Raw genomic sequence first — 144,179 nt, forward strand, 5'->3', positions numbered from 1 at the left:
TGGACCCCAATCACCATGATTGTGTCATATCGAAATCGAAAGTAACATGCATAAATGTAGTAACCAATCGGTGGGAAGATACATTTCCAGGTGTTCTCACTGATAATGTTGGTAAATTAAAATGTTTCCAACACAGAATTGTCCTAAAGGAAGGGAAAACTCCAGTGGTGCATAAAGTGAGCACAGTACCTTTATCCTTGAGGTGAAATGTATGCAAGAAATTGGGCAATATTACCAAACTGGATATAACTGAACCAATTGAAGTGTCAGAGTGATAGGCACAAATTGTTTGGTACGCAAGAATGACAACTCCATATGTTTTACTGTGAATTTGTGTCACCTTAATCATAACATCTGTGTAGACAGAGAACCCTTACCCAACATTTCAGAAATGTTGCCTACTCTTGAAGGTGCTTTTTTTCTTCACCAATTTGGATATGTGTGAGGAATATATGCAGTTTACTCTTTTGTTACACCTTAGAGTGCATTTCATTTTAAACAAATCCCATTGGGTTTGGCATCTCCATCGTCGGCGTTTCAAAGGTTAATGAAGAAAATATATTTTCAGGAAAATATACTGATGTATGGTCGTAATATTGTTTAATACAATTCCTGACATCGAAAAGTTCTGCAGATTTTAAAGGAAAGCGGATTAACCTTTTGCAGTGAGAACTGCATATTTACTGTACCGGGCATGGAATATTTAGGTCACAACATTTCTATGAAAGGGATCAAGCCGAAAATGAAGCTCATAAAAGCTATAAATAATGGACTTGCCCCATTCAATAAAGATTAAATGATATGCTTTTTAGGGTTGCCTGAGTTTCTTCTAAATTTGTTCCACATTTTCCTGACATTACCAACCCATTAGGAAGCTACTAAGAAAGGTGTCCTGTATGAGTGGAATGAACAATGTCATGGTGCCTTCAATCAAATAAAAAACGATATGGTTGACGTAAACCATTCAATGCCAATGATACTAGCATAATTATTACTGACGCTAGTCATTTTAGTTTGGGTAAGGTGTTAATACAAAAAAGAAAAAAACCATAGTGAAGAGGTAATTGCATTCACTTCCAGAACTCTTCAAATAACTGAACATATATATATTCAACAATAGAGAAGGTAGCTTTGGCTTTGTGTTGGGGTGCCCAACATTTCAGATGCATGTGTGGGGGGAGTAGCATTTATCCTCCATACTCATCTTTAATTGATCTTTGTAGTACCAATGGTGGTGGAAAATCCACTCCCAGAATTGCCAAATGGCTATACCGTTTGCAGAAATACAATTACAGCATTAAATCAGTGCCTAAAGAAAAATATTGTTTGCTTTTTTTCTTTCTAGGTTGCCTGTAGATGATGACCATGAGGTGGAGTGTGAAGATAATTAAAGCTCCTGTTTAACTAATTGGTGGAAAGATGTATTACATGGAACTTTGACTGAAAATGAATGGAGAGATGGCTTGGATGGTATGAATTCTTAAACAAGGTCATATCTTGGGTAGCATTAGGCTAGCCACATTTTTAGGGTTTATCCCATGACACCAAACAATATGAACACATTTAATCTGAATTGACATAGGATTTTGGCTTGCTATGGAGATTGGGCCAACTAGTTGTGGCACCTTCTTTAATGAGAAAGGTCTTACAACTAGTTCATGAGGGCCATATTGGGATTCAGGCCATGACACTTAGATTGGGTGAGGTCTTTTTGTTGCCCGGTGTGGATAAAGCCATTGAAGAATGTGTTAAAGATTGTGGACCCTGTACTGTGAGTGATAAATCTCAAGTTATGAGCCCATCTTCTGTCACCCCGAAAGATTCTCCTACTTTGCCATGGTCAAAGGGGACTTTTGATATCACAAGCCCCATAAGTGTTTTGGCTGACTTGTCTAATGTATGCTAATGTGCTGACAGACTCCATGTCAAAATGGTCTGAAGTGAGTTTTATGAACATCATCATTATTAAATCTGTTATTAAATGTATGCTGAAAGACATCAGGAAGGAAGAGTTCCCAATGACATTATTACAGACAATGGGACCCAGATAGTTTCCTCTGACATGAAAATATTCTTAGGCATTCACTGCATTAAATGGATTAAAACCTCTTTGTACCATCCCAGGAGCAATGGTTTGGTAAAGCGATTCAACCATACACTGAAAGAGAATTACAGTTGGCATTTGCCAGCAACCTAGACTGGAAAATGGTGTGAAAGACATGCTATAGGCCTTCTGAATGACATCGAATGTATCTACCGGTGTATAATCATGTGTACTCTTGATAGGTGCATGTACCTGGCTCCAAGTTGAACATGGAAAGGATGGATTGGAATCAAGTTGATGCTTCTTGTTTATCTAATGTTGCGAATGTGAGGAGAACTAATCTAGATTGCATATGCAAATTTGCACATCAAGGGGAATGTTTGGGATTTGTCTGTTGGAGGTTGGGCGAGGATTAACAAAACTGTTATTGTGACTAAAGAGCTATCCAAGTTTTTGCCTTCAGTACGTATTGAATATATTTTTCCCAATGCAATACCTACTGGTGATAGCAAGTTTTGGAATAAGGACATGGTTGCTTTAATACATCGCAGGATGGAAGGGTTGGTGGGTAAGCATTTCGATAAAGATGTGCTGGTAAATGAGCACAAGGTTCATGATACATGTAAGCAATCAGAAGGGCACTTGCCTGCGTATTATAAAACATGTTTTTTAAGTGATGTGTGTTTAGTGGGAGATGTGTGTTATTTATATATTTATAGTTTTTATAGCGCGAACAAGATCCCGAGGGATAACAGAGCGCTTTCCAATAAGATGGAAGGAAGGACAAAACAGTATCTGTAGGCAATATCCAAAAGAGTAAGGGAGAGTGAAGAACCGGGTTTTCTTAGAACCCAGCGGTGCCAGGGACACACCCGAAGTCTTCAAGTTCACCTGTCTTGGAATACAGAGACACGGAATACTTCTAGGTGGCGTCAGAGATCAAATTTATTAGCTGCAGCTAGTAACAGTAATCCCAGCAATACAACACGGTGTACAACTCAGGAAACTGCTCAATTTTCGTAGAGCAAGACATCACCTTTTATCCTTCTTTTGCTCATTACAAATGAACACCCACTGCGACAAATACTGACGAATGAAATACATTTTCCCACACATTATTACATCATAAAAAGCTCACTTTTACATTGTACCAACCCACAAGTTAATTATTAGGAATGTCCCAAATTCGATTTCCACCAGCCGGACAAACCCATAATTGAAAGCACTACCCATGTAATGAAAAGACATAAGGAAAGAAACCAATTCAGATGCTGAATAGGATAAGATATGTGCAAGCGAACTAAAAGTTAACGATATACTGAACATTGATTGGCAATCTCAGACAACGATCAGCCAGGGAAATTGGCCTCGCAAAGGGTCAGTTTTAGGTGACGGGGTCAGCGTCCTAAAGTTCACTCACAAGTCTGAAAAGGCCTAATTAATATGCACATGAACAACGAAGCCCATGCAACTTTGTTCGTTCGGTTACCTCCGTAGGCCTACGTGAGGGCAACACAAAATGGCGTCACGAACAACGCAAACAAAATGGAGTCTGGTTCGCAAATCACGGAACCTCAGACCCTCCTTTTGCCATTATGTAGGCAATAACCTAAACCCACGTCAATCTGAATCCAGGTCTATATCTATTCTCATCAGGTCATCAAGGTGTTGCTGTAGCATCATCTTATTATCCTTCACTTCTCTCGGGACGGGTCTTCTCACACAGATCGTAGCACAAAGACTACAAATGGTGGGACCACACTGGATGAACAAACAACACAAGAAAAGAATTGCTAAAGCTATACCAAGGAACATCAGAATCTTCCATCCCCATCTAGACAACAGTCCCCAAATCCATCCAGTCAATGACCAGTTCCCTTCGTCTACATGTATAGACTCAGCGGACTTATGTAACTTCAAGATGGCTTGGTACACTGTCGGGGCATTATCTGGTATGAAAACACAGCAACTAGACCCGATCAATTTACATACCCCACCTCTATCTGCAAGTATGATATCTAAAACCATACGGTTTTGTAACGTCATAAGACGATCCGCCTGAAGCTCAGCTGTAATATTGCTAAGGGCACCAGCAGTTTCATTTATAGTGGCCTCAACCACTCTCGTGAGCTGACGAATATTCCTACTATTGACCATAGGACCCCAAAAGGGCACGAAACCCTTGAAGAAGTCTCCAGCTTCTTGTGCGACAGTATCTTTCGCATCAATAACACCTCTACCATATCTTGTCTTATGGTAGTTGAAAACAGCAGTGTATGTAGGTGGAAGCAAAAATGCCACATAACATATACCTGAAAAGTCAGATGGCAACCATGTATATGCTCTGTCGTGACAAACAAAATACGTGCCTTTAGCTGGCACGAACGGTGGATATTTCTGGGACGTATAGACATAGGTGTGAACACACACACTCTTACCAAGCTGAGCTCTCGGATTCTGACCATTACCTTGCAGACAAAAATGACCTCGGTGGGGTACAATCCAAATAGGCGGAGACCTTTTTCGTCTCTCCTTCTCTGTCAGGCTAATGCTATATTCAGTCTTGTTCCAACCAATATTTGCTCATACTTCATCCTTAGGGATAGCATTATACGCATCAATATCTCTAATCATATCTACTATTCCCTGTATCAAGGCATTATTACTCGCATTATCTTTGATGGAACGTACAGGAGATGCTTCATTCGCATAAATAAACATCGCTTGGAGCGCCCACACTGACCCGTTAGGCGAAAAAGGCAAAACCAAACATGGCATTCCCTTATCTGTCGTATGCGGCATAAGACCACAGACCCAGCAATTTGTTGTATTTACTACTAGCTGATGCTGATGCAACAACTGTATAAACAAATTGTTAACAAATTCTGATCTTCATGTCTGTTCATGTTCAGGCAACGTATGAAACTCATGTGGAGAAACAGTAGAAAAAGAAAGAGTAGGTTGGGGTGTAGATGCATACGTCTGTTGTGTAACATAGACAATCCAACCCACACAAGCCACTATAATATTCAAAAGCATCAAGAAACACAATATCAAACAAGCATTGAAAATGCAATAGGTCTCGCAATAGAAGAGTTTGACATTTTTCGTTTTGCAAATGGATTAGTGACACCTATAGCATTTGGAATGCAACATGTTTTGTATTTACGTGACTTATATGGCAGCTCTGGTCGTTATGCTACATCTCTAGATAGTTTTATCTTTCGCAAATGTGACACCTATTGTAACACAATATGTGTTGTGAGGGTGAGTGAGGGTGAGGGGTTGAGGGTGAGGGGTTGAGGGTGAGGGGTTGAGGGTGAGTGAGGGTGAGGGTGAGTGAGGCTGAGGGGTTGAGGGTGAGGTGTTGAGGGTGAGTGAGGGTGAGGTGTTGAGGGTGAGTGAGGGTGAGGGGTTGAGGGTGAGTGAGGGTGAGGGTGAGTGAGTGTGAGGGGTTGAGGGTGAGTGAGGGTGAGGGTGAGTGAGGGTGAGGGGTTGAGGGTGAGTGAGGGTGAGGGTGAGGGTGAGGCTGAGGGGTTGAGGGTGAGTGAGGGTGAGTGAGAGTGAGGGTGAGTGAGGGGTTGAGGGTGAAGGGTTGAGGGTGGGTGAGGGTGAGGGGTTGAGGGTGAGTGAGGGTGAGGGGTTGAGGGGGAGTGTGGGTGAGGGTGAGTGAGGGTGAGGTGTTGAGGGTGAGTGAGGGTGAGGGGTTGAGGGTGAGTGAGGGTGAGGGTGAGGGTGAGTGAGTGTGAGGGGTTGAGGGTGAGTGAGGGTGAGGGTGAGTGAGGGTGAGGGGTTGAGGGTGAGTGAGGGTGAGGGTGAGGCTGAGGGGTTGAGGGTGAGTGAGGGTGAGTGAGAGTGAGGGTGAGTGAGAGGTTGAGGGTGAAGGGTTGAGGGTGGGTGAGGGTGAGGGGTTGAGGGTGAGTGAGGGTGAGGGGTTGAGGGGTTGAGGGTGAGTGAGGGTGAGGCGTTGAGGGTGAGTGAGGGTGAGGGTGAGTGTGGGTGAGGGTGAGTGAGGGTGAGGGTGAGTGAGGGTGAGGGTGAGTGAGGGTGAGGGTGAGTGAGGGTGAGTGAGGGTGAGGGGTTGAGGGTGAGTGAGGGTGAGTGAGGGTGAGTGAGGGTGAGTGAGGGTGAGGGTGAGTGAGGGTGAGGGTGAGTGAGGGTGAGTGAGGGTGAGGGTGAGTGAGGGTGAGGGTGAGTGAGGGTGAGTGAGGGTGAGTGAGGGTGGGTGAGGGTGAGTGAGGGTGAGTGAGGGTGAGTGAGGGTGAGTGAGGGTGAGGGGTTGAGGGTGAGTGAGGGTGAGTGAGGGTGAGGGGTTGAGGGTGAGGGGTTGAGGGTGAGTGAGGGTGAGGGGTTGAGGGTGAGGGTGAGTGAGGGTGAGGGGTTGAGGGTGAGTGAGGGTGAGTGAGGGTGAGGGGTTGATGGTAAGTGAGGGTGGGTGAGGGTGAGTGAGGGTGAGGGGTTGAGGGTGAGTGAGGGTGAGTGAGGGTGAGTGAGGGTGAGGGGTTGAGGGTGAGTGAGGGTGAGGGGTTGAGGGTGAGTGAGGGTGAGTGAGGGTGAGTGAGGGTAAGTGAGGGTGAGTGAGGGTAAGTGAGGGTGAGTGAGGGTGAGTGAGGGTGAGTGAGGGTGAGTGAGGGTGAGGGGTTGAGGGTGAGGGGTTGAGGGTGAGGGGTTAAGGGTGAGTGAGGGTGAGTGAGAGTGAGTGAGGGTGAGTGAGGGTGAGTGAGGGTGAGGGGTTGAGGGTGAGTGAGGGTGAGTGAGGGTGAGGGGTTGAGGGTGGGTGAGGGTGAGTCAGGGTGAGTGAGGGGTTGAGGGTGAGTGAGGGTGAGTGAGGGGTTGAGGGTGAGTGAGGGGTTGAGGGTGAGTGAGGGTGAGGGTGAGTGAGGGTGAGTGAGGGTGAGGGTGAGTGAGGGTGAGTGTGAGTGAGGGTGAGGGTGAGTGAGGGTGAGGGTGAGTGAGGGTGGGTGAGGGTGAGTGAGGGTGAGGGTGGGTGAGGGTGAGTGAGGGTGAGGGTGGGTGAGGGTGAGTGAGGGTGAGGGTGAGTGAGGGTGAGTGAGGGTGAGGGTGAGTGAGGGTGAGTGAGGGTGAGTGAGGGTGAGGGGTTGAGGGTGAGTGAGGGTGAGGGTGAGTGAGGGTGAGTGAGGGTGAGGGTGAGTGAGGGTGAGGGGTTGAGGGTGAGTGAGGGTGAGGGTGAGTCAGGGTGAGTGAGGGGTTGAGGGTGAGTGAGGGTGAGTGAGGGGTTGAGGGTGAGTGAGGGGTTGAGGGTGAGTGAGGGTGAGGGTGAGTGAGGGTGAGTGAGGGTGAGTGAGGGTGAGTGTGAGTGAGGGTGAGGGTGAGTGAGGGTGAGGGTGGGTGAGGGTGAGTGAGGGTGAGGGTGGGTGAGGGTGAGTGAGGGTGAGGGTGGGTGAGGGTGAGTGAGGGTGAGGGTGAGTGAGGGTGAGTGAGGGTGAGTGAGGGTGAGGGGTTGAGGGGTTGAGGGTGAGGGGTTGAGGGTGAGGGGTTGAGGGTGAGGGGTTGAGGGTGAGGGGTTGAGGGTGAGTGAGGGTGAGTGAGGGTGAGTGAGGGTGAGTGAGGGTGAGTGAGGGTGAGCGAGGGTGAGTGAGGGTGAGTGAGGGTGAGTGAGGGTGAGGGGTTGAGGGTGAGTGAGGGTGAGGGGTTGAGGGTGAGTGAGGGTGAGTGAGGGTGAGTGAGGGTAAGTGAGGGTGAGTGAGGGTAAGTGAGGGTGAGTGAGGGTGAGTGAGGGTGAGTGAGGGTGAGTGAGGGTGAGGGTGAGTGAGGGTGAGGGGTTGAGGGTGAGGGGTTGAGGGTGAGTGAGGGTGAGTGAGGGTGAGTGAGGGTGAGTGAGGGTGAGTGAGGGTGAGGGGTTGAGGGTGAGTGAGGGTGAGTGAGGGTGAGGGGTTGAGGGTGAGTGAGGGTGAGGGTGAGTCAGGGTGAGTGAGGGGTTGAGGGTGAGTGAGGGTGAGTGAGGGGTTGAGGGTGAGTGAGGGGTTGAGGGTGAGTGAGGGTGAGGGTGAGTGAGGGTGAGGGTGAGTGAGGGTGAGGGTGAGTGTGAGTGAGGGTGAGGGTGAGTGAGGGTGAGGGTGAGTGAGGGTGGGTGAGGGTGAGTGAGGGTGAGGGTGGGTGAGGGTGAGTGAGGGTGAGGGTGGGTGAGGGTGAGTGAGGGTGAGGGTGAGTGAGGGTGAGTGAGGGTGAGTGAGGGTGAGTGAGGGTGAGTGAGGGTGGGTGAGGGTGAGTGAGGGTGAGGGTGAGTGAGGGTGAGGGTGAGTGAGGGTGAGTGAGGGTGAGTGAGGGTGAGGGTGAGTGAGGGTGAGGGTGAGTGAGGGTGAGTGAGGGTGAGGGTGAGTGAGGGTGGGTGAGGGTGAGTGAGGGTGAGTGAGGGTGAGTGAGGGTGAGTGAGGGTGAGGGGTTGAGGGTGAGTGAGGGTGAGGGTGAGTGAGGGTGAGGGGTTGAGGGTGAGGGGTTGAGGGTGAGTGAGGGTGAGTGAGGGTGAGGGGTTGAGGGTGAGGGGTTGAGGGTGAGTGAGGGTGAGTGAGGGTGAGGGGTTGAGGGTAAGTGAGGGTGAGGGTGAGTGAGGGTGAGGGGTTGAGGGTGGGTGAGGGTGAGTGAGGGTGAGGGGTTGAGGGTGAGGTAGGGTGAGGGTGAGTGAGGGTGAGGGTGAGTGAGGGTGAGGGGTTGAGGGTGAGTGAGGGTGAGGGGTTGAGGGTGAGTGAGGGTGAGGGGTTGAGGGTGAGGGGTTGAGGGTGAGGCATCCTGATTGTGATACAAAAAAACCATAGTGATGTACTAGTGAACGCCACGCACCTGAGTGCACAATGAAACCAGACTGATGTACTAGTGAGAATAATAGGACATGACGGGATGCTGGTAGCGGGCCACATTGAGTTAAGATGGCACTGACCCATGACCAGGTTTTAAGATGGCGGATGAGGGCCCCTTGTTCGGTTCTGCAGGGGTGACGAGTTTAAAACTCCCCACTTCCCTGTTGCTCCAAGGGAGACCTGGTTCACTAAATTCAAAATTGTACCACTATATTACGAGGAAGTTGACAAAAATAACACAAAGAAATATACAAACAGCGTCTTTCAGTGATATCACAGGACAGTCAGACGGCCTGACCTCTGACCCGCGCCCTCCCGGACACGTGGCTCTTGGCTTTACGTTCGTAGCCCGCGGCCGATAAAGAGTTAAAAAAAAAATCAAAATATATATATATGGGCAACACATTGTGTCCAAATGGGTGCCAATGAGTTCCAGATGTGAGAAGCTGCGCTCCCAACCCCTGGCTGCTCCTAAATAAAGGAAAGTATTCCTGCAATTCAGCTGCAGCCGCCGCTGCCAAGAACAACTCCCAGATAGGGTGGGGAGAGTGTTAGGGAACACGGGGGGGGGCTGCAGAGACGCGTCTGTGAGTGGAGACAGAGAGAGCACGAGACACCGGGCAGAATGAGAGTGGAGATAGGTAGAGCATTGGGGGGGGGCGAGGGGTGAGGTTAAAAAGCACGTGAGATGTGTGAACCCCTGAAGGGGCTAGGGTAGAAGGGTGTTCTGGGGATATCGGGGTTGGGGGCGGGGGAATCTCGCGGGTGCAAAGTTGAAACTGCATAGCTGTGTGTGTGCAGGGGGAGGCTGAAGTATGGAGTAAGGGTGAGGGGGGGGTGTCAGATCCATGGGATAGCGGAGAAGGGAGCGTGAGAACAGGAGCAGAGAGGAAAAGGGGTGAAAAGCATTGCTGGTGAGAAGTTATGGGAAAACACAGGCGGGGGAGGGAAGTGAATGGCAGGGCCCGAGAGTGCAGGAGGGGTCACACAAGTGTGAGAAACAAAGGAACGCAGCTAAAGCTAGAGGCGATCCTGCGTGTGAGAGGAGCGGGTTGTAGTGAATCGTTGATCAACGAGAAGCGGAAAGGAGAGAGAAAAGGAGAGAGAGAAACAGATGGTCGAGAGGAGAGAGAGAACCCGAAGGGAGATGAACTCTACACACAAGGGAGAAGCTTAAGAGAGAGAAATCATTGCAAGATTGGAGGAGGAGAGGGAAACAGGAGACGAGGGAACCTATAGCGGCGCCACTGGCATGCGCTGACATCAATTCTCTTTTTTTCCTCACCACTAGACATGGATCCAAATATCCCTCTTATCTCTTTGAGACTCCGATTACCTCTTCAAATTGTAAAACAGACGGAGGGCATTGCTGTGGGGAGGGGGTGTAGGAGAAATGCACACGGCGGGCAGGGGAGGGGGCGGAGCGGGGAGAGCGGCATGTGGGTGTGAAGAAGCCGGGGCCTTTGAAGTGAAGCTAAGCTTCACTTCAAAAGGTGTCGGAGGAATGCGGCTGAGGGAACAGACGGCGATTGCGGCTGAGGGAACTGATGTGCACGCGCTTTTAAGCTCAATGCACATGCGCATTGAGCTTAAAAGTCACGGGCACTGCAAGGAATCGCCACGATTCCTTGCTTGTTAGTTAAAGAGTGGTTAAGCCGCAATAGTCTCGCAAGCTCGATGCGCATGCGCATCGACAGGCGAGACCTAAAAACATTTGCTACGAACTAATGTACACATTTTCTTTTTTGCATCAATTCTCTCAACACTCTTATCAGATCCAAAAGACTCCATCCTCTAACGTGCTGCTCACGGCTATTACCTTCTTCACTTAAGTGTGCGTCAAGATCATACTAACGACCATGTACCACAGACCTTTCGTCAATTCGCGGATCACCCCTTAAGGCTGTACTGCGACCCTGCAGCTGAGTCCGGATGGTGACTCGAAAAAGAAAAAGAAAAAAAGTCTCTTGATCTGAAAAGGTGTAACTCACAACAAAAAAGAATTCAAGTTTTATTTGTCCATTTATTTGTCCTTTCTCGGTCTTAGATTGTAACGCTCTTTGCCAGGCACAGTTTGCTCTTGAAAAAGCGTTTCCGGATCCGTCGTATCAAGTCTTAGATGAGGTGGCACATCAGCTTGCAGGATTTCATCATCCGCACGTTCTGACTGAGTCCATTCCAAATGTGCATCACTAAAAGGTACGAATCTAGGAATTCTTTCACATTCAAAATCAGCTATACCTCCCCTCACGCACTTGTCATACTGTAAGGGCAACGGAACCTTCTTACAATGGGTGGCATGCACCCAATTCTTTTTACCAACTACTCTAACTGCAGTCCGAGTCGACAGCAAAAATAAATGCAGTCCAGTCCACCTTGTCTCCAAGTTCTTAGTTCGTTGGAAGTTCTTCGTTAAGATGTCTTCACCAGGTTGAATCGTGTGGCCTGGATCCGTAGTCGCTGTCGGCAAACTGTCATAGACCTGTTTGTGGAGAACACGTAATTAGCAGTCAAGTCATGTAAGTAATCCACCAACATAGGGTACTCGATGTCGCTGTACTTCTTGGGCCTTGGGACACCCCGAACAATGGCCGGACGACCAAACACAATTTCATATGGGCTAAGTTCACACGAGAATGTACTGTCGTCCTCGTTGACAAAAGAGCCAATGGCAAGGCATCGGGCCATGTAAGACCAGAGCTCGCTTGTATCTTAGCTAACTTCAACTTCAAAGTGCCATTGTGGCACTCGACAAGTCCAGCTGACTGGGGGTGATTCGCCGCATGGAATTTCTGATTTATACCCAAACCTGCACACACTTTCTTCATGATCTGGCCCACAAATTCACTCCCATTGTCGCTCCATACAATTCTCGGCAAACCATACCCAGGGAAGTACTCTTTGAGCAAAACCTTGGCTGTATACAAAAGGCAGTATTATCCTTTAGGGGGTAAGCCTCTATCCATCTGGAAAAGGCGCAAACAACCACAAGGACATACTTCAAATTATTGCATCCCTCCATGTGAATGTAATCTAGCTGTATCACTTCAAATGGATACTTTGGAGGGGCAAAATGACCAGCTGGAGTTGGAGTTCCCTTTCCAGGATTATACATCAGACAAATCATACAATGCTTCACCAAATTCTCAGCACATTTAGGAATTCCAGCATTCTGCCATACTGGAGCCAACAACTTACATATCCCTTTTGAACTTATGTGAGCCATTCTATGAGCCATAGTAACCACTGGGAGCACGTACGCATCAGGCAACAACCATCGCTGGTGCTCCGACAACTCAACCCAACAACCTGTCGAATCCAACATACCCGTACTTTCTCTCCACGTACTCACTTCTTTCTCAGTAGCTTCAGCCTGAATCAACTTCACACTTTCTATTGTGTCTTCACACATTTCTCTTTCCACAACCCATCTTGCAGGACCTGCAACATACATTCGACTCGTCACATCCTTTGCTGTTTCCTTCGCAACTTCATCCGCAAATGCATTTCCTCGACCCACATCATCCACAACCTTTCTATGCGCACTACACTTCACAATTGCAATCTGCTTTGCCAGAGTTAGTGATTCAAGAAGTTCATTCACCAATTGTCCATGCTGAATTTTCGTACCATGGGAAGTAAGAAATCCTCTCTCTCTCCGCAAGCGGCCGAAACTATGGGCCACACCAAACGCATACTGGCTATCAGTATAAACATTCACTCGCTTTCCTTCTGACAACACACACGCTCGAGTCAATGCTATTAGCTCTGCTGCTTGCGCTGAATTCTGTGCAATATGTGCTGTTTCAACAACTTTATGTAAAGTTGTGACGGCATATGCTGCAGTCGTTTCTCCATTCGAAAGCTTAAAACATGAACCATCTACCCATAGAGTACCATCAACATTCGAAAGAGGAGTGTCTTTTAAATCAACTCTAGCCTTTGTTTCTTCCTCTGTCCGAAGAAAACAATCATGCTTTTCCTGAACATCTGTCTCTACAGAAATCGGCAACAACGTAGCTGGTTTCAACACATTGCACCTTTTGATGTGCACATGACTAGCCAAAAGCATCTTGACAAACGTGCACTAGTAAGGTGCTGTGTCTTAGTCCTATTCAATAAGGTATCCACTGCATGTGGGAACATCACAATCAACGTATTATCCAATACCAAACCAGCAGACTGTCGGATAGAAACAGCCGCTGCTGCCGTAGCTCTCAGGCAACTCGGCAACGCTCTAGCTACCGGATCTAACGTTGCTGAAAAATACGCACATGGACGCTGCTTGTCTCCAAATTGTTGTGTCAGCACTGACAACGCACAACCGTCTCTCTCGTGTACATACAGTGTAAAAGGTTTACTGTAGTCCGGGGTACCCAATACCGGAGCAGAACACACTGCATCACGTAATTCAGAAAAACTTTTCTGACATTCGTCAGACCAAGGGAGAGGATGCGGAGTATCTTTAAGAGTCAGTGCCAAAAGAGGTTTTGCTAGCAAGGAAAAATTGGGGATCCATTGCCTACAATACGAAGTGATACCTAAGAAGGCACGCACTTCTCTCTGTGTGGATGGTACAGTCATTTGGGCAATCGCTTGAATTCGTTCTGGGGTCAATCGTCTTCCCTCCTTCGACAAGAGATGACCTGAGTAGGTCACTTCTTGGCGGCAATACTGTAACTTTGAAGGTGACACTTTATGATGAAGGTCAGACAAATGTCGTAACAAAGAAAGAGTAGCTTCTTTAGAAATCTCTTCATCATCAGCAGCGAACAGTAGATCTCTACATACTGGATAAGAGTAGCACCAGAAGGCAACACGAAACTATCAAGCTGAGTTTTCAACGCCTGACTATAGATGGAGGGACTTTCACAATAACCTTGAGGAGCACGCTTAAACCGGAAGCTTCGGCCTCCTAAAGAGAAGCCGAAAATATCTCTACTTTCTTCAGCGATCGGAATGCTAAAGAAAGCATTCTTCAGGTCGATAACTGAAAACCAAGCAGCTGAGCAGGGATCAGGGTCAACAAAGCAGTAATGTCCGGGACAACAGGAAACTGTGGCACAACAATCTTATTCACTTCCCGAAGATCGATCACAAACCGATACACAGGTGGCTGAGAAGCATCAGTACTCTTAAGGACAGGCAGAACAGTACTGTTACACACATTACCTCTCGTTTCTTCAACTACACCCTTCTCAACCAAATCATAAATAATCGCTAGAAGGGCTCTCTCGCCATCACTAGAGATTTTATATTGGGGAATACAAGGTAGCCTAGCATTTGACTTAAGGGTAACAACATAGGGTGGAATCTGCAAGAGACCAACATCATTGGGACCTGTAGCCCAAAGTGTATCAGGAAGAGAACGCAATTCCAGTGGAAGACAATCTTTAGACAAATACATCGGGGAAATCACTTTCTTAACCATCATAAGATGTACTCCCGCAGGAGAGCAATGTAATGTCGCATGCAATCTTTTCAGCAAGTCCAAACCCAACAGATTCTCACCACAACCAGTCGTTAAAATAAGAGGAGCTTCCAATTCACAAGGACCAATAGAAGGAGGCAAGAGACTAGAAACCGGATTACGAACTGGGGCGCCAGAAAATCCTACTGAAACATTGGTCAAGCCAGACAAAGGTGCGCCAGGAAGTTTAGAGTGCATAATAGAACTCTTCGTCGCACCAGTATCCAAAAGAAAAGGTTCTGCCACACCTAATGTAATCACTTCAACATAAGGTCCACTCTGGTCTACTGGAACTGACACTACTCCCTCTCTTTGCCCATGGCTGTCCTAACTATCATTATAGCCAGCACTCTCACTCTCAACATAATAATCCTCAACGTAGTACTGTGCAGACTGAACAGTCGGAACATTTTGTCCGTCAAAACAATTCTTAGAATTCTGAGGGGGAAAGGAACGCTCATTCCGAGGGAACACACCACGTACCCTACCCCTAGGAACTTGTTGGAAACCACCACGACCTCTCTGACCAGATACACCATTCGCACGCAGTAACAGAACCAGACAACTATGCTTAAAGTGACCTTCTTCTCTGCAATAATCACACTGATTAGGGCCTGGCACAAATCGCGGAGCAAAATACTCGGGCTTCTGTGGCAATCTCTGAAACTGTGGGGGTTGCTGAAACTGAGGCTGAATCGAACGAGCCGGATAAACTTGCTGCAAAAGAACTTTCGTCTTTAATTCTTTAGTCTTCTTCTCTACTTTATCCTTCTCATCTTTATCCCTATTCTCATAATATTGTGCAGTGGCCAATATCTGGGCCGATGAAGAAACAGCCCATGAACTCTCAGAGTCCTTTAACTTATTAGACAATTCGGGAAGTAAATTTAAGACAAATTTGTCCACGAACAACCTTTGACCACCTTCAGTGCTCATATCCTGACCACTATGAATGATAAACGTTTCTTCAAACCTAGTGAAGAAATCAGACACACTTTTGTCTTTCTTTTGTTTGCATGCTGCTAACTTGTCCCAATTCACTCGTAAAGGAGGCATCATAGTTTTCATCAAATTAATAATTCTACCAGGTAATTCTGCAACTAAAGGTTCAGGTTTGGCACCTCCTACTTGCCGACCATCTGCAGCAACAATAATATCCCACGTATCTCCTAATTCTTGCGCATGATTCTCATGACGAATCTTCACCCACAAAGGTTGAGGGACTACATTACCCATCAACATATCTATGTCAGCTAAATTCATAATACACGCATCAACTGTCTGAGACAACTCTTTGTAATAACCAGCAGGATTTTTACGGGGGTCAGGTAAGGTCTGCTTAAAAGCCAAGACCTCTGCTCTTTTCCAAGGGACATGTACCGATACTCGCTGAAAATGAGCCGGTTCACCCTGAATACCCTGAGCAACATTAGCCGCAACTGCCTCTCTCCATACAGGGGGAACTTCTCTCATGGGATACTGCTTCACTTTCCTCCTAACGAAGGAGTCAGGTTCGTACAATGTCTGAGGCGGGAGCCTAGACCTGTAAACAAGTATCGTCTCTACGGCATCTGTAACATCGGACTCCACTATCGTCCCTTTAGCAAATTCTGACTGGACATCAAGCACTTCCTGCGGAATCGGACCCAACTCATTATTTTCCCATTCTTGACGAAGAAAAGTACACATCACATCAAACACATACCTTTGCTTCGGCGGTTCCCACTGAAAGAAAACATCCATAATCGCTTGTAAATTATACCTCGAAGCATTTAAAACCCATCTACGAGCCAAAAGATCCAACACTGCCTGCTCTTCGGGACTAGGAAACTGACTACGACTCTGTCTACGTTCAGAAACAGGGGTCATATTCAATGACCCAAAGAGTGGAGACAAAAGATTAGCAACAGTCTCAGTCATTCCTTTTCGAGCAGAAGGAGAAGAAGTAGCCATAAAAACAGGAGAAAGAGTGTTTTGAGGCAAAAGAGGCGTAGGGACAAGAGTAGCAGGAGTCAGAGATACAGAAGTAGAAGACAAAGGAGTTTGAGGCAAAGCTGATGACAAAGCTGGCGGCCCTAGAGAAGGCTGCACCATAGGAGGGAGAACCATCTATGAAGCAACGGGTGGCTGAACAACAGCAGGAGGCTGAACGACAAGGGGTGCAACAACCAGGGGTAATGGAGGTGCAGTAGCACCTTGAACATAAGGAGGTGGTAATCTCAGTAAATGAGAGATCAAAGGATCTTTTTCAGGGTCTTCATTCACTTTTGAAAGAGAAGGCGGCAAGGCCGGATAACATTTATCGATAGCCATGCAACGCTGTCTATCTAAGACTTCACTCGCACGCTCTTCTCCATCTTCCTTAAACTGCCTAGCAGCTTGTAGTACTGACATATTCTTATCTTTCCTATCTCTCTTGGCTTGCTTAATTTCTCGCTGTTTGGCTTCCTTACGCCAAAGGTGGAAAGAGTCAAACATCGCCGGCCGGGCTTTCTTCCTAAATAGCGCAACTTCCAGATTATCTAAAATATTTAATTCGAAACTACCATGTTGGGGCCATCGTAAAACACCATCTTTCTTTGTATAGCGAACCCACACTTCATTATAAGTGATAGGACCCACTCCGTGTTTTGAATAGAGCTCATAAGTCGGAGTTCCAATCTGAGGTATCGGACACAAATCCTCCAATCGGGAATCCTTGTTGCAACCACAGCTAAACCATTTCCCAAATTTGCTAAGACCAGGCATCTTATAGCTCACTAGTCTAGCTTCAAACTTCAAGGGGTTATCAACTATCGATACACTCGTAAATATACGAGCCCCTCGGCTTCGACTATTGCAATAACCGAATCAAAACCAAGGACCAAAACAAAGATCGTGGGAGCGACCCACTTATACTTAACCAAAGTATCTGTCACCCCACCCGAAGACCGTCTATCGTCTCGCTTTACAAAGGATCAATCAAGGGTCCAAGACAGGGCGACAGTCAGGGCAGCAGTCCTTCGTAGCCGTCGGAAAGCGGGAAGCGGGAAGCCTCGCAGCAAACACTTTCGGTCCACGTCGACATACAGGGGTCGATGAAGTGGTTGGCCTTCCTCCAGATTTTCTCACGTGGCTCCTCACGATCCTCGGGCTTGAACCGGTACCGCTGAAGTCGCCCCACCGTTGGGCGCCAACTGAAGAACCGGGTTTTCTTAGAACCCAGTGGTGCCAGGGACACACCCGAAGTCTTCGAGTTCACCTGTCTTGGAATACAGAGACACGGAATACTTCTAGGTGGCGTCAGAGATCAAATTTATTAGCTGCAGCTAGTAACAGTAATCCCAGCAATGCAACACGGTGTACAACTCAGGAAACTGCTCAATTTTCGTAGAGCAAGACATCACCTTTTATCCTTCTTTTGCTCATTACAAATGCACACCCACTGCGACAAATACTGACGAATGAAATACATTTTCCCACACATTATTACATCATAAAAAGCTCACTTTTACATTGTACCAACCCACAAGTTAATTATTAGGAATGTCCCAAATTCGATTTCCACAAGCCGGACAAACCCATAATTGAAAGCACTACCCATGTAATGAAAAGACATAAGGAAAGAAACCAATTCAGATGCTGAATAGGATAAGATATGTGCAAGCGAATTAAAAGTTAACGATATCCTGAACATTGATTGGCAATCTCAGACAACGATCAGCCAGGGAAATTGGCCTTGCAAAGGGTCAGTTTTAGGTGACGGGGTCAGCGTCCTGCAGTTCACTCACAAGTCTGAAAAGGCCTAATTAATATGCACATGAACAACGAAGTCCATGCAACTTTGTTCGTTCGGTTCCTCCATAGGCCTACGTGAGGGCAACACAAAATGGCGTCACGAACAACGCAAACAAAATGGAGTCTGGTTCTCAAATCACGGAACCTCAAGAGAAAGAAAATACATTACAAAATACAACTAGGAGGGTAATACAATAAAACAAGTGTAGGTGGGTAACAAGGGTGAGACACAATGTTCAAGAGGGAGCTGAAACAAAAGTAAGAACAAAGTCAGCAGGTGCAATGTCAGTGGGCCTGTGCGACTAACCCTAGTAGGGTATGAATTTGTTCATTAGGAATCTTTTAGCTTCCACCTTGAACGCCGTCAATGAGGAGATTCTGCGAACTTCCGGTGGGAGAGAGTTCCAAATCTTAGGGGCGGCTCTGGAGAAAGCTCGGTGGCAACTTCTCTTTTTATTAAAGATACATGGTTTCAGGAGGAGGGAAGAGGCACTTCTTGAGGCTCTTACTCCACAGAATAAGGTATGTTGTTTTGCAAGGTACGTAGGACTATTTAGGTGAAGGGCTTTGTGTGTGAGAACAGCAATCTTCAAGCTTCGAAGGGCAGCCAATTGAGGGATTCTAGGACTGGTGATATATGATCTTTTTGCTTGGAATTCGTAACCAGTCTAGCAGCCGAGTTAAGTGTAGCCCTTAGTGGAGCCAGAACGTATTTGGGAAGGCCACAAAGGGTAGCACTGCTGTAGTCTAAGCTCGGCAAGACAAGCACTTGAACCACTTGCTTGAAATCATTTGGGGGAAGGAAAGGTTTGATATTTCTTAGAGTTCTCATCAAGTGGTTGGCTCCTTTGTATACATTGCTGATGTGACCTTTCATGTTCAGGTGCTTGTCAATAGAGATACCGAGAGACTTGGCTGCATCTACGATAAGAGGCGAACAGTTGAAAGCAGTGAGGTGGCTCAGCCAGAGGTCTAACTTGGGGATGAGATTCGGGGGGGAGATGAGCAGAAATTCAGTTTTAGAGGTGTTGAGCAAATTCAGTTTTAGAGGTGTTGAGCAGTAGATGATTCTCCGTTAACCAGTTTTGAGTAAACATTAAGGTAGTGTTAAGTGAGATGATGTTTTCAGAGGATGAGATTTTTTAAATATAATTGAGTGTCGTCCGCATACATGTGGAAGACAATGTTGATGGAATTTAGAGAGTGAGCAAGAGGTTCCAAGAAAAGATTGAAGAGGATAGGAGATAGAGCGGATCCTTGGGGGACCCCCATGAGTACGGGAGAGGGCTGGGAGAGAGAGTGGTTTGCCTTGACTCTTTGAGTCTGTGCTGAAGGAAGGATGAGAACCATGATAACACCTGATCAGAAAAACCCATTCTATTTTGCAGGATGGATAGCAGGTTGTCATGATTAACCGTGTCAAATGCGGAGGAAAGGTCGAGGAGGATCAGGAGGCAGGATTCATTTTGGTCGAGCATAATTAAGATGTCATCAAAAATGTGAGTGAGAGCCGATTCGGTGCTGTGCCACTTCCTAGAGCCTGATTGGTGCGGTTCTAGGTGTTGATAGTTCTCTATGTGGGCACAAAGTTGTGATTGCACACATTTTCCAGTAGTTTCACTAAGGTGGGGATTTTAGAAATGGGGAGTAAATTATTGAGATCAGATTTGTCAGCGTTAGTTTTTTGTAGTATGGATGTTACCTGAGCTGCTTTTAGGCATCTGGAATCATGCCTTGTGCTAGGTAAGCATTAACAATCCTAGTCCTTTTGGGGATCAGAACATTCTTGAGTTCTTTGAAAATAGAAGGGGGCAACGGGTCGCTGAAGTGGTTGAAAGGGTTGATATTCTGAAGAATCTTGAAGATATCATATTCGCTAAAGGTGGTAAAAGTGCACCATGATGCATTGTTCTTGGGATTCGTGGAGGTCGATTTAAACCTCACAGAGGAGTCAATGGGTGAGGTAGTAATGGGAGAAGGAAGTAAAGCCTTCTTAGCGGTGAGGTCAATGGAGATGGTTCGAGATTTCTCCGTGAAGAAAGCGGCAAGATCATCGCAAGAAGGTGGGTTGCCCACAGGATCAGATTGGTTAGACCCAACGACTGATTGTTATTTGACCAAATCGAAGAGTTTCCTGGGGCGGTTTGCCGCTTGATCCAATTGGTGTCTGAAGTAAGTCGCCTTAGCACTCTTGATTTGTTTGTTGTATCGGCTCCTGGTGTCTCTAAAGAGTTTTAGTTGGTCCGAGGAGGGATTAACTCGCCATGACTGTTCAAATACCCTAAGGTTGAGGCATTCTGAGTTTAGGTTTTCATTATACCAAGGTTTGGAAATTTCTGTTGAGGCATTTTTTAGTTGGAGTGGAGCAATATTCTCCATGATGTTGGAGATGGTTGAATTGGTGCACAGACATAATATCGACTCCAAAATATCGTTTGGACAGAATATCGAGGAAAAAATATCGTTTGGACAAAATATCGACTGGACAGAATATCGACAGCCAAAATATCGTTTTTAAGGTAAGTGCAGTAATATCGACTGTAAATAATATAGAAAGTGAAAATATGTAAGTATATACTATAGATAGTAAAATAAATTGTTTTTATTTTTAGGGTTCAGGGTCAGTTTTGGGTTTTTGGGTAAAGGGGTATTTTTAGGGTTCAGGGTCAGTTTTGGGTTTTTGGGTAAAGGGGTATTTTTAGGGTTCAGGGTCAGTTTTCAGTTTTTGGGTAAAGGGGTATTTTTAGGGTTCAGGGTCAGTTTTCAGTTTTTGGGTAAAGGGGTATTTTTAGGGTTCAGGGTCAGTTTTCAGTTTTTGGGTAAAGGGGTATTTTTAGGGTTCAGGGTCAGTTTTCAGTTTTTGGGTAAAGGGGTATTTTTAGGGTTCAGAGTCAGTTTTCAGTTTTTGGGTAAAGGGGTATTTTTAGGGTTCAGGGTCAGTTTTCAGTTTTTGGGTATTATTTTATTATATTTTATTACTATATATATATGTTTAATAAATATGAAATAAAAAAATATTTATTTAACTTTCATTAATTATTTAATTATTATAAGTTAATGTAAGTAATTTTAAGTATATTTTAGTAATTAATTATTAATATTAATTTAATTTAACACTGTTTTTAGTAAATACGATATTTTTTACAACTATATTTTTGTAAACAATATTTTGTACTCGATATTTTTGTACTTACCTGTTTGTACATACAAACTCGATATTTTTGCTGTAGATATTTTTTCCTCGATATTTTGGGTAGTCGATATTTTGGTAGTCGATATTCTTTCAGTGATCCGGTTGAATTGTAGGCGTCAGTGAGTGATTGTACCTCAAATATATCAGCTTGAGAGGAGAGGGCAGATTTACAGTGGGAAGATAGTTCGTCAGAGTTTATAGCTCTTATTTCCCTTTTCCAGATCTTAGATTTTAGAGGTTGAACCTTTCTCATCAATACTTCCCTGTTGATATAAAAGAGGATGCAGTAGTGGTCGGACCAGTCACAAGGGGTGATGGACTCAATAGAGATAGACTGCGCTTTAGAAATAATGAGGTCTAACATTTCTCCTTTGTTATGAGTTGGTTGGATACAGTGCTGAGTAAGATCTTGATCAGTTAAGAAGGATTTAATGCAAGATACAGCGGGGTCGTTGGTGTTAGACCAATGAAGGTTGAAATCACCAAGGAAGATTTGTGATACCGCTGAGTCAACATTACTAGAGATGATTTCCATTAGTTGCTCAGTGAAAGGGAAATTGTCGCCCGGGGAGTGATAAAAGGTGTGAAGTTTGCAGACAGGTAGGTTCATAGTTGATATAGTGAGACAGAGGTATTCACAGGAGGTAGGGGTCAAGGAGTCTGATTGAGAAACCGTAAGTGTGTTTCTGTGAATACATGCTAGTCCCCCACCCAGTTTCAGATCTCTGTCAAGCCTAATTATGTCATGAGTGGGGGTACTAGGAGGTCTAGGATAGGAGTGGAGGCTGGTTTTAGCCAGGTTTCAGTAAGGATGATAATGTCTAAATCGTTGTGTTGGATGAGGTCGAAGATATCGGTGGCATATTTACTGGCTGACCTGCAGTTAACTAGTACACATTTAAGACGGGGTGGATTTGGGGAGGGAGACGACTGGGAGATCTTCACACAGGTGAGGTTGTTAGTGTTACTGCAACTAAGATTGCGACGGGGTTCTCTACACGGATTAGACGGGATGGAAGGAATTTGTCTCGGAGGGTCTAGGTAAGGTTCTGACAAGGCCATGCTGGAGTTGTGAGAGACATCTGGATCAACGGTTGAAAGGTGGGACTCAAATCCATTGTGACAGACATTAGCGTTTGGTCGTGGGGTAAGTTTGGAAAAGGACGTGTTAGTGTTGAGCGAGTCACGTGGATCAGTGGTCGAAGGTTGGGACTCATCTCCCATGTGACAGGCATTGGCGTTGACTATGCTGATTATTCTTGTTTCTCATTATACTCATGTGAAATATCTGCGTAGTGTACTATATTTAGTACCATGTTAACACCATTATTTATTAGTCATGGATGCTATTTGCATTATTTTGTATATATTGCATTTATTTTGAAACCTAGTTTCTATTGTTCTCCATACTTTTATTTCTGTTATGTGTTGTGTATTAACCACAATCAAACTATCTCTTATTATTTTTAGGGAGGAAGATGTGTGGGGGTTTGTTTTTTGTACAGATCTTAGCGAGGCACTGTGAGGTCAGAGGAGATGGAACAGGGTGGAGGAATCCGTCAGTTGGCAGTACATGCGAGGTGTCAGTGCAGTGGGCAGTGTATGAAATCTGGCAGGACCTAAGGAAATATACCTACTTACATGCCTCATCTCAATTTTAATTTTTCGTTTCTTTGTTCTCTGTGTGAAACAGCAGAACGCGATCAAGCACAATGAAATTAGTCAGTGGCGGAATTGGGCTTACCCACTGCCCTATGCTGTTTGCTTTGGTGAACTGAAGAAAATGTGAATGGCTCAATAACAGATTAACAGATGAAGAGAATGGGTTGAAGACCCCTAAAAGAAAGTATACTGTATATATAAGTTTGGTAAAGTCAAAAGATTTTGGCTAACCACAATTTAGAAAAAAGTTTGTTTAATTTGCATGGTCATACTTGCATGCGTTAGGTAAATGCATAAGGCGCACAGCCTGCTGCTTCCTCTGTGTTTAAGAATATGTTAATTCATTTTAGCTCACATTTTCATAATCGTTTTCCTGTGTACAGAGGTGGTTTTATGGCTAACCAATGCTTTTTCAATGGAAACATCCTAAAGAAATGCGACATATGTATTAAACATAGTGAGTGACACGCAGGAAATTGGTGGTCGGTACAGGGCGTAAGTGAAAAACTTCACTAACACATCGCACAACTACCTGTCACGCAACCCCATTTTCTCTACAAAACATGTCATTGCTTTTCTTTTTGTAAAAAAAGAAATGTGGTCAAAAAACATGTTGTTAATATATTGAGCCTGCGTTCCAATATATCATTTTGGTGCCTGATACAATCTTCACCTGATGAGTGCAGTAGTCATGTTGTCCAATTAATCTAAAACTATGACTGGTCATGATTTCCTGATTTTATTGGCTTTTTGGACATTTTGTTGGACCCAGCTCCCCCCTTTTTTTTCTTAGACATCATTTAAACATTTATATTAATAAACTGGGATGGCAGCTTAATTGGGGGTTGATGTATTTAGAAGTTTTTGGTATTCAAGGCAAGTCAGTTCTTTAGTGGCCCGTTGTGTTGGTAGGCATAGTTCAACACACATTACCTTGTCAGTACCATGAAAACCATCCTTCATTTTCAATAGAATCATTTTGATATTTTGATGAGGCATGCCTTTTAGTGTAAGGCGTCGTGGCTGTGGAGGCATTATGCTCCAAACCCACTTGTACCAACTTTATTTCAGGGAAGGAAAGCCTGGCAGTGTGCACAGACTGTTGGCGCTGTCTGGAGTGAGGCATCGTGACGAGGGCACAACAATGCACAGCATTTTCCAGCAGTATCTGAGCTATTAAGCTCAGGGACTGCTTTTTCCGGTCTGACTTTGCAGGTACTGCATCATTATGACCCCTGGTCTCTGCCGTTATACTTGACTATATGACGTGGGATAGTAGTGGACGAATGTGATATCCAATGGTTACACGTTTTCGGTCCTATATCAGTAAATAACTTATGATATTATTTGGCTTTTCATTGGCATGGGGAACACTGGGTCCGATATACTAAAGGGACTGAATATTTGGAATTGACTATCATATCATACCGCTACATCATATTTGGAGTTTTTGGATTGTTGTTTAAGGACGTCAAGCTTATTATCAGGTAGGCTTGTGCCTCTCCTTGTTCATATGTGTATTAGACATGACGGTACAAGCATATACATGTCAAACTGTTACAATTGTTTTCTTTCTTGTCTCTTTTTGCCTTCCCTTCTACGGTCTTGTTACTGCTCACTAATATGGAATTGGGAGCGTGATATCTATGCTTATAACAAAGAGGAAATTACCGTTTCATAGCACTACAATTGCTATTCTTTGCGAGAGACATATGAATGGTATGTTCCTTTGATATTTTTATATTTATATCTCTGTCTAAATGTCTCATATTTTCTTATTTACGACTTTGCACTGTATTAGTTGGAATTAGGACACTTATGGTCCTTTTTTGTCATCTTTCATATGGATGTTTTGATTAACTGTATTTGCACGCTTTGCAAGCAAAGGGGCTGGATATACTTTGCTTGCACTACTACGTCTTCATCCATCTAATCATGGATTGGTATTCCTTTGATATGCTTTGCCGAAACCCTCATATTAAGCAGGGAGACATGTATATGTCCCGGTACAGGTACATATCTGTGGAGATTATATGGTTTCTGACAACCGAACATTTTGTGGTTATATGTGATGTATGGTCTTACACATGTTTGTTTCTATGCATTTGATTGGGTCATATGGATCATGTTCAATGTGGTATTATTAGTGATATTTTCATGTATCCATATGTGTTATATAATTGTTATGTCAAATGTGATTTTGAATGTATTGTATTGTATTTTATATGTAAGTTATATATGTATTTTTATATGTGTTTTATATATGTTTTAACCTTACAGCCCTGAAGAAGTTCTGATTTGCAGAACGAAACGCGTCGGCTGTGGCTTAACCAGAAAGAAAAAGAAAAAGCACTTAAAGAAAGTATCACACTTATTTCTTCAATATGGACTTAATATGATATGGCTTGATTTTATATATTTGGAAGGTGGTGCAGTTCCGAAATAAGAGAGACATAATATTGACCCTTTTTGACAAGGGTGGTGTCCTTGGACAGAGGTCGCCTTTGGAGTTGGCACACAGAACTATTTTTGTGTTGGTTAATTTTTGGTTTACTTCCTGAGGTTGGTGCTTATCGAAGGTAAATTGGTCCACTGTCCAGTTTATGTGTGTATTGCGTATATGGATGTTTTGTTTCTCAGCATAACTGGCCACACTTCAACACCAGTAGAAGAAACTCAGAAATTTTCTGGAGCAAATTAAGCTACAGAGACTCAACCTAGACAAACAAATCTATCACCCAGAAAGCTAAACACACTCCGGGGCAGATTTACAAGTCCCATGCGACACTTTTGCGCCACCATTGTGTCACTTTTGTGGCGCAGCGGTGGAGTAAATAAATGCGACCAGTTGACAACGTGACGCATCTGCGTCACAATATACCTGTGTCAGGTATAATGTATGCAGGGTGGGCGTTCCCACACAGGAAAGCCTCATAAAAGTGAGGCAGTGAAATGTACAAGATTTTGCTGCGTCAATTCTAGGATGCCACTGCGTCAAAACCTTATGCCTGCTTGAAGCAGGTGTAAGGAGTGACACAGTGTAGTGGGAATAGGCCTCAAAATGCATTGCTGGGGTTGCGTCATGCTTGGAGACACGACTCCAGCAATGCGCGACTTTAGTCCCAACAGATGCGTCTGAATTTCGGACGCATCTGTCAATCCTTACTCGCATTTATGATGGCACAAATGTTTCTCAGGGTGGCGCAGAGAAAGGGACGCATCTCTACCGATGAGTCACTTTTTTGCAAATCTGCCCCATCACTACTAAATCTAAATCTCCAACGACAAGTGTCCTACAAGGTAGCGTTACAAAATCCTTTTAAATGTCCGCAACTCAGAATGCGTCTACACAATCTCAAAATTTCTGAAATTGCAGAATACATTGTGGCCAAATGAAAAATAAATTAAACTAGAAATGTATTTCCACAAGTGACCAGACTCCCAGCCCATCAAGACAAGGAGGATCGCACAAAATAGGAATTGCTCTACTCTTAACTCTTTGAAGCAACTCTCACCCTCAAAATTCCCCTGTCTAGTCAAGGCAAGTGGACCTGTCAGCTGGCCATCAGACCCTTCCCGCCACAAGCATTCAAGAATATCCTGCTGTCCACGGCCCGCACCACCTCAGCAATGAACATCATCAACAGCTGCCTATCTTCAAACACCTTCTCAGCAGAACTCAAAATACTCTACATACAACCACTCATCAAAAAAACAATCTTAGTGATGTGGATCCAATCAGCTTTACAACTATCTCAAATAGCCAAGTCTTCACAAAACTGAATGAAGGAGCAGCATTTTGTGGAGTCTACATCATCCTTGAAGTAAACAGGTAACTATTAAACCAACAAACCAGCTTTAAGGAGGGGCTGGGCAGAGAGGGTGGGTGAGTGTTGCTTAGGAGTATGGCTCCTGGGTGAAGAGTTGGAGTGGAGTCCTGTCTGTCCAATTGTCAGTATCACTATCTTCGGCGATCTAAAACACAGAAATGGTGTAGCTGTGCTTTTTCTGCTCCACCTGTCTGCTACCTGTGACACCCTTCACCACCAATCCCTTCAAGACAGACTAAAAGAAACTGGTATATGGGGAAGTACACTTCACAGGCTCTCCTCCCACCTCACTGACAGAGCAAGAATTATCTTGCTTCCTACATTTACGTGTCCACCTTTGAACATCAACGCAGGATACTGTAATAGGAAAACCCAAGCAATCTTGATAGCTAAAACTAGACCACTGTCTCTGAGCTGCTGACCAATGAATGTTACCGAATCTTGCTAAATTAAACGTGGATTTCGGAAGAACTATCGTCCTTTGACACTTCAAAATTAAACGTGGATATTGGAAAAACTATTGTCCTATGACACTTCAGCCCCCGGAACATGGAGTACCATAGGTAACATACGACACAAGTGAGAAACTTGAAGTGATCATGGATGCCGGCCTTTCCGTGGCTCCTCAAGTAAACAAAGTCACAAAAAGCGCCTTTCATACTATCTGAAGTGGACCCTAAGATGAATTTCCCTCATCTGCGTTTCTCCTAGAAGATTCTGGTGGCCACCTCCATTGTATGATCATGTATTGATTATACAAATGTACTCTACGAAGCGGCTTCACTTTCTGTGCTGGGAAGGCTTCGAAGAACTGAAGTCACTGCCAATCCATGACAACCAATCTCATTACATAGAGATGAACTCCATGCACAAGAAGACAAACAACTTCTCTTTTTAGCCATTCATCTCGATGACGTCATTGTTGAGGTCTATGATTATGTGATATGTGAATGAAATTCACTAGGCATGGAGATAGAAATGTACTCAGAAGAGGCCATGCATGTTGTTTTATTTAAATCTGTTCAGTAGTTTTCTATATACTCTTGACACCAAAAAGGAGAGGTGGCTGCAGCTTTCAGAGCTGCAATCTTTTGTCTATTTAAATTTATTCCGAGTTTAACCACAGAGGTGAATACATAAACAAGGATAACAAATGAAAAAATAAGATTTAGAATCGGATTGGCTGAGAGGATATTTGCTCATTAAAGTATCACTGGATCCAAGCAATCAGACTGGCTGTCTGAGAAAGAAACATGTTGTAGCCTCTGTCACATAATGGGGGCAGGGGGAGCCTTGTCCTACCCAAGATGCCACTGTGCATGCACAGGGGCCAAACTAGCAATAGAACACTATAAAACCTTTGTTACGGACAGGTTGCTTTTTTCTTTTTACCGAGAATAGGAAGTAAAGCCTCTAATACAATCTGATAGACACCTCGATTAGGTTTTACACGACCCTTGCTATTCCCATATATGCCAGCATTTAAGAACAGAAAGGTGGGAGGTGGTGAAAAGTAATCGGGGAAATATATTTTTCCGATTGACTTCTATCGAAACAGGGGCTATTTCAGGCGGGAGACTGCTAAAATTAAGCCATTTTTAGGTACAGAAATGAAGCGATTTGCCCAGAATTTCAAGATGCTTCAGCCTCCCACCAGACTCGAACCCTGTTACTCAGCTTCATGGTCGGCCGCTCTAGCCGTTGCGCCACATCCTCCCCTAAAACCCGGCGACTCTCCAACTGAAGCTGGTCTATTGGCATCTCTTCCTGCCCCGCAATCAGAGCACAGCGGTGCCAATGTAACACACATAAATTCCAGCATCCTTTGCTACTCTGCCTGACACCTGAACTCTGCTCTTCCAACGCACCTCAATCCGCTTTTGCTTCTGCCATTTCTGCTCTGAAACCTACACCCAAACTGTTCCATTACTAGGACATCTCTAATCTGCAGCAACAAGCTGTCTGTTCTAGTACTTGACTGTACAATCGGCTCTGTCAATGCACCTCTACGGAGGTCTGCTGCACCGATCCGGGTCCTAGGAAGCAGCGAGCACGGATAGCCACCCGGTGATTGCGTAACAGGGACAGTAATGAGGTGCGGGAGACGGGCCACACCGGCGAGCAGATACAAAACTAGGCAGCGGAATGAAGAGGTCGGCCACATGGTCACAGCAGGATGAGGAACAATCTATTTTCTAATGTAGTGCCTCTTGACTCACATCTACAGTGTCTAAGCGCTGTAAACAGATACTTCTATTAGCCACTCAAAAAGTGCCTATTTTACAGACGCAGGAAGAATGAGTTGAGTAAGCCAGGCACGGGTTCTAAAACATCCATGGATTATTTCCTAGTGTCATTGTTGAACGTGTCCAATTTGTTTCTCTTGGTAGATAAACTAGGGAGGATTCTATGGCAGGACCGGAGGCTTCTGATTATGCTTTCTCATTTCTTTACTGCACAAACAGCAGCCAATGAAAGTAAAACTACAATGGTAAAAAACAACATTTCCCATGAGGCTTTGAACCACGCCTCCAATACTACAGCCAATCACAGTAGTACCAAACATATAAAGTATCGAGACACTAATCTGGCCTCCTCTTTCTTTGCTGCTCCGCAGCCCAGATAAGTGCTCTTTACCTTATATGTTTGTACTGCTGTATGGCAGGCCTCATGTTGTAGATATCGCCTCTGGCGTGCTTGATTGCTTCTAATTACTGTTTAGTGTATTTTGCACTGTTGTTCTCACTTTGTATGCGCTGCTTATGCCGCTATTGCGACTCTTGAGTCGGCGCCGCTATCGGCTCCTGTTTCCATTCCGACTTCGGATCGGGGTTTCTCTGACCCGCTCCGTGCCCCCTTAGCTTATTCCCGGAGCGCGTGTTGCGCCCGTAGGCCCCCGTTCTCTCCCTGCTTCGCTGCTTGGTGCGCGGGCCGCTTGACTCGCGGTCCGCGATTTCGAGGGACTTGGCCCCCCCTCGGGGAAGGAGGCGCACGTCGGAGCCCGGCTGAGGCCCGGCGTGCGTCTTCGGGGGCTCGCGCACGCCAGTGTGCGCGCGCAGCCGCCATTAGTGCCGATGAGACGCTCTGCCCCCGGCTGAAAGGGGGAATCACGCAGTTTGGCCAGGAGCCGAGGGGCCGTTTTTGATATTGAAAAAGCAGCGTTTTCACTCCCTTTTACAATCGGAGGTCTTGGACATTAACCCCTAGCTTCCCAGTGACTGAGGAAGTGGGGCAATTTTTGAAAACCCTTTTCTAGCTGGATAAGGGTTGTTTCCCTCCATTAGTCCTAGATTTGGACTTTATACGCCTGATATTCTTGGTATTTCCGGCTCCTGCGCCTGGCACTTCCCCTGTTCGACGCCCTTGCCTGGGCTGGCAATTGTGCTTCCCTCTGGGGATTTGGAGTGGAAATTGGCAATTTCCTTGTGAATATGGCAGATGCAGAGTTCTGCGAGGAGGAGGGTACTGCGTGCGACTACCAGGGCAATGAGGAGTATTACGATGAGGAATCCATGGAGGATCTTATTGATAAAAAGCTGGACGCTAAGCTAGATAAGGCCCTTTCCTCGGCCCTGCTTCCATTAGCCAAAAAATTGGAACTGTTGGTCCCTGGTAAGCCGCTTGCTCTTCCTGGCAAAGATCATTCACGCCCCCCCCTAATAAGGTAGCCATTGACCCGGCCTGGCCCCATGCCCAGTCCTATGATAAGCTTTGTAAATCCAAGGAGTCTTCCACTGGCGACAAGGCCTTACCGTCCCGCCCCCCCCCCCGAAGGATACCACTACTGACACTGATACTGATACGGACTCCTCAGATGCTGCTCCTCGCAAGCGCACTAAGAAGCGTAGGCATGCCTCCCCACCTGTCACCCCTTCGCCCTTCTCCTTCGACCCATCGGACATTGTACACCCTAGGTCCTCTGATTGGGTCCCTCCCCCGGCTGTGGCGGAATACCTGGAAACTCACCTCCGCAAAGGTTTTGACAAAGAGGTGAGAGCACTCCTTAAGTCCGAGTGTCACCGTCCCGATTTGGCCCACAAGGTGGCCGTCACACCCGACATTGACACTTCCATGACTACTTTCCTCAAGAAATATAAAAAAGACCCTAAAAAAGGGATTGATCGCGCGCTCAGAGCGTGCCAAGATAAGGTCCTGGACCTTTCAGGGCCGTTGGCCAAAATCCTGGAGCTGGCCCTCCAAGCTCAGGAGACAGGGGATGCCATTCATCCTGAAGTCCTAGCAGGTTGGGCGCAACGTGCCATTTGCATGCTGGGGAACGCCAACTGCGCTTTAGCTTCTGAAAGGCGGAAGTCAGTCTTGCTCCGGATTGACCCTCAGTTGGTAGAGTTGGCTTCGTCAGAGCCGGGTCCTTTGGCGGAAGGACAGTTGTTTGGGGACAACTTTGTGAAAGACATTGCAAAATGTGTTAATACCTTTGCGTCCCTTGATAAATCTCAGGCCTCCTTAAAGAGGGTGTTGCATCAGGTCTCTAATAGGGCCGGACGTGGCAGAGGACGCTCGACCGGCCTCTATTCGAATACCAGTCCTCAAAGGGGGTACGCTCCTAGACGAAGCAGAGGATACACTCAAGAACCGGACCAGGCCGGTTTCTACCCGTCAAGATCCCGCGGCTTCAGAGGCCGCTATAATCGAGGTGTCAACAGAGGTTACAAGAACTTCGACAGTCAGTCCTCTGGTAAGTCAAGTGTGCTTCTTGGCTCCGTTAGGGGGCAGGTTGCGTCACTTTGTGGTGAATTGGACGAGTCTCACTCTAGATGTTTGGGTCCTCCAGACCGTCCAGGGTTACCAGATAGAGATGTTGGAGTGCCCCTTTCAGGCCTCTCCCCCTCCACCTCTCCTTTTTTCCCTTCTAGAACAGAGTTTTATCGACTCAGAACTAGAAGAATTGTTAGCCAAGGAGGCTATTGCTGTGGGACCCTTCATCCCCGGAGGCTTCTGCAGCAACGTCTTCCTAGTACAGAAGAAAGGAGGCGGTCAACGCCTAGTTTTAAATTTGAGAGACTTCAATCCCTATGTCACTTATCGCCACTTCAAGATGGAGGGTATCCATCTTTTACGAGACCTGCTGTTGGAAAACGACTGGATGGTCCGTTTGGACTTAAAAGATGCCTATCTGACGGTCCCCATCTGCCCCTCTCATCAAAAGTACTTGCAGTTCCCTTGGAAAGGGCAGTGGTACCGGTACAGGGTGCTCCCCTTTGGTCTGTCTTCAGCCCCTTGGGTGTTCACCAAACTTCTCAAACCGGTGATCTCTCGCCTCCGAGAGATGGGAGTGCGTCTCATTGTTTACCAGGCCGACATGCTTATTCTAGCCCAAGATGGGTCCCTTCTTCTCACACATCTAGAGTGGACGACTTCTCTGTTGCAGAATCTGGGGTTCGTTATCAATGCCAAAAAATCGGACATGATACCGAACCAACGGATGGAATTCCTTGGGTTTCTGATAGACTCCGTAGAAGCTCAGCTCCTCCTTCCTCTCCACAAGATCAGGTCCATCAAGAGGGAAATAACATCCACTTTATCCAAGGAGATGATTTCCTTGCGTGTTCTGGCGAGGATTGTGGGCCTTCTGGCTTCATCGATTCAGGCCATTTCCCCAGGTCCCTTACATTACAGAGCCCTGCAGAGACTGAAAATCTTTTATTTACAGAGGAAGTTTCATTACGACCATCTCATTCCTCTTTCCCTCGAAGCCCGAGAGGAACTTCAATGGTGGCTGGAGCACATGTCAGCCTGGAATGGCTGAGCCATCTTCGGCGCAGCCCCAGATGTGGTAGTCGAGTCTGACGCCAGTCAGTGGGGCTGGGGCGCTCGCTGTGGAGACTTTACCACAGGAGGACGGTGGTCAGCAGTCGAACTCACACTACACATAAATTATCTAGAGTTGTTGGCAGGGTCCTTTGCCATCAGGTCTGTCTCACCCCTGAAGAGCAATTGTTGTATTCTCCTTCGAATGGACAATGTCTCAGCGGTGAGATATATCAATCGATTAGGGGGGACGAAGTCTCGAATGCTGGTACACATTGCGAAGGAATTTTGGCACTTTTGCCTGGATCGCAAGGATTGTGGGCCTTCTGGCTTCATCGATTCAGGCCATTTTCCCAGGTCCCTTACATTACAGAGCCCTGCAGAGACTGAAAATCTTTTATTTACAGAGGAAGTTTCATTACGACCATCTCATTCCTCTTTCCCTCCAAGCCCGAGAGGAACTTCAATGGTGGCTGGAGCACATGTCAGCCTGGAATGGCCGAGCCATCTTCAGCGCAGCCCCAGATGTGGTAGTCGAGTCCGACGCCAGTCAGTGGGGCTGGGGCGCTCGCTGTGGAGACTTTACCACAGGAGGACGGTGCTCAGCAGACGAACTCACACTACACATAAATTATCTAGAGTTGTTGGCAGGGTCCTTTGCCATCAGGTCTGTCTCACCCCTGAAGAGCAATTGTTGTATTCTCCTTCGAATGGACAATGTCTCAGCGGTGAGATATATCAATCGATTAGGGGGGACGAAGTCTCGAATGCTGGTACACATTGCGAAGGAATTTTGGCACTTTTGCCTGGATCGCAAGGTCTCTGTGGTGGCAGAATACCTTCCGGGGAAATTCAATCAGGTGGCGGATTGGAATTCCCGCTTTCTTCGAGACTTCAGCGATTGGAGACTTCATCCATCGCTGTTTGTTCAGATCATGACTATGTGAGGCCCCTGTCAGATAGATCTGTTTGCCTCTCGCCTCAATGCCCATCTTCCCCTGTTTTACAGTTGGAGACCGGATCCGATGGCGATGGGAACGGACGCGTTCCTACACCATTGGGGGCAACGGAGGAATTATGCCTTCCCCCGTTTGCTCTGATCCCGAGAGTGGCGGCGTTTGTGCGCTGGCAGAGGGCGAAAATAGTGTTGGTGACTCCGTTTTGGTCGACTCAGTCGTGGTTTCCCACACTGTTGGAGTTATCTGTGGACCTTCCATTCCGACTGCCAGTTTTCCCGACGCTTCTGCAGGATCCAGTGGGAACTTGCCACCCCTTAATCCTGCAGAATCAATTGACTTTGATGGTGTGGACGCTCTCCGGGGACATGAATGCCTTGCAGGCCTTTCACAGGAGGCTTCCAGCTTTATGCAACAAGCTTGGGCTCCTTCCACCCGGAAGCGATACTCTGCATCTTGGAAGAAGTGGGTGGGTTGGTGCCTTCCAAAACAGGTGGATCCCGTGGGATCAAATATAACTGATGTCCTGAATTTTCTATCTGAATGTGCAGCTTCAGGCCTGGCTTACAGGTCAGTTAATAATTTCAGATCTGCTATTTCTGCTGGACACGATCACATCGATGGTAAGCCTGTGGGGATGCATCCCTTGGTCTGTAAGTTACTTAAAGGAGTGTGTGTGGCTAACCCTCCTCGACCCAGGTATTCCACGCTGTGGGATGTTATAAAAGTTCTTAATCTGTTGGAAACCTGGCCAGATAATGGTGATCTGTCCTTAAAACAGCTTTCTGCCAAGCTTACTATGCTACTGTGTCTCATTTCATGTCGCAGAGTTTCAGATGTTAGAGCTTTAGATTTGGCTGGTAGGATGTTTTCTCCGCAGGGTGTTTCCTTTGTTATTACACGACGAACTAAGACCATGTCACGCTCAGTGGAGTACCCCGCTTTCCCACATAATAGCAAGTTATGTGTGTTGCAGTGTCTGAAATGTTATGAGGAACGTACTATTGCACACAGGACTGATCCTTTAGGCCAGTTGCTAATCTCTGTTCAGAAACCCTTCAAACCAGTCGCTGCGGCTACTTTAGCCAGATGGGTTCGTTGGATTATGTCAGAGGCTGGCATCGATATCTCTGTTTATGGTGCTCATTCAGCTAGAGGTGAGATGGCCTCTAAGGCCTATTTGTTAGGTTCCCGCTTGGAGGACATCCTCAAAGCGGCTGATTGGTCTTCTGACTCAATGTTTAAAGTGTTCTATTATAAACCTATTCCTCATGTTTCTGATGCTGTAATTGACGAGCTTTGAACCAGCATAATCAGAAGCCTCCGGTCCTGCCATAGAATACAAAATGTTCTAGCTATCGCAACAAGAATTTTAGATTCTATTAAGGACACGGAGGCGAGGATTATCCCACCCGTTGGGACAGTTATGTAACTGTAAATTATTTGAAATGATGTTGTTTAGCAACTTGTACCCACCCTATGAGAAATGTAGTTGGTGGGCTCCTTTTCTCAGACTTCTTTTTCTGTTTCAGGAAATGATTCCAACAAGAGTTGATTGCCTTCTTTGGATTGTGCTGCTGCCCCTTCCTGGCAGAAGAGGATTCCTCCGTGGTTATGGATTGTTCTCCGTTGAGAATTCCTAAGGAACTGTTTTTTCTCTCCGTTGAGAGTTCAAGACTTGATTATTTTAAAGAGACTGTTCGCGCAAAGAAAGAGGAGGCCAGATTAGTGTCTCGATTCTTTATATGTTTGGTACTACTGTGATTGGCTGTAGTATTGGAGGCATGGTTCAAAGCCTCATGGGAAATGTTATTTTTTACCATTGTAGTTTTACTTTCATTGGCTGCTGTTTGTGCAGTAAAGAAATGAGAAAGCATAATCCTCGCCTCCGTGTCCTTAATAGAATCTAAAATTCTTGTCGCGATAGCTAGAAAATGTTGTATTCTTACAACTCGTTTGGGTCTCTGCTGTATGAACAAGCACTGCCATTTGTATCTAAGCCCCGTCCTTTTGCGATTGGGGGCGTGTTTTTTTACTTTCTTTCTCAGCTGTAAACAACAGTCAAAAACACGCTCCCTAGTCTGAAAAGGACGGGGATTACAGACAAATGGTTCTTCTTTCTATCTAAGCCCTGTCCTTTTCAGACTGGGGGGCATGTTTTTGACTGTTGTTTATAGCCGAGAAAGAAAGTAAAAAAACACGCCCCCAATCGCAAAAGGACGGGGATTAGATACAAAGAATGACATCACTTGGGCCTCTTCTCCAATGGCTGGCTTCCGTTTAGGAAGCCAGCCAATGGAGAAGAGGGGCGGGTACAAGCCCCACTCTCTAAGACATAAAGTCGGTGGAACGATACAAGTCATTCAGTCTGAAGGATGGTAAAGAAGCTATGCTCAAGGGTAGGGTCAAACAGAAGATAAGGAAGGAACGTCATGGAACATGAAGCAAGCTAATGAGAGTGACAATCAGTGGTGGCTGCTCCCAGTAAGCAGCAGTGGGGCGGGCAGGGGAAATAGGGGAAGGATGGGGAGAAATATAAATAAATAAAAATCACTTACCGGTCGGCCAGCTTCCATGCAATGCTTCTCTTCCATCCTCTACGTCCTCTTCCTGGCTTCTTCTCTGCAAGCAGGAAGCACCAGGCTCCCAGGATCTCCATAGCCAATAACAACGTTGCAATGCAGTGTTGTGATTGGCCTGGGCGCCGTCGTTCGGTGCTCAGCCAGGGAATGGGAGGGTGGGCATGTTCTCCACCCAGACTGTAATGTAGCCTCAGTGGAGAACATGCAAAGTGAACATGAATGTTTGGCCGGCCCAAAACGGCCGTCCAAACATTCATGCACCCTTACATAGTGCCCACCACTCCTCCCCCTTCTCTGAGAGCGGAGCAGATCACCCTGCCTAGACACTGCAGCAGGAACACATAAAATGATAATATGGTCGGGTTATTATCATTTAATTTTTCCTTTTTTTTCACTGCGAAAATCAGTGGGGCGTTGCTTCTCTGCCTTAGCGGTGGAGCTGACAACTGGTGACAAGAAAGTCGATCAATTGTAAGGAAGGGCTGCTAGAAAGCCCAGTGTAAGGACTGGTAATGTCCAACGCAGGTCTTGACTACATTCAGACATAAGCTGTCACGGCTGCACTGTCTATTTCTCTTCCTAATCTAATAGACCCGACTTTCTCGATCCAACAAGAGCAACAATGTTATTGTTTCATTTTATCTGTAAGGCCCTGAATCCAAGTTGGTCTGTATTTTAAAACCCTGTGTTTGCACAAGGGTCAGAGGGGCATATTACCTAGCAATAGCGATATTTATCGCTAAGCAGGGGTAGCGGGAATAATTTTATCGCCGCGCTATGACGATTTTTATCGCTGAGATACCTTGCTATCCACAAGGTTTATCTCAGAAATGATAAAAATCATTCGAAATGCGTGAATATCGCTGGAGATACAGCGATATTCACACATTATCGTGACAATGCTCTGAGCCATGTTATCCACCTCCCATTGGATAACATGGCTAAGAACTGCTCTGGGCAGGTGTTAGCTTTTGGAGATATTCGCGCTTAGCGCGAATATTTCCAAAACGACGCCTTTGTAGGTAATAGGAGATAGCGATGTTAGCGACTGTTTTCAGTCACTAACATCTTGGCACGCCTACTTTGCATGTCATTAGCGATAAATATTGCTGACATGCAAAGCGGGCCCCAAGATGCTCGCTATCGCCTATTAGCTGTCGCTAACTGGTGTTAACGACAGCTTGGTAATAGGGCGATCAAATTATTGCCGCTGTAGCGGGAAAAAGTCCAGCTAAAGCGGCGATAAGGGTCCTTGGTATTTTGCCCCAGAATTCCTAATTGGGCCGTATTTTCCAAACCTGGTAATTAACAGGTGCAGTAAATATCACCAACCTTCGTTAAATCGGCTAAAACAGCTGTAATTTAACAGGGTGCCTTTTTTGGAATGTTAAGCAACAAAATCCGCATGTTATGACCAAAAAACTTAGAATAGGCGCAATGGATCGTACCTGATAAATGATGTACCCCACTGTACCGTTATATTTCATGCGCACTTTTTCTGAACAACTCGGAAACAGCACCGAAATTATTTGTTTACGCCACTTACCCGTACTGAAAGCAAAACAGAAAGGCTAACTTTGAGTAAAGGGATAATAAGAACAATCTGGGAACAATGTCCATGTGGGAATGCTGCCACCTAGTGTTGCAGTGTATAAAATGCCTGAAGAGAGAGAGAGCCTGTGGGAGAGAGCAATGCGGCGTTTCAGGGGGTCTTATTTTATTTTAATTCGACAGCAAAAATGACTTGTGGGGCAGCGCTTCCTTTGACACCTACCTACACCTACCACCACGCCATCCGGGAAAGTGCAAAGGTCCACCATGGGGACACATCAATTTCACCCAACCCTACCGACACTCAGTTTCAATAAACAGCAATGAGCTCCCTGGGAAGTTAAATATGTGGAACAGTGGGACAGGAAAATGCCTGCTCTGCTCTTCGGACAGGAAGGACACTTTAGCTGTCATCTAAAACATCTTCTTTTTAATTGGTACTGACACAAAAGCTGCACAAACTATATTTAACATTGTGTTGTTTTATCATTTCCATCTGAGAACGTCTGCAGCAACGCTCCTGCTTAGAAAGGCTCAGAACCTGACAGGTTAATAATGTTTGGCCTTTTAGCACTTAGATAACTTGGGTGTGAGCACTGCTTACCAATCAGTGACTGATTATAGGAAAAAAGATAAGAATATATCCAACTGAGAGTTTATTAGGTCTCGCCTGTCGATGCGCATGCGCATCGAGCTTGCGAGACTATTGCGGCTTAACCACTCTTTAACTAACAAGCAAGGAATCGTGGCGATTCCTTGCAGTGCCCGTGACTTTTAAGCTCAATGCGCATGTGCATTGAGCTTAAAAGCGCGTGCACATCAGTTCCCTCAGCCGCAATCGCCGTCTGTTCCCTCAGCCGCATTCCTCCGACACCTTTTGAAGTGAAGCTTAGCTTCACTTCAAAGGCCCCGGCTTCTTCACACCCACATGCCGCTCCGCCCCCTCCCCTGCCCGCCGTGTGCATTTCTCCTCCACCCCCTCCCCACAGCAATGCCCTCCGTCTTGTTTTTTTTTTTTTGCATTACCGGCTTTTCAGTCTTTTTCCTTTGGGGGGCCTGCAGTGTTGTGTTTAAAGGCCTATATGATTAAGGCACACTGGCTTGTCTTCAGTCTGTATGACAGGGCACCCCCTCCCTCCCTTACGTTTGTAGTAATAGACAGCATGTGGTGAAGGTCACACGGAGGTCAGCTAATGGGAAGCCTGCCCACTTCTTGCTCTGTGCATGCTCCGGGTGTGTGATAGTAAGCTCGACTCCCCCACCCCTCCCGGCCCCGTGGTTCTCTCTGAATACAGTGGGTGGGATTCTGAAACTGTTTACGGTGTTTCCCACTTACCATAACACACCCCTAACCACAGTCTCTCCTAATGTCAGTTTTCCATGACTGTCTTCTGCCCCTAAAAAAATCACTTTCTTTTCGTTAATCAGTACGGCTTTTAAATCAATTACAGCTTAATCTCTGCGCCACCAAACCACATGTAAGTCATCACAGTAGAATTGAAGCAGTCATTTTCGGTGCTTTGGAGGTGTTGAAGCTGCGCAGCCGCAGTGCAACCTCTGCCAGCAGGGCCCGCGCCTTCCAGGTCTCTCGGCACCATTATATTGCATTAAACGGAGAGTGTGTGTTGGATTGTTGGGACCTGGAGTTCGAGGTCGCCTTTTTCTTACCGCCCCCCCTCCCCCACTACAACTTCGCAATTTAAGAATGCAAACGGTATTTCCTGCCTCTCGGAAGCCCGGCGAGGACCCACAGGCGGCCGTTGTACATTTGTACCCTAAAAACCATCGTGTGAGGGGCAGGGATCCACTTGTGTTTGCACTTCGGTTGCCTTTGAAAAGAAACGCTGTCACCCTCACTCACCCTCAACACCTCACCCTCACTCACCCTCAACCCCTCACCCTCAACCCCTCACCCTCACTCACCCTCACCCACCCTCACCCACCCTCACCCACCCTCACCCTCACTCACCCTCAACCCCTCACCCTCACCCACCCTCACCCACCTCCACCCACCCTCACCCTCAACCCCTCACCCTCACCCTCACTCACCCTCAACCCCTCACCCACCCTCACCCACCCCCACCCACCCTCACCCTCACTCACCCTCAACCCCTCACCCTCACCCTCACTCACCCTCAACCCCTCACCCTCACTCACCCTCAACCCCTCACCCTCACTCACCCTCACTCACCCTCACTCACCCTCAACCCCTCACCCTCACTCACCCTCACTCACCCTCACTCACCCTCACTCACCCTCACCCTCACTCACCCTCACTCACCCTCACCCTCACTCACCCTCACCCACACTCACCCTCACCCTCACTCACCCTCAACGCCTCACCCTCACTCACCCTCAACCCCTCAACCCCTCACCCTCACTCACCCTCAACCCCTCACCCTCACCCACCCTCAACCCTTCACCCTCAACCCCTCACTCACCCTCACTCTCACTCACCCTCACTCACCCTCAACCCCTCAGCCTCACCCTCACCCTCACCCTCACTCACCCTCAACCCCTCACCCTCACTCACCCTCACCCTCACTCACCCTCAACCCCTCACACTCACTCACCCTCACTCACCCTCAACCCCTCACCCTCACTCACCCTCAACCCCTCACCCTCACTCACCCTCACTCACCCTCACTCACCCTCACTCACCCTCAACCCCTCACCCTCACTCACCCTCACTCACCCTCACCCTCACTCACCCTCACTCACCCTCACCCTCACTCACCCTCACCCTCACTCACCCTCACCCACACTCACCCTGTCGTGTATTTCTATAGGTTCTGAATCGATCCCCCTATTCCTGACCCTATTCTGGTTAAACTAACTAGCTAGTTAACTAACAGTCAGCCCATGAGGCAAGAAAGCCCCCATGATGCAGATACCGTTATCTGACGCAGTCACACTACGGCACAGGAACGTGTTATCTGATTAGGTCATAACGCTTGAGATCTAATTAGACAAGCGACATTCCTCCAGCCCCTGATAAGGCATACGACGTTCTCATAACAAATCAAACCTATGACAACCTGGACAATCCGTGCGGCCATTGTTTTGATTTCACAGAGAACTTTTGCAAAAGAATGTGCTAACGAGCAAGTCGTATGACATCTTTATTGACGTACCTATGTCCATCCTTACGTCAATCCCGGCACCTTTAAGGTATAAATATTGCCGACCTTGCCCTATGCAAACACACGCGTGGTGACAAGACGGAGCAGCCATACTTGCCGAAGCCGAGAGCAGAAGCAGACCCCGCTGGCAGCAGCCCCGCCTTCCTGACGCGCTGAGAGACGCGCTGCTATCTCAAGCCGAGAGACCCAGCACCGGCGCTTCCGGGTAGCCCTCGCAGGCAGCCTGGAATATCGAGAGCAGAGAAAGAGATACCATTCCTCATCCATCCTAAATTCCAGGTACAGAACTGAATAACCCCTCCTAGAGAATTCTTTAGTTATTCACTTGGCAAAAACAAACTTAACTTAAACTGTAACTTTCTATTCCCGCCCACGCATTAGACTTAGGTCAGGTACACGGGGTAGGCGTATTTAGAAACACCAGTTGAGTACGTTTAGTCAAATGTATATGTGTATGTAAATATATTTTAATCATTTTAAAACATCATATGGCTCAGAAACCATATCAATGTTTTTACAGTATTATTTTATACTATTGCTTTTAATGTATGCACTTTACTTAACTATAAGTATTGCAATAATATCGATCCATTTCTCATGTATGAGAAAAGAGACTGATCAATAAATAACACCTTTTTATTGAACACGCCCGTCTCTTCCTTTTCTCTACATTCTGATGAGACTAAGAATGCATGTACTGACTGAGTAAAATAATTGCCTTGTGCTCACACGACTCTTGAGATTGACTCTTGATTAGGGGAGAGCAAAGTTGTCATGTTCTATGGTTGTCAGAAACTAAATCCCTTCTTGTCTAATCAGGGGAGTTAATCCTTCCTTGAACATTCGAGAAAGTTTCTAGCGAACTCTGAGCTTAGCTGGCAAACCCAAAAATTAAGTCTAGTATCGACAGTAGTAGACCTAGTTAACGTCTGGTCTAGGCCTTTACTGCTGTAGGTACTATTCCAATGCGCAGAGCCTATTGGGAAAATAGGAGCTACACTACATGGCGCCCAACGCGTTTGGAAAGGGCGATAAAACTAACGTAAGACATTTAGAGTAACTCAGTCGTGCTTTCTCACTCAGACCCCTTTTCCCAAATACTCCAAAGACGTCTGGAGTGGGTGAAAGGTTATTATATCCTCCAAAACCTCGCAGGAGGGAACTCCTATGTATGGTTCTTGGTCAAGTCAACGTTGAAGGATAAAACAGTTCCAGAATATTGTGCATCTAATCTCTGTTTCCATAAAGAAACCTGATCTGCAAATAAAATATAATACCATTCTGTCAGTAAAATGGACAGCGATGAAGAAAGAGAGGCTATTAGATTAGCCACTGAAATAGCAGATGCTGATGCTACCATGCAAACAGCAGACCCGGATATAATACTCATCCAGGTCGCCAAAAGGAAATCTATAACCTTAAAACTTATAGAAAATGGACTGACACCTAGAGGTGGCACAGTCATATTCGTAATTGAGGCACACGAATATCGGCAGACAGAGGTATACTATACATGGATACATTTTCCAGCAGCAAATGCTGTAACAAAGTACTTCCACTATTACAAAGTAGAGGAACCTCCTGAAATATACACTCCTTTCGAGGAGGTGGAAGTACCACTCAAATTCCAAGAGCATTTGCTCTTATTTGATGGCGCCCTAAAACATAACAATCACATTACAAGGCTCGGTCCTTTAGGAAGACCAGGAGCAACGTGGCCGGTCCTAGCCGGATACACACCACATCCAGACATCGAAAGAATGCCTGCAGCAGAGCTGTTAATACAGCTAAAACAACTACTAAAAATTCACAGACAATTAGTTTAGTATGTAATGCGGACTTCAACAATTCAGCCAGCGATTAAACTACCACAGCTGACCCCTCACCAGGGGAACACAAATAAAATTACACCACAGAACATCCAATCCTGCCTAGGTAAAGTTCCAGCTAAACGGGAACAAATACCATTCTGGTTGGCACAGAAAATCACCCAAATAGAGGCGGTGTTTCCTGACACCACCCCGCTGGAAAAACACAGGATTCTGACTATATGTCTCCCAATGGGAATCGCACCACACATTGAGGACTGTGACACTTGGGGTACAGTCTTTGCTTCCATCTACACAAAAACGCACGGTGTTCCATCCATTTCGGTAATACCAGATGTGCTAAAACAAATTCAAGATGAATACGGTCCAGAACCTGCTTTAACTCTTGGTATGAAATTACTGAAAGACTTCAAGCAGGTCTCGGCTATATTACTAGCCAACATAAAAGGTGAAGCAGCAAACGTGGCGATCCGCCAGAGGTTAAAAGAGACAGATATAGCAGACCAACCAGCTGAAATTGCCAGAATCATAGAAAAATCCTATGAAGAACTAGGCAGAGATAGTCTAGGTGGAATACCAGTAAAACCGCAACTGACTACAAGTCCAGAAAAAATATTTTTTAATAATAATAATTCACCAAAAAAGAACTGGGATGGAAACAAACAATCCAATCCTAAAGAAAAGAAATTCCAGTCCAGAGGAAGGTCTCCTAGGCGAAGAGAGAAATCTCCAAACCCGAGACAAAGATCACCCCAGAGTGGACCCTCTGGGAATAGATATAACCTTAGAAATAGGGATAATATTAAAAAACCTGATAGATATCAAGACATTGATACACGTCCCTCTCAATCTTTTCAGAATTCCTCGCAGAAATCGGAAAGAAGAGGACGATCAGAAGAGCACGCCAAGTCCAAAGACAAGGAACCTGCTCAACTTAAAAAGAAATCACAATTTCCAAAAAAGAAGGTAGCCAGTATCAAGGTAGTTAAAAATGCTGAGAATACTGAGGACACAACTGAAAACGGAGAGTGGGCTCAGACAATGCTAGACAGCGCAGCAGAGGTGAGCATAGCTCGCAAAGTCCTTATGAATCATCTGGAGACAGTGGACACGAATGAATATCTTCAAGTGGAAACTGCAGATACCAGAGTTAGCAAGCCCCACAAGATATACGAGATAACATTACGTATAGAGGGAGATAAGACTAGGAAAATAAGGGGACTATTTTGGGATAACCTATCCAAAGGCTATGACATCCTTCTAGCTGAAAAAGACTGGCCACCAGAGTTTGTCAGGGAGTGCCCTCATGGCGAAGAAGTAATTATGCCTGCCTTCTCGAATCAAATACCGATTCATAAAAAATATACACTTGCTAGAAAGTGGGCAGTGGCCTTAGCACCTGCTTTATATAAAAATCATGTAGGATGGGATGAGGATTCTCCTCCTCACAAAATCCAGTTAAAATCACAACCTACTGCACAAAGGCAGTACCCAATTAAGCAAGAAGCTAAAAAACAAGTAAATGAAATACTAGATCAGCTAGAATACCAGGGGGTGATTGAAACTTGCACCTCACAAATGAACAATCCTTTGTTTCCGGTCTCCAAACCAGACAATTCGTACCGTCTAGTTTTGGATTACCGACACCTTAACACATGTTGCAAAACCTTTGCAGTGCAAAACTCACACAGTGCTGCACTAATGAATAACATAGTGCGCAAAAAATACAAAACAACCTTGGACATCTCCAATGGATTCTTTTGTCAAAACATAGCACCAGAGAGCAGATATTTAACTGCATTCTCAGTAAATGGCACTCAAAAACAATTCTGTCGGTTAGCCCAGGGGTACAAGAACAGCCCGGGGGTATTCTCAGCGAGAGTAACAGAATTACTACAACTATATGATGATGAAGCATTATCTTATGTCGATGACATTTACTTAACAGATGATGACTTGGAGACTCACTTGAAAAGGGTGAACACCATAATACTTGGGTTCGCTGCAGAGGGTTACAAATTCAACTTCAAAAAGTCCAGAATTGCCCATCTGACAGTCCTATTCTTAGGATATGAGCTATCAAGTGAAGGTAAAAGCCTGGCAGACAATTTCCTAGAGAAATGTGCCGTTATCCAAGCTCCTAAAACACTAAAAAACCTACAATCAATTTTAGGCTTCCTAAATTTCGGAAGAACATACATTGCAAATTATGCAGAGAGGGTGAAACCCCTTTACGATCTAATTAAACCAGACTTTAAAAGATCCAGTTGGACTCAAACACACACAGAAATTTTGAGATCCTTACAAACAGACATGCTAATTAAAACAAAATTAGAAACACGTGATAACACACGCAATCTTGTGATCCGAGTCATCCCAGGGAGATGCGGATTCACATACCTGACCTCTAATGAGGGAGAAAAGGTACCAATTGCATTCAAATCACACTTGTACACAGAAGCTGAACAGAAATTCAGTAATACAGGAAAAATCATTCGTGCAGTTCAAACCGCAATAGCTAGAGAAAAAGACATAGCTGACGGTAGACATATCACAGTCAGAACAGCAGAATCAGCCTTTGAGGCACTAACAACACCGTGTAATTTACCAACAACAACATTGAATCCGGAATGGATACAATGGGTGAATTCAATCACAACGGACAAAGTATACTACTACTTTGATCCAGAACTAGAAGAATTAAAAAATCTAAAATATGAAAAGACGTATCCTCTGCCAATCGACATTCTGCCTCTACGACATTACGCCTGTGTAATCTATACAGACGGACATGCTCAACCCTCCGTTTGGGGAGAACATGCATACAATCCCACATGTGAGATTACAAAAGAAGTGTGGCGCGGAGGTAAACTAAGACCTCTATTAACAAAATCACACTCAGTAGAAACTAATTCAGAACTACAAACTGAAATAATAGCTTTGAAAATGGCGCTAGATAATGCGGATCGCGAATTCCCGACACTTATAGTGTCAGATTCATATTACTGCGTCAAATCATATAACAGCGATTTGCAGACATGGATTCAGAACGGTTATAAAGATGACACAGACGCACCAATAAAGCAGAGACTGCTCTGGGAACAAGTAGCTCTTTTGAAAAAAGAACTACCAAAGACTCACGTGACTCACTCACTGAGTCATCAGCGTGATGGCGTTCACGTTGTAGGGAATTCATTGGCTGAAGCAGCCGCAGCGGCAGCCACTAAACTGGCTCCCGTAGATCGAAAAAAGCGTGCATTAAAGTACATTGACGGCGAAACATTGCTGGCAGTAAAAACGTCATCAAAAGGCGACTGCTCAGCGTTACCGATCAACTATCCACTCAATTACACATACATCATAGATGCAAACTCCGTTCCTTTTGCTCGAATCCCTAGAGTGGGGGATAGAGTGATTCCAAACATGGACAGGAGACACTTGTTAATCGCAGACGCACATATGGGCGAGGGTCTCAGACACCTTAAATTAAAAGATTCTCTGGAAGAATTACAATCACGGTACTGGTGGCCAGGCATGAGCCTGCACTACACCATGTTTGTAAAAAACTGCCCAAACTGCAACAGAGATCGCAGAGGGGAGAGAAGCAGTTTAATACCTCGTCGAATCAAGGCAGATAATATTACCAGCAAAAAGAATGGCTTGCGATTAACATACACAGGCTAGTTCCACTTATAATGTAGATCCACAGCACTCGGCTGACGTCCGGACTGTTATACAAGATTTGCGAGTCTAAATGGCATATACGCTAAGAGCATGCTACGTTCGACCATTTCTTTCACTCAGGCAATCCAGCCTGGGGGGGAAACATGGCCAAATGAGCACAGCCCAGCGGGAATCTTCTCACTTACTTCCTGAGGGTATGGGATGGTGTAAAGAAAAAACCAAGGCAGAAAGCAATCTATAATGGAAAGGATATTAGGTTTGGGAGCTGGGTGGGTCAAACATCTAATAAGTGTCCAACGTAGTCTAAATAACTTGCCAAGAAATTCTCTGAAGGGATTCAGTCCGTACGAATTATTATTCGGAACTAGGATGTTGATCTCTGACCTTGATAGTCAGACTTCAGTGGTAATAGAAAAAACCTTTGATGTCAAAGACCGTTTGGCTATTTTGCAGGACTTAAACAAAACAAGAAAAGACCTGAGCAACATACAGTTGAAACAACAGCCAACAACCACTGAAGAATCACCACCTGTCCCAGCAAGACCTGTCTGGATTCCAAAAGTCGGGGATCTAGTCAGGGAAAAGATCGCGGTAAAGAAGGAATTTGGGCCTTCTTACAGAAAAGCAGTTCCTGTCTTGTCTGTCAACGGGACAAGATCAGTTGTACTACCGCCACTTGCTGGAAAAAAGGAGAACCGAGTTGTATCCATCGACCTGGTAAAACCACAACATGTGGCCGATAACAAACAGTAGGCCAAGTGGACTCCCAATAAGTAGCAGAACACCAAGGTTTGCTACCAGTACAGAGGTCCTATCAAAGAGGCTCATCACATTCGAAACGCCTACAGAAGAACAACAAGGACTATGCAACAATGCAATAGAACTAAGACCTCTGAAAACCCAAATAAAAACATTTAGCAGAGACACACCAATCTATACTGAAGTACCCAGTGAAAATGCAAAAAACAAAAATCCTGAACCAATTGGAACAATTGACAGAACTGCATCCGGTTACTTCATCAACTTCGATGATTCCTCTGACGGCTTCAGTGAATCAAAGACACAGCCATCATCAAAATCCTTTAAAGACAAAGCGAAGGAACTTTTGAAACAACTGAAAGAAACATATCTGGTTTCTCCATGGATTGAATTTTGGGTGGGTTTTGGTGCATTTATCCTCATACTTTGGCTCATCATGGTATTTACTTTGGGACGCTTCATTGAGGGAAAATATGCTAAAATGGACACAGCAAGTCAGAACATCAACTTGGTCCTCAAACCACACACATCTTCACACATCGAGAAAAGAGAACTTTCTTCAGAACTTTCTTCAGCCAACTTCACAGCAATTCCGATACCTGGTGGGGTAGCCTGGGACAACACTGACTATGAAATTTATGGTCCGGTCGAGATCCTGAAATATCCACACCAAATCAAGATCTCCTTGAGTGACTTTGCAAAACCAAACTCATTTGCTGATGATTGGGACTTTGAAAGTATAAACAATATGATGTCTGACTTAGTAATGTCTGCTAAATTTACAAAACATGATTATTTGCAAGGTTCTACAAATTATGATAGTATGTATTGCTATAACCATTATGGTAACCATTTCTTGCATAAATCTGCACAATCTAGAAATGTTTTAAATTATAATCAATGGGAACATTGTGCTACACCTCCAAAAGGGAGCTCTAGAACCGTTTATGACAAATATTCATATTTTTCAGGTTTTAACATAACTAATGCTGAAACATTTTATTACAAATTGTCAAACAAGACAGGGATGAAAACCATGATAACCAACACAAAATTGATATATTCAGATTCATTCTTTGAAAAAATGAATACTTTTGGATTTGATTATTGGGACAAAAATGTTGATTTGAAAAGTGTTTGGGGTACAAAAGAATGGCAAGTACAGGGTTTAGAAGCTTTGTTTAGAGCCTGCATGATCCCAGAACAAATGATATTTTTAAATGACACTGTTCAACAAACCACCTGTCTTGGCTTAGCCAAAATCAAAGATTTAAATAACCCGTCTATTCCAAAGCCAACAATGTTTAGCAATAACTCTGATACAGATGAAGAAATAGACATAAACCATATACTTAACCAAAACAGAACACATCCTGATTGGAAACAATGGTTAATCTGGCCCACAGATACAAATCACTGTCAAGATAGATTCCTGAATAAAACACAGGGTTTCAAAATGACCAGGCCAGACCCTAGATATCCTCAAAGACATCACCCAGGGATAATAACAACCTACAGTGTGGGCAAATTATGCCTTCAATGGCTACAAACTTCCACACTGCCTGAAATTAAGCAACACCTAACTTTACTTACTGATGGTGCTGACTTGCGTGATTTCATACTGGGACCACGCAAACAGCGTCAAAAGCGTTTCATAGCAGCCTCTGTATATGCAGCATACAATGAGACCCGGAAGGTTACTCAAATTGAAACAGCAGAGAGAATACGTGAAATTGATCGTATTAATTTGGAAAAATCACTTTCTGTAGTGGACAATGGGTTAATGACTCTGTCCTCCAGAATATTTTCATTGGACAGCATTGTGTCTTCAGCAATCGACATATTATCGCAAGACTTACTGTTATTACAACATGGTCAGTCACAATTGCGCTCTATTGTACAGCTTGGCTGGACGTTACAAAATCTGCGTTCAGGCTATGTGCCTTGGCGTTTAATCAACACAACGTCACTATTCCAAATCTTTAACCTTACTGATAGACAAATCGGTATGGCGCAGAAGGGTGCTGATTATACAATCTTGAGCATTGAAAAACTTGAAAGATTACCAATGACAATGTCAGAACGACCTGTCAGTGAATGGATAATCCACGGAATCATAAATATTCCAATCTCAACCTTCAGGTTTCAATACTGCCAAAAATATATACAGGCTGGCATGTACGAGAAATTGGGAAAGGGGTACCTTAAAACAACTTGGAACCTGCCCTATTCACATGCATGTGTCAGTAACAAAGGACAGAAAGTGTTTCTTAGTGGCAACAATTGTGCTATGTCACTAAGCGGCACGCTTCTGTGTAACGGTATTAGTTTGCACGGAGCCTGTGAAGGGAATTCATACAACCTTTCATGTCACCAGCAAGGCGCACACGCAACTGAAATAGAACCATTCTTTCAAAGACTCTATAATGGGAGTTACATTCTTATTGTAGACCGCAGATGTTGCAGTCTTATGCCCGGGACTCCTTATCTCGTCACCACGACGGCGAAGGTCAAGTGCTGTGGACGTTCTTTGTTCCCCAGCTCCTTTCCAGACAGGGAGGCGAGGGCATGGCCCAGTTTGAAAATTACTTCTATTCGAATAGATACTTTAAGCAGAATGAAAACAGTGCTTCTTCAGACGCCTACAAGGCTCACGTCATCAAAAGAAACGTATGATCTACAAGTCGCAAGGACGACTGCAGAGATACATACATTATTATCAACTAATTCCCCCGTACATTTCGCGGAAATCCTGAGCGAAATCTTAAATATTTCTGATACCACTGGGGTCTCAAAGGTATTTAAGACAGTATTTTCTATGGCATTAACACCATTCAAAGCCATACTGGGTATTTTTCCAGATTTCGTCCATTCGATTTTTGGCGGACTTCCCCTGATCCTGGGACTAATTGCAGGAATCCTATTCCTAGTCCTTATTTTTCGTTATGGCAACCCATGTCACAGATCAAACTCTCGCGACAATGGAAGATACGATCCTAGCCATTGGATACCGGGACCGGATATCAAAAATCCTGGGACTCTCCCGGCTTAGAGACCTAAACATGACTTGGTTTCTATCATTTCGACCAATGTGGCAAAGGTGTGTTTTACCTGTACTAAGGTGTCTGCTATGCGGAGAAGAATGCGTGTTAGACACCTGTCTGACGCTACAATCGGATGCGCCAGTGGATGCAGATACACTGTTGGTTCCTACCAAGGTTCACGCACTGTGCTGCCCTCAAAGGCTGCCAATTCTGATGACGGCATTCCTGGAATCTTCACCACTGCGATTGAAGGGTAGTGAAGTTCAAGATGAAAGCAACATCGAACAGGTACGACCTTCTGTCAGCAATGCAAATCAGAATGTCAATGGAGACAATCATGCGCACGAATGCATGGTTACCCCTATTTCCGACTTAGAGGAACTTTCCCATGAAGCTGTTGACAGTTTTTTCGAAAGCCTGAATGATATGATGTTCTCTCCAGAACAGAAATAGAGACTTTTGAGTAAACTCGCACACGGCGTTCCCTGAATTCGGCCTTCAACTTTAAAAATAAAGTCACATGAACAATTACAATCCAGTTCACGGACAGCAATTTTTTCAGCGAGCCCCTAAAATATTTTTCTATATATTTTTTCCCCGGGACACTGATCTTCTGCTTAAAGTAAGAAACTATTCCTAGAGAACTAAGATTTCTATATTTAGATACTTTATAGACTTTAGCTGCCCGCTGGTATGTTCACAAAATATATTATGTGATGAAATGGTTTCGACTTTTCTTTCTGTATAGCCATATTAAGAGCCATTTCATGTGTATTTCTCATATACCAACAAGCAATAATGCATAAAATGCGTGTTTACTTTTGCATTTAATTCATAGCTTAAGTGCATACAATATATATGACTGCAATTTTTCAGTATATTTGAAAATTTCAAAATGCATTTATGTATTTTGGGGTGGTAAGGTATACACTATACTCTATAGTATGTTGTACTATGTTATACTATGCATAGATTAGTAGATATGACCATAGTTAGCGTGGAGTGGGTGTCGTGTATTTCTATAGGTTCTGAATCGATCCCCCTATTCCTGACCCTATTCTGGTTAAACTAACTAGCTAGTTAACTAACAGTCAGCCCATGAGGCAAGAAAGCCCCCATGATGCAGATACCGTTATCTGACGCAGTCACACTACGGCACAGGAACGTGTTATCTGATTAGGTCATAACGCTTGAGATCTAATTAGACAAGCGACATTCCTCCAGCCCCTGATAAGGCATACGACGTTCTCATAACAAATCAAACCTATGACAACCTGGACAATCCGTGCGGCCATTGTTTTGATTTCACAGAGAACTTTTGCAAAAGAATGTGCTAACGAGCAAGTCGTATGACATCTTTATTGACGTACCTATGTCCATCCTTACGTCAATCCCGGCACCTTTAAGGTATAAATATTGCCGACCTTGCCCTATGCAAACACACGCGTGGTGACAAGACGGAGCAGCCATACTTGCCGAAGCCGAGAGCAGAAGCAGACCCCGCTGGCAGCAGCCCCGCCTTCCTGACGCGCTGAGAGACGCGCTGCTATCTCAAGCCGAGAGACCCAGCACCGGCGCTTCCGGGTAGCCCTCGCAGGCAGCCTGGAATATCGAGAGCAGAGAAAGAGATACCATTCCTCATCCATCCTAAATTCCAGGTACAGAACTGAATAACCCCTCCTAGAGAATTCTTTAGTTATTCACTTGGCAAAAACAAACTTAACTTAAACTGTAACTTTCTATTCCCGCCCACGCATTAGACTTAGGTCAGGTACACGGGGTAGGCGTATTTAGAAACACCAGTTGAGTACGTTTAGTCAAATGTATATGTGTATGTAAATATATTTTAATCATTTTAAAACATCATATGGCTCAGAAACCATATCAATGTTTTAACAGTATTATTTTATACTATTGCTTTTAATGTATGCACTTTACTTAACTATAAGTATTGCAATAATATCGATCCATTTCTCATGTATGAGAAAAGAGACTGATCAATAAATAACACCTTTTTATTGAACACGCCCGTCTCTTCCTTTTCTCTACATTCTGATGAGACTAAGAATGCACGTACTGACTGAGTAAAATAATTGCCTTGTGCTCACACGACTCTTGAGATTGACTCTTGATTAGGGGAGAGCAAAGTTGTCATGTTCTATGGTTGTCAGAAACTAAATCCCTTCTTGTCTAATCAGGGGAGTTAATCCTTCCTTGAACATTCGAGAAAGTTTCTAGCGAACTCTGAGCTTAGCTGGCAAACCCAAAAATTAAGTCTAGTATCGACAGTAGTAGACCTAGTTAACGTCTGGTCTAGGCCTTTACTGCTGTAGGTACTATTCCAATGCGCAGAGCCTATTGGGAAAATAGGAGCTACACTACAACCCTCACCCTCACCGCCTCACCCTCACTCACCCTCAACCCCTCACCCTCACTCACCCTCAACCCCTCACCCTCACCCACCCTTCACCCTCAACCCCTCACTCACCCTCACTCTCACTCACCCTCACTCACCCTCAACCCCTCAGCCTCACCCTACCCTCACCCTCACTCACCCTCAACCCCTCACCCTCACTCACCCTCACCCTCACTCACCCTCAACCCCTCACACTCACTCACCCTCACCCTCACTCACCCTCAACCCCTCACCCTCACTCACCCTCAACACCTCACCCTCACTCACCCTCACCCACACTCACCCTCAACCCCTCACCCTCACTCACCCTCAACCCCTCACCCTCACCCACCCTCAACCCTTCACCCTCAACCCCTCACTCACCCTCACTCACCCTCACTCACCCTCAACCCCTCAGCCTCACCCTCACCCTCACCCTCACTCACCCTCAACCCCTCACCCTCACTCACCCTCACCCTCACTCACCCTCAACCCCTCACACTCACTCACCCTCACCCTCACTCACCCTCAACCCCTCACCCTCACTCACCCTCAACACCTCACCCTCACTCACCCTCAACACCTCACCCTCAACCCCTCACCCTCACTCACCCTCACCCTCACTCACCCTCAACCCCTCACCCTCAACCCCTCACCCTCAACCCCTCACCCTCACTCACCCTCACAACACATATTGTGTTACAATAGGTGTCACATTTGCGAAAGATAAAACTATCTAGAGATGTAGCATAACGACCAGAGCTGCCATATAAGTCACGTAAATACAAAACATGTTGCATTCCAAATGCTATAGGTGTCACTCATCCATTTGCAAAACGAAAAATGTCAAACTCTTCTATTGCGAGACCTATTGCATTTTCAATGCTTGTTTTTGAAAGTGTAGTCTACTTATAACATGTAAAAAAGAATCATTTATGAACATTCATTTTAGCGAGTTAACTAAATGTGCATCAGGGTATAAAGGAAGGAGACACGGTGTGAGAGTACAGATAAAGTAACAGAGGGATAATGACAGAGGGGTCTAGCTGAGGCCTGTTCTCACAGGCATGTGAAGTGTGTAAAGTAGTACTCCTGGACTATTCTTTTACACATTCTTACATGCCTTTGTGAACTGGTCCCGAAATATCTGAAATGGAACTAAAATAAGACTATTCAGGGAATATTCAAGTACTATTAGAAGGAATACAAAGGTCTGTGCCCTCTTTGCACTTTTACTAATAGAGAGTTGAACATTTCTGGGCTGTTTTATAAAAGCGTGTAAGTGTACGTACAAGAGTGCTCCTGTAGTACTGCTTCCTGTGCTCATAAGTGCTTCCGTGAATCGCCCCATCGAGCTTGTGATAGCGGCAGTGGAGAAACATCCACCGCTCGTCTATCTCAGAGAGGTCCCCGTCTTTATGTGAGTGAGGGTTCAGCTTCCACATTTCTCAAACAAAAAAATCCTAAAATATAAACTGAACTCAATAAGAAAACATTGGATTACATTTTGATAGCCCACATAGTAAGGAAGACCCCAGAGAGAAAGTGTGAGGTATTATGTGTAACAAGATAACAGAACAGCAACAGAGTTCAGTTAATGTGAAGTTACATACCAAGTGTATATAAAAAGGGCACATATAATAGGAAAAATTAAGAGGAAATGCGAAAATCTAAACAAGGGAGTCAAAAATGATGTACAAAAGAAACGGTACAAAAGAGAGTTACCAGTTGAAAAGTACCCAAACACAGCACTGTGTTCTCCAAACATGCAATGAATACCAAGGCACCTCACCCACTTATATCTGGACAGACAAGATTTCTATCTACGTCAAATCATATAGTGCTTGTGGGGGACGTGGCTTGCGCGCCGCTGCATGATGGCGAGTTGCGCTTGAGCTCCAGGGCGATTAAGGTCCGTTGGAGGTTTTTACCCGTTTCTGAGTGCCCCTCTTCAGCGGGAAAGCTCTCCTGGATTGCGGAACATGCCGTGAGCCGTTTGGATACTTTTTCAGCGGATTTCGGATGCGGCTGAGTGAGTTGCTGACGGGCTGAAGTGACGCTCGTTCTCTTGACGGGCGGCCGCCATTTTACCCGCTTGTGACGGAGATAGGCATTTCTCCTCAGAATCGTCCACATAGATACAATATTGCCGATTCAGCAGGATATCAGGTGCAATTGAATACCAGTGAATACATTTGGTAACTTTTTGCTTTTCTCTTCTTCTTTTTTTTTCTTTTTGTGCTGCTTGGCTGGTTATTTTGTTCATACGCTTTGGCTACCTCAGTGCTGCCTTCTGAAGTTGGCGCTGCATTTCACTTACGCTTAGTGAATCTGCTTTGGCCTTTTGGTTTCTAGAAGGCTCTTTTTTCCATTCCTGTGATCACATTCCATATAAGTCCGCCTTTGTCGCTGTTTTGGCTTTCTTTGCTTTCAGTGCGCCTTATTCCTTTATTTTTGGGTGTGGAATACGCACTTTTTGGCCTCTATTATTCCTCCAGTGGCTGTATACTTTTCTTTGTGGCTGTTGCTTCATGGCTGCAACTATGGGCCGTTCCTCAACTAATAAAGACTCGAAAGATGCTGGCGCCTCTCTTAAAAGACTTAAACAATTGTCTCCTACGCCTGAGTCTTCTCAGTCAGACACCAATACCACTCTTGAAGCAATTTTAACGCGCCTTAATGAGGTTCATGATATTGCACAGTCGACAAAGACTAACACAGATTTATTGCAAGTGGAGGTGTCCGCTATCAGAAATGACTTCAAGGCCCTCTCTATTCGTGTTTCGGCCACGGAGACGCGTATTAGTGGTGCAGAGGATAATATGCAGAAACAATCCAGGTCTCTTATCCACTTAGAGCGCTCAATGGCGGCATTGCGAAAAGATCTCACTGAGCAGGAAGATCGTAATCGCAGATCTAATCTACGCATTTTTGGTCTGCCGGAAGATGCAGAGAAATCATCTTCTTCTATGATTGATTTCTTATACCAATGGATTCCTTCTACTCTACAAATATCATTCCAAAGAGACTTTGAGTTGGAAAGGGCACATCGTGTCCCCACTTTTCGTTCTAAATCTGAAAATCAGCCAAGAGCGATAATTTTTAAGCCACTACGTCATCAACATACGGAGCTAATTCTTGCTCACATGCGGAAGGTTAAAGCCATTTCTTGGGAGGGTCATCGAATTTCAATCTCTCAGGACTTCGCCAGAGACACAGTCATAAGAAGGAAGGGCTTCCTCAATCTTCGGAAACGTCTTTCTGAGATGAACATCCCCTTTTCCTTTTCTGGACCATCGAAATTTCGTATTACATTCAAGGGTCGCTCCAGAATTTTCGATGAACCCGCAGACTTAGCTTCTTTCTTGGACAATCAGATGGAAATACAGATGGAGATTCAAAGGGCAACTTCGATGGATCCTGGTGCTTCTGGCACTTGAAGTATATATTTCTGCCTCCTCTGTTTTCTCTTCGTTTTCAGATAAATTGACTTACTTTTCTCTTAAAGATTTGTATGGTGGTTTTATCCTCCTTAGTTGCTGGTATATTGGTGCTGTTTGTTTATGGCTTTACCAATGGAATTTTGATTTTTCTTACCTATTACTTTCTCTGTCTATTGTTCTTCCTTCTCCTTATATGGACTAGTTGTTTATGCATTTTGTTCATTCCTACGTTCTATTCTCTATCTCTCTAGTTGGAATTTTATCGCCTTCTCATGTCGTTCATATTCCTGCTCTTCTTTTCTTGTGTTGTGTGTGGGCCTGTCTGTCCGGCTCTAGTATAGTTTTTCTGCTCTTCTTTTTTCATCTTTTATTTCCTTCTTTTTTCTGCGAGCTCTTCCCTTTCCCCTCTTCTTTTTTCTGTGTGTGACCTGTCTCTTCCTTTCTCCTTGTCTCCAATTACGGTTTTTATTCCTCTTAATGTTTATTCTCTCCTTCTCTATGGGCTTTTTTATGCCTATTTTTCTTTATTCTTTATACATTTCTGTTCTCTTTTCCTTCTTTTCTGCATTTTATGTCTCTGATGTTCTTTACTCCTCTCTTGTCTGCATTCATATCTCTAGTCTTGGTCTTTCTTCTCTTTTGCACTAGCTATAATTAAATTTATGTACCCCTAAGCAGGTATTTAAGGTAACGCTTAGGCTGCTTCTCCTTAGTGTTTATCTAATTTCTAGATAATCAATTCCTTGTTCTAGTTGATCCATAGCTTTATGGATTAATCTGTTTGATTGGTTGTTTATTGTTTCTGTTACTTGGATCCTGTTCTTTACCTATATATCACTTTATTTTCTTCTCGATATGTAACCCTACCCATTGTTATTAGGTGCTGACATTACGGGATGAGTTACTTTCATATGGTTATGTTTTCATTTCATTCTATGTTTTTATGTGCTCCCTGATTTTCTAATTGATGCTAACCAGTTTTTTGTATTCTAGTATACGCTAATATATGGATTCCTATTAGCTTTTTGCCTATTTACTATATTCCTGTTTAGAGTATCTCTTATTACTGACGATTCAATGTTTATTATATCGAGTATTTTTTTTACATGATTTTTCTAAAAAGATGACTAATTTTATTTATATTTCTTCGCTCTTACAATTTCATAATTTTATGCTTTTATAACATGTTTTTATTATTATTGCTTCTTCCAATTATTTTTCTCTTCATTATCTGTTTCAAGACGTGTTTTGTATTGGGGCTGATGATACTGAATTTATTTCTCCTCATAACGGCTTCCTTGATCCCCCTTTTCACGTTCCCCCCGAGTATGAATTTGGTCTTTTTCAGGCCTCCCTTCCTTGCTCTTCTCCCCCTTCTTCTCTCTTCTTCTTACTATTTCTTCGCTTTTCTTGCTCCTTGGACTTCTTATTTGGCCTTCCCTTTTTCAATGATTTTGTGTGGTGTTTGGAGGATTGTCACTACTATGTTTGTTCATATATTACCATCTATGTCTTTTTTTTCCCTCCTACATAGATTATGCCTGGTTTAAATGTATTGTCCCTTAATGTTAAGGGTTTAAATCACCCAGTTAAACGGTCAAAAATGTTGAACTACTGCAAATCTCTCTCTTCGGATCTTGTACTCTTACAGGAAACAAAGGTCTCGGCTAGGGAGGCACTTTTCCTGAAGAAGGAGTGGGTTTCAGATGTTGCCTGTTCGGATGCGTGTGGCAAAAGGAATGGGGTCATTACGTTGATTTCTAAAAAATCTGGCTTGTCTTTTATCTCTTCCGAACAGGACACGGAGGGTCGTTGGCTATTATCTAAGTTGTCTGATGGAAATGTTGATCTCTTTGTTATGAACATTTATGCCCCTAATAAGGATGATCCGCTGTTTTGGAAGGCAGTAACCAAAAAATTGTATGACACTCCTCATTCTGGTAATCTTATTGTTGGTGGAGATTTTAATTTACCAATGGATCCCATCCTCGATAGAAATTCAGCCTTTCATTTTCGCCCCCCGAAAGCGCATAAACAAATGACTAATATGTGTTCTTTCCTCCATCTTCAGGATGTATGGCGTCTCTTTAATCCCACTGGTAGTGATTTTTCTTTTTTCTCCTCCCCTCATTCTACTTTCTCGCGTATTGACTATCTTTTGGTACACTCCTCTCTTCTTCAATCCTCCTCCTCTCCTCTTATTCATCCTATTTTGATTTCCGACCTTGCCGCAATTTCTTTCACGCTGTTGTCCTTTGCTCCCACGACAAGATCTCGTTCATGGAGACTAAATACGGAAATTCTGTATGATGATTCCCAGGTTTCTGAGTTTTCTAAGGAGATTGAGACTTTTTTTCTTGAAAATGAAGGCTCAGTTGACTCCCCAGTGGTGCTCTGGGATTCCTTTAAATGTACATTTCGCGGTCAAGTCATTAAATGTATGTCAAGGAGGAATGCTGCTATTAAGAAAGAACTAACAGATTTAGCTAGTGAGATTAAAAACCAAGAATCTCTTTTTCGTCACTCTAAAGATAAATCCTGTCTACAATCAATTAAACAATTGAAATATACGTACAATACGGTTGTCACCAAAAGAGCTCATATTGGACTTCAAGCTCAAAAATCTAAGGCGCTATTATTAAAAAATCGAGCTGGCAAGATTCTTGCGGCCACATTAAAATTTCAAGAATCTTCTTCAGGCCTCCTTTGAGCAATGTCAGGAATTTTTACAAACAATTCCCATAAAATCAGTCTCTGTAGAAGATAGTTCCTCTTTGAATTGTCCAATTACTTCTGACGAAATTATCGCTGCTATTAAGGATACTCGTTCTGGGAAAGCCCCAGGTCCTGATGGCTACCCTATTTTGTTTTACAAAACCTTTCTTTCTGTAATTGTCCCCAAATTAAAATCTGTTTTTGATGCTTTCATTAAGGATGGCGCTGTCTCTGGTTCTTCCGCTGATGCTACAATTGTAGTGATCCCAAAAGAGGGAAAAGATCATTCTGATCCCAAAAATTTCCGACCTATTTCTCTGCTCAACATGGAAGCTAAGATCTTTGCAAAGATCTTAGCTAAACGTCTAGAATCCTTTATTCCTCAACTGATCCATCCCTCGCAAACGGGTTTTGTAAAAGGTCGCCTGGCGCGTGACAATATTCGAACATTCTGTCACATACTTGGATCGGCTAAACGCTCTCAGCTTCCGGCCGCGGCCTTGGCACTCGATGCTGAAAAGGCCTTTGATAAGGTCTCTTGGCCTTTCCTGCGTGCTGTGTTATGTGCTCATAATCTTGGAGACTCCTTCATTCAGATGGTTATGTCTCTTTATTCTTCCCCTAGAGCTAATATACGAGTTAATGGTGCTACTTCATCCTTTTTTAATCTTCGCCAAGGTACCAGACAGGGTTGTCCTCTATCACCCCTTTTATTTTTACTGTCCATTGATCCTCTTCTCAGACTGATTGACCTTCACCCCGATATTAAAGGATTTTCTTTTGGTTCACACTGTATAAAGACAGCTGCTTACGCAGATGATGTCCTTATTTTTTCTGACGATATTGCATTGGCCATTCCTGCTATTTCTGACACGATTTCTCTTTTTTCAAAGGTTTCTGGATACACCTTAAATAGGGATAAAACTGAGATGTTCCCTTTGAATGCGTACTGTTTCTCTCACCATATGGGCTCTGCTGGCTTTAAGTGGCAATCTAAACAATTAAAATATTTGGGTATTTATTTTTGCTCTTGCCTTTCTGCTACCGCCTCTTATAATGAATCTCAAACCATTCTTAAGGTGCGGCATCTTTTGGAAACCTGGTCTCCGAAACACATTTCTTGAAGGGGTCGTCTGCAAACGCTTAAAATGATGATTACTCCTATCATTAATTTTGTTTCCTCTATGCTCCCGGTTAAACTTTCTGCATCTTTCTTTCATGAAATCGATGTTCTTACGTCTAAATTCTTATGGAATGATAAAAGAGCTCGGATTGCCTATAAATTTTTACGTCAACCTTGTGACATGGGAGGATGTACTCTTCCTGATTGGGAAAAGTACCAAATTGCCTTTTTGGCGTCTCAGGGCGCTTTATGGTTTTCTTCTCCTTCTGTTCATGTTCCCTCTTGGCTGTTAATAGAACAAACTCTGGCCTCTCCTTTGCCGATTGCTTCTTTTATGACTACGAATACTCTTTCTATCCCTTTCTCCCGCTCCATTATTCTAGATACTATCGCGGCGGTCCGGAAGATTGATAAGAAGGTGGCGGTTCCATTACATAAATCTAGATGGTCGTCTATTTGGCGGAATTCTAGAATCAAGATCAATATTGATCCTTCTATGGTGTCTTATTGGGCTAGTAAGGGTATATCGCTTGTTAAACATCTTTATGATATTGATGATCAACCTCTACCTTTCTCTTCCTTAGCGAGCCAATTTTCGTTATCTAACTTAGATTTTTATACTTTCCTTAAAATTAAAGTGGCACTTGCTAAGTTGCGCCTTCATCCTTCCTCCCCCACAATTACCCTCTTTCAACTATGGATACGGTCTGGACATGTAGCCTCCAAAATGTATAAATTCTTATCATCTTCTATACTGCCTACCTCAACTGTTGCTCAACGTAAATGGTTGCATCATTTTTATCCTAATCTCACGAATCATATCTCTCCCGACACTTTGCATATGTGAAGGGGCAATTTTATTACAAAGAGAAAGCTTACCAATAAGCTGCAATCTAAATTTTTCTCTATAAATCTTCTTCACTGGACTCCTATTCGATTACACAAGCTGAATCTTAAAGAGGATGACTTGTGTTGGAGTTGCGGTTTGTTACCAGGTGATTTCCAGCATATGTTTTTTGGTTGCTCCCTTCTCCAACCCTTTTGGGACCTAATACACAAACATATTATGCTTATTTTTGGTATTCAGTTCCAACTTTCTTTTCCATTAATTCTTTTAGGTCCGTTAGCTTCCCCGGTCCCTCTCCCTTTGGATCCCATGGACTTGCAATTGATGGACCTGTTGTTGACCGTTGCAGTGAAAGTTATTCTCATGGAATGGAAGTCTTTTTCTTCCATTTCTTATCATACTTGGTGGGCTTGGGTTTCCTTTTTACGGAGTGCCCATACTTCTGTTGACCATGCTCATCTTTCTCCTTCCATATCTGGGGGTGTTTGGTATGCCTTAGATTCCTACATGGATTCGGCCTCGAAAGGGTTGGTTGCTCAATTCCCCTTTGATATGTCTGATTAATTGTTGTTTTTCCTTTTTAGGAAGGCTCCTTAGAAGTCCTTTTTCTCTTACTCTCCTTTCTTTCTCCCTTTCTCGGTTCCTCTTTTTTTCCTTCCCCTCCTGCTCCTTCTTCTTCTCTTTTCTCTTTTTTCCTTCTTTCCTATCTTCTCTTCTCCCTTTCTTTTTTCCCTCCAGTTATGATCTGATGGTGTTACTGTTGATAGGCATGTCCGCTGAATATTCATTTTTCTCCTTTAATTGACTTTTTATCTGCTTTAAGTAGATCTACTGTATTAGACATATGGTTCGAGTCCATTACTTTTTTTTTCCTCATATGTTGCTTGTAGCTCTCTGATTTCAATGGTATCACTATTGTTTGTACCTTATTTCCTTATGTGCTCCTTAAAAATAATAAATCTTTTGAAATGAAAAAATCATATAGTGCTTGTACAGCGCACAGGGACTCTATTTTATAATTTTTCTTTCTTTTGCAGATTTATATAGCGCGAACTCGACCTGAAGGTATTGGAGCGCTTTACATGAGCACTGGTTACGTTTCACAAGGACACATTTAGGCATGGGGAGATTAAGTGATGTGCCCAGAATCACAGGATGTGGACGCGACCCGAGGCTCGAACCTTGGTTTCCACGCTCCAAAGTCGGCAATTTAGCCGTCAGACCCTATCCTCTCCCCAATATAATATCCTCTCCTCTCTAGAGTGTCCTGGTGCTATGGGTACAATGGCCCCTGGTCTTGCCACTAGAGGGCCACAATCTAAAAGGCATCATTAAAAAGCCAGGTTTTCAGGCTATGCTTAAAAGCGCCCATATCCCTGGTTGCACGCAGGTGTAGGGGAAGGGCATTCTAGCTTGCAGCAGCTAGCTCTGAGAAGGAAGTGCCTCCCCATCTCTTCCACCTCGTCATGGGAATGTTTTTGAATCAGGAGAAGTTCAAGCTGGGCCAATCTAGAGACTATCTGGGCAGAGCTCCATGAACAGAGTAGGAGCCCTTGGTGAATGCTGGCCATCACATGGAAATACCTGTGTTTTTGTATGACGGTTTGAGGGGTCCCAGGCCATTCAGAAGTTTCAGGACTCCAACTTTTACAAATGGAGCCATTTGCCTCTGGCTTTCTGTGGCCTCCTAACTGCTAGACCCAGGCTAAATACAGAGAACAAAGCTGTTGCAATTGATTCTCAGAATAGCAAGGCAGAGCAGCCCAAGACTTGCTCAGGAAAATGATGAGGGCTAGACACATGTATCTAAAGAGAGCAAAACAAGCCCAAATCACTTAAAGAATCTGTGTTTTAGAAAAAGAAAAGTACTTTATGCATGCGGAGCTAAATATTATACCTGAAATACAGACACGAACCAACAAACCAGATCCCTCCCTCCTTCTCCTAGCTAGAGATCGGCTTTAAAACATCTGCATCAGCTTTCAAAATAACATAAAGGTAAAGGCCACATTTTTACATGATGTTCATGTACAAATACTCAATGGACATGAACTGGGATCTGCAAGTCCTTTCTATTAAATGTAGAGACTAACACACAGCTCTTGGTCCATTGCAGCTTCAAGGCTGCACTAAACAGCTGTGTTAAGATCAAAAGCTGCTGCATAAGTGTTTCACTGCACTGTTGGGTTGCACCCACCACAAAGTGTTTCCAACAATTCTAAACTCCTGCACGGCACATAGGAGTCTTTCTGAGACCAACAAAAATCCTCCACCAAAACCATCCAAAAGCGCCCACCCAAGAGAGGATGCTGGTGACAGCACACAGGGCACAGTTACAGGAGTTAGCCCACAGTGAGCAGAGATGAACAAGATGCCTACACCAGACTCCCCTGCCCTGAAAGGATTTTACCACCAAGGAGCAAGTGCTGATTGCAGTTACACTTTTTGGGGTGATACAAAGTTGCATGGTGAACATATGCATCTAGCAAAGCAGTACATTTATGTCACGGCTGGTTGGTGCTTGACACTCCTGGGACAAGGGTCGGAAGAGAAAAGGCAGCCAAGAGTCCATGGATTTAAACTTTGAGTTCAGCAAAGCCCCGCCTATATTCAGACAGGGTCCTGCCTAGGATACGAAAACAAGGTGCAGCCTTGATACTAGAAGAGTCAGAGACCAAGAGGACTCGTCACCGGTCACTGTAGGCACTGATCCTTCCCCCGTGGCCCATAAAGCATAGCAAACACAAGGAGATGATGGACAGAGCACTGAAACTTTTCAGACACTTACACCCAGTCCCAGATCTGGGTTGAATCCATGTTCGTTCTTTAACTTACTTCGCCAGCCCAATTCATAGAGGTAACATCCCTCATCAGCCAGGCTAGCTTGATTCAGCCCAGGAAGCATAGATCAGCTCTTCCAAACTGTGGGTCAGGATCCACTGGTGGGTCACAAGCCAATTTTAGGTGGGTCGCCCAAGGCGTGTTCTAAAGGTAATATTTAAAATAATTTTTGGAAAAAAAATGTTTTCATTGGTTATCACAAACGTTAATCAAATCAAAACAAAAACACAAAAACAATGGCAGGTTTGACAGCATATACATCATTATATATTACAATTATTCCGTTTTTCTCGTTCCCGGGCACACTGACTGTACCAGAGGCGGCACAACATATGTTCTGTATGAACTGCGAGCAATTCCTGTAACTACTACTCATTGTTCCCAGTGAAACTAACTCAGTCCCCCTCACCCTCTTCATCCGAACTAGCAGTGTCATCTTCAGGCAGTGGGTCACACAAGTCCCCCCTATACACATTCCAAGGCATCCAAATCTTATTCCATTTACGTGGACTAGCCCTGTTCGTATATACAGCTCGCTCCACCATCAACAGCATGTCCATATTCCTGCACCAGTGCGCCAAGGTAGGTGAATCTGCTGCACCCCATTTCTGTGCAATGTCTCTCTTGGCCACCATAATACCTATCGTGCCCCAGATTTGACCGTGGCGTGAAAGATTGTTTGGGCCCCATACATTAAGAAGACACTTACGGGGTTCAGGTGGGAGGGAGACCTCCATCGCCTGCGAGATAGTACGCATTACTTGTCTCCAGAACTCTATTATAGTCGGGCATTCCCAAATGGTGTGTAGAAATGTTCCTTCCTCCCCACACCCGCGGAGACAGTAAGGATGCTGCGCCCGTTTAAGTTTGTGAAGTGTGGTTCTAGTGTAGTATATCCTGTGCAGAATTTTCAGTTGTACTAGACAGAACTTAGCCGAAATTCCCACCTCTTTCGGTGACGCCAGCGCCTCATTCCACTCCGAATCATCCATGGCGCCCACTTCGTCAACCCATCTCTCGCGCAGTTTTAGTGTGGGGTCTGGTAGGTTGTTAATCAGCTTGCGATATGTGAGTGATGTGGCGCTGTGCTGCATATAGTCTGTGAGGAGCCTGTCCTCCAGCGGGGAGGCTTCAGGGAGGCTTCGGTGTCTGCCGGTATGGCTGTCAACAATGCGTGTCTAATTTGAACATATCTCTAAGTTTCGTTTGGGCCTAGGTTATATTGTTGTTGGAGCTGAGGGAATGGAATTACCGTCCCCTTCACCACAGGTCTCCCACCGTCGATATACCGATGTTGTCCCACTGTGTAAAACCCTTGCTACGTCGTAGGTGTCCCAGTGCCTTAGTGTCCCACAGCCGGGTGAGCTTACGCCTTTCCATTTTAGTTTTGCCTGCGCTGTGTACCATATTGCTACAGAGTGCTGTGTGGGTCCTATGAGCTTCGCCGCCAGTCCTCTATGGTATAGCACCGCCAATAAACTATGCGTACCCAACTGTATTCTGTCAGCCCTGTAGGCTGGATCATCCTGGGGCGCATGTATCCAGTGGTTGATGACCTTAAGTTGCGCCGCCCAGTAATACATTTGCAAGTTCGGCAGTGCAATCCCCCCTTCGTACCAGCTTCTGTTCAGCTTGACATGTGCTATACGTGCAGGGCAGTCACCCCATAATAGGTTGGAGACCATGGCTGTCACTTGCTGAAAGTAGCGCGGCGACACCGGGTATGGTGCGTTATCAAGCGCATATAGGAATCTCGGCAATGCCATCATTTTATACAGTGTTGCTCTCCCCAGCAGCGTCAGGGGCAGGGTTGTCCAATGTTTCACGTCGCATCGCAAACGCTCCAGTGGAGGCTTCAAATTTTTGTCGAAGAACTCAGCCGAGTTCCTTGTGACATGTATACCAAGATACTTAAAGGAGTCCTTCGCGACCATGAGCTGGCAATCAGTGGCAAGGATAGGTTCCGGTCCTTTCAGAACGTAGATCCCTGATTTTGCCCAGTTTATTGTGTAGCCTGACGCTGTTCCGTGAGTGTCGCATAGGGTGAGAAGCGCCGGTATGCCACGCTCTGGGTCCGTGAGCATAAAGTGAGATGCGATCTTCCCACCCCTCACCCCAGCAGAGTCCTTTCAGCAATGGGGTAGCTCTAATGAGGGTCGCTAGTGGTTCTAATACTAGTGCGAACAATAAAGGGGACAGGGGACATCCCTGACGAATCCCCCTTGCAAGTTGAATCGTGTGCGAAATGTGGCCATTAGCCGTGACATGTTCAACCGGATTAGCGTACAAGAGTTGTATCCATGCTATGAATTTGGGGCCAAATTCCATAAGTGATAGTACCGAGAAAAGATATTGCCACTCTACCATATCAATCGCCATTTTAGCGTCTAATGACAGTATCACCGCCGACGCTGACAGCTGCGACGCCCGTGCCAGCACACCATGGACTCGCCTAAGGTTCAGAGTCGTGTTTCTGTTTGGCATAAAGCCCGATTGATCCGGGTGGATCAATTGCGGGAGATATGACATCAATCTGGTAGCCAGAAGTTTCGCCAGGATTTTCGCTTCTGCATTCAGGAGAGATATCGGGCGATACAATGTGCTATCAGTCGGTGGTTTTCCGGGCTTCGGAATTGCCACAATTGTCGCGGTTCGTTGGTCTAGGGGGAGTTCGGCAATTCCCAAACTCTCCTCATACATTGCTAGTAATGGCCTGCTAAGCGTCTCAGACATTAACTTATACCATTCAATGGGGATCCCATTAGGGCCCAGTGCCTTCCCAGACTGCACCGCATTGATGGCCAACTGCATTTCATCAATTGTGAGGTTTGCCTCTAGTTCTTCGGCCGCCTACGGTGTGAGTGTTCGAGTTGTGATATGACTGAGGGAGTCCATCGCCTCCTCCTTTGTCACTACTCTGTCTGGCGTATAGACCATTTTGAAGTATTCTGCTAAAGTGTTTACTATGTCCTCTGGGCGTGACCGAAGTGTCCCGTCTGACGCGCGAAGCTGCAATATGCCTTTGGTGCCCCCCCGCCCCTTCTTGTCTAGCCAGGCTAGCATTTTACCCACCTTGTCTCCCACCTCGTATATTCTGTGTGGGGTCGCTGGGATGTTATCAACAGTCCGTCGCTGCAGATGGTCCCTATGTCGCTGTTGACATAATTGCAGGGTGTGCAGTGTATCTGGCGTGGGGTCCGCCATATGTGCAGTATCCGCTGTGTGCAGCTCTAGTTCTAACTCTGCCAGCTCTCGCTGTCGTGATCGTTTGTGACCTGTAATAGATGTTATGGCTTGCCCCCTCAATACTGTCTTGTAAGCTTCCCAAAGGACCGAGGGAGATGCCACTGATGCCGTGTTTTCTTTGAAATAATATTGTGTTGTTCTCTTCAGTTCTTTTCTTATTGTAGGGATCTTAAGATACCCTGGGTATATTGGGTATATTCTCTTGCGGGACTTCTCCTGACATGAGAGGGTAAGGAGTACTGGGGAGTGATCCGATATTCCCCTGGGCTGAATGCCTACACTGTCAACGGTTAGCGCCCCATTTCTGAGCGTCAGGAAGTATTCGATCCGTGATAGGCTATTATGTGTCGTTGAGTAATAAGTGTATTGCTGCACAGTGGGGTGTAGGTGTCTCCATATGTCTGTCAGTCCCAGTGCCTCTAGGAATCCATGGAACCGAGAGGGCCCAGGCGTGTGGGGCCGTACAGGAAACCTGTCTACTGCTTCATCAGCTGCTGTGTTAAAATCACCCCCTATGATAAGGTCCCCCGCCGGTAAGTCTAAGAGGAACTGTCCCAGAGCAGGCATGGCGACTGATTGGAACGCTGGAGGTACATATACGGACACTATATTTAACAGCGTACCTTCCCACTGCCCCTGGATAGCAGCAAAACGACCGTAGTCATCTATTTTGGTGTGTAGTATAATGAAGGGGAATGCTTTCCGCACCAGGATACCTGTCCCCCTTGAGCCTGATGTGAATTCGGAGTGCACTGCCATTTTGTATCCTCGTCTATCTAACGCCTGACAAGCCCTACCCATGAGATGTGTTTCCTGCAGTAGAACCAAGGCTGGGCCTAAACGCTTTATGGACTGCAGTACCAGGCCCCTCTTGATTTTGTCCCCTAGCCCTCGCACATTCCACGTCAGTATCCGCAGGGGCGCTACCGTTGTGACCCGTGTCCCGCCCTCAAGAGTGTCAGGTTGTGAGCTGTGTGCCATGTTTAAATCTGTTATAGTTGTGAGATGATTCCCAGAATAGCAGTGTACAGTGCCTACCTCTTAGTGGTGTCGCCAGCGCGTCCTTTCCATCGCATCCTGCCTTAATGCATAAAACCAAAGTAACTAAAACTGGTGCCCCTCCCGCCTCCCTGCCTCCCTGCTTAACAGACATTCAACCGCCCACCCCCCAACTTAGCAGAGTGCTCGTCCCCGTTAAAACCCAATGTACTTGCTTGCTCAGGTAAGGTTTCCGCGGAGGCGGCGACCCCTCTTGCCCTCCTCGGCGTGCCCCAGGCCAGTGTCCGATAACAGCCTGTCCGCCATTGTTCATAGCAACCAGCTTTCCTGCGGTAGTCGAATGTCTACAGCCCAGTCAGTGCTCATTGTTGATCAATCCCGCCTCCGGTGAGCGGTCCGGGGTACTCCGCCTAGATGCTTGGGATCCAGTGTGTTCTCCTTGCTTCTGGTGCCGATGGGGTCTGTGCGTGTGGCGAGGCGCTTCTGCCTGTCGCCAGCCCTCCAACCAATCATGTGCAGTTTCCGGTGTGTCAAAAAACCAAGTCTTGTTATCTGCCACCATTCTTAATCTCGCTGGGAATAGCATGGAATACGGTATTTCCTTCCCTCTCAGTGCTTTTTTTACTTCCATGAAGCATTTCCGGCGACGGGCGACTTCAGCTGTATAATCCGGAAAAAAGGCGATCGTGGAGTTGTGTATATGAATCGGTGGTGAGATCCTTGCCGCCTGAAGTATCGCGTCTCTGTCCCTAAAGTTAAAGAGCCTGGCCAGGACTGGCCTCGGTGCTGCCCCGGGCTTCGGTTTGCCGCCAGGGACTCTGTGTGTTCTCTCTACAGAGAAGAAGTGGGACAGTCCCTTGGGCTGCAGCCTGGTCTTGATTAATTCCTCCACATAGAGATCCATCGCTGGTGAGCCTTCAGACTCCGGAATTCCCTGAATTCTGACATTATTTCTTCTGGAGCGCCCTTCCTGGTCGTCTAGTTTCTCCCGGAGCAGTTTATTTTCAGTTTCAATGTGCGTCATTGCCGCCTGCAATTCCGAGGTGTCCTCCACAAGTGATTTCGTGACTATCTCGACCTCCTTAATCTGCTCCGTCATTTTATGAAAGTCTGCCCGTAGCAGGGTGACATCTGTAGAGATGGATCCCACTGTGGTCTGCACTTGAGTTAGGGCTTTCATGACATCTTCAAGCGTAACTTTTTTGCCCCCGTCTCCCTCCGTTGTTTTCCCGGGAGGCGTACAACCCTCCGGTATTGGCGGGTTGTTCTTCTCGTACGCGTACTTATCTAGTCTTGCCTGCGCCGACCGAGTTTTGGGCCCTCTGCCTGCCATTATGCCGCCTCCTATAGTCCTTTGTAACTGTTTCTGTCCACTAGGTCTGAGGAGCTGCTCCCAGGGCCCCGCCGGATGCTGCTATCGATCTGCGGTACCACTCCGATCTCTGTGCGAGATCCGGCTTGCTGATTATCTCTGATGCAGCTGTGTGACAGGTACCCGCCACTCCCAGTAGTGTAGGTCCGCCACCACTATGCCAGTTTATCCTGCTTGTAGTGAGGGCACCCGTGTTTTCAAAGACGAGCTGTTCTAGGGCCTGTCGCAAGAGCAGTGCATCCCCAGGCCGCGCGCCCTCAGGCCCCCTTTGCCATAATGAGTAGAGCGCGTGGAAGATGATCTCTTTTATCCCACGGTCACGTTTAGCGCTATTCTGCCGGTGCACTCATCTCACAGTCACTCCTCTCCACTGCCGCCAGTCTGACACCGCATCCCCTCCTCATCCAGCGCCCAAGCTGTGTAAGCTGCGGCAGAGGCACGGCTCCGGTTTATCTGTCCCCCGCTGGTGCTGTTAATGGCCGTGTGCACTCCCGCACTCCGTCGGATCCCTGCGTTTTGCGGTCCACCAGGTGCAGATGGGGGGGGTTTCTCCCTGGATATACCCCCCTCCGCTTGAGCGCCGCTACAATACAGTGTGATTGGATGTTTATAATGGGGCGCGGTTGTACCTGCGTTGGCACCGTAATTCAGTCCCTCCGTACTCGGAGAAGGTCGTCCATCCCAGCGGGGGGCTGAGGTGTCACACAGGGGGTCCGCTCCCCCGTCAGCCACGTTAGGTCCGATGAGGTGCACAAAACTTCCGCTGTCCTTCGGAGTCGGGGACGGCAGGGCGAACTTCCTGTCCGCCTCGTTCGCTCCGCTCGCACTTCCGCTCGGGCTCCTTCAACACTTTAGGCCGGTGATGGGGCCGAGGCGAAGGCCACAGAAGGTCCGCATAAAGGTCCGCTGGTTCCCAGTCAAGTATCGTTTCCGGCTTTTCACCGGTGGATGCCGCCTGGTCCTGGGCCCCGGGCACTGCCTCTGGAGTAGTTGGTCATTGCGGATCAGTGCTCGGATCGTTGGAAGGGCCGCCTCAGTCCCGGAGCCCTCTCACTACGCAGCCATCTCAGTCGGCTACTAGCCACGCCCCCCATCTATTTAAAATAATTTAACAAGATCTCTATTTATGTTTAAGCCATCCAATCAATCAATCAATCAATCAGTAAAATTTGTATAGCGCGCTACTCACCCGTAAGGGTCTCAAGGCGCTGTGGGGGTGGGGGGGGTCGCTACTGCTCGAACAGCCAGGTCTTGAGTTGTTTCCTGAAGGCGAGATCGTCCCGGGTCAGCCGTATGTGAGTGGGGGGGGAGTTCCATGTCTTCGCTGCCAGGTAGGAGAAGGATCTTCCTCCGACGGTGGATTTCCGAATGCGTGGGACGGCGGCGAGGGCGAGGCTGGCGGATCTGAGCTGGCGGGTGGGTGTGTAGAATGTGAGGCGGCTGTTGAGGTACATCGGGCCCGCGTCGTGGAGAGCCTTGTGTGCGTAGGTGAGGAGTCTGAACGTGATCCTCTTGCTGACTGGGAGCCAGTGAGGGTCTTTCAGGTGGGCAGTGATGTGGCTGCGGCGAGGGATGTCCAGGATGAGTCGTGCTGAGGCGTTCTGGATACGCTGGATACGCTGAAGTCTTTTCTGGAGTTTGGCTGTGGTTCCAGCGTAGAGGGTGTTCCCGTAGTCCAGGCGGCTGGTGACGAGGGCCTGGGTGACCGTCTTCCTGGTTTCGGTGGGGATCCAACGGAAGATCTTTCGGAGCATGCGCAGGGTGTTGAAACAGGATGAAGAGACGGCGTTGACTTGCTTGGTCATCGTGAGGGAGGAGTCCAGGATGAAACCCAGGTTGCGTGCGTGGTCCGTATGGCTTGGGTGCGCTGCCCAGGACAGGGGGCCACCAGGAGTCGTCCCAGGCGGAGGGAGATGGTCCGAGGATGAGGACTTCCATCTTGTCTGAGTTCAGTTTCAGACGGCTGATCTTCATCCATTCTGCGACGTCTCTCATTCCTTCTTGGAGGTTGGCTCTAGCGGTGGCGGGGTCGTTGGTGAGGCATGACAGCAAGATAAATCAACATCAGTATTCTCATATACATAATAAGAGATGGTCTCAGATCATGTTCAGCACTATCAGCTCCTGTACAGAACTGTGCATCCATTTTATTTACACAGGTGAAAGGGCCATGGGCCAGATGTATGACCAAAGAATTGGCAACTCACAAATTGTGTCGCAATAGCGACTCGCAATTTGCGAGTCGCAAATTGGTATGTACAACAGTGTCTGCGACACTGATTGCGATTCCCAATGGGGTCACAAATTGCATGCCTCATGCATATTCATGAGGCACTCGCAATTTGCGACCCCATTGGGAATGGCTGTCCCTCCCAGGTATGATCCCTGGGACCACTGCCTGACCGTAAAAAATATTTTTAGAGCCAGTCACAAAGAGGAAGGGGTCCCTTGGGGATGCCTTACCGTTTGCAAGTGGTTTACCACCCTTCTATAAAGGGTGGTAAACCGCAACAGTTTTGCAACAGCAATTGCGATCGCAAAATAGTCATACATAGCATTTGGGGTTGCTATTAGGAAGGGAACGCCCCTTCCTAATAGTGAGTCGCAAAACACTATTTTGCAAGTTTCAAATGTTTGCGAATCGCAAATTTTTGCGACTCGCAAAATAGGGTTTGTACATGGCCAAAGGGATTTTGGCATGCGCAAACGGGTTTAAGACTCGTTTGCTCATGCAAATATCCATCGTACATCTGGCCCCATGTCTCATCCTATGTGGCACCCCAATATATGCAGTGTTCTCATTGCTTAATTTGAGGAGGTGGTTGCTGGTGGGTCCACTGGCACTCATTTTTGGAGCCTGGCACTTATTTTTCCTCATCAGTCAAAGACCGAGTGCAAGAGAGGGAAAAACAAACACAGCGCAAAGGAGGAAGAGTAAGATGGAAAAATTGCTACAAAGGAAGAAAGCAGGAACCTGCAACAGAGAGAGAGATAAAGGTGCAGGGAGTGTCTGGCAGTGGATTAAAGAGGTATGAGGAGGATTCAAAACCCATTTGGTGCATCAACATTTAGAAGCCCAGCCGCATGCATGTGATCAGAGCTTTGGGCACTCATTCATCTAGAGATTAAGCACCGAAGGTCCCTAATATTTAAAATAATTAATCTGTTTGTGCACCAGTGCAAAAGTGCTGAACAATGTCTTCAAGTCCAGTTCTAAAACAAACCCTTGCAAGTATTCCCATGCAAGACACCGGGTGAACCTTACAGTATTTGTTGCTGCTGTCTTTTTACATCGCAAATCCATTTCTATAGAGAATGTGCTCACTGTACATGATCATAGACAGCCACATTACTTAAATAGGACTTTCACACATAAATTGAGAATTATGGATGTGGTCTAATGGCCAGAGCTGCTGATTTCGGGAATGAGGTTTGAGTCCTGGCATGGTTCGGCATCCTTTGATTCTGGGAAATCATTGATTTTACTGTGTTTATGATAAAATGAATCTGACCTTCTATAATGCAATCTGGTTCTCATGTAATGTGCTCTAATGCACTTGGAATATATATATAGAGAGAGTCCAAAATGCACCACTGGGACACATTTTAACACACAATTGGATATGAGGCTTTCACCATACTCTGCTGCAGAAGAGGTTTCTCAAATGTGCTAGAATCACTGGTATTAACACTAAGTGCCTGATTTTGTTTTTGGTGGACGGAGTAATCACAAAGGCTTGTTAGAGGACATAATGTCCACCAGACTGAGAATACTCCGCCCGCCAAATTTAGAAATGACCGCCCAGATGACAGTAATTTCTAAAGCATTGGCAGGAATTGCTGTTGCAGCATTTCCGGTCAATGCTTTTAACAGTTTGGTGCAAGGCTTTGTAAACATGACTCTAACAAAATATTTTCTTTTTGAAGAAAAAAAAGATAGAATGTTCCCCTTGCCATGGGGCCCCTTACCACTAGGGTTTCCCTGGCAGTGACAGGCAGTGAAAACTGACCTCTAATTTTGCCTTTCTGAAAGAGGTGGGTGGAATTACAGGTCCCTCTCCAACGGCTCTTACTCCACAGGACTGTTGTAGATTTATGAAAGCAGAGATGGAGTAGTGTCCGCTGCCATTAAACCAAGGTCCGCCCACATCGAAATTTGACGGTCGGACTGCTTTCTTGGCAGTAAGGACTTGCGAAGGAGTAGCCTTACCACCAAGAATTAAATCAGGCCCTAAGATCTTTCAGAAGCATTGTCCTTTTAGTCAACAGATGCCACAGGCATGCACCCCACTCTGAAAAGTGTTCCTCCTCCAGTACACCATCTGTCTCTTTTATGGGCAAATTAATATCTAAGCGACAGTCCTATATAAAAGGATACGGTCATGGTTGTGATGTTTACAAACATTTGCTGTTATTGTATTAAAAATTAACCCCTGCCTCATGCCCATTAAAGCTAGGTGGTTTGCAAATGTTTGTCGTTCTGAAAAATGAGCTGTGGTCCTAAAATGTTTTGAAAGCACTGGCATAGATTAATCTCCTGTGCTTATAATACAATGAATCTGACCTTATGTAATGTAAACAGCTGCCGCTCATTTCAAGACGCTTCACAGGGCTATTGCAATCAGCTTGTCTTATCTTCTAGACAGGCTCATCCATGCAGGGCACACTCCTGTACCCGTCCAGCAAGCTTAAGATATCTGGTGATTCTGTAAATGGATCTTTGCACAGAGCTTCAGTTGAATTTCGTTTCTCGGCCAGAAAAAGAGTCAAGTGACAGAACTTCTCATGCTTAGAGGTCCACCATTTCTGCAGGACATTCTCAATTCAATGGTAATTACATATGTGAAGACAGTTTAATGTACAAATTCACTTAGCAGTATTTGAATAAAAATATCGAAGCCTAGACATTCCAGTCTCTAGGATGCTAAAATGGTTTGATCTGTACTTTTGAACTCACTTTATGATTCTTTTCATTGGATCTTCTGCAAAAGGTTGGTGCCAATCTAACAGAGACCTTATCCAAATAAGGGAGTGGTTTTAGAGAAAGCCAGGGACTCCCCTGGTGGAAGGAGGGTTCAGCCATCTTAGATTTAGGGCTTCTGATTTCTTTTTATACAGTAAAGTGAAGTAAAAGTGCTACAATGGGAAGCAGGTATATGCACTGCTGAACACAGAGGACTGTGCCCTGCAAGGATCCTGACTGGAGAGAGCCCTGGTGTCTATAAGCCTGCGCTCAGGAAATTGGGGCTGCAGGAGTGCAAAGAAAGAACTTATCCAGTAGTTGGAGAAAACATGGCGGATTTCCTGTCCACCTTAGAAGTGCATTATATCATATGGCACTTGAAATAAGGTGAACAGGATAACCATCTCACACATCACCGAACCCATCCACCAACAGTAATCTGGCAGCTAGTCATTTTTCCGAACGGCCAGGACAAGGTGCTGAGCTTTGCCCAGGGAGCTTGAACCCTAGGGGGCAAGTAAACCAGTTTCGCCCTGCTCTGAGCTTTTTGCTAGTGCTGAAAATGGGAACAGCTGAATCTCGAGGTGAAAGTATTCAGCGCAGTGGAACCTTGCCTGCTACAGTTTCCAGTTTTGCCTCACTGGAGGATTTTGAGAACTAAGAAAGTGACTAAAGGCCAGATGTAGGTAATTCTATTTTACCGATTCATAAATACCGAATTTTACCGATTCGGTATTTATGAATCGGTAAAATAGAAGGAGGGATTAGGTAAAATCGGTAATTGAATTACCGATTCTGTAAAAATCGGTATTTACCGAATCGGTAAATACCGATTCGGTATTGCCCATTGATTCCTATGGGCCTTGAAGCCCATAGGAATCAATGGGCAATACCGAATCAGTATTTACCGATTCAGTAAATATCGAATTCAGCAAGGGTGCAGGGGGTGTCACTTTGACACCCTCTAGCACCCCGAATACAGGCATGTGTGCCATGTGGCACACAGACATGCCCTAAGGGCATGTCTGTCTGTCACATGGCATAGGTGTGCATGCAAACATGTGCATGCACACCTGGATTCGGTATTTTACCACCCAATTGGATTGGGTGGTAAAATACCGAATCTGAAAGACCTTTGGGACTCAGAAGAGTCCCACCTACATCTTGAAGTTACCGATTCGGTATTTTACCGATTCGGTAAATTTACCGAATCGGTAAAATTGGCCCCCTACATGCCAATTCCTAAATACCGGTCGGTAACGGCCGAAATTGGCCGTTACCGACCGGTGTTTGGGCTCCTACATCTGGCCCTAAGTCCTTGGACCAGGTGATGCAGCAAATCCATCTTAGCCACTAGGTGGCCACAGCAGCTATGATTTCCAGATACGTCACACTCTGAGATTTTTGTGCCAAAACCAACTGCTTCCGCTGGAGCTTGATGATGCTGTATCTGACTCAGGGGGACCCACGCTTGCTTCAGCCTTGACTCACTGGTGGAATGTCACTTCCAGAAAACAGACTAAGGACCTGACTTAGAATTTGACTGACAAATATATCCAACGGGATATTACCTCTGTCATCCTGACAGTACTCTGCCCATCAAGTTTATAGTGCTACTTTAGAGGGTGTCACAATGAGTGCTGCGTCCCACTGGTGGCATTTAAAATTCAGACCCTAGTTACATGTAGTACCATTTACTGTGGACTTATGAGTAAATTGAACGGTTCAACTATGTGTATACCAGTTCTACCATGCTTAGAAAGGAGAGCACATGCATTTTATTACTAGTTAGCAGGAGTAAAGTGTGCAGAGTCCTAAAGCCAACAAAAATGGCATCAGTAAAAGAAGGGTAGTGAAGATAAAAATATGGGGAAAAGCATGTATAAGATGGTAATTTACAAAATTCAGCATGAACAGTACCTGTGCATCATACCCTTGCTTTTTTTTTTAAATAAATTTTAATTTATTTTACACAATAGTTAGCCAGACATTGTAGAGCGATAAATGATCATATAGGTACATGGCATAGTTACAAATGTTTAGAATAATGCACATTGATAGTGCCGAAGATCCATGAGAGTCCCTGTACTTCATCGCATAGAGGTCTGAAATCGTTAAATGAGTCTCTAACGGCAAGCAGTATGGATAATTCTCAGCATTCTCATCTACACCAGTAGTCCTGCAAATCATATCATGATTAGTCAAATCTATCAGGACCCATTACATTTATATCAACCTAACAAAAACTTACCCAACCTTCCCTCCCCTCCCCGCATGCTCGGTAATAAGTATCTAATATTATCATTTGCACATTTTCCATATCTGAATTTGTGTGTATCTCGGTTATTTAGTCTGTTGTAGATGAACTGTACAGCTCTGCTAACTTACATAATATAGTCCATGGATATTGTAAGGAGCCCATGTGTCCCGTAACCCTCGTGCAAGCCCCCAATCGATAGTCACATTACGCCTTAGTAGGATAAAATATCTACTGCAGCTTATTCCTCCATCAATATATTCCAGCTCAACGAAATCTGTGTTTCCTTAAGCCTCTATATTCCTCCCTTTTTAGTTCAGCCCCCTCTGCCTTACCCCATCTCATCACTTCCGTATGCCAGGCCTGAAGGGACGGGGCCCTAGTGGCTTTCCATTTTGTGGTTATGGATCTTTTAGATAGAAGGAGCGCAAGATTGGCAAATCGAGAGGCGGGATTACCCTTCTTTTCACAGGGCCCTAGTCCCAGTATGCAGTATTCCAAGGTGTCGTTCTGGCGCACCGAGGCTATATCCGCCAGTATTTTGCATACCATCGCACAGTAGTGTCCCAGTCAAGGACAATCCCATGCCATGTGTATCAACCCCACATTGGGTGTGTGGCAGCACGGGCAGGCATCATTTGCCCCCGGAAACATAGTGCTCAGACTGCGTGGGGTTAAATAAGCTCTGTCTAGCAACATCAATTGAATAAATTTAAATTTAGGATTACGAGAAACCTTCTTGGGGTATCCCAATATAGTGTCCCATTTCTTGACTGTACATTCACGGCCTACGTCCCCTTCCCACCTGTCGCGTAGCGGTCGTAATGAGATCGCCGTCTCAGTCCGTATCCCGTGAGTTAGCCATTTTGTCTGGCGGGCCCCATTTCCCATTAGGTATTGCATGGTAAGTAGTGTATTCATGGTCAGTTCAGTGTCTTCTGGTGACCATGTAGTGCGTATATATCTGGATATATGTGCGTGTAGTAGGAGCAGCGTGTTGGGGGCACCATGTATGCGCACAAATGTTTCATGCGTCATTAAGACACCCTCAGAAAAGAACTCTCCTATTGTGGTGATGCCCACTCCAGTCCATGCTTGTAGAGCACGGTTAGTGGTCAGTCCCGATCGTGTAGGGATACCCAGTAGCGGAATAGTGGGGGCATACGGTGTCGTCCGTCCAGTGTATCTCACTGCACTCCTCCAGTAAGTAATGGCTAACTTCAATAAATGGGGTGTCGATGTCCGTAAGGGGGCCTGAGGTAGTAAGAGCCTGTGGATGACCCCCTTGTCCCTGTCCCATGGTGTCATATCCAACTCTTCCAAATTACGTCCTTCAAGCCTATATGCTAGCCACTGCAATTGGCTAGCGTAGCAATACGCACGCAAATCCGGCACTCCCATCCCCCCTTGTTTCGTGGTTAATTGTAATTTCGCTAGGCTGAAACGTCTGCGCCCTGTGCCCCATATTAGGTCTATTACCAGAGAATTCAATACTTTAAAGATCCTTGAGGGGACAAGTATTGGTAAATTGGTGAAATAATAAAGTCGCGGTTGCCATCTAGGAGGTCCGTGGCATTGTGATAAATCTGTATTCCGAGATATTTAAAAGTATCAGGCGCTATGTGGAAAGTCCAAGGACCGAACATAAAGGGATCGCTCCTCGCAGAGCTATCAAAGAAATATGCATACGACTTGGCAGCATTAATAGCCAGGCCGGAAAGTTCTTCGAAGGACTCGAAGATGAAGGGCAATGGGTGCTGGTCTGCGTCCATGTCTTTGATAAAGAATGAGATCATCTGCGTGTACTGAGACAGTGTGGGATGCACAACCTCGCGTTATTCCCATACAAGCTGCAAAAGCACAGAGTCTGTGTAGAAGCGGCTCCAGTGCTAGGATAAACAACAACGGTGACAAGGGGCAGCCCTGCCTGGTTCCCCGAGCCACCGTATATTGTCCTGAAATATGCTGACCAGTGCATGTCCGCGCGGTGGGGTTTGTGTACAGTAAGCGCACCCACGCTGTATATTCATCAGGTATACCAAATCGTGCGAGGGCATAGAACATATAGTCCCAACGCAAGGAGTCGAATGCCTGCCTCAAATCAAGTGATATGCAGCCTTCCTTAGTTCCCGTGTCAAGTGTGCCCAACATGACTTGGTGTAGGCGTCTGATGTTAAGTGGCGTGTTCCTACCAGCCCACATTGATTAGTGTGTATTAGTGTGGGGATAAACTGACCAAGGCGAGTGGCCAACAACTTTCTCAGGATTTTATAGTCCGTATTAGGGAGTGATGAGGGTCTGTAGCTCGAAATGAGCAAACCATCCCTCCCAGGTTTTAATAAAGAAACCACTAACGCTTGCAATGTAGTAGCAGGCAGCCAACCTTCTTCCAACGACTCGTGATCTATGCATTATAAACGAGGAATCAACAAGTCGGCATATACCGCGTAATATTCAACCGGTAGGCCATCATTCCCTGGGGTTAAGCCTTAATCGCCTGCCGGATTACCGCCCCTGATATTGGTTGTGTTAATTTGTCACGTTGTTGTTGTGTGAGTTGTGGTAAGCATAATCCGTCGAAGAAGGGTTCAAAATCAGTGTCAGCAAGTCCAGGCAGTGGACCGTAAAGGTACTCATAGTAGTCCCTAAACGCAGTATTAATGTCTAATTGCGTGTTCACCACAATATCCATACTGTTCCGGATTTTCAATATGGGTGCGGGCAAAGGGGCGTTACGAACCATCCATGCTAGTAACGGCCCTGACCTGTCAGCTTGTGTGTTTTGTAGCTCCTCAAGTAGTTGTGCGTATTGAATGTTAGCCTCCCGTAGTTGTGTCAATTGTTCATTTGTTCCTGAGGCCTCCCCTTCCAGCGCAGCCAAGTTACCCTCTAGCTCCGTAAGTCGTTCTATTAGAGCGAGCCAAACTCCTGTTGTAGTGCTAATTGCCACTCCCCTAATGACCGTTTTAAAGGCATCCCATTCCATCTGGCGAGTGCTAGCAGACCCACATTCTCCGAAAAATAATGGGCAATCGCCTCCAAGAGGGCATTGCGGAAGACCGGATCTTCCAGCATCGTGGGCTGTAGTTTCCAAGTCGGTATCAGAGTTGGAACCTTGCCCCACTGTAGAGATAATTCCACCAGGTTATGGTCTGATAGGGTGTTTCCCATATGGAGCACAGAAGTAATGGACCCCATCAGGGTGCCGGAACATAGGAACCGATCTATCGGAGTGTGCAGTCTGTGTGGTGGTGAATAAAAGGAATACTCCCTGTACCCTGGATGTTTTGCCCGCCATGCTTCGGGGAGTTCCCATCCCTCCGTCCACCCTTTAAGTGCCTCTGCTTGTTTTTTGCTTTCTGTGGCATGTAATGGGGGATGAGACTTGTCTAAGTCAACGTCTAATACAGCATTAAAGTCACCCCCTATCACCCAAGGGTATTCGTCCCAGTCTGTCAAGGCTGCACCCAGTGTAGCTAGATATTTATCCTGGTCAATGTTCGGTGCACATATACAGCCCATAACCACATGAGCCCCGTCCAACAAGCCATGAAGTAACACATATCTGCCGTTGATGTCTATTTTCTGCTCTAGGAGCCCGAAAGGGACATTATTTTGCACCCACACCGCCGCCCCCTGGAGAAAGCTGAGCATGTTGTAGCGAACAGTTGCCCCCTCCACTTTCTCTGTAACTTGGCTGCCTCATCAGCATTAATGTGAGTTTCTTGCAAAAAAGCTATAGCAACCTTCCTTCTATTAAGTTGCGCCAGGACACGGTGTCTTTTATGGATTGCACCCATGCCCCTCATGTTCCAGGGTCCTACCCTTGCATGCACATAAACAAGCATTATAGATTGAGTGTAGGCTGTGGCAGTACATAATTCATTCGAGCACACAGCAAAGTATAGGACAATGCAGTGCAATGACGAACTAGCCAGGGCCTAACTTGTACAAAAATAAATAATTGCTGAGTCCCAAAGCTTCTCATTGATGCCTGCCAGCAGCACTGAAAAATGCCAGGGTTGCTGAACACCAAGGCTTACTAGTCCTCATTCCAGTCATGCTTCAACATACACTACCCTACATTTCCCATTTATCTCACGGGTGCAGCTTCTTATTCTTACTCCAATTGTCACTGTTTTCCAATCTCTCATTCTCCTTTCCCTGTTTTGTACCTTTCTGTGTCTTGCTCTGGAACAAAGCCAGATGATGAAAAACAACACAGACAAAATCAATAGGCCTGGCATTGTCCGCTAGCCATTTTAGAGCATTTTGTTTTCCACGTGGTTTTTCCAAAACTTTATTTTTGGGAAAACTGCTTAAACAAATTGACTAAAAGCAAAAGGATTTTTGGTTTTCAAAAGCACACGTTGCCATAATAGTTCCTAGCACTTAAGTGAACTACTGAGGGTGTGGTTGTGCTCCTTGTGAAAAGACAGAAGACTGACACTCAGAGTAAAGTTAGCCAGTGGATGAAATGGGCTGACCCACTGCCACACTGAAAACCCATATAAGTATATTACACATATAATTTTAATAAAATGGCAAAGATCTTGCTAACGCCAGAGCTAATAAGTCCTAGACTCCAAAAATGAGTGTTGGTGCCCACCACCAGCAACCACCGGCACAAATTAAGGACTATAAGATTACTTCAAAGGCTACAAGCAACTCTATTGTTGACTTAGCCAAGTGATAGATCTGCTTCAATGCTAGATTTCGGAGTTACTACTGTCCTTCTGAGTGTAGCCATCTTGCAGATGGCACTGCTGAACCAATCAGAGTAGAGAGGCACAAGTAAACACCTACAGCACAGACCCAGAGTCCGTCTTGGTGAATCGAAACTACCTCCAAAACAAAAGGAGTGCGTAGAGGTACTGATAGAATCACCCTCCAAACGAAACTTTTATAATCAAGAAGATTCTATCAAAAAAAGTGAAAAAGTGAAATATTTTTAATTTTTAAGATACTATTTCTCTAGTGAACGTGCTAGGCTCTCTCTTAAAGGTGGAAAGACCAGAGCGCAATGTGCTTTTTAGAATACCCCTCACACACTAAAAAAATCCAATAGTGTCATGCTTCATCATAGGGGTCTTCCCGCCCCTATAACGGGACGGGGCGTGCTACGACCAAACGAATACGCGGGAGCACTTATATTGTGACAGTGACTATGTGTGAGTGCACAGGTGTCAGTGAAAGTGTAGGGACCTCTTACCCCGAGTCTCTAATAAATGGGTAACGGGTACAAACGATAATTCTGAACTTGGCGCAATAAGTAAAACCAAGGTGCGGTTTTGTTTTTACAGTACCGCGGAAGAACACCCCTCGCCTGCAAACTCATGGGGCATTGCAATTAACTGAAAAGTGTACGTATTGTAGGGCTAAGAAAATGCGGAATTAACAGCTAGCGTTTTCTTGTTTTCTTTGTTACCTCTACGCTCCCCTTTTGTTTTGGAATTACTGGCAGCGCGGAGGCTTGACTCAAATACCAATACTACCCTCGCTAGCGCACGGAAGTGATTCTGCATTCCAAGACAGGCTCTTGATCGATCAAGGGACCTCCCCATTCGACCAATATTACTCTCTTTTCTGCCAGCCAATGGCGGACTTAGGCCTAACCTTCACGGAAGAAGAAATCTCCAATCTAATGTCCTCCCTGGGAAGTTTTGAGGGACTAAATACAGCAGCCCCAACCACTAAGAATAATGACTGGGATGAACTTGAGGAACTGAGAAGGACCCAGATAAAAACAGCACTCCACGGTCTACTGATGTCGGAATACCTCAAGGTGAACACTGCACCGTCAGGGCTTGTAGTCCGCAACTAACCCTTTCTTTTTTTGCAGGATAAAACTTTCAAAATCGACTGGTCCAAAATCTCCTGGCGATGTACCAGGGATTGGATTGTCCTCATAATAAAAACTGCGAGTAGGTTGGCGAACGAACTAAAAATAGAAATACAAACTATAGAAATACGTATAAAGAGCTATGAATCACCAGCAGACATCAAGAAATATCTTGATGCAATGAATAAATCATTGAATGAGTTCGAAACCACCCTTAAAAACAGCAAATATGAGAAACTGAATAAAGATAACAGCCGATGGACCAAAGAAAGAGCCTATCCCTATATAAAGGATGATTACAAGTCAACAAATGGGAATGCCACAGATGACGAGACATCAGACTCGGGATCCAACAGCTCTAATTCCAGTCGGAATAGAAGTCCAGGGTATCGAGGGAACAGGAGAAATTTCCGGAGGCCCAACTTTCGAGGAACGAGAGGTTGGCAGAATTTCACCCCTCCTATGATGTACCCCGGACAACAACAATATGGACCACCCCCCTTTCAACATCCACAAGGACCTTTTCCTACTTGGGGATACCAACCACAAGATTACAGCTACTACGATCCTTCGGCTCCTTTTTTAGGGTCGCGCCAGGGACGGGCGAAGGGGAGGAACCGGAGAGGGACCACGGTACACTGGAACCCAGAAGAAGAACAAACACCCCGAGTAGCAACAAGGAGCATGACAGGTGCGACAAAGAACCAGAAATGAGTTTGGTAGTAAATCTCTCCAACATCGATTTAACAGAACAACAAAAGGGAGTCCTGGAAAAGGGATTGGGGTATGTACCCACAGCAAACATGGATAAATTCCATCTCTGCAAAGAGGTACAGGAATTTATACGACGTCTGAAATTACAGATCTATTTTAAAGACAAAGACGACGAAACAAAATGTGGAGATACCGACTTGAGACCGAAATCCAGGTTCACCCCCATGGACCATCTTCTTCCGATCGAACTGTTGATATTTGAGAAGGCAGTAATGATGGAGTTAGAGAACATCAACCCATCGGAGAAACGTGTTTTTCACAACATCACTAACGAAGAACGGAAAGCGTTGCGAGATCTGAGTAATGACAAGAGGATCATAGTAAAGCCAGCTGACAAGGGCGGTGCAATTGTCATACAGAACATTGAACAGTATGACAATGAATGCAGGAGGCTGTTACAGGACACAAGAAATTATGAAATTCTTCTCACAGACCCCACCGAAAGAATAAGAACAAAAATTGGGAGTTTAGTAGAGGAAGCATTGGCACATGACTGGATCTCGAAAAAGGAAGGGGACTTTCTGTGTCAGAAAGATCCAAGAATCCCCTATCTATATACTCTACCCAAAATCCACAAAAGGATGGATAACCCCCCGGGACGACCAATCGTCTCGGGAATTGGGTCCATTTTGGAGCCGATCTCAAAATTTGCTGACGCCTTTCTCAGACCAATGGTCCAAAAGACTTCCACGTACTTGAGAGACACTAAAGATGTTCTAAACTTGTTAGAAGAGGTACCCTTTGATCCAAATACCCAGTTACTGATTAGCTGTGATGTGGAGAGTCTGTCCACCAGCCTGCCACACCAAGCGACTCTGGAGATTATCGAGGATGTGCTCTTCGAAGAATTCTGGGAGTATCAAACACCGCGCAATGTAGTGATGGACTGTGTTTCTTTGGCACTGAAGGAAAATTTCTTCGAGTGTAATGGCACCATATACTTACAAAAACACGGTACCAGTATGGGAAGCACATTTGCTCCAAGCATAGCTGGATTATATGTGCACCATCTGGAGATGACGAAGATACTGAACTCTAATAACCCTTTCAAACCCAACATCAAGTTGTGGAAACGATACATCGATGATATCCTTATCATCTGGGATGGAGATGAAAGGACTTCAGAACGATTCCTGACCTGGCTGAACCTACAGGACGAGTTCCTGAGATTCACAAGTACAACCTCTAGGAGCAACTTGGTTTTCCTTGACTTGAACATCTTTCCGAAGAATGGAAGATTGATGACGACAACCCACTTCAAAGGCACATCAAAGAATTGTCTTCTCATGTATAATAGTTTCCATCCTCGACACCTGCGGGACAACCTCCCGTACGGTCAGTTTCTGCGGTTGCGCAGAAATTGCACAGAGATTGACAATTTTAAGAAACAATCGGAGGAATTAAAAAAGAAATTAAAAGCGCGGAGATACCCAGATCGTATCATCAATCAGGCATACACAAGAGCAAAGAACAACTGCCGTGAAAGCCTATTGGAGCCAAAGATACCAAAGATCGAAGAGAAACGACCAATTTGCGTTACCACATATAATACCAACTCAGATTTGATTACAAAAATAATCAACAAAAATTGGAAGATCCTGAACAGTGGAGGATTACAGATACCCAAACCCATGTTTGCCCACAAAAAAGCTCAGAGTTTACGAGACGTTTTGGTGCACACTAGACCGAAAACTGACACTAATATTGTACTAAGAAACCCAAACTTTGTCCAGGGACATTATCCATGTGGAGGGTGTAAGGTTTGTTGCCTTACCCAGAAGAGCAAAAAAATAACATTCAATAATGGAACGAACTGGGAACAAAGAGGTTTCAGTAACTGTAATAGTGTGAATGTCGTTTACCTGATTACCTGTCCATGCAAACTTGAGTATGTAGGGATGACAAGCAGGGCAGTGAAAATCAGGATAGGCGAACACAAAAGTACAATAAAATGTAGGAAATCCAGTACAAAACTGACCAATCACTTCCTTGAACTAGGTCACAAACCAGAAGAAATAAAATGGACAGTGATTGAAATTGTCAGCAACGAGGGAACCCTTCTTGAAAAGGAACAAAGATGGGTGTTTCGTATTCAGTCGCACAAGATTGGGTTGAACGATGACATCCCGTGGGCGCAACTGTAAGGCATCCCATTGGAACTGTCCCACGTAATATGCTGTGATTTCTCTGCAGTCTAGTTAATGATATGACATCCTCTACCGAACAGTTGGTAAACCAGGGGCATGCACCCCCCTGTGTATGTCAGAGCAACCATGACAGAGAATGTGGAAATACACCAACACTGTGACCCCCAGGTACTCCTGTTTAATTGCTTTTAACATGGATACAACAAAGTGAATGAGATTTGAAAATGAGCGTTGGGTTGGAAGAGTTGACTAATGCACAAATAAGATCATGTGTGTCTGCTGGCTAAATAGTTTTTCCGGTATCCAAAAGTAGTATTATAAATTGTGCATGTATCAATTCTCATGTTGCGCAAATAGTTGACAATGAGGGGCATGCGTGCGCCGCCCCCCCCTCCCCCCACCTGTCGGAGTTACAGTGAGCATGACAATGAGTGGGTAAACACACCAACACTGCGACCATCAGATACTCACTTCTAACTACTTAAAACGTAGACACAACAAAGAGAATGATACTTGAGAATGAGCGTGGTGATGGAAGAGTCGATAAATGTACAAAAACAATTTTATTTATATATTATGATTTTTCCCAGTATCTTAGAGCAGTATTGTGAATTGTGTATGTGTCATTTTTCACGTTACGCACCCTCCGAGTGAACATTAAGAAAGAGTAGAAAGACTTCCGTCTTTCTCCTCACATTGTCCCACCAGTCGGTGGCCATTTTGGGAGGCTTACATTCTAGCTGTTACTAGATTGTCGAGTGACAATGCGGAAATGATCGTGTCTTAAGGAACACGAGACACACGAACCGGGCACTCATCAGAGAAGCACGGGGGTGGGAACAATGCGTCTTTTCCATGCCGGACATGTGAGTAACAGACTCTTACCCCGAGTCTCTAATAAATGGGTAACGGGTACAAACGATAATTCTGAACTTGGCGCAATAGGTAAAACCAAGGTGCGGTTTTGTTTTTACAGTACCGCGGAAGAACACCCCTCGCCTGCAAACTCATGGGGCATTGCAATTAACTGAAAAGTGTACGTATTGTAGGGCTAAGAAAATGCGGAATTAACAGCTAGCGTTTTCTTGTTTTCTTTGTTAATAGAAACCAAAGGTGAAGGAGGTCCCTTCATTTTGAATTGCTTGTTTATTGAGAATGCATTGAGTCGCGTTTGTGTGTATGTATGACGAGATGACAGTGGAACCAAGCAGTTTAAGGTCCCTGTTTTCGTAACCAGCAACAAGACGCTGTTTATAACCAAAGCTATATCCCTCCTTAAAGCATGTAGGGATATGATTGCCTTTGATATATAAGGCATACCGGTACATAGCCAATTGTCTGTACTTCTCTTTGGATTACAACGTAGAACTTACGTGTATGTGTTGCTTTTCTCTCTTTTTTCTCCTTTTCTCCACAGAGACCATAATAGGTCGCTTTTTGAGTACTATTTGTATTCTTTTTTGCTTCACTGGGCCAACTCATGCCCCGAAGCACGAAACAGTCAGCTGATTTTTGCTGCACTGTTCATAGGACAGTAGGCATATTCTGTAGTAACTGAGTATACTTCAGTAGGGATCGCTTTTTTGGTCCTGATGAGTAAGCAGTAGGGGACTGCTTACGAAACATGTCGACCAGGTAGTAAGCTACTGCTCTACCCCACAACCCCTTCTTAACGTTCCCAGCTAGAAAAGCGAATAAAGTATTTTTTTCTACTACGCCAGGGAATTTTTAACTTTTTTATAAATCACTTTTTGAGGTCCCTACACTTTCACGGACACCTGTGCACTCACACATAGTCACTGTCACAATATAAGTGCTCCCGCGTATTCGTTTGGTCGTAGCACGCCCCGTCCCGTTATAGGGGCGGGAAGACCCCTATGATGAAGCATGACACTATTGGATTTTTTTAGTGTGTGAGGGGTATTTTAAAAAGCACATTGCGCTCTGGTCTTTCCACCTTTAAGAGAGAGCCTAGCACGTTCACTAGAGAAATAGTATCTTAAAAATTAAAAATATTTCACTTTTTCTGATAGAATCGAAACTACCTCCAACAGTACCCAGGGCCGGACTGGGAACCAAAACCGGCTCCGGCAAAGTGCTCGGCCAGCCCCCGGGGGAGGTCTGAGCTCTTTGTCGGGCCGGTTTTCGGTCGATTTTGTTGCAGGGCCGATTTTGCAGCTATGCTGCATAAACGGCCCTGTCACAAAAACGGCCCCCAGGAGCCCAAAACCGGCCTCACCCTTGCGGCCCACCGGGGGATTGCCCGGTGCCCGCAACAGCCAGTCCGGGCCTGACAGTACCCTGACAGAATTGCGTATTGCAGCTGCTGCAGAGAGTGCAAGGCAGATGGAGATGACTCATTTAAGGCATAGTCTCTGCCACAATTTTGGTCTTAACCGCATCGCTGCGGCGTCTTTTCCCGCTGTACGCGGTAATTTTAAAAATACCGCGTTACATGACGAGCTCAGCTCGTCATGAGCGCACGGCAGGTTACGCTGAGCTCGTCATCAGCCTGGAAGGGGTTAAATAGTTGATGAGCTGGAGCAGTGGTAGTTTACCACTTTAGACAGTGGTAAATGCGTAGCTGCAAGGTTTCCCAGGTTCATGCCTGATGAGCGGCCCCAGCCCAGGTTTTGTTTCTTTTAATTCTGAGACTTCTAGTGTAATAAACAAGACTACAAGTCCTAGAATTCAACGAAAAAAACCTGGACTGGAGCAACTCATCAAATGGATCTGGGGAAATTGACAGGGCTGTAAATGGGTGTTTGTCAATGGAAATTCACAGCAACGTTTTGCTTTTGGCTGAAAATGTAGCAGCATTTGTTCTCCAAAGTAACTACAGAGAACAACAGAACACAACACAGTAAAATAACACAAAGCCATATAAAAACATAGCAAAAACATAGCAGGACACAACACAACAAAAGACTCATACTATGATGCAAAACAACAACCACAGTAGAACACAACAACATAAAGAAATAATGCAACACAATAGTATTGGCACATTCCACCTCCACAAATCTGCTTTCGTAGTATAATGGTAAAGGTGTTTGTGGCAAGCACTCACTCAGTTACTACTTTGGGTATTCAATAGCATCAGTCAAAAAAGTTGGGTGATCGGACCCTCAGAAGTGTAGCATATGTCTCTGCAGCACAGGTGGACCCCGTCCTTTAAGAGGACTCCCATTGGTCAATTTTGTTTTGTCAGATGCCAGAATTTCAGGGATCCACCTATATTTTGCATGGGTGAAGGTTGGAACACTGTATGTGATGTGACTGTAGCAGGCGTAGACTGGCAGGTGGGAAAGGCCGAGAAAACCCTGTTGCTGGCCAGAGTCGTGCTCTTGCCCCTTCCCTTCCCTGGCCAGCCATGAGGGCGGCAGCAGTGCAGGCCCCTCAGCCTCTTGGAATAACAGCGGCAGGGGGGGATACTGCAGGGGATTTCCCCTAGATGCCTTTGTCTAGGCATTTTATTATGTTAGCCACTATGGCTTAAACCATTCAGCAGGGCATGTGTAAATAGGAAAAGTCACTTTATTCTAACTATAATATTTTATTCTTTAGAATTGCCATGTAAGTAAAATAAATACATCAACAATGGAAAGACCCACACCTGTATTATGTAAGAAACTGCTTCATGTGATGAATGATTTGTACTTTTTTATAAAACTATAACAGCAAGTTGCTTTCAGACACCGCTGCCTGCCGCAGTGTTATTGTTTCTTAAGAGCTTTAAATACCGAGTTTTTCTATTATCTAAATCAATGGTAGTAACTTTACTTGCGTCGAAAGGATGAAAAGGTGTGGTGGTCTTTCTGAGATGTAAGCTTATGACATGGGGTTTATGCAGCGCTCTTAGTAGAAAGTGCCTAACTCACTGAGCTACTTATGTGTTTGCTAGTTTTCATTTTAGTTTGGTGCTGCGTGGTGACACTAAATAAAGCTGATTTGTCAGCTTTCTAAGCCATAGAGCTTACAAGTGTTTAACTGACTTTCTTTATTTTGGGCAAAGTCTGACTAAACTCTTCTGAAGGGCTGGTAAAGGTGTGGACTATTCAGTCTAATCTTTGACAACACATATGTCTATCTCTGCCTTTCCACTCGATCAAATGCACCAGGTAATTGATTATTCACCTTTTCAATATATACATGCCCATTGGAACTATTCTTTGGATGCAGTATTTTCCAAATAATTATTGATTGCAAAATAATCCAAAAGCTACTGTCTCGTATGGAGATTTCATTTAAACAAGCACTGGTAATGACAATAGGTCTGGCTTATAAATGAAAGCCCATTTCTGTCATTGTACATGCACACTGTCAGTCACCTTTGCCTCATGCATCAATTTGTTATCTGCTGACTCATGTTTTCATTCATCCACTTTTACAACCACAATAAAACACACAGAAACTTAGTAGCATATTCAATATAATTAAAAGAATAAAAGTAGAAAAAGAACACATGCTGTCATCTAAAAATGGCAGACATATGTTTCGAATAACAAACACATTCATACATAACAGTGGGTAGCCATCTTGCAATAACATTGTCCATAGTGTTTCATTGTTTTTAAGTTCCAGTATATCAACCAAGTTTAGTACAAATGTGTTGGCTATTTTGGAATTGTATAACAATGATAATCTATGGACAACTGGTGTATGTGATTTTGTAGAAAAATGGTTTCATGGAATACCATTACTGAGAAATCATTTCAACTAAATTGTTTAATGAAAACTTGCAGGATGAATAGAATTTACCATTTCATTAAAAAAAAATTGAAAAAATGCCTGTTCTTAGAAATTGGCCTTTGCATGCTTTTTTAAAGGTGTGAATTCAATGGTTGCAGGTCGTGCTTACATTTTTGTCAGAGGTATTTATTTCAGTGCTTTATTTCAGGTTATATTATATCATATTTATATATTTTACATTGTCAAACGATTACTTTGGATGATTTTAATTCACCGACCCCTCACTACCTCTAAACACCAGCAATCCCTGACCCTATCACAACCTGTGAACACATGTATCCCTGCCCCTAAACAAAAACACAATATTCCACAACCACTCCCATCCCTGACCCCCTAAACCCCACCCTTTCCTGGCCCTAAAAGCATGTTTTACCCCTAAACTCCACTCACCCCTGAACTCTAAAAATTCTTCACCACGGCTAAACTACATCCATCCCTGACCACTAAACTTCACCCATTCCTGAACCCTAAAAAAATTATTACCTCCAAACTCCCTCCATTCCTCAACTTTAAAAACTCATTTATATGTCTAAACCTCACCTATAACTGAACCCATAAAAACCCTTTGCCAACTCTAACCTCAACCCATCTCTGAAACTTTAAAAAAAAACTCACACCATCTCTAAACACCACACATTCCTGACCCCTAAAAATCTCTCACCATTCCTAAACACCATCTATCCCAGACCCCTTAAAACGTTGCTTCATCCTAACTTCCACCCGTACCTGAACCCCAAAAACCATTTCCACCCCTAAACTCTACCCATCATTCAACCTTAAAAATCCTGCACAGCCCTAATCTCTGCCCATTCTCGAACCTTAAAAACATCGAAACACTACTATACTCCACCCATTAATTAATCCTAAAAACCCATTTCCACCCCTAAAATCCACCCATTACTGATCCCTAAAAACCCTCATCATCCCTAAACCTCACCCATCCCTGGACCCAAAAAACCCTCACTACATCAAAACTGTTCCCCGTTCTTATGTAATTTTGCATTTTCCTTAAAATTATCTTACCTTTAAAATGTTTCATTTAATTTTCTTTTTTTTGTACTTCCCTAAAATTATCTTTCCTTAAAATTGGTTTTCTATGATTTGTTTTTCTCCAATGTGGTTTCTCTGTTTTAATTTTTCCTAATAGTTCACATACATCAATGGACACTACTATTCCATTACAGTGGACTGGTTTAGATTAAGGAATGCACTGCAGACTAAATGAGCAGCTAATAGGTGCCCTGTTACCACTGGCTGGGAAGCTTTAGTAGGCTCTAAAAATTAAAATGAAAAATGGAAGGACAGAAATGAATAGGCACTGAAGGGCTCTCATTTTTAGACAGATGTGCACATGTCATTAGACAAGTTGTTGTCACTCACAGCGCAAGTGAAGCTGTTGGTGGCGGTCTGCCACCATCGAAACCACACGCAGCCTGCCATATAATAATGGTGGTACAAAAGGGGGTGGTGATGGACGGAGCATCTGAATCAATCAAACACTCACACCCAGTCAAAAGATCTGGGTTTAATCCATCACCGTTCTTTGGCCCACTCTGCCACCCCAGTTCAGACAACTGGCCGCCATAAGTGTGGCAGGGTATGCTCAGACGTGAGTCCCATGCTCACTTTGCCACTGGATTCAAGCAAGCCGGGCTGAAGACGGCTGGAATGCCAGAAACCGTTCCTCGGAAGCTTGTTTCCGGTCCAGGGAAGACATGGCTTGGCAGTTCGGGCTGGACTGTTCCCATGAGGCACAGGGTCAGACTGATTTGCATATAGCCATGTCTGAACTGGGGTGGCAGAGTGGGCTAAAGAACGGTGATGGATTAAACCCAGATCTTTTGACTGGGTGTGAGTGTATGATTGATTCAGATGCTCCGTCCATCACCACCCCCTTTTGTACCGATATAATAATGGTGGGCGGATGTGTGGCGGTCATAAAGACCGAACGCAATGCATCCGACGGGCTCCTTGAGCCTGCCGGTGCGGTGGAGGGGCTCATAGTCCCTACAATGCTGGTGGTGCCTACCAGGCACCGCCATTGGGATTACAATGTCCCTTTCCGCCAGCAGTTTCGTGGCGGGTTACCCTCCATGAAAAAGCTAGCGGAAAGGGACATTGGGGGGCCGCAGCGGGCTCCCCTTACCCCGTGCCCTTGGTTGTGGGTTTTGGGGGGCACATATGGTGCCCCCTACATATCCCTGTACCATATGGCAGGCACTGCATGGTGCCTGCCACGTAGTGCAGGGATATGTAACATGTTCCGTTTTTACATTACGGTGGGTGCTGCAGCCAGCACCACCAGCCGCAATGTAAAATATAGGCATTGAGATTGCCGTGGTGACGGTCGCATTGTAATGCCTAGTATGGGACCGCTGACAGCATGACGGGCGGTCCCAATCCTGATACGATGGCGGACGGACTTCCGTCCGTCCGCTATCTTAATCAGCCTTTTAGTTCTCAACGGACATCTGAAATTTATTTTTCAGATTCATATTTGAAGATCACAATATATATCATCCATTGATATGCACATAGTCAAGCAACAAAAAATGTTTTGGGAGTTATAATAGAAGGTAAACACAATAATCAGTATTAAAGATCCTACTGTCTTATTTTGTGTTGGATTTTTAGGATGTGGCTTTTATGAAAATTGTTATTGTATCTGTTGTTGCAGCAGAAGTCTTCTATATTTGCCGTTCCTTTTGATTGCTAGTTTTACAGCTCCTATTTTCATCTGCCTTTCTAAGACCAATAATATTCTAACAATATGAACATTTCCAATGTTATGAGGTTTTCTTAGTTCTTGTAAGGTATATAAAACTTTATAAATAAAAAAATATAATTTGTCAGGTACTTACCATCAAGAGCAGGTGAAATTTGATACTAGGGGGCAGATTTATGAGTTCTGGCGCATCTCTGCAAATCAGCAGGGATGCGCCAGAACTGATGCGTCACGCAATTCCCTCCTTGCGGCACCACAGATGCGCCGCATTTATAATGCGGCGCACCATGGTGCAAGGAAGGGCAGATGCGTGACGCATCTTGTGGTGTACGGGCGGCGCATTGCTGGAGTAGCGTCGCAAGTGCGACGCAACTCCTGCAATGTACAGAGGCCACCCATACATAATGTGGTGCGTCACTCCTTACGCCTGCTTCAAGCAGGCATAAGGATTTGACCCAGCAGCGTCGTAAAACTGACTCAGTGAAATCTTGTAGATTTCACTGCGTCAGTTTTACGGGGCTTTCCAACGAGGGAACGCCCACCCTGCGACAGAACGCCCACATGAAACCTGACGCAGGTTTCATGTGGCGCAGGGCTTTACAACGTGACGCATCTGCCTAAATGCGTCACGTTGTAAATAGGTCGCAGGGATGCGCCACGTTTCCGCGCCGTTGCGTGACGCAACGGCGGCGTAAACGTGGCGCAAGTCCGACATAAATCTGCCCCTAGGTGTTGCTGGTAAGTCAAAGTACAGAAAGAAAATGTAGGAGTTACATTAGGTGTAAATTGTGTGCATCAGTATAGCCTCCCATTGGGTTGACAGTACATTTTGAGGTGCAAAATCGCCCCTACTGCAACATTAGGATGAGTGTGAAAAAGTGGTGCAAAGTAAGCAGGTGTGTAGCAATAAATGACTGGGGAAAAAAAATCACATTATGGTGCAAAATCACTCCTGGTACAATATCAGCAGGTACATGAAAACACATTAAGGAACACAATTCACAATCAGGAGCAATATCACATTTATGTGTAGCATCACATATAGGTGAATAATTCACCCTTGATGCAACACCCATAGGCATGTGAAAGCACGAATGAAAGCATTAAATCACATTGGATTCAGAAATACATGTACATGCAAAAACACTTTTAGGTGCAAAATCACGTTCACATGCAAATCATCCTTGTACACAACAGGGAAAAGATATCCAGGTCAAAATTTCACGTCGTGTTAAATCACCCACACTGCTTCATCAACAGTAATTAGTGGAATCTTTTAATTGCTGCGTGTATCAAGAGGGAGAGAGAGGACCAGAAAGCTAGTCCTTATCCCCCGAATTATATGTCAATAAATCAAAAATGGACTAGCTAAATAATCAAAGGAAATAAATTATTTTAATTTATCAAGGACTCAGGTATGCTTTGTCAATGGTTTGTGGCACCTGGTAGGTGTGCTCATAAAGCCCTCACCCACCAACCTAGTTGGTGGCATGCTTCATCATCGGGCCCACCCAGTGACACCTAGCGTGTCCCGGGTGTGCTTCGACGCCTGAAGACAGCGGAGCAGGTATGTCGCTGTGTGTGCGGTGAAGACTGTTATGGATTGTGAATTTAAAACGGCTTGGCGGGGATCCCAGTGCCCAGGGGCAAATACACTTTATTAGCTGGGTCACCGTCAGCGGTTAAAAAATAAGGCTTATGGGATGTTAGAGGCGAGTTACGACCTCCCACATCCTGGGGTGTGTCAACATGTTTCAGCCAGTGCCTTATTACTATGCTGGCTTTCTTCAGGACGGATAAAAAAGGTGTGTGCAATTAAAATTAGTGGGTGTATATCCAGACTATGTGTATACACGCCCTAAAGTGTTTTTCTATGTGTGAGTGGGGAATTCCCATCTCAAGAAAACACGCTGGTTTGTCAAAAGTGCTACTTCATGGTTAGAGAAGTGGCATGGGTTGACCTGAGTTCTTGGTCAGAGCCTGCCGTGGACCTGTACTGCCTCCTTCGCTGCACCGGTGCAACCCTCGGAAGCTTGTTTCTGGTCCAGGGAAGACATGGCTTGGCAGTTGGGGCTGGACTGTTCCCATGAAGCACAGGGTCAGACTGATTTGCATATAGCCATGTCTGAACTGGGGTGGCATAGTCTGGATATACACCCACTAATTTTAATTGCACACACCTTTTTTATCCGTCCTGAAGAAAGCCAGCATAGTAATAAGGCACTGGCTGAAACATGTTGACACACCCCAGGATGTGGGAGGTCGTAACTCGCCTCTAACATCCCATAAGCCTTATTTTTTAACCGCTGACGGTGACCCAGCTAATAAAGTGTATTTGCCCCTGGGCACTGGGATCCCCGCCAAGCCGTTTTAAATTCACAATCCATAACAGTCTTCACCGCACACACAGCGACATACCTGCTCCGCTGTCTTCAGGCGTCGAAGCACACCCGGGACACGCTAGGTGTCACTGGGTGGGCCCGATGATGAAGCATGCCACCAACTAGGTTGGTGGGTGAGGGCTTTATGAGCACACCTACCAGGTGCCACAAACCATTGACAAAGCATACCTGAGTCCTTGATAAATTAAAATAATTTATTTCCTTTGATTATTTAGCTAGTCCATTTTTGATTTATTGACATCTTTTAATTGCTAACACTTTTTTGAGAGCCAAAGTCCTGAGCCTGGCGAAACTTCTGGAGAAATGTGTTCACAAGCAGCTACGCAAACTCATTGAGCAATTTCAGCTTCTCGACCAATTCCAATCGGGTTTCCGCACTGGGCACAGCACTGAAATAGCCATCCCTCATGTTGTGGACGATGCTCTCACTTTACTTGACCAAAATGAAACCTGCCTTTTAATCCTACTCGATCTATCATCGGCTTTTGACACTGTCAAACATGAAAATCTACTCTTCCTTTTGGAACGCAGAATGAGGTTCTCTGGCACGGTCCTTAAATGGTTTGCTTCTTTCCTCAACAACGAACACAAAGGGTCAAATCCAACCAGTCTCCCTCCAACCCGAGTCCCTGCACTCTGGGTGTTCCCCAAGGCTCCTCACTCTCCCCCACTCTCTTCAACCTCTTCCTTGAACCACTGACTGTAATCCTTAAAGACTCCAACATCCAATATCATATGTATGCGGACGACACCCAACTCTACATGAAAATCTCCCCCCCTGATGACATCAAATCTCTTAATGGAACCCTTCTCAAAACCCTTAACTGGCTTACCTCCAACCATCTCAAATTAAACGCCCTCAAGACTGAATTCCTCCTCATTTCACCCACTAAGTAAACCCCCACTGTTTTGAAATTTCTCTGTAACCTCACTGCCCTCAACTGCACTCCGCACATCGTTGATTCCACTAAATCACTGGGAGTTGTTCTAGACAAAAACTTAAACATGCAAGATCACATCAGATCATCAACCAAAGGAGCGAACTTTTAACTCTGCATACTAAGGAAACTCAAACCCTACCTTCCCCAGGATGACTTTAAATCGGCAGTGCAAGCACTTGTCATTTCCAGACTAGAATACGGCAATGTGACTCTTTGCGGTCTGCCTAAACTCAGTTTAGCACCCAGCAGAGCATCTCTAAATGCTGCCACTAGACTTATCACAGGCTATAAGAAGACCAATCACATATAACCGGACCTCAAATCCCTCAATTGGCTTCCCTTTGAAGCTAGGATACAACTTAAGATCGCTTGTATGACCCATAGAGCATTACACTTTAACACCCCTATCTACCTGACATACAAACTGGAACTTTCGGGTGGCTCCAGATCCACAAGGAGTACCGGCACTCTGCTCCTCAAGCCCGAGAAAATTAAGAAGCTTAAAACTTACAATCGCTCATTCTCTGGCATCGCCCCGAGAATCTGGAACTCCCTCCCAGTGGATACAAGACTTATTCCCTCTACTCTTGCCTTCAAAAGGCAAGTCAAAACGCTACTTTTGAACAAACTGCTCTAATGAACTATGCGCTGAACTGAACTTGCTGTTGGGCTCCTATTGCCTCTAAGTGATTTTTATTTTTACTTTTGTCTGGTTGGCTCTTTATTTTTATTGCCCTCCTTTTTCGCTATCACCCTCCTGCTTCCTTTGCCCGACCAATCTCTGCTTGCCCCTGTTGTATATCGACTAAATGTTCCCATGATTTCTCAATCCTACCTATTCTCCTTTGTCTACATATACCCATGTAAAGCGCTCTGATACCCTCCTGGGTCATGTCCGCGCTATACAAAACCTAATTAAATAAATAAATAAAGATACATACATGTTGGTGCAAAATCACAGTGTCACAAATCCGCAGTGTCAGCAAGCAAATGTGTGGCAAATCACTTAGCAGAAAGAGAAACGGTAGAGGAAGATATCATGTTAGTTGCAAACAGTATGCATCACATTTGGAGGACAGCTCCAAATGCCTTTAGTGCAACATCAGAACAAGGATAGAAAACAATTAGGAGCATAATTAACATTTAGGTGTAAAAGATTTTTAGGTGGCAAAACACATTTGGTGCAAAGTGAGCAAGCAGCATTTTAGTATCACATTTGAGCAAAATCAGACCAAGATACAAAATTCCATCACAGTGGAAAATCACCTTGCGCACAACATCAGTAGGTGTATGGAAACATGTTTTAGAGTATGAATTACGTTTAGGAGCAAAACACATGTAGGTGCAAAATCACAGGTTGAGGTGCCTCAACAGAATTTTGGAAAAACTTTTAGGAAGAGAATTGTAACTTAATTCCAATGCACTCACATTTCACTTCCTCATTCATTCACTGAAATGGTAAGCACTTTAAGCATAAGGACTAACACACCTAATGGCTAATAATGGTGAGACTGAAATAATCTTCTGGGCTCATCCCAAACTATGAATGGCAACAGATGAAGGCAGGTAATCCAAAGCCTATTTTCTTGTATGTTTTTTGGTATTGATGGCATGAAGTCTCGCAATCACTTCAAGCTATCTGTAACCAGCCCTAAAATGACTGCCTGATGAAAAACATAGAGGGTACTTAGCAGAAACAGCAGCATTTTGATAGACTTTCAGGCCCTTTTTTGAATCAATGCAAAACTGCATCAACGTTTCTACGCTGTGGTGCGTCCAAACGAGAAAGAAAAAATGCTCCATATCTAACAGAATATGATGCATTGTTTCTCTCCACTAGAGCAAGCGCACTTTTGGCAGGCATGCGCCAACGTACACACCCATGCACCATTGTGAAAGAGTGTGTGCATTCTTTGACATATAGCTTTGTACTAGAATAACTAACTATTCCATAAAGCTTTGTATGTGTGCTTTATAATCCAGTACACATATAAAGTTGGAAAAACAAGGAAAAGTTCAAACATCTCTTCTCGTTAGTCCTGTGTGGCATTCTTTATAGAACCTGACTCGAAGAGGCACACCATTTTGGCACAAATCCTTGTCTACCAGTGTTTATAGATAGGAATGTGCATCAAACCCCATGGGTGGTTTACATGAGAATGCCCCTTCACCACCCATGGATCACCCCATTGATTCAAAGTAACACAAAGTAGCACAATCCTGATTTGCATTGAATAGTAAATCCCAACATAACACAACCTATATCATAACACATAACATTACAAAAGTAATGGAAACCCACTGCAAGGCGTTAGCAAATCTGGACCACAGAGTGAACTGATATTGAAAGTAGAGTCCATCATTACACTGCTCTGGTTGTATTGCTTTTGGTCTAATTTTAGCATAGAGAAATACCCCCATTGCTTCCAGCATTCATTTCCTTCATGACTCCCAGTGATGTAGGCAAATCTCCTGTTAGGCTGTTGTGTGTATGCTTTATTCAAACAGTCCACGTGATGTGAATTGTTATACAGAAATTTCTGCAACACGAAACATCATATCTTTACAACCACAAAAGGAGTTTGCCTGTATGTTTTGCCATATTTTTGAAGAATATTCTGCATGTCAAGTCGGTCCTTTCATGATGTATTTTTAAAGCTACATAACGGCGAGAGCAAAACCTTTCATTGTGTTAAGCATTGATTTGCATAAGTCAGAAACATCCCAATTGCAACAAAATAAACTTTAAGGGACGTGTTTTAGTAGATCAGCAAATTTTAACTTCGTTTGATATCCTGTTTCAATTCAAACCGAATGCAATGGCTTTCCCCAGGGACAGGAGAGGATGTGGCAAAAATAGTACCCAGGTCCTGCGATTTTTGAGGCCCCTCTCACTTAGCAACAGATTTTAGAGCGAACCTTCTCTATTTGTTAATGACAGGGTAGCTAACATGTTTGCTACCATTAGGTGGCACCAAACCCTAAATTTGCTGCGTTTTATATCTTTACTCCACAACATTTTGTTTCCAATGAACTATTCAGTGAGGAGAAAAAAATCTACTTTTTATGGCAGTTTTATATAGCGCGAACTAGACCTGAAGTTATTAACAGCTTTAAGCGCCAGTTGCATTACAGACGGGCACGCTGCAAATGGTTTTGCCCAGATTCACAGAATGTTTGATTGCGCCTACCGCCAGACTCGAACCTGCTTCTTCAGCTTCTGAGTCGGCCGCGCTAGCCTTTAAGCCACATTCTCTGCACTCAGTCCCACTTTACAATAGATGATGGCCAGAACCATAATATTCTGAGAAAATTATCCGTTCGCCGGCTCCGCGCTCTGAATAGCCTTCCTGCGCTTTTGTATCATTTCGGACAATTTTTGCAGGCATTCTGCTAGCCCGTAGCCGGTGGTGGCGCAGCAGGTCTGCATGTGCCAATCACGGTCGAGCAGCCTCAGCCCCAGCTCTTCCTCCAGCACTGAGGGGCTCTGTGCCCTGGCTAGGTCCTGCTTGTTGGCCAGGACCACCAGCGGCACACCCCGCATCTCGCGGTACTCCAAGATGGCGTCCAGCTCAGCCCGGGCCTCGGGGATGCGCGCGGTGTCCGCGCTGTCCGCCACAAAGAGCAGCGCGTCCGCGTGGGTGAAGTAGTGCTTCCACAGGGCCCGGATGTTTTTCCTACCGCTCACATCCAATATGGTGAAGGACTCGTTGTTCACCGTCCTCACGGTCTCCACGTTGAAGCCAATGGTGGGGATGGTAACCACGGCCTCGTTGAGCTTCAGCTGGTACAGGATGGAGGTTTTGCCCGCAGCGTCGAGACCCATCATCACAATCTTGGCTTTGAGGCCATAGAATCCAATTAATGCGTCTTTAATTATACTCAGAAGCTGGCCCATGGCGGGGTCCAGAAGCTATATGTAACTCTTTTGCTATTTCCTCATCTTTATCTGAAGCCAAAACCTTCTGTTGGTATTGGACCACGCCCAGCTTTGCTATGCATACCTTTGACAGGTTTCACTCCGTCCTTTAGGTGTACGCGGTTTAAAATCCTCATTGTTATGTTTTCTTCCGGTGCTTAGCAACCACTGGAGGCGAAGGTCACTAGAGATCCTCCTGCCTGTATTCTTAGCTGTCACCCTGCGCACTGCTGGAGCCCATGACGCTGGAGGCGACGGCTGCTTCCGGGTCGACAAAGTAGAAGGAATGACACAAGAAAGACTTTTGCAGGCCGCAGGCACACCTTCAGCTTTTGTACAGCTAAGGCTTTTTCCTACATTTTTAAATTTGAACGACTTTTACATTTAAACAGCACAATCTAAGAGATGTCATTCAAGGAACTGAAAGAACGTTAGTTGAAATATATTTAGGCCCTGAATTTGGAAATAGGGATTTTGGCAATAGATGGCGTGCGACCTCTGTAATATTGCTGGTTCACCCCAAATGAGGACACAGTGATGCTTGGTGCTTCCAGCAGGATCGTTTATTAGGGAGAGGTGTGGCGCCGCGGCCAGGCGACTGACGCTGGAATCTGGGGATCACGGTTCGATCCCCGGCTCCGGCGGCAGGTTAGCCCAGCACCATGTGACTCTGGGCAATAGCTCGCTTAATCTTCCCAACGGCCCCCAGCGCCTAGAGACCCTTACGGGTGAGGGTGATTGTGCGCTTTACAAATGTGGATTATTATTATTATTGCAGTATGGGCATAACTATTCATAAGAGCGCCGAGCGTCTACACAGGACAGGCTCCGGTCGCTTCTGCTTCGCACTCTCAATCAATCAGTCAATCAGGAGTTTGTTAAAGCGCGACTACTCACCCGTAAGGGTCTCAAGGGTTGGGGGGGGTTGGGGGGGGGGGGGGGGGTCTGTCGAAGAGCCATGTTTTGAGGTTTCTTGTGAAGATGGGGAGCGATGTTGTCTGTCTGAGGTGGAGCGGAAGGGCGTTCCATGCTTTGGCCGCGAGGAAGGAGAAGGAGCGGCCTCCCGATCTGGTCTTTCTGGTGCAGGGGACCACAGCGTAGGAAAGCTGGGCTGATCGTAGGGTCCTTTGGGGTGCATGGAATTTGAGTCGGCTGTTCAGGTATGCTGGTCCGGTGCCGTGGAGGGCCTTGTGTGCGTGGGTGAGCATCTTAAAGGTGATTCTCGCCTCGACGGGGAGCCAGTGGAGTGTGCGCAGGTGCTGGGAGATGTGGCAGTGTTTTGGCAGGTTGAGGACCAGTCTTGCGGCGGCGTTCTGGATGTTCTGTAGCTTGCAGATGAGGTTTTTGTTTATTCCGGCGTAGAGTGCGTTGCCGCAGTCGAGTCTGCTGGTGACCAGGGCGTGAGTGACTGTCTTTCGGTGTTCGAGGGGGATCCATTTGAAGGTCTTACGAAGGAGGCGGAGGGTGTGGAAGCAGGAGGATGAGACAGAGTTGATCTGGCGGTCCATTTTGAGCTCGGAGTCCAGGATGATTCCCAGGTTGCGTGCGTGGTCTGTGGGGGTTGGAGGGTTTCCGAGGGCGGTGGGCCACCAGGTGTCACTCCAGGCGTCGGGGTTTGGGCCCATGATGAGTACTTCTGTTTTGTTGGTGTTTAGTTGTAGGCAGCTGTTTTTCATCCATTTGGCGACGGCTTCCATGCCTTCTCGAAAGTTGCGTCTGGCGGTGTTGGGCTCGTTGGATAGGGAGAGGATGAGCTGGGTGTCGTCTGCATATGACACGATGTTGAGTCCGTAGGTTCTGACGATGGGGGCAAGTGGAGCCATGTAGATGTTGAAGAGCGTCGGGCTGAGGGAGGAGCCCTGGGGGACTCCGCAGGTGATAGGTGTGGGGTCCGAGAGGAAAGGGGGGAGTCTGACCCGCTGCGTCCTGCTGGAGAGGAAGGAGCAGATCCAGTCGAGGGCCTTGTCCTGGATTCCTGCATCGTAGAGTCTGCGTATTAGGGTGCAGTGGGAGACTGTGTCGAACGCCGCTGATAGGTCGAGGAGGATGAGGGCTACTGTTTCTCCTTTGTCCAGTAAGGTGCGGATGTCGTCTGTTGCGGCGAGGAGGGCGGTTTCCGTACTGTGGTTTTTTCTGAAGCCGGATTGGGAGGAGTCGAGGATGTTGTGTTCTTCAATGAATGTGGCGAGTTGGCTGTTGATGGCTTTCTCGATGACTTTCGCTGGGAACGGGAGCAGGGAGATGGGTCTGTAGTTTTTGAGGTCGGTGGGGTCCGCTGAGGGTTTCTTTAGGAGGGGGTTGACCTCGGCGTGTTTCCAGTCGTCGGGGAATGAGGCGGTCGCCAGGGAGCGGTTGATGGTTTGGCGGAGGATGGGTGCGATGGTGTTGGCGGCTCTGTTGAAGATGTGGTGGGGGCAGGGGTCCATGGGGGCCCCTGAGTGGATTGACTTCATTATCTTCAGTGTGTCTTCGGTGGTGAGGGCTGTCCAGTCATCAATCGCTGGTTTCCGGGTGTCGGGGGTGGTTGGTGAGGGTTCAGTGTGTTGGTTGTCTTCGTCGAAGTTGTCGTAGATGCTCTTGATTTTGTGGTGGAAAAAGATGCTGAGTTTGTCGCAGAGGTCTTGTGAGGGAGGGATGTCGGTAGACTCGCTGGTGGGTTGGGCGAACTCCTTGATGATGCTGAAGAGTTCCTTGCTGTTGTGTGCGTGGGTGGAGATTCTGTCTTCAATCGCTTTTTTCCTCGTTTCTCTGATGAGTTGATGGTAGGCGTTGGTGGCGGCTCTGAAGTTGTTGTGGGCTTCTGTGGATTTGGTGTTTCTCCAGGCCTTTTCGAGGCGGCGGCATGTGCGCCTGGACTCTCGAAGTTCGGTGGTAAACCATCTGGCTTTCTTGGCACGGGTATTGTTGTTTTTCTTGAGGGGGGCTATGGTGTTGGTGCTGTCCGAGATCCATCTATGCAGGGTTCGGGCTGCGGTGTTGGGGTCATCGTTTTCCGCGATGGTTGGGGTGGAGTTGTTGAGGGAGGAGGTGAGCTGGTCATCGGTGATTTTGGTCCAGTTTCTTTGTGGAAGCAGGTGCTGGTGTCTGTGGATGGTGGGTGTTCTGAAGGTGAAGTGGACGCAACGATGGTCGGTCCATGGGAGTTCGGTGGTGTGGCTGAAGGTGATGGAGTTTCCTGTAGTGAAGAGGGGATCGAGGGTGTGTCCTGCTTAGTGCGTGGGCTCGGTCACGATCTGGCGGAGTCCAATGTTGTGGAGGTTGTCCAGGAGGGATGTGGTGTTGGGGTCCAGTTGATTGTCGAGGTGGAAGTTGAGGTCTCCCAGCAGGGTGTAGTTGGTGGATGCGATGGCCTGCGGGGAGATAATGTCCGTGATGGAGTTGGCGAAGCGTCCGCGGGGTCCAGGGGGTCGGTAGATGAGGGTTCCTCGGAGGGCGGCGGTGGGGCTGGCCAGTATCTTGAAGTGATGGTGTTCCATCAGTTCTGTGGACTCGTCAGGGAGTGTGCTCAGGCGCAGGCTGGATTTGTGGACGATGGCGATTCCTCCTCCTGGGTGGATGGGGCGGTCCTTCCTGGAGATCTTGTATCCTTGGGGGATGGCGATGGCGATGTCCGGTCCCGAGGTGCTGTTGGTCCAGGTTTCGGTGAAGAACGCTACGTCTGGGGTTGTGCTGTCGAGGAGGTCCCAGATTTCTGTGGCGTGTTTGTGGAGGGATCGGACGTTGAGGAGGATGCATTGCAGGGTCTTTAGTTCGGTTGTGTTCTTGTGGGCGGGTTGTGCTGGATCCGTGTTCTTGGCGGTGCTGCAGGTGTGCCGGCAGCGGTGACAGCTGAAGGGTCCATGGGTGTCGACTGGTGATGCTAGCTTGCAGTTGTTGTTGCAGCCTGGGTTGAGTGCGATTCCTTTCTTCTCCTGCGCATGTGTTCCGCTCTCGCTCCGGCGCACCGCGTCATCACGCAGGAGCGTCGGGAGCTAGAGCGCAACACTACATATCTCCTCTTTTCCAATAACACAGTGAAAATCATAAGTCCCAAAGTTCAATAGTCATTTACTTCAAAGTCTTTAAATCGAGTGGGTCGGACCACTATCCTCCCAGCACGGGGCGTCTTACCGGAGTAGATTCTTCACGGGTACCTTCACGTGCGGGACTTCTCACCATCCTCTGTGTCCCAGTATCATTCTCAGTGGAAGTGGTTTTTCTTGTTGTCGCATTTTCCTCTACACTTAATTCCTCGCACTCTTCTTTCTCTGCTTGCAATTGTCCTTCCTCTTGACTTTCCCCTCCTGCGATCATCTCTTCTGTCCCACTGGCTTGTCTCCGGTCACCTAGGTCATTCTCTTGGCTTGTGGGCCATTGCACAATCTTGTTGATTTTTGCCATGCGGTCTTGGGACCACACTTTTCCATCACTAAGTAAAGCGGCTCTTCCATACACCTCCTCCACTTGCAGGGGTTTGCTGTACTTGCTTTCTCCTTTCTTTCTGAGTGTGGCAAGCTTGACTCTCACCCATTCCCCTCTCTCTAGATCCGTGTCTTTGGTATTGCGTCTCCTATTGTAATGATCGGTGTACACCTTCTGGGCCTTTTCCAGGTTGTGCTGAACAACGGCTGGTGACCACTTGCTCGTGATCATCTTCTCTCTCCAGACAACGTTGTCTCTCGTAAAGGGGAGTCTACCCCTCAAAATCTGGAAGGGGCTGTAGCCTATCGAGGCCGGGGTGATTCTGTAGGCCCACAGCATGCTCTGTATCTCCACTTACCAGTCTTTACCTTGCATTATTGCGGCCTGTATGGATCCCATCAGGACACGGTTGAACCTTTCTACTTGTCCGTTGCTCGCGGGATGGTACACTGAGGTGTGTTTGGACTTAATCCCATTTCTCTCCATATATCTGGCCCATTTTTCCGAAGTAAATTGCGGCCCATTTTCACTTAGGATTGTCCTTGGTATCCCTTCACATAGAAACACTGAGGTGAGAAATTTCAACACCGCTTCAGAGTCCATGACTTCTTGAACATCTACCTCTGGCCATTTGGAGTATTTATCCACAACAATACTTTGCTGTTCCTCCGGTGTCTAGCACTGGTCCTAAGATGTCCACTGCAAAGTCTTCCTATGGGTTGCGGGGTTGCTCAAACGTACCTAAAGCCGGTCTCAGGGGTTTAAAAATCTTGTCCGCTCCCTGGCACTGGTCACACTCCCTCACATGTCTCTCTATTTGAATGTCCATGCCAGGCCACCAGTACATTTGTTTCACACGTAGTTTCGTCTTCACGATGCCGAGGTGCCCCTCATGTAGCTGGCTCAGCAGTAGCGGGATTAAGGTCGTGGGGGGAACCACTTTGTCGCTGCGGTACATGAAGATTCCCGAGTCACTCATTGACAATTCCTCCCGCACTTCATAGAATTTCCTCAGGTTTTCTTTCAGCTTTTTCTTCTCTGGCGAACCTGCGATCAGATAGTGCTTGACTTCTTTCATCTCACCGTCACCCTCATAGGCTTGGGCCCATTCTTGCCTGCTGATTGTTCTTTCCCAGTCTTCCATCGCAGCCACCATTTCGTCCGCTCCTGGTGAAACTTCAGGTGCATCTTCCATGGCCGAGGCCCGACTAAGGTAATCTGCTACCCTATTGCGTGTCCCTGGGAAGTACTCCACGTCATAAGTGTATTCCAATAATTTGAGGGTCATTTTTGCTATGCGAGGTGTTGCCGTATCATACCCACTTGAGGTGAGCACCTTGACCAGTGGTTTGTGGTCGGTTTGCAGTTTGAAGCGGGTGCCCCACTGGAACTGCCTGAATTTCCCCATGGCCCATGTCACGGCTAGCATCTCTTTTTCGATGACGCTGAATTTCTGCTCTGTGGGTGACAACGACCGGGAGGCGAAGCTAAGGGTTTCCACGGTATTATCATCTCTCTCCTGCGCCAGTACCGCTCCTAAGCCTCTTTCACTGGCGTCGGTTGTCAGGATTGTGCAACCTGAGGGGTCGTATCCATGCAGTGGCACCGCCTGACTTATGTTGATTTTCGATTCCTCAAACTCGCCTTGGGCTTCACCATCCCATTGGAACGTCGTCTTATCTCTTATGAGTTGTCTGAGCCTGTGAGTCTTAGAACCAAAATGTCTGACAATTTTACTATATTACTCAGCAATTCCCAGGAATGATCTCACTTCATCCTTGTTGACTGGAGCCTTGGCGTCACAAATTGCTTTCACGTTTTGCCTTTTCGGGGTGTTTCCGTGACTCCCTATCTCATGCCCGAGATAGGTGACTGCCGACATGCCCAGCTTGCACTTGTCCCACTCAGCGGTGAGGCCCTTCTCTTGTAACACCGTCAACACTTTGGCCAGTTTCTTATCGTGGTCTTCTCGGTTCGTCCCCATTATCAGGATGTCGTCCTGAAAGTATTGGACGCCTTCCACATCTTTGAAAACAGCCGCCGCTGACGCCAGTCCGAAAGGCATGCGGCGATACTTGTAACACCCAAAAGGTGTGATGAAGGAGGTGAGCCTCCTGCTCGCTGGGTGCAAGTCTATTTGATGGTATGCTGAGGTTAGGTCAATGGTGGAAAACCATGTCACCCCTCTCGTTTTGGCCAACATCTCTTCGATCCTCGGTAATGGGAATTTCTCAACTATAAGGCATTTGTTGAGTTCGCGCAGGTCCACACAAAGACGCACCTTGCCGTTGGGTTTTCTGGCCACCACTAAGGGCGCCAACCATTCTGAGCTGTCGATTGGTTCAATTATTCCTTGCTCCTCTAGTCTCTGTAGTTCCTATTGGACGGCATCCTTAACCGCAATAGGGATGTTTCTGACTTTGTGGGACACCGGACTCTCATTTTCCTTGAGAAGTATCTTGTGTACGAATTTCTCGAGTTTGCCAACTGTACCTCCAAACACTTTGGGGAAGTCTTGCTTCAATTTCTCCAGCTCTGGCCAACTGCCTTCATCCGTCAGTAGCACTTGTTCCTTGCCGCCTGGGTCTAATTTTATTCCGAGGTCCCCCTGGTCTCTCCATCCCAGCACAGAGGGTCCTCGCTCCGCTACGTATAGCTTGCATACTGCCGATCTCCCCCTGAATTCAAACTTCAGGGTTCGGTACCCTACCATGGGATTTAGGTTGTTGGTGTACGAAATCAGTCGTATGTCCGGCGGATCTAATTTCGGGCCAAGACTGGGTCTGAATTCTTCTTCCCATACCGATCTCTGTACAATGGAGTACGGCGATCCAGAGTCAATCGCTATTCGGATTTTCACCCCTCCAATCAGCATGTCTGCTCGTGGTTTGTCTGAGCGTTTGCCCGTTCCTTCTAATACTTGTTCTTCGACACATAGAACCATGTCGTCGTCCTCCAGATCTTCTTCTGCTGGGTCTCCCGATTGGGGTTGCGCAATGTACTTCACCATTGACTTCTTCCCTTTCTTGCGACACACTTTCTCGTAATGTCCGATCAAGCCGCAGAACGTGCATTTGGCGCGAAATGCTGGGCATCGCTGGTCCTGGGCTGTGTGTGCTGTGCTTCCACACCTGTAGCACGTGAATCTGTTGTCCATGGACTGTTTTCCTGGCTGTCCCGGTTTTCCTGCCCACTTGGACACGTTTCTCCCGTCTCCAGCAGCTCCTCTCTGCCTGTTTGGGGACTCGGCTTCGTCAATCTTGTTGACCATCATTCTTTGGGCGTTTTCCTTTTGCGCCGCTTCAGCGCCAAGGTTTTGAGAGTTCAGCTTTCTTTACCATTGCGATCACCTCTTTTAGTGTTGCTTCTCCGTGTGCCCACAATTTATCCTGTACTGATCTGTTTGTGGTGTGCATTACAATTTGATCTTTGATGAAATCGTCTTGAAGTTGTACATATTTACACGTGATCGCTAGTCGTCTCAATGCTGCGACATAATCTTCTATGGATTCTCCTTCTTCTTGCTTCCTTTGTTGGAAGTTGAACCGATCAATGGAGACACACACAGCCGGGCGATAGTGATTGTCTAGGTCTTCCAAGGCATGCTTGAAGACGTCGTTGTCCGCTGCTTGTCTCGTCGCGGGTACGATATTTGCGAACACCCTTATTCCTTCAGGACCCAAATTGTGTAACAGTAACCGTTTTTTTCTGGCGCTAGGAAATGCTTCCCCGTTTTCATCTTCCAAGGCTTCTACATAGTTTTTGAAGTATTCCCTCCAATCCTCCCAGTTCATCTGGGGTTCACCTGGTCTGGGTAGAAATGGAATGGGTGCCGTGAGGGATGTTGCCTGGTTACTCATCTTGGGCACTACCCTCGGTCCTTCACCTTGGTTCTCGGGGCTGCCTGGTGCACTGTTGTCTTCTGCTTGGTCGGAATCTTCTCCCTGGCTTTTGGGGCTGCCGGGTGTGCGGGTATTTCCGTCCTGTAACTTGCTGGGGAGTTGTTCTTTTTCATCCCCCGTGCCACTATCTCCTTTTTCTGCCAGGGCCTCAGTGGAGTGTCGTCACAGCCCTACCTTGCTGCTCCTGGGACGTTTTGTGGTAGGCCCTGGGCCACGTGGCGCCGTTGGTTGGGACTTGTGCGCTTCTGCCGCGCTCTTTCGTGAATAGCATGCTTCCACCCTGTAGCGTACTCTCTTTTCTCTCTTTGCCCCCTCAACGATTTCCGACCTTGGCGCGTAGCTGGCGTTGCAGTCGCAGCAATTTTCGTTGTTTTTTTCTGGGGTGAAGTTGGTGGGGGATCCCACTCCTCGTCGCCACTGTAATATTGTTGATTCACCCCAAATGAGGACACAGTGATGCTTGGTGCTTCCAGCAGGATCGTTTATTGCAGTATGGGCATAACTATTCATAAGAGCGCCGAGCGTCTATACAGGACAGGCTCCGGTCGCTTCTGCTTCGCACTCTACATTTCGCGCGCTTCCTTTCTTCTCCTGCGCATGCGCATGTGTTCCGCTCTCGCTCCGGTGCACCGCGTCATCACGCAGGAGCGTCGGGAACTAGAGCGCAACACTACAACCTCGGCGCAAAAATGATTGCCGGATTGGCGTGGGAGGTAGATATAACTGGCCCACTGGTGCGCCGGAAATGACAATAGGTAGCGCCGGACCCCGAGTGGGTCCAATACTAGACTTGTCGGAGTTTGTGCCCTCATATGGTACTAAGGGGACCGTGTAAAGAAGGACACTGGATGAATTAATTCAGGAATCCTTTAATAAGTTGAAGAGCTGAACAAACATCTGGCAGATTCATCAGCAAGCAATAACTGTCTCCTTTGAACATATACATTCCAAATGACCAAACTGTATTCTGCATGACCTAGTAAGGTATTCCATATGACATAGTACAATTCCACACAGTACAACCACCTACAAGGTACTAACAGATAAGAACACAACACATCTCCCTTCTATCCAAATAATAAAATAAAAAACATTAGCAAATTTGCAACAACCTATAAAATACAATTTTGTTATACAAATTATACAAGGTAATTATTTGTTACTGACAATGAAATCCTTCAACCATGAAGGAGCCATCCTCCCCCTTGACAAATGACGAACAACATCAGATTCATAATTCCTAGAAGAATTACAATTGTTAGAAGTTTCATGTGTGGAAGAAGTATTGAACTCACTAACCTGGTTATCAGATACAAGACTATGGTGTTCAGAAACTTCTCCATTAAGTTGAGAATCAGATGAGGCATGAGGCCATTCATTGCCAAAATCATCTGGCATCCAGTTATGACTAGTAAACATGGTACCAAGGAAGTTCCAATTAATATTGGTGATTTGGTACGAGTTAAAAAACCTGGTTGGATTCGTAAGGGAGACTCTGCATTTTATGAACCAACTCAGGTGGGTTGACTGGGTCTCTGGTGATTGGGATCATCAGCTATGTCCGTATACAGGTCAGCCATCCCAGCTGCCAGCTAACGGATATGTATGGAGTGCGCTAGCTCTCCGCAACCCTGATGAGGGTGGCAGTGCCGGAAGCGAGGACACATGACTGACGGCCGAATTCGGCATCGGGAAACTGCCAGACTCGCCAGTCCAGGAGAGAGACCTGGTCCCCGCCTGAAGCCACAATAAATTACCGGGTGAGCCTTGCAGATTGCAGACGGAGTCTGAGGGGGCCGCAGGACGGGGGTGCCATCTGGTGCGGCCGCAGCCGGAAAAGAGTAAACGCCAGAAACCGCGCCCGCCGATAAATCTCTCTCTGGGGACCCCGAAGGCTCTGCGGAATACACACAATTGCCCTCAACCCCAGGAGGTCACGTTTTTGAGCAAATGTGAACCGAAAGACCTGCCATGCTGGCCAAATAATTAAATGACCGATCGGCCAGACACAGCTACACAGAAAGCAGTGAAGATCCCCACTGGTGCGACAGAAGCTGCGGGACGCACGAGGGGGCTGATGCCTGACCCCATCAAGGCGGCCGTTCGGACCTCAAACAAGCAATGTAACCGCGAGGCCATGGGTGGCTGTAGCGACACCAAAGAGGAACTTAGAGGCTTAACGAGACTCTTAAGGGACTGAATGAGGCATCTGGGGGGCATTGGAAGAGTGTCTCATACTCATTCTGTGAGCCTGACCTTAAAATGGACACCATACCGAGACCAAAGTGACTCATACACTCGGCGTGCCTGACTTCGACATGGCCACCGCACCCGGGTCTTGGAATCACATCTACAGACAAGCTAAAAATGATGAGGATCGTTCCGAGATCAGATTATTGTCGCGGCGAGATGCACGAGCTGGGATTGAACTCCTGTGGTCCCGTGGGTTCCCTCCTGCTGCTTCTTCGTCCGCCCGGAGTAAAATGAGGAGAGAGGTGGGCTTGGAGGCTAGAGTTTTTATCTAATACTCAGACTTTCAACTGGGAGCCCAGTCTGTTCTTAATGAGATCCTCATCCCCAGTCTAACGCCTCCTCCCAAGTACTAGCTCACCCCTGAAAGGACTCAAGATAGTGTCTGAAGCTCAACACCAGCCTTCCTTGCTTGCCTTTAAAGGGAGACTGAAAACAACATCTTGGTTAACCCTTTCTCGTTGACCAGCCCCAATCCTCCAAAGTTACTACAGACATGGAGACCCCACCTCTCAACTAATAACGAAACCTCCTCCACATCTAGGAAGGAACACAGGCTCATCATAAAAAGCAAACACATCCTTTGATGAGTAGTGATGGTTCTAGTGATGGAGTTTGCAAAGAAAATAAAGCCAACAGGTATTGCCAATTTGACTGGAAAGGACTTCTCAAGATGGCCGACTGGTGAGGAGCACCGGCCGGGAGCTCCCAACCAGGCATCGCCTTTACTGCTTGTTAAGAGGTGCCTTCCCAAGCGACTGCTCCCCTAAAAAGAGGGCCTCTCAATGACTCTCAATTTTCTATTCAAGGTACCCTTTTATTTACTACCTGCAATAGCCCAATATGATTGGTGGGGCGATCGACCAATTAACACTGCCTGACCCTAAAATGGTGACTGCGCTAGTAGCACTTGCTTAATACCAGTCTAGGGGAATTAACGCTTTACCTCACTCATACCAGATCCTTAACTCTTCACTTGCCAGCTGCCCATTTGTTATCTGGGTACAATAGCGAGCATCTTCATTGACTCTGATCTCCCTGCATATATGATGACGCCCGCCTAGTGGAAACCTGACATTCCACATCATTTGTGACTGTACATTCAGCATCCACGCACTTCTGACACGATAGTGCAGAAGCCTGCTAAACACCTCCCAATCGCATGAATGGTTCGCTTTGGACTACAGATACCACAGACAGAGGCATGGAGCGCGAAGCTGCACGATACCCCCCTATTACTGAGTTGACCTAACGCTTAATCTTGACACTGGACTTAATGACTATGTGACCCCATCTGAGCTGTGGGCCCATTTACTCTTACTTCCTGGGCCCCCACAAGGTATTTCTCTACCACTGCTAATCTGCCAGAACTGTAATGCTTAGCCCCGTGTTACTACCCCCCCCCCTACAGTCCCTCTATTCCTCTATTGGGGACTTGTTTCTTCTGTGTTTGACTATGCAACTGTAACAATTGTAATCTTGTTTTTCGACCGCCGAGACCTGAGCAACATGGCTGATGCCCGGTGGAGCTGCTAGACAGCTATCGAGGAAATCCGCCCTGGCTCACCACCTCGGCTGTCACCTACCCAGCGGACATTGGGCACTGTTCTCCCTGTCTCGTCGATGCAGCCGTAACTAATGTATCCTAGTTTTCCCTGACCGCTGAGACCTGAGCTACATGGCCGATGCCCGGTGGAGCTGCTAGACAGCTATAGAGGAGATCTGCCCTGGCTCACCACCTCGGCCGTCACCTACCCAGCCGGACATTGGTTAGGTGACGGCTCCCTGCCCTGGCTCCTTCCTCCCCCTCCCTTCCACGAATTACTATAACATTGTTATTTTGCCTATGTTTCACTATGCTCTGGTAACGGAAGTAATTTGTAACTTGTAATGCTACGATTCCTCATGTAAAGCGCTCTGATACCTCCGGGTCTAGCTAGCACTATATAAAACTCTTCAAATAAAAATAAATAACATAAATAAATAAAAATTAGAGTTAAAGATGGTAAAGTTTGGAATTTATCAAGAATTGCAAAGTGCAAACCCATTGTTTCTGAGTCCTTACCCAATGTTTCAGAGTCCTTAACTAGTCATAACTGGATGCCAGATGATTTTGGCATTGAATGGCCTCATGCCTCATCTGATTCTCAACTTAATGGAGAAGTTTCTGAACACCATAGTCTTGTATCTGAGAACGAGGTTAGTGAGTTCAATACTTCTTCCACACATGACACTTCTAACAATTGTAATTGTTCTAGGAATGATGAATCTGATGTTGTTCGTCATTCGTCAAGGAGGAGGATGGCTCCTTCATGGTTTAAGGATTTCATTGTCAGTAACAAATAATTACCTTGTATAATTTGTATAACAACATTTTATTTTATAGGTTGTTGCAAATTTGCTAATGTTTTTATTATGTTTTTTTTTAATCATTTGGATAGAAGGGAGATGTGTTGTGTTCTTATCTTAGGGTGGCTAACTGCTCTGATACCTCCGGGTCTAGCTAGCGCTATATAAAACTTTTCAAATAAAATAAAATAAATTGGTACCCCTATTGGTCACCTCTCATCGGGCAGGACACCTTGTAACCGCTGCCACCCCTTGAGAGCTTTCCGTACCATGAAGGTACCTGTGGGATCACCCCCCCCTTTCACTTTTGCGAAGAAGGAAATTGCTGCGATGTGCCGTCTGGCTCCTGCCGCAGCGAGCCCCACTTTTCGCATGGATGCTAAATAGGAGACTAACGATACGTCACTCTGCCACTTCTGTTCCCACTGGTCCCCCAAATAATAGCAATACGCCCAAAATGCCCCTTCGTATGTCTTTCTGGTGCTGGGAGCTAGGTTAGCTGCCACAAGGTCCGATAACTGGGGGCATCAATCTGCCAAAGTTGTTCTGGGAAAGGCGTTGGCCGTGCTGCTGCCTCCCGGTGGTGAGCCCTGAATACCTGCATTTTAAAGCGAGACAAAGCATCAGCGGCATTGTTGTGTACCCCCGGCACTTGTTTTGCTCTAAACAACACATTGAGTTTCATGCATCTCAGTATAATTTCTTTGAGCAACCGCAGTATCATATTAGAATGTGCCGTCAGGGAATTAATGCACTGTACCACGGCCATGTTGTCAGACCAGAAAACGACACTTTGGTTTCCTATTTGCTCAGGCCAAACTGACAATGCCACCAGGATGGGGAACAGTTCCAGAAAGCTTATGTTATTCGTGATCCCAGACTGCTCCCACCGGAGGGGCCAATGCTGCGCTACCCATACTGCTCCAAGGATGGCACCAAAACCCTCCCTCCCTGCTGCGTCTGTCATTAGACCGATCTCTGGGCTCGATCTCAAGGGACCCGGCCACACCACCCTGCCATTGAACTCGCGCAGGAACGCCTGCCATATCTAAATGTCCTGCTTGACTTCGCCAGATAGCCTGGTGTGATGGTGTTTCTCCCTAAGCCCTGACATCTCCTGCACTTTTGAGCGTGAGAATGGTCGTGCCATGGCGATTATTTTCAGCACAAAATTCAGCTGACCCACTGTTAGACCTGTCTGCTTTTGGATGGTCTCGCCCTATGTTTTCTTTTCCTTTCTGCCTCACATTTCTTTTTCCACCAATCCTTTTTGTGTGGCCTTAGGTCTACGAGTGCCCCACCATTACTAATTAGTGCTAAGGCACAGTTGCGCCTTCCTAAAATGGTGGGTAGAGAGAGTTCCTAAGATGGACGCCTGCTAGGAATTACCTCACAGCTCCGGCCCATAGGATTACATTAGAGGGTTCCAGAACCTGCCGGTCCACTCTGGTGACCTGGGCCCAGGCTATATAAGGGAGGACACGGGGCGGCCATTTTGTCATTACTGGGCTGGCTGGAGTGCAAGCTATAGAGTAAGGGGGATTGTATTACTGGCTAATCTGACTGCTCCTAGGGGCTACAAGTTGGTTGGTTGTGGGTGTTGACCTCCTTCCTGTTGACCTGGCCCTGCCTGTGGGAAGAACTGCGAGCATCACGTCCCAGTATGGCCACCCATTAAGAAGACTATCTTATTACATCAGCTGGTGAGAGTGGATTTGCCCCAGCCCCAGAGAACTTGAGAAGGGGGTGCTGTAGGCTATTAAGGCAACTCAGACTGAGGGTCTTCCACCACGACCCCTGAGGTGAAGCGAGGTCTTAATTTTTGCCCTTCATTGCTGATTTGCCTGATTGATGAGAGCTAACCTGGTTGGCAGCGCTTATTGTCTAGTTCCCCTACAGCTACATCAGTCAGAGCCCCCCTTTCCCCCTTTTGTTTCACTCTTTGTGCCCTCACTGAGGCGCTGTGTGCCGAGGCTGACAGATAACTCCAGTCATTTCGTTGGCCTGAGCGTGGAAATAGGCGGAGTGGTTCCCGCGTCAGGCGTGAGGAGTGGGGAGGCGACGCCGGCTCGGAGAGAGACGCTGGGCTGGGTCGCTTAGCAACCGGACTCCCGTCTAGCGCGTTACCTCTCTCTCCGACGAGCCAGAGCTTCCCGCTGAGGCAGAGGCGGCCGCGACCATCCGGAAGGCCGAGGTGATCCACAGTTGACTCCCCAGTGTAGCGGGAGTGAGAGTGCAAGGAGGCCCTTACGCTTCAAGGCCTCTAAGAAGTTTACCTCGCGGCTCAGCTGTGACCCCATGCCCGCCTCAGGCGAAGTGCCGAGACCTGAGCGGGAGGAAGGGGGAAGATCGAGCCACAAATACGCTCCCAGGATGTTGAATCACAGGCGCTGATCGGGCGCAACGGTATTTGGGGATCACACAGTGGAGGGTGGAACGGTAGGAGAGAAGCTGTACAGGGAGGGGAGGGGGAAAACTAAACGGAAGCAGGAGTGCTAAGAGTTAATTCCCTAAGGAAAACCACACTCTGACAACAAAGTGACTAACTTAAATCATAAGAGTGGGTGACAAACTTCCATCCCCTCTCGGGAATAAGACCTCTCTAAGCATATTTTCCTACGCAGGAGTGAAGGAGAGACAGCACACCTTGAATGAGAAACCGGTGTGATTTTATACCAAATGCCTTTATCAGCTTAACTCAACTTAATGCGGAAGATCTGCTAAAATAGAATTTCATTCAACTTTGCTTGCTCCAAGCAGATTCACATGTTTATTACAGTAACATACAATGGGGCAGATTTACAATAACTGGCGCATCCCCATGGATGCACCAGTTATTGTGCGCCGCAGCTCCGCCACCCATGGTGCGCCGCATTTACAATGCGGTGCACCATGGGGCAAAAACGACACAGATGCGTCACGCATCTGTGCCGTAAAGGCGGCGCATTGCTGGATGTGCGTCGCAAGCGCGACGCAGCTCCAGCAATGCTCTGGGGGGCCCTATCTGTCCAATGCTGCGTCAAGCCTTACACCTGCTTCAAGCAGGCGCAGGGTTTTGACGCAGCATTGTCCTAAAAGTGCCTGCGTGAAATCTTGTAGATTTCACGCAGGCACTTTTGCGAGGCGCACCTGCCCCGGAACACCCACCCTCGCCGGAACGCCCACATGTGGCGCAGGGCTTTACAACGTGACGCATCTGCCTAGATGCGTCACGTTGTAAATGGGTCGCAAGGATGCGCCACGTTTACACCGCCGTTGCGTGACGGAACGGCGGCGTAAACGTGGCGCAAGTCCGACATAAATCTGCCCCAATTTACTTACTTGATTGATTTCATCGGCAACCTGTTTCAAAGTGGTCCATGTGTGATATGCTACCTGTTGATGGCCTTGCTAAATGTATTTAAAACCTGCTGCTTTGGCTACTGTGGAACAGTACAATGTACTGTCTAGTAAATGCATTTAGTTATAGAGGTGAAATGTCCAACGACTTAATCTAATAAACATTGGAACCTTCATTCCCCCCTTTTGTAAAACAAAGAGATAAAGAGTACTTGACGCTGCATAAAGCACCATCAATGGTGTCATTCAAAGATTGTCCCCTGGGAGACGACAGGTTATGAATCAACCAGTATCGTCCCTGTTCTTTCTTGGGAACCACCCCCAATGGTGAGCAAATAAAATTTGGCATTGCGGGTGCTTCGAATGGGCCCGCCACCCTACCGAGTCTAACTTCCTTTTCTATTTTTGCCGCTGCCACTCCTTCTTTTTCCCTTATTGAAGATTGATTTCTGCAATGTGCCACTCCGGCGTACCCAGATGCAGGTATTCTGAAACCTTCTAAGAACCCTTCCCTGATATTTATTGAGCCAGGGGATAATGGCGCTGCTTACTACGGGGGATCCTGCCTTAGAAACGGTTGCGTTCATAATCCTGTTTCTTTCCTCCTTTGTCTTTTTGTCTCTTGAAGCATCTGATCTTGGGGTGGGAGGGGTTACCACAAATTGCGCAGACATGCCTGAATCTACATGACCCAGGTGGCCTGTTGCATACACGCTTGTTAAAATCCCAACAGGCCCCTTTCTTTCCTCCCTCCCCTGCCTGTTGCCCTGAGGGGCGTGCCCGAAAGGGCTGACCCCGGAACGTCTCTGTTGGTGGGGATCTGCCCCAGATGTCTCAAGTGAAGGATCATGTCTTCCTGGTTCCAGCATAATGAGGGATATGCTGATTTTGCCCTTCTGAATTCTTTATCGTAGCTGTTCCACCCCTGACCCCGATATGTGTCGTGCTTGCACGTAATCCTATTGTGGTAACATGCCAAATCCGTGCCCAGCTCTGGGAAGCGCTTGCACATGATTGCCGTGTAAGTAGTAAAACCCTTTCCCCAATTCGCCAGATTCTCTTCCACCCTGTACTTCAGGACGACACTGGCCCATTCCCTGGCCAGTAGCCATTCATTGTTTTTCTTGGCCTCCTCCCGCTCTGCATGGTCTATCAACAGGGAGAATACTCCCCTTTCCAAATCTTCTCTTTTGTCTCCTGGGACAAATGCCTCCTCAACCGATTCCTGGAGGATCTAAGCTCCCCCATACTCAGGAGTGGCAGGGGTTTGTCCTTACCTGTTGTTGTGGTCTCTATTGGCCTGGATGCTCCCATGCTTGCAGGTGACGGTGTCAGTATGGGAACAGTGGTGTTCTTCTCAGTTGCTGCATTCACTGGCGGCACCCCGCCTTCCAGTACTGCCGGCCCGTCTTTCGGCATAGCCTTGCTAAGTTCCTCAATTATCTTTCTGGCCCTCTCCGTGGCATCCCCTTCACCCACAGATGCCCCAACAGGTGACCAGTTCCCCACCTTCTCCAACCAAGGGAGGAGTGCTGCCAAATTGTCCACCTGTGGCTGCGCCGTAATAGCTCCCTCGAGGGCCACTCCCTGTGACTGAGGGATCCCCTGTACCTGCATGGACGGCACGGCTGGCTCGTTGTTCACAAGTTGGGACTGAGGAACAATTGGAGCCAGTACAGATGGGACCTCCTCCCCAGATACAGATGGGACCTCCTCCCCTTGGTTCTCCAAACCCTTCCCCTTCTTTGCTTTATTCCTCTTTGGCAATGGCAGAGAGTAAGCTTTGGGAGGTACTATCTGCCGCCTAGGTCTGCCCCCTGCCGTCCCATCCAGCCCCTGGGTCTTCTCTCGCAATTCCACCAAGCCCTGCTTCATCTCAGCCATTTCCCGCAACATCTTGTCCATCAACGCCTCCATGTGGGTGGGTCGCTCGCCCCGCTTAGCCTTAGGGGCCATTGCTTCCCCCCCCGTACCAGGCCTCAAGAGTCACCCAAAATCTGCTCCTTGTGCAATGGTCCAAACTAGGATCCCAAACCTTTACCTGGAGTTGCCACAGCCCTAAAAGCAATCCACGGTCACCAGGCGTCCTTCCTTCCTGAAATCTCCCGTAGAATCTTTTCGTTGCTTCCTGCAGCACAGTGAGGTAGGGGTAGAAAAGAAAATTAAGGGGGGAGGGGTTGATTAAGGGCGGAGAGGTTGTGCCCCAGCTCACACTGGGGCACAATCTCTCCGAGTCCTGCAACCTAACACTGTGACCACCCCTAACGCCAGTAACCGCAGTTCTTGCCCATCCTGTGCAAAAAATTAATGTACACCAACAAACTCTGTGAGGGATCCTCGTGTCCCCTATGAGTCACTGTATGCATTAACCCCTATCAAAAAGAACGGGTGAGGCTCTCATGGGCTAAGCTCCACCCCTCTGGCACACAGCCAACCCATACAAATGTTGCTGTTCGATTAAAAAAACACCACTACTGCTTTACCCAGTGATGCCTTGCACCTAGTTGTGGCCCATGTAAGCATTAGCATCAATTGTTTTACTTAAAAACAATGGGCATAAACATTTTTTGCCCCTGGCCCGCTTTGCCAACGTTCTTAAAGTGCTCCATGGCAAAGTCTAGTATGGAAGCACTAGCAGCAATTGATCTAATTAAAAACGATGGGCATAAACATTTTTTGCCCCCTGCCCGCTTTGCCACCGTTCTTAAAGTGTCCCCTGGCAAAGTCTAGTACTTATCATCAGAGGTCGGCCGGGCTCCCTCATTACTTTGAGTAACCGCCCGCGGTACCCGCTCTCCGCCATGCGCCTCCTGCCAGGGGTCCCCTCCGAACACACCCGCTGCTCCGACCGCTGCTCCTACTCCACGGGCCGAGCCCGGGGTCACCGCTCCCCGCTCCGGTACCCCGCTCTTCTGATCTGTGAGGAGATAGAAAACATAAAATAATAGTGAACTGGGCCGCCTCCTGGTACTTCACAGGCAGGGGGGCAGACACAAAGAGAATGCCTCCTCGCCTGGAGCCAGACTAGATAGTGGGATGAGGAGGGGCAGAACCAGTTCCAGCTGGCCTGCCCCTCTGTCCCAGCCATGCCACCCGAACCGGAAGCGCTACTAAACGCTGCCGGTGTACCATCGTTTTGATCTTCCCATCTGAATGATCTCCCCTTAGCATCTGGGCATGCGTACTTCACTGCTCTTGCCCATTTGCAACAAAATAACTTTCCCCTGTCTTTCTGATCTCCCCTTGAATCTTGAAATATATTTCATTTTTCTCTTGCCGACTTGCAAGCAACAATCTAACTTTCCCCTGTCTTTCTGAGCTCCCCCTAAAAATCAATTTCATTTTTCCTCTCACCCCTCTCAAAACTTTTCCAAGCTGCAATTACACCGTGCTCGCTCATGTCTGCAAAACGATCAGTAAAATGAATATTAGGGGTAGATGTATCAACATACCCCTTTTCGATTTCTTAATAGCGATTTTTAAGGAATCGCTATTTAGAAATCGCAAAATGGGATGTATGTAAGAAATCGCAATTTTTTTGCGATTTCTTAATCTTCCTTATTTGCGAATTCACATTTTGCGAATTCGCAATTAAGGAATAATTTCCCATTCATTCCTATGGGCCAGAAGGCCCATAGGAATGATTGTGAAATTAATCTCAATTTGCGATTCGCAATTTGCTAATCGTAAATTGAGAATAATTTCAAGGGTGCTGGGGTGTCTCAAGGACACCCTGCTGCACCCCTGAAATGTACATGTGTGTGCATATGGCGCACATACATGCCCTATGGGCATGTGTGTGCGTCACATGCCACCATCAAAAATGCAAAATTGTGCATTTTTTAAAGAATTCGCAAATTACCATCAACTACAAGTTGGTGGTAATTTGCGATTTCTTAACCAAAATTCGCAGTTCAAAAATGCAACATGCATAGCATTTAAGGAATCGCAAAATTGCGATTCCTTAAATGCTATGGCAAAATAAGGAATCGCAAATTTTTTAGATTCCTTAATTTGCGAATTTTTGATGCATGCCAAAACATGCAAAAAGACCGTTTGCGATTCGCAAAAGGCTTGATACATCTAGGCCTTAGTTTCTTATTTTGCTTTAGTTGCCAGGTGAGTTTTTATTCTTTTATTTGTTTTAATGTTCAAAATGTTAGCCTTTCTGTTGCTTGAAATCAAGATCGTGAAACAAATATTACTTTCTTATTTTGCTTTAGTTGCAAGGTGAGTTTTTATTTTTTTATTTGTTTTAATGTTCAAAATGTTAGCCTTTCTGTCGCTTTAATTTCTAGATTATACCTGGCGCTTTTTGTCTGATGTTGCCAGTAATGTGAGCTTATTTATACTTTTTAGTCATGTCGCATAGACAGGTGACTAAGGGGGGTCCCTCTAATTGGACTTTGGCTGCACCATTGATCTTGGCCCGTTGGCCCCCCTTGCGCTACCCCATAACCCCCCCTTTTCTGCAGAGGACATATGGTGCCCCATACGGTTGGGCAGAGCTCAAGTGGAGGGATGGGCATTGTGCTAACTACCCTGGTGTGCTGGTTGGTGGCCCAGGTCAACGTCCATGCACTCTAGTTCGAGTGGCGCCTTATGCTCTGGAGTGACAGAGGTCTACAGAGCCTGTGACTGCTACTACGAGGCTTGCCCACACCTTACTGGACTGATGCCTCTGCTGTGTGGACTCTGATTGGGATAGTGCGTGAGTACTGTGTGTGACACCCCTGATGGGTTTCGTGCGGACTGAGCTGCAACAGTGAGGCTTGGGCATTCTTCCTTGTTTGGCCCCTTTGCTGCCCTTTGTAGTGTTTCACATGTTGGTGCCTACCTTCTACACCACGGTCAAATATCGCTGTTTTAAATGGGCCCGGAGAGTGTGGGCAGAGAGAGGACCCCACTACCACTGGTGCCACTCTGCCAGGCTGGCTGGTGGGCTTTCCCCTGTGAACAGGTTTGAGGAGCTGCTTGGGGCCATTAAGGACGTTAAGGCTACACTGGTCCCGAAACTGGGTGCCCCAACAATCAAAATGTGTTTTCTTAGGGCTGACTAGGCAAAGTTGAGAGATGGCATTGAATCTAATGTATCTACGTTGGCTGGTCTGCGTCCTTCAATGATGGACATGCAATTTCAGTTGAAGGCACTCCAGGCGGAGCTGGCTGTTTGAAGCTGGGCGAATGATGTTAATGGTCGCTAGAGGTGAAATAATATCCGCATAATTGGGTAAGGGCCCCAACATGGACCTTTTTCTTGAGGACTGGCTGCTTAATAAAGTGCTGGATGAACGGAGGTCCACTTTCTTCTCAGTGGAGCGTGGACAGAGTCCCCGGTCGGTCACCTTCCCCCATGGCTTTGCCTCAAACAGTGGTGGTGTGCCTCTTCAATAATCTGTACCACATCCTACAGGTTGAGCACATGAAGGGCCCATTGCAGGTGGAGAGCAGTCCCAGCGCCTGATAAGCTGGTTCGGGCCCCTCAGCAACTGATCACTTCTCTGCATAACCCAGGGAGTCTCTTAACCTCTCCTAAGCTCCTTTCCACAGTCCTCTATTCATCCCTGCTGCCAATACAGCCGCGCCCTGACAGGGGTTTCCGACCTGACCACCCGGTGTCTCAAAGAGCCCCCAACACCAGCCTGCTTCTGTTGCTGCCCAGAGCACTTCTACCTGAATCTACAGGCCATGAGCATGGGTCACCTAACAAGCCCCATCGCACAGGTTTTGAGGAGCGATCTAGTCTTTCGCTCCAACTCTGAACCCAGTTTGTCTTCCAGGGTAACTCGAGATATGTCTAAGCTTCCCATGATGGGGTGGTTCTGGGCCCAGACTGGAACAGCTTCCTTATGGGTTGCGGCTGTTATCCTGGTGGTTATGATATGCCCCTCTGTATGATTATTTAGTGTACAAAGAATACACTCTCCTGCCCTTAGCAAACGTCTCCGCATCCTGGTGCTCGGGCCCTCTGCTTCTGTTGGTTACATAAATAGTCTGCCTGACTTAAGTTTGTGAAGCTTCCCTGGTATATCACAGCTAAGGAGCTTTGGCCATTGGTTGAAAATTGCCAACATCTGTAAGCTTCATATTTTGTTCCAAACCAAAGCTGCCACATTTTATGCACAGTAAGCTAGCGTTGCCCTTTTAACACTTTTTTTCTGAAGCTGTCTTCAGAACCAAAGTGGACAAAATACACCTCAAGTTCACAGCAGTGAATTCTGTACAAGAAGAGAATAGGGCGTATTAGCCAAAGCTGCGCACTTTGTAGCTGGAGAACCAGGTTTGAGTCTCAGCGTTGGCTCAACATCCTGTGATTCTGCTCAAATAACTAATCTCCCGTGGATACAAAAAAACAACTCTGGGCCCGCAGTAGGGTTTGAATTTGATCGCTAGATTTTGGTCTGTTGTTCCTTGTGTTCTGTGGGTCACGGCTGTGCCCACTTGTCATTTAATGTTTTGAATCGCAATTAATTGAACCTATATGAAAATAAATTCTTGTCCGGCTGGACAAAAGACATACGATACATTTTAGCGTATGATTATTGTGTTTCTCTATTTTTCCTTCCAAAATAGGGACCATTGTTCTTTAAAATACATACCTTGTGTGTAGAGCAATGATATGTCACGCAGTCTCATGACTCTCTTCAGAAGGACGCACGGTGGAAGGTATTAAAAAGGAATCTTTGATATGTTCCTGATCCACGTGGAACCACAAGGAAGGTCTACTGAAAGGGCAATATTAAAACTATTTTGTGTTGGTTACAGATACGTTTTGCCAAGTGTCTAATTCACAGAGAACCTGTAGAGCATCGGCTACATAGCAACATTTTTGGGAAATCCTTGGTTAAGTTCTTTAGAAAACTCTTCCAAGCCTCAAAGTCTTACATTTTCTTTACATATATATATATAAATGATGTTAAAGTTGAGAGGAGAAAAGTAAGTAACCCCCAAAGAACTGTGGGGAAGAATCTCCGATCTAGCCTATAAAAGGTACCTAGGCACTTTCTGGGAAATATTGTTTACTTCTTTTTCTTACTGTTTAACCCTAAATGAAATTATTGGTAGTTCCCTTGCCCACAGCTTACACTCTGAAGTAATATTGCTGCAGTGACCCAGCTGGGGAGAGTGGGGAGGAGTTGTCCTAACGGCTAGGGCGGTCGACCTGGAATCTGGGGAACTGGGTTTGAGTCTCGGCAATAACGCTGAACATCATGTGATACTGGGCAAATTACTTAATCTCACCGTGCCTAACCAAAATAAATGTGTCCTAATGTAACGCAACGAGTGCTATGTAAAGCGCTCTGATACCCGATTCGGGTCAAGTTCGCGCTATCTAAAACTCCGTAAAATAACAAATAATAATTTTTTTAATCTATGTTTTGCATCTTTTTTCCTGTCAACCGCACTACTTCACCTATCACGGAATCATGTCTGTAGACCTGGCTGGACGTGAGGAAGGTAGTGAAAAAGAACATGGTTCCCTGGATTAATTCAGTGTTTGCAGAGTGTAGTCAGTGGTCGAATATCAGAGTAGGTAATCAGAGGGTCAATGTCACCTTAGGATATAATGCTTATCGTTATTATACTTTCTGCAGGCAATCTAGTACAAACACATACTACCTAATTTCTAATTTATGTTAATTGGTGCAGTTCCTGCTTAGTAAAATGTAAAATCCCCAGTGTCTTCATGTTTACAGCACACTACCAATTGTCAGGCTATTGGTTGTTGGTATGCGGTTATATCTTGGACTAATGCTGTTTACCTTTTGTGAGGCTATTAATTACATCCCCAATACTTTGTGTTCACTAAATATACCAAAAGCACAAAACATGCTGTCTGCCATCATACTGTCTGCTTTTGGGCGGAGGGTGTTTTAGGTTGGGAGGGGGGGTGAACAGCTGTGAGCAGCTAGTTTGTGTTTATTTGAAGTGCACGGTCTTGAGGTCCTTTTTGAACAGGTGTAGTTTTTTGCTTTGGTGTAGTTGGAGTTCATTCCAACTCTTGGCTGCGAGGTAGGAGAAGGATCTTCCCCTTGCTCTTGTCCTGTAGAAACGAGGGACGGTGGTTACTTCAAGGTCAGTTGAGCGGATGTTTTTTTGGGAGGGGTTGATGGAGATTCACTGATTCAGCTATTGTGGTCTGTTGTTATGAAAGGCTATGTAGGCATGAGTGAGCACCTTGAAGGTTAGTCTTCTTTCTATGGGGAGCCAGTGGATGTTGTGGAGGAGTTGGGTAATGTGGTTGTGTCGTGAAATGTCGATGATGAGTCTACCTGTGGCGTTTTACAGAGTCTGGAGTTTGCGGAGAACGTTGATGTAGTCCATTCTGCTTGAGATGAGTCTATGGGTGATATTTTTCAGGAGTCAGCGTTATCCACTTGAATGTTTTGCAAAGTATGCCGAGGTGTTTGAAGCATGCTGAGCATACAGTGTTGATCTGGCTATTCATTGTTAGTGAGGAGTCAAGTATGATGCCAAAGTTGCATGCCTGGTCTGTTGGGGTGGATGGTTTTCTAAAGGTGGATGGCCACCAGGTGTTGTCCCATGTGTAGGAGGTGCAGCAGAGTATGATGACTTCTGTTTTCTCTGCATTAACCTTCAGCCAGCTGTTGCTCATCCAGGTTGGAATGGCTTTCATCCCTTCTTGGAAATTGCTCCTGGTTATGTTGTCTTCCTTGGTGAGTGTGAGGATGAGCTTTGTGTCATTTTTGTATGAGACAATTTTTATTTTTTTATTTTATTTTTTCTGAGGATGGTCGTGATGGTGTCAATGTAGATGTTGAAGAGTGAGAGGCTGACGGAGGATCCTTGTGGTACTCTGCATCTGATATCTGTAGTTTCTGAGACGAAGGGCAGGAGTCGGATTCTCTGTGTTCTGCATGAGAGGAAAGATCTTATCGAGTCTAATGCTATTTTTCAGATGCCGGCGTAATGGAGCCTGTTGACTAGTGTGTGGTCCGAGATGGGGTTTTAAGCCTGGTGAGACGTCCAGAATGATGAGGGCTGACGTGTGGCTTTGGTCGAGGATGCTGCTTATGTCATTAGTGTCAGTGATGAGGCTGTTTTTGGTGCTGTGGTTGTTGCTGAATCTGGATTTAGAGGTGTCTCTGATGTTTTTTTCTATATAATGTACTAGCTGGGTGTTGATGTCATTTTCGATTCATTTTGCAGTGAAAGTGAGCAAAAACATGGGCCTTATGTTTTTGTGATTTGTTGGTTCTGCTGCGGGCTTCTTTAAGTATGGTGTTGACTTTGGGATTCTTCCTGTTGTCAGTCAATGTGGCGGTCTTCAGGCAGCAGTTCCTATTTCTGCAAAGTTCTAGTTCGAAAGCAGTGTATGCTCTGTCTAAAATGTGTGTCTGTCAGGGAACAGTAGGTGCTCCGGACTGAGTGCTCTTCATTGTCTTTAAGTTGTTTTCTGTGGTGAGAACTCTTCAAGTGAGAATGGTCTGGTGGAGGGCATCGTTTTCGGTGTGGATTGAGGTGGTGTTGTCGTCTTTTTTCTCAAGGTTGTCCTAGAACATTTTGATCTTCTGGTGAAAGAAGAACCTTACTTTGTTGCAGCGTTCTTGCTATGGAGGGACGTTGGTTCTTTTGCTATTGTTGTTTTTGTATTCCAGTATAATAGCGAAGATTTCCTTTGAGTTGTGGGCGTTGGAGAGGATTCTGTCTTGGGTGTAGTTTTCTTTGTCCATTTGATGAGTTCTGACTTGGTGGTGTGCTGTGATACCTGCTTTGTAGGCGGGTGTCATTCTGGTGTTTTTTATGTTTCTCCTCTTCTTCTCCAGTCTTTGGCATGAGTGCTTGGATTCTCCTTGATCCATTTTGAACCATTTTGCATTCATGTTGTGTCGTCTCTTGCTGTTCTAGATGCTGGGCGAGGGTGTTGGCGCATTTGGCAAGTCATTGGTAGAGTTTGCTTGCTGCTGTATTGCACTCTGTTGTAGTTGGTGACGTAGTGCAGACTTTGTTACTGTTTCTGCATGGGGTGGAACGAGCGGTTTGACATCGAATCGATATGTGCTGGACTGTCCATTTGTGTAGTAACTTAGAAAGCATTCTCTTATGCCTATTATATTTTGATAACTCTATAGTGTTTGTCACGTTATTTCCATAATAATAAAAAAGAGTTAAAAATGTTACTAGGTTTTGCATGGACAAATGCTATTGTGTATACCAATTTGTTACCCAATTTTTTTGTACTTTTTTTGGAAGTGAGCTTTTGTCCATATTTTTTAAATACAATAAGATTGGGAGTTTCCTGGCCTGTATCCTTTAAGGTGGTTTGCTGGACGGTTATTAAGTTTAGATCCCCTGTTCACTTTTTTGCCTTGCTAGATTCATTTTCCTTTTTTTCTATTATTGAAATACTTTATTAGTCAATTTAAACCACCAATTTAGCAAAGGACGTACATAACCGAACACATGAATTAAAGAGAAATTCTAAAAAATGTTTGCCATCAAGCTCCAACCATATCATTACTTTCCTAGCAAACAAATATAAAATGTTAATACCCCTACTGTTAGTAAAGTACCATTATGTAATGTTTTGTCAATACTCCCAAAAATCTTTAAAAATCCATTATAACCATAACCCTTGCAATAGACATACATAATACGAATGTCTGACAAAATGTTGAAAGACAAAAAATCGACATACAAAAATATTCGGAGCAATAATATCAATGTCAAAAATATGGACACCCTACATAAAACATGGTAAGTACAAAAATGTCGGGGGAAAAAATCGATGTCAAAAAATACCGTTCTAAAAAATATGTTTTTTTTAATTAGAAAAATATGTAAAATAATTTAAATAATACTTATCAATATAAAAAAAACAGAGTTACAAATATCTTATAATATTTAAAATTAATAAGTAATATGCCTAGTTTTATAAAACATTTACTAAACATATAAATATAATATATATACTTACTTAGTAATCAGTTTTCATAATTATTTATTTTAACAACATACATAATTAAACATATTATAAAATACAAATTCATCTATACACATAAAATAATAACATAAATGAAAATTAAATAATTATGTAAAACAAATTACAAAAATTAAATTTACTTTTAATATTTTTAAAATTATTTATATACTACATTAGCTAAAATAATACAAAAAATACAAAATAACAGAAGCAATAAAAATACTATTCAAACTCCCCAAAAAACAACAGTAGGGAAAGTGTTGGATAGCGTAGGGGTAAAAATTACTATTCCAACTCCAGAGAGTGCAACAGTAGGAAAAATGTTGGATAGCGTAGGGGTAAACATTACTATGCCCACTCCAGAGAGTGCAACAGTAGGGAAAGTGTTGGATAGCGTAGAAGTTAAAAATACCATACTTATACATAAATTAATATTTTAAATATGTAATAAATTAATTATTAAATAAATCTAAACTATTTGCAAATACCAATAAATAATTATTAAAAACATAATTACCAATGAATAATTAAGTAACAATAAATTAATAATAAATATGAATTAATCATAATTCATAAATAATAACTACCAATTCATAAACATTGAACAATAACATTTGTTTTATAACAAAAGCATATTAATTATTATAAAGGTATTACCAATGTACTAATATTGAACAATACATCATTTGTTAAACCAAAATTATTAATTATCAAACATTAATTGCCAATTAATGATTACATAGTAATATATTATTTTAAAATATCAATACATATTATTTAGTAATATTTAATTACCAATTAATGACTAGACAACAATAAATTCATTTTCATAACCAAAACATTCTACTTTTAAATAATTCCCAATTAATAATTAATATTCCATAAATTAATAATCAATACCCAACTACAAATATAATAAATACTCAATTACATAAGAATTACTTTACACACTATTCCCCTATAAATGCACAACAAACTCCAATAATAAAATAATACACTTAACATAATTATCAATTAAGCAATTAATTAAAACTAATTACCAATTAATAAAAAAGAATTACCAATTAATAATTAATTAACAATTATATAATTAGCAATACCTATCAAGGAACATAAAGTATTACTAAATTACATTTAAATTGCTTCCCACCCTATTTCCCTATAAACCCTCAACCCGCTACGGTACTGAAATACAAATTTAAATTCAAATAACATTAAAACAAGTAACACATACATATTAAATACATAATAATGTACATAAAAATCATATAAAAATCCATATTAGTAATATCAATATTACTAACATCAATATTACTTACATCGATATTAAAAAAATCGACATTACTTACCTTCAAAATTCTATCCCTTTGATATTAAAAAAATCGATATTGCTTACTTTCTATATTCTGTCCCTTCGATATTATTACATCGATATTATTGTAGGTCGATATTTAAATTTTGATATTTTGGCTGCTCACCATATAATACGTCATGTACCTATAAATTTAAAAATAAGTGTTAATCCTAAGTAGACAGTTTTATTTCTTATTTAGGAAGCACATGAAAAAGTAGTAAATAGTTATTAATTTGTTTTTAAAATAAAATGCCAGTATTCAAGGTTAGGGTGCCAGCCCTGGAAAAGCTATACCATGTGCAAATATTACACTGAGGAAAGTCTATTATGCCAAATCATGCCGAGAAGTGAGGGGTAACTGCAAAAACAACAATGATGGACAGAATGTGGATCAATGTCACACATTCACCCCAGTCAAAAGATCTGGGCCCAAATCCATCGTTTTTCCACTCCACACCACCCTGGGTTAGACAATGGCGATATGCAAATCAGCGCTGACCCTGTGCCCCATGGGAACAGTCCAGTCCGAACTACAAAAGCCATGTCCTTCCCAGAACGGAAACAAGCATCCAAGGACCGGCCCGGTTTCGAGGTAACACCTCTCATCAGCCCGGCTAGCTTGCTTCCAGTGGTGTGGAGTGCCTGGGACTCACGTCTGAGCATCCCCAGTACACTTAGAGCGGTCCTCGGATGCTTGATTCCGTTCTGGGAAGGACATGGCTTTTGTAGTTCGGACTGGACTGTTCCCATGGGGCAACAGGGTCAGAGCTGATTTGCATATCGCCATTGTCTAACCCAGGGTGGTGTGGAGTGCAAAAAAACGATGGATTTGGGCCCAGATCTTTTGACTGGGGGAGTGTGTGACATTGATCCACATTCAGTCCATTACTTGTTGTTTTTGCAATTGCCGCCCTAAGTGCGCTGGGGATGCCCAGACGTGGGTCCCAGGCACTCCACACCACTTGGAGTCAAGCTAGCCGGGCTGAAGAGAGGTGTTACCTCGAAACCGGTCCGGTCCTCGGATGCTTGATTCCGTTCTGGGAAGGACATGGCTTTTGTAGTTCGGACTGGACTGTTCCCATGGGGCAACAGGGTCAGAGCTGATTTGCATATCGCCATTGTCTAACCCAGGGTGGTGTGGAGTGCAAAAAAACGATGGATTTGGGCCCAGATCTTTTGACTGGGGGAGTGTGTGACATTGATCCACATTCAGTCCATCACTTGTTGTTTTTGCAATTGCCGCCCTAAGTGCGCTGGGGATGCCCAGACGTGGGTCCCAGGCACTCCACACCACTTGGAGTCAAGCTAGCCGGGCTGAAGAGAGGTGTTACCTCGAAACCGGTCCGGTCCTCGGATGCTTGATTCCGTTCTGGGAAGGACATGGCTTTTGTAGTTCGGACTGGACTGTTCCCATGGGGCAACAGGGTCAGAGCTGATTTGCATATCGCCATTGTCTAACCCAGGGTGGTGTGGAGTGCAAAAAAACGATGGATTTGGGCCCAGATCTTTTGACTGGGGGAGTGTGTGACATTGATCCACATTCAGTCCATCACTTGTTGTTTTTGAGAAGTGAGGGGTATGCAGGATGTTCAGAGATACTGCTACAGGCTTTACGAGATTATGTGATTTTGTTAATGCATTTATGCTGATTGCACTAAAAGTGCCAAACCTCCGCGAGCAGTCCTAAATTAGTTTTTATTGATAGATAGCTCAATGTAATAGGGGGCAGGTTAATTTGATAGACCAAGAAAGGCTATACAATCAGCATTTGTTAAATTGTGTAAAGCATATTGTCCATATTCATGTTTATGAAAAAAGGAGTTGGGGGCTATGGTAACACTGGTATAAGCATTACCAACTGACTGGATTGTCTTTATGCATTTATCCAGATTGCACTTAAAGTGCTAAACCTCTGAAAAAACAATTAGATTGACTTTTCATTGGTACATGTTTTAAAGGGATAATCATCAACTTAAGTTTGTTTCCCTATCAGCTGTCTATGCATATTGAAGCACCCCATACGTTCCTGTCAAGAAACCTTTTTATTACTTTATTGGGTGGATTTTAATATCCATATAGATGCTCCGGATACTCCAACCTGTCAGAATCTGATGGCGGGCTTGGAGGCCCTTCACTTAAAACAAATTGTTAACGTCCCCACGCATGAGGCGGGTCACACGCTTGATCATTGTTTTACCAATTTGGATAATCTTAGCTTCGACAAATCTTTGATGGTCCCTTGGTCTGATCATGCGCTCCTAACCTTTTCCTGGTCTCCCCATGAGCAGGCACCCCCGGCTAATATAACCAAAAAATTGTGCCGAATTTGGTCCAAACTGTCTGTAGACGAATGGACCATGAATTTGATGAAGACTGTGCCAGCTGGCAGTACCGACCCGTTAGTGGCCAACGCCTTTCTCAATAACTGGCTGGAGTCCTCACTCGATGCTACCCTCCCAAAAACTGAATTCTGCCACCGGAGTGGCATTAATAAAAAAGCATGGTATACCCCGAGCTCAAATTGATCAAACTAAACTGTAAGCAGCAGGAAAGAAAATGGAGGGAAGACTACTCCGAGACCAGCAAAGAGAACTATAGATCCGCTTTGCGGACTTATAAACACAAAATTAAATCAACCCAGTCCAATTATTACCAAGGAAAGATAGCCTCAGCCTTAAATTACCCTCGGGAAATTTTTAAAATTTTCAAATCTCTGGTCACTCCCCCCTGTTCATTCAGGGACCCACTACTCACCCATACTCGCTGTGAGGAATTAGCAAATTTCTTTGCCACTAAAGTGGCCAACATCTATGCCCAATTTCAGCAGGCTGTCCCGGGGCCACTTCGCTCTCCCCCTCCTGGCATGACTAGGCTCGAGGAGTTCACTCCGCTTGACGGTGCAGCTTCTTCTGGGAAACCTTAAATCTGGCTTCCCGGTCGATGCTGCCCCCCCAACCATTCTAAAGAGGGTATCAGAGACGGTTGCACCAGTCATCCAGGAGGTAATCAACTCTTCTATGGCATCTGGGCTAGTTCCACCTTCTTGGAAACAGGCGCGAGTAAAGGCTCTCCTAAAAAAAACTAACTTAGATCCGGAGGACTGGGCAAATTATCACCCTATTTCATTGCTGCCAAGCATCAGCAAGTTGGCTGAAAAGCATGTGAATGCTATACTCTCTACTTTCCTGGAAAATAATAACTCCTTACACCCCACCCAGACAGGCTTTAGGTTCAAACAGGCACGGAGACCACCCTTATTGCAGTTGTTGAAGAAGCCAGAAAGATCGTCGATTCCGGAAGCTGCGCAGCCATCATACTGTTAGACCTTAGCGCTGCCTTCGACACTGGTAATCATACCATCATGATTCAAAGGCTGAGTGACATAGGAGTATCCGGTATGGCATTGAAATGGCTTCATTCCTTCCTCACTGACAGAACCTTTACTGTTTTTGAGGAGGAGGTGGCCTCTACTCAGATGTCCCTGCAGTGTGACGTCCCCCAGGGATCCTCCCTCAGTCCCACCATGTTTAACATCTACATGAGGCCATTGGCTGAGGTGGTTTTGCCCTGGGGGGTGCAACTGGTCACCTACGCTGATGACACCCAGTTAGTAATTTCTCTCTCTGGGCAGGGCTCAGCCTGTAATAATCTTTCCGCATGTCTCAGCGAAGTTCTCGAGTGGATGGACGAGTCCCTCCTGAAGCTCAATGGCACTAAAACTGAGCTTATGATGTTGGGGCACAATGCACCCTCCACGGTGGATGCGTGGTGGCCTAGCAGTCTGGGCCAGCCTCCTCCCCCCAAGAAGCAAATTAAGAGTCTAGGTGTCTGGCTTGACCCAACCCTTAATTTCACGGTGCAATCTCATACGGTCGCAGCCACCTGCTACGCCTTAATAAGACTTATAAGAAAGATTCTTAAGCTTCTCCCATTTGAAGCCAGGCGTATTCTAGTACAGGCCCTGATCCTATCGCGGTTGGATTACGCGAATGCTGTCTATCTGGGGCCCCCCAGGGAACGATTAAAATCTTGCAGACACTCCAAAATTGTGCGGCTCGCCTGCTGTTGGATGTCCCTCGGCGGAGCTTGGCTAAGCCAGCACTATGCCAACTGCACTGGTTGCCAGTACAACAGAGGATTTGGTTCAAGGCCATGATCATCGTGCATAAAGCAATGTCCGACGGCGGACCAGCCCTGATCCAACCTATGTTCCAACTCCACCAGACCTCGTGGACCTTAAGGTCCAGCAACAAGAAATTACTGATGGTCCCTAGGATCAAGAGAATACGTATGGGCGGTAGACGCTTCTCCCTGCAGGCGGCGAAGTTCTGGAACCAGCTTCCCGATACCATCCGACTGGAAGCTAACCACCTCAGGTTCAGGAAACTTCTAAAGACCTTTCTGTTTTCCTGAGCCGCTGGGAAATGACTTGGTTGCCTAAATCGCTGGGATGCCTACGGGTAGCCATGCACTATATAAGTGCGTAGTCATTCATTCATTCATTCATCTATAACATTTACTAATCAACACATTGAAAATATTGGATAAATTGTCAATGTGTGTGGTTATGTTAACAGGCCAAAGATTATGCAATGTTTACATTTGACATAGAAGATACCCTAATGTGGAATGCATGCCCGGAAAATGGTGTAGGTGATACTGGTACTGGTTTTCAGAGCTGAGTTAATCTTGTTAATGCTTTTTCGCAAATTGCTTTTAAAGTGCTAATTCCCTGCAAGCAGACATAAATGATATTTGAATGACATAAGGCTTGACGGGTTATGGAGCAGCTTATGCCCATTTTTGTAGCAGCCTGTTCATTCATGAACAATCACACCACGGATTCCTTTCGGGACCTCCTTTTATCAGCCCACTCCAACACCATTAATGTCAGATCCTTTACACTAAATATGGTTTAAAAAAGGCCAGGAACTGTACTATCGTAATGTTTATCATTGTGTTTCTTGCGTCCAATGATTCCATCAGTGTGTTTCTATAGCTCGTGACTCCTTGCTTGTTAAATTCTTTGCTTAACAAACTTCTTCTCTGTGTTGCCATAGCAGGTCAGATAAATTTGACATGTGGTAAAGTATCATCTCCTTGGTGATATAGGCGGCAAATGTTGATTTATCTTGGCCCGCTTCACCTCCATTTTGGTAGTAAATCTAGTTTGTGTCTCTCACCGAGTCCAGTGCAGTGTATGCCTGTTTCATTTTCCAATGGTATGTTGTTCCCAGAACAGTCAATTCTGTTTGGGTGGTGTATCATCTGAAGACCAACCACCCACGTAATCGCTTTTAGAGCTTTTCTTTATCTGTTACCCAATTAGCAGTTTAATCAATTGCTTTACCACTCTTTTGAAAGTTTGCCCATATCTATTGCCATTATACAAAGTGGCTAATTCAAGCCTCACAATGCTTCTATCAAGATATTTGGTATAGCCTCCTTTATGCCTTTTAAAGTTTTTTCAGTCTAAAATACTTGTGCCACAATATATAATCTGCAGTTGAGCGCAATTTGTTCTAGAGCATCATAAATGCTGTAGATATAGGGACTGGATATTTTGTTCCAGATGTTTTCAAACATACTTTGTCGGGCGATGTTGATCTTGATTAATTTCGAAAGTTGTTTATACAATCTTATATAGTATACCATCCATATGCACGTGTTGGTAACAATTTGGCCTTAATTTCTGCTATGAGTACTTTACATTCACCATTTCATTGGCCTAATAACTTTCTCCTTTGCTCTCTTGAAGCATTGTTATATTTTACAGCCACGTGAGATAGCAGTTTGTTTTCATTCCTGTTACTCCACTCCCACAAAACAAAAGTCACCTGGGCAGAAATACGTTTCCATATCCTCCAAACTCGACAGTGTACATATTGCGCATTGATCAGTGTAATCAAAGCGGTATATTCCACTCACCTTTGTATTAGTTAATACAGTCAGGCAATAGGACCCCCGCAAGTCAAGGTTGGATTGGGCAAATTTGACTAGAAAGTGGAGAGAGACTTTGCATTAATTTTGGCAAATAGTTGTTTATAACATTTTGTTTGGAAGATCTTTGGAGTTCCTGACGCCAGGATCTTTTTCAAGCTGTGAGTTAAGGATTGTTAGCAGTTGTTTTTGTTTAAAATTATGCAATTCACCCACTTTATTGCTAGCTTTGTTGCTTTCATGTGTATCGCCAAGGTGTTATACCTTACTTTTCCTCCTATGTGGACCTTGTGGATCCATGAAGACTATCCAGGTTGCAAGCCTCAGTTGAACGTGTGGTTCCTGATGAAAGTCATCCAGCATCCTCATCCGTTTTTCCTACAGTATTGAGTACATGTTCAACTTTACCGGACTTTATCCTTTATCTGTCAACACCTTAATTTATATTTCTAGTGGTTTGTTCACCGAATCACTAATTTCAACTTTTGTCTATTTGTTATATTATAGGTGGTTTAGATACTAAGGGACCAATTAGGATGGTGATCCGCCCACCATCTGTGCAGGAGTGACCCCCACCATATTATAATGGCTGGGGGGTCCGCGGCAGACGCGACCGGGCGGAAAAGGGTTCTATATGGTGGCGGTGTCTTTCAGACACCGCCAGCCATATTAGAATGTGCTATTGTGAATGGCATGCGGAGTCTGCTGTGGGGGCCCTCGTGGACCCCTATGGACTCCAGGGGGTGTGGGATGCACATGGGGGTACCTATGGTACCCCCGCCTTTTAAAGAACAACGGAGCAGGCACTGCATGGTGCCTGTCACGTTGTGCTTTGAAATGCACAACATGTATTTTTAGCGTTGCTGCGGGCAGTGCTTTCAGCACCGCCCACCGCAATGTTAAAAATAGGGGATGCGCCCACCACTGTGGCGGGCACATCCTAATTGCCCCCACGCGACCCCAGCCCTTATGGCGCTCTAAATTACCATGTTCAAGTGTTTACCAATACTATTTTTCATTCTACAGCCTGACCTTTTGTTTTTCAAGTTGCTCTCTATTACTTTAACTTTGAAGAATCAGGCTATTGAAATAAAGAATGTTCTCATCATAAGTCAATTTGTTAGTGCGGGCTATTCTGGAATATTCCATGTTTATTATTGGGTTACATCCTTCAATTTACCTATTACAAAGCTCTCTCTTTCTTATTCCTTTTATCACTAGGGTTTTATACTTTTCATATCCTATACATTTTTTGCACATGATTGCAGAGCGTGGATGGCACATGGAAACTACATTTAAGATTAGTATGTTTGGTTCTTGAATTTACAAAGGTGCCACAATGCTGTGTCGGAGTCTGGCTTCTGGTGGGAGATATAAGTGGCTCGTTCACTTTTGTCATATTCATTTTCAATGACTTTTTTGGTTACCTAACATTTCATTGCCAGTTATATTTGCATTTTTCAACTACTAGTTCACATAAACCATATCTGTTTGATGGTCTTCTTCTCCTTGCCACTAACCCCCTTAACTTTTAAAGTTGGTACTTTTAAAATGTGATATCCTTACACAAATACAAACTGTGAGTATATATTTGCCATCTTTCCAAATTTATTGTAAGCCTATCTATAACGCTTTGTTCCATAGAAATATTTTTTTAATAATGTTTAACAAAAAAGTATAAGTAATCCATCTTTCCATCAAGTCATGCTTTTTCCATTATTAACAATTATTATTTATTTTTAGTTCAAACTGTTTTCAATTTGCTTAATTAGTATGCCAATCATTCGTTATAGTGTGATTTTTAAACATGTTCTTTAACAATATAAATCATGTCTTAACATATTTAAAATGTCTATGCATTTAATGCAAAAATAAACCTATTCAAAATAAGAGATAGATAAGGTTATGTTACATCTACCATTTTATCGGATATTGAAGCTACATCAGTAGCTAAAGTTTATATTGTGTCTAACAATATTTTAAATTCACTATGCTATGTGCAAACATGTAGAAACATTCAAAACCACAATTATGTATTAATTTGTACACTGACCAACACTTTACATGTAAATTACCAATATGTAATTTGAAAATAAACAAACCTCAACAACCATAATGGAGTACATTTCACATATATATATATTCACTGAAAAAACCATAGGTTATAGACCATATATAGTTAGGAATTAGCATTTACAAAACCTTGAAAATTCACTGAAAAAACCATAGGTTATAGACCATATATAGTTAGGAATTAGCATTTAAAAAACCTTATTTTACTCACACAAAACCATTGAAATTCCATATATAGTTAGTTGTACTAACTATATATCGCGCACCCGCAATCCACTGCTGATCATGTCACATATTACATCATTCATGACATGGTCAGTGACATCACTGATGACATCACTGATGACATCTCAAATGACATCACTGATGACATCACTGATGACATCTCAAATGACATCACTGATGACATCACTGATGACGTCATCCAGTGACTGTATAATTCTGTAAAGTTAAAATATGTCTTACATATTTAAGAATGAGTGGATGTATAAATGTCTGGATGAAGGATTTAGTAGGTGCATGACTGACTGTATGAGTGAGTGGTTAAATGTGTCTCACTGAGTGCATGGGTTAGTGACTAAACTGTCTCAATTTGTGCATCATTATGTCTGTTGTTCTATAAACTGCTGCATGTGTTGATCATTAGCTATATGATTAACTATATGCGTTATTGATTGGTTGCCTACGTATTTGTATGGGAGACTGAGAGTGTGTATGGGTGGCTGGGAGGTGTATGACTCTGTGCATAGATGTGTGAGCAGTTGATTCACTAGATGTATGGGTTCAAAAGTACATGTGGAAACAGCTGTATGGGCGGTTGACTGTGTGCATGAGTGTATTGCTGAGTGAATGGATATCTCAGTGCTACATGTAAAAGTAAGTACATATGTAAAACACAGTACATGTGAGAGTTGACATATATAAATAACTGTGCATAAGAGCCAGTGAATGTGTGAGTGGCTGTATGGATCATTGTGAACTTGTATCAGGGATTGTATAAGAGAGTAAATATGTGTTAGTATATGTTTGAATAAGTAAGGTGTGTATAACTGTATAGTTGAGAAAATGGATGTGTGATTGATTCTTTGCATGACTGACTAGGTGTGTGTGTAACTCTATGGATGAGTGACAGTCTGTGAGTGTCTGTTTACACTTACTGTATCTAAGGTTATATTAGAGTCTGAAGAGCTTCATCGTATTATCACATGAATGATGTCATCAGTGATGTCATCAGTAATGTCAAATGAGATGTCATCAGTGATGTCATCAGTGATGTCATTTGAGATGTCATCAGTGATGTCATCAGTGATGTCATTTGAGAATTCATCAGTGATGTCATCAGTGATGTCACTGACCATGTCATGAATGATGTAATATGTGACATGATCAGCAGTGGATTGCGGGTGCGCGAGATAAAGTTAGTACAACTAACTATATATGGAATTTCAATGGTTTTGTGTGAGTAAAATAAGGTTTTTTAAATGCTAATTCCTAACTATATATGGTCTATAACCTATGGTTTTTTCAGTGAATTTTCAAGGTTTTGTAAATGCTAATTCCTAACTATATATGGTCTATAACCTATGGTTTTTTCAGTGAATTTCATTGGTTTTTTAAAAGCTAATATCTACAGCTGTAAAATGTATTCTTCTTTAAATCCAAAAATATATTTTATATGTTTATTAATAAATTTTTTTAAATATTTTTTTTGTTTCGCTCCCGGTCCGCTAACCGGGAAGCTTCCCGTTAGCTCAATTCGATTCCGCGATCCGGTCCGCGAACCGGTAACAAATCAACATAGTGACGGTATCGCGTTGCCGCGTAATGCGTCTTATGACGTACTGCGTTAGCGCACCCGGAAGTGCCCCGGGGCGCGGACCGAGGCGCGAAACGCAACTCCCCGGAAGCGATCCCCGGCGCGAAAGCGCGACGTATCACGTTGCCGCGAAATGCGTCTTGTGACGTATCGCGTTAGCGCACCCGGAAGTGTCCCGGGGCGCGGACCGCGGCGCGAAGGGGAGCGACCCGGAAGCTAACCGGGGAGCGTTCCGCAGCGCGTAACATGAGCGTGAGAGGTCATGTGACTTGTTAATAAAACTTTTCATTGGTTCATTTCACTTTTAGTTTCATAATTATGGAAGGCTAGGTCATGTGACCTAAAAATAACACTTTTCATTGGTTGAGAAGTATTGTTTTTTCCAAATGATGAAAACCACTCCTTCTTTCCTCACTCTGACTTTCATTATTGTGAGAGGAAGACCTATTTTGCTTCTTGGAAGACCTATTTTGATTGTATGAAAATGGCTTCACTGATTGCTTCAGCTGGTGCACCCCCACCACCACCTCCACCTCCTCATGGGAAGAGAGGACCACCTCCCCAGGTGGTTACCAACACTGAGGAGGAAGATGAAGAGATGGATGAGGAGGGAGAACAACCACAATTCCTGGAAGAGTTGCCCCGGGTTTCAAGAAAGAAACCCAGTTTCATCTGGCAGTTTTTTTCCATCCCTCGTGGCCAAAAAAAGGTCAATGCCAGGTACGCAACATGCCTCATATGCAAGGAACAATTGTCCAGAGGGACGGACAAAAAATACAGCTATGGTAATCATACCATGCATAGGCACATGACGAGGAAACATCCCCTAAATTACAGCCGGGCGGAATTAAGGGATATGATGGACAATCCTCGACCAACTCCTGTGGCGAGACCAACAACATCGGTTTCTTTATCACCAGAGGAGGCACGGGAAACTGTGCCAAATATCCAACCAAATTTTGGGCACATGATTCACTTATGTATGCACTGTCGTGCATTAATAGCTTGTGGCAACATGAGCATCAATGCACTGAACCTGGCGTATGAACACCATGATTGCCCTAACCGCCCCCAGTAATTTTTTTTTGCTCCTGTTGAGCCCTTTTCAACGCCTGTTTTTTGTTGTTTCCCCCCCCACAAAAAAAAACAAAAAAAATTATAAAATCGTTCAAAAAATACAAAAAAAACAAAAAATGTTCAAAAAATAAAAAAAAATATAAAACAACAAAAATATAAAAAAAAAAGTTCTTTTCAGAACTACCTTCCCTTTCCAAAAAAATTGCTACAATGTTTAGCACTCTGGCAAGCTCTATTTCTTTTGGTTCGCTCCCGGGTTAGCTTCCCGGTACGCGGACCGGGAGCTAACCAAAAAAATTTTTTTTTTTTAAAAAAAAGTGTAAGTATAAGGAAAGTAAACAGAGAGTGATGTTTCAAGAAAGACAGCTATAGGGAGTAAAGAAGAGATACTGTTTAATAGATCTATTTACCAAAGAACAGACAGAAGAGGGTATAATTGTGAAAAACAAAATAGATAACGAAGTGAAAGAAAAACAAGCATTGGCATAGCCAATAAGTATCAACTTTGGGACCTTCTAAGTATTTAGTTATGCAGCATAATATCCTTGGTGCAGCAACATCAACTGTTGCATGGCTAAACACGTATAAGGTCCCAAAGGCGAGACCTATTGTCTATGCCAATGCTTGTTTCTTAAGTAGAATTGCAATACGTCTGGCTCTTCCATGTGAAAAGATCTTATCTTGTGCTCTAAAGATTGCTAAAGTCTCGACAGAGAACAGGCTAGGCTGTAAGTCGGGTAAATTGCGCTTGGTGATCTGTTTGAGGGAGCGTCTGCTTTGCCTGGTGTCTTTGGAGAGCAATTTTGATTGTTATACTGGACAATATAGCCCTAATGTAAATAACATAGGGGCATATTATCAACATAGGCAATAAAAGTTTTGCAGCTTTTATCGGCAGAAATGTGTCGCTAAAGCTGCTTTTGCGGCAGAAAACTGCCGCTAAAGCTGCTTTTGCACCAGTTTTCTGCCAATAAAAAGAGCAATAATTTTATTGGCTGCATTCATAATATGCCCCTTAGTGTGCTTCAACTACACAGAGAAAGCATTATGAACAAATAGTGATACAGTGATCAGTCAAAGACACTAAGAGTAATAGAGACGGAGTGAGTGAACAAGAGTGAGGAACTATGAGAAGAAAGGGACTGAGAAAAAGAGTGGAAGGAGTTGAGTAAGTAGGTAATAGAGAAAGGAATGAGGGAAGTAGCAAAGGCAGGAAACTGAGGATTAAAGAAATGAAGCAGTGGAACTAATAGTAGTTCAATGTGATAGAAATGTAACGAAAAGAGTACAAAATATTTACCTTATAATTGTCGTTAAATTACTCATTTTTTATTTTTATACTTTCAATCTGTGAAAGAGAGAACAAACATTTGAAAAATATAAAAACATGTATTAAAAAATTACAAAAGACAAGGGCAAAGATTGAAGGACAAACAGTTTTTCAATAACTTTGACACTTACAGAAGCTACACAGTCCTAAAGATATACATTTTAAACTAACACTATCTTGATGCAGATGAAGTGAGGCCTATCTTAAAACATGGTGCATCTTTTGCATTGCTGTTGTCTCAGAAAAGTGTCGCAAGACACTAAAATTTAAAATAATTGCTTCAGGATGCCAATAAGATGTCTACTATCCAGAGTTTTGTTTCAGGTGAGGCCTACTCAGGGTTGCAGATGAAATTTCGAGTTGTTGAAGAGAATAGAGGACATAATACATGTGAAGGTCTACCAATGAAGTGAGTCATGTCCACTGCAATCTTCAACAAAGTCCAAACCTCCTATGTTTCCCTGGACAGACCTAAACTTGATCTGCACAATGTGATTCGTAATGATAGGAAACACAGGTGATGTAATTGAAATACATGCAATTTATTTTGCTCATTTCACAATCACATCACTTGTGTTTCCTTTGCTTAGGTATCTCATTGTGCAGATGTAGTCTAGCATATGAAAGAATACGCAGAAGTGCAGCACTGCATGCAACAACTTTGACACTTACAGAAGCCTCACCTTCTCCATGCCTCCTACACAGTTCTACATATACATCATAAATGCAAACAGTACAGAATTAATTATACATGTTAAATGGTTTATTTTTGCTGTTCTCAGAATGTATCAAAATTCACTAAAAACAGTGACTTGAAGGTATTCATCATGTAACAGCGGGGAAAAAAAAACACAATCAAAATGATTGTGTTTAAAAAACCCATACAACATCAGAAATCAAAAATCAGAACTCCTTAAAGTTAACTTACTTTCCATGACGTCCAAGGATGTCCTATGAATAGCTTACACTCTTTTGTGCTGTTATTACTTTCAGCCCGCCACTTTCTGAAAGAAAATCTCCATCGTTTTTAAAAACATGTTACATACAATAAATGACTTCTTGCTCTCTACCACAAGATTCCACAAGGCCAAATCTTGTCAGAGCCATGTATAACTCTTGGATTTCTTGTTAGCCAATCCCATCATTTGGCATTTCCGCAACTTTCAGAATTAAAATGTTGAAGATCATTTTCACAATCCTGGAATAGTAATATCTTCCCCTTCTTGCTCAGTCATGTTCTACATTTCCTATGACACTGATACTGCTTAATATGAAGCAGACTTACACTACCTCTATGACTACAACAATTATTTAATTCTCTACATCACTTTTAATCACAAAGCAATGTAAAACAGTAGACAGCATTGCAGACTTACATTCCCTCTACTCCATGTTTTGATTGGCTTCTTCAATTAGCTTATAAAAAGAAACAGTTTTTCTGAACTCATTCAAAGTGCACATATATCTCCATGATGTCCAGTCCTATGATTAGAAGTTATGTCTCTGAACTACACTTATCCTCAAGGCCAAATTGTGTAGGAGCCATTAGAACTTCTTGAAATTCCACAGAGCACATCCCGAGATTATTTCCCTAAAATTTTGGTTTTAAAAACACCAGGTAAGAGTTTTTAAGGTCATACGGCAATTTTTTTTTGAAAATTAAAACAGAATCATTGCAGAATGACCAGCCATTTCTAGACTTTAAATAAGCTGTGTAATGTCCTGATGATATTGAAGGGCCGTCATGATATATAATTGCTGTAGTTACAAAAGTCCTTCCTGATATTGACAACTGCGAAGCTACAAATTTTTTTATTAAAGTTGTCAATTTTGTTCCATCAGGCCTACATCGTTGGAACATTAAAATGACGTACTGGCCATATGTTCGTATAAATAATGTGGACATCATTTCAGATTTACATTGGCTACACTCCATGTTGTGATTAGCAGCTTTTACTAGCTTATTAAAGGAGACTGATTTACTGTCTGGCAAAGTTAAATATATAAATCTTTCTGAGTCTACACTAGTAGTACTTGATATCATACAGTTCTCGCAGTCATGCTGCCATTGATAAGAAAGCCCAAACAGCTGATCTACATCTACACCTTCAGCATGTAATACATCAAGCATATACATTAAAAACTCCTGACAATCTTGCTGAATATTTTGAGAGAATTGTGTTTGGCCTGAACATCTGTCTAACAGATTTCGAATTTCAGACTCACTTTCTATGTTTCTTCTATCAGTGGTACATTTCTCTAACACAGAATTTAACAAACCGCAAAATCTTTGATCAGAATTGACCACAATCTCTTCTTTTACATTTTTTAGAGAAAACAAAACATTAATTACTACATTAGCATAGCAGTTGACACCAGAACTGTTTTCAAACTGAAAACCAACAACATCTTCAACAGAATCCTTTTTGTTTCTGCTTGTAATTTTAGGTTCATTCACTTTTTGTCTTTTTGCTATAACCTCCCCAGTATTGTTCTCATTTCTTCGTTTCCGGCCTACCAGACGTTTCTCAAACAAAGGAAACTGAGGCAAATGTGGCGCATACTCTCTTCTTAACCTATTGTATTCCTTAACACAATCTAGATCTGCACAAATGTTTGTGACATCACACTCAATCAAGTACAATCCCGATAAAGTTCTAACTCGTGACAATGCCACATATGCCATACCCTCCTTGAACACAGAACTGCCAATATTCACCAATGCACTGTCTACACTTAAACCTTGCGATTTATGGATTGTCACCGCATATGCCAAGCAAACAGGAAACTGCTTACGGCGAACATATAAGTCTTTTACAAGCAAAAATCTAGCAGAACAACGAGCAATTAGCTGTACTTCCTCAATGCCATCAAATTTAATTTTTAAAAATTCAATTCCATCTCTATTTCTGAATTTCACAAAATCAACAACATTACCCATTGATCCATTTACCAGACCTCTTTCAACATGTAAATTCCTTCTTAAAATTATACGGCAGTTCAAGCACACATTCAGAGTCTTTTCAAAACCTGCAGTTTTAGATATACTCTTCTCTAATGAATCCAATTTTGTTTTCAGATTCTCAGACAAAATAATTGTTGATCCCATATGCTCTACTCTATCAATAGCTTCCAGTTTCACAATCTCTTGCTTTTCTAAATGCAACATTTTGTTGTTAAATTTGGCACATTCTGCAAGAGTTGGCATCAAACATATTCCAGATTTCTTTTCAGTAATTTTCTGAAAAATATTCTCAGGCACAACATCTTGTTCTGGATATAAATTTGACAGTAATCGTGCATGTAAAGCTTCTTTCCCATGCTCGGTCACTTTTCCAATTCTAACATCTTGTAGAATAGTCTTGTAAACTTCATCCTTCGCCTGACGCATATTTTCATGCAGTTCAGCATAATTGAAGTTTAACCATATATTGACGTTGCCAATGCTGCCTAGGCACTTCCTGGTATCTTCATGCGTGAGCATTTTGAACACAGGTTGCCCTTTCACTGGTGTCAGCTGCAAAAGATCTCCGAAAACAATGATGTGTTTGCCACCAAATAACACATCATACTCTGTTTTGAGAACTTCTTG

The 144,179-nt window shown here is 45.0% G+C and overlaps 1 protein-coding gene across 1 annotated transcript; it reads right to left on the reverse strand.

Moving 5' to 3' along the window:
* Window positions 1–99,185: 99,185 nt before the first annotated feature.
* LOC144753883 (ADP-ribosylation factor 6-like) lies at window positions 99,186–100,028 on the reverse strand. Its single transcript, XM_078641424.1, has one exon. The coding sequence runs from the start codon at window positions 99,788–99,790 to the stop codon at window positions 99,206–99,208; it is 585 nt and encodes a 194-aa protein (XP_078497550.1). The 5' UTR covers window positions 99,791–100,028; the 3' UTR covers window positions 99,186–99,205.
* Window positions 100,029–144,179: the final 44,151 nt, after the last annotated feature.

The sequence above is a fragment of the Lissotriton helveticus genome, chromosome 5_1, assembly GCF_964261635.1.
Source record: "Lissotriton helveticus chromosome 5_1, aLisHel1.1, whole genome shotgun sequence".
In the NCBI taxonomy this organism is placed as follows: Eukaryota; Metazoa; Chordata; class Amphibia; order Caudata; family Salamandridae; genus Lissotriton; species Lissotriton helveticus.

Bases quoted from the DNA above. Each gene is read 5' to 3' on its own strand.
- LOC144753883 (XM_078641424.1), bottom strand. From the start codon at position 99,790: ATGGGCCAGCTTCTGAGTATAATTAAAGACGCATTAATTGGATTCTAT.